The 144,179-nt window shown below is 37.9% G+C and overlaps 1 long non-coding RNA gene across 3 annotated transcripts; it reads right to left on the bottom strand.

Annotated features, from left to right (window-relative positions):
* Positions 1-33,610: 33,610 nt before the first annotated feature.
* Positions 33,611-102,159, bottom strand: LOC132710151 (uncharacterized). 3 transcript variants are annotated; one of them, XR_009620898.2, is made up of 4 exons: positions 101,758-102,159; positions 71,660-71,830; positions 69,474-69,554; positions 33,611-33,855 (listed from the first exon to the last, which is right to left on the bottom strand). It is a non-coding gene; the product is annotated as an uncharacterized LOC132710151 (long non-coding RNA). The 3 variants fall into 3 exon arrangements; XR_009620896.2 differs by lacking the exon at positions 33,611-33,855 and adding an exon at positions 64,551-64,984; XR_009620897.2 differs by lacking the exon at positions 33,611-33,855 and adding an exon at positions 66,802-67,329.
* Between the last annotated feature and the right edge of the window lie 42,020 nt (positions 102,160-144,179).

Raw genomic sequence — 144,179 nt, 5'->3', positions numbered from 1 at the left:
ATAAGGAAGGCTGAGTGGCAAAGAATTGAGGCCTTTGAACTATGGTGCTGGAGAAGACTCCTGCGAGTTCCTTGGACTGCAAGGTGATCAAACCGGTCAGTCCTTGAGGAGATCAATCCTGACTGCTCTTTAGAAGGCCAGATCCTGAAGATGAAACTGAAATACTTTGGCAACCTAATGAGAAGGAATGACTCACTGGAGAAGAGCCTAATGCTGGGAAAGATTGAGGGCAAAAGAAAAAGAGACGACAGAGAACGAGGTGGCTGAATGGAGTTATTGAAGCAGTAGGTGTGAGCTTAAATGGACTCCAGAGGATGGTAGAGGACAGGAAGGCCTGGAGGAATGTTGTCCATGGGGTTGCGATGGGTCGGACATGACTTTGCAACTAACAACAACAACAAACTTAATTATTTTACCTACAAGATATCTCTAAGTATTCTACTGTAAAAGAAATTTCCACAGTCAGCAACTTCATTTGGATTTTAAGTATTTAGTATTTTGCAAGCTGGTGTAGCAGAAGTAGACACTATTGCTGGTTTGGAAAAGCACTTTTTATTTAAGTTCAGTGTGCGTCCCAAATAGATATAAGCTTCACTGAATTATTCTCTGTTAAGCACAATTCCACATATAAGAATTGAAACATTGTCTGTACTGAATGAGGTCACTGTTATAACCACTACAGCAGGGGTATCAAACTCGCATCGTCACAGCGTCATCACATGACATATCGGGACTTTCCCCCCTTTGCTAAACCGGGTGTGGGTGTGGCCAGCATGTATTGCATCTGGCCCAAGGGCCGTGAGTTTGACAGCCTTCCAAAGTCAAGCTTTTCTCTTTTTCTGGCCCATGACTGGGGAGGAGAGGAGAATGGTCTGCTTACATAAATATTTTTTTCTTTGCTTCCTGCAAGCACTTTGCTCTACTCCAAGCACAGTGTGAGAGACCAGGCTGCTGAGAAAAATTGGAGGCATCTGTGTTGCCTTCATTCCCCTCCCACCTGAGCTTTTTCCAAACCATCAGCATAACAGAGTTGCCAATAAAATTGCAACCTTGAAACAGGTGAGGGGGAAGACTGGAGGAAATTTGGAAGCTCTGAAATCACAAGCAAACAGAAAATACAAGTGGGAATAAAAGATGATTTTTTTTTAAAAAAGAAGTGGATGGTCCAGGAGAAAAAAAATAACACAACACAAAACTTGGGAAGTTTGCGCTTCCGAGCTGTCAGACAAGACCTCATCCAAAATGCAAAGGGCCCCTAACCCCACAGCGACAAGGCAGGCTGCAGCTGTGCACCATGATGATGTGGACTCTGAGCTGTCATCGGAGGATGACGGGGTTAGCCGGGTAAAGGCAGCGCCAAAGAAGGTGTGAGACTCTGAGAAATTGAAGGCGCAGGGTTTGTATGCCGGTTGTGGGGGGAACCATAACTGGTCTGCCTGCAGATTCCGAAGTGTGGAATGTAGGCGTTGTGGCAGGAAGGGCCACATAGCCAAAGTCTGCCACGCTAGCCAACCTTTGGCAGCCAATCCTAATAGGCCATCATCCCAGGAGTTCCAACCTCAAGGTAGACAAGGGTCTAAGAGAAGAGAGTGTTTTACCATCTACCAATCTGACATAACACCAATCTGAGGCAGTCGTTGGCCAGGCCAGCGGAGAAGTAAAAAAGAAAATCTTCCTCACTGTACTAATTGAGGGTATTCCGTGTACAATGGAAGTAGACACTGGATCCTCAATGTCCATAGTGTCCTGGAGCACAATTAAGCACCTTATGCCCAAAATGTCAAAAAAGAGTTTAGCACCATGTGGCATTAGGTTGCGGGACTATCAAGGTAAAGCCATTCCAACCCTGGGTTGTGGAAGCATCAGAGTGCGATATAACAACTTCAGCAGCCGCCTGAAAGTAATCGTTGTAAGCGGCTCCCTACCAAATCTCCTAGGGTTGGATTGGTTTGATGCCCTGGGTCTAGCAGTAACTGAGGTTCATAGAAATGGCGAGGATAAATTTGCTTCATTATTAGACGAATTTGCTGACGTATTCAGCGAGGGGCTGGGTACTTACGTAGGCAAAACTGTCTCTTTTAATCTGGACCCTGGTGTCACCCCTATAAGGCTCAAACCTCAGAGGGTCCCCTTAGCGCTACGGCCTAAGGTCGACCAAGAACTGGACAAGTTAATTAGCCAAGGGGTCCTTGAGCCTGTGGACTACGCAAAGTGGGAGACGCCTATCGTCATTGCCATTAAACCAAACTGGTCTATCCGAATTTGCACCGACTACAAGGCGACATTAAATAAGGCGTTGCAGTCAAATCCTTACCCTGTACCTGTGGTGCAGCACTTGCTGCATTCTTTGGGCAGTGGTGCAGTATTCGCCAAGTTGGACATGGCGCAAGCCTATCAGCAACTTCGGGTGGACAGTGCCTCTGCAGAGGCCCAAACAATTGTTACTCATCGGGGCGCCTTTAAGTGCAACCGCCTGCAGTTCGGGGTGTGTGTGGCCCCTGGCATTTTTCAAAGTTTAGTAGAGAGGCTGTTACAGGGTCTGCCGGGGGTGATACCCTATTTTGACAATGTATTCATCTCAGCGAAAGATGACAATGAGCTTATGGCCTGTTTGCGGAAGGTCCTTCTGCGATTCTGGTGCGCTGGCCTTAAACTGAAGCGCAATAAATGTCAACTGGGCACATCGCAGGTTGAAATTTTAGGCTACCAAATCGATGCTGCCGGAATTCACCCGACCCCGGCGAAAGTACGAGCCATTACGGAGGTCCCCCCCTCCTAGGAACAAGCCCGAATTACAAGCCTTCTTGGGCCTTTTAAAATTTTACAACATGTTCCTTCTGCATAAAGCCACCCTTGCATAGCCGCTCCATCATTTACTTAAGACTCAGACACCATGGTGCTGGGGCCGCCGGGAGGCTGCCTCTTTTGCTGCTGTTAAGGACTTATTAACTTCGTCTAATCTATTGGTCCAGTATGACAGCTGTTTGCCTATGTCCCTTGCCTGTGATGCTTCCCCGTACGGGGTCGGGGCTGTGCTCAGTCACCTCCTGCCTAATGGGACTGAGGCCCCCATTGCGTATTTTTTTCGCACACTCTCTCCAACCGAATGTCGGTATAGCCAGATCGATAAGGAGGCCCTGCCTTTGGTGGCCGGCGTTAAATGTTTTCATCACTATGTGTGTGGCCGTCCTTTTGACCTTGTCACAGACCATAAGCCTCTCCTTGGCATTCTAGCCGGGGATAAACAGACCCCGCAGATCATCTCCCCTTGCATGGCTCGTTGGGTCAAGTTCCTGGCTGCCTACCATTATCGCCTTCTGCATCGCCCGGGTAAGGCTCTGGGGCACGCGGATGCCCTCAGTCGTTGCCCCCTTCCTTCTGAGGTGGATGACCCCACGCCCGTTGCTGCTGTTCTGCTGATCGACGACCAGCATTTTCCTATCTCGGCTGCTGACGTCACCAGGCTCACTGCGAAAGACAAACTCTTGGCGCAGGTCCTGGACTGGGTTCATCGGGGGTGGCCTATCGGACGAACTGCCCCTTAGTTTCAGCCTTTCAAAATCTGGCAGAATGAATTGTCTACGCTTAAGGGGTGTTTGTTGTGGAGTATATGGGTTATTCCACCTGACTTGCGCAGGCAGATTTTGTCTTCTTTGCATGAGGGTCACCCAGGTATTGCCCGCATGAAAGCTTTGGGGCGTAGTTATGTTTGGTGGCCCCGTTTAGACCATGACATCACTACTTGGGTGGAGGGGTGTTCCCAGTGTCAGGAGTCTAGAGCTTCCATGCTTGCTGCCCCTCCCCGGGATTGGGATACCCCCCGCAACCCCTGGTCCCATCTGCATATCGATTTTGCGGGTCCAATGCAAGGGTGGACCTTTATGGTCATGGTAGACTCGTACTCAAATTGGGTTGAGGTTGTGCCTATGTCTTCCACCACCGGGGATGCTGTTGTCCGGGCTTTGCGGCTCCTTTTCTCAACCCATGGGCTGCTGGACATTATCGTTTCCGATAATGGCCCTCAATTCATATTTTACCACTTTTAAAATGAACTTAATTCTTCCAACAGTGTCTGTAATGTCTTCAACTGCCATCTGCCCGCATCTGTAAAAAGAACCTCTTTGTATAAAACCCCCCCGAGTGACATTATATTTGTATTCCACATAATATGACCAAGATCCAGCCATAGCGGTATTTTATAATCCCATTTGAATCGGTGCTTCTTCCAAACTCTCATCAAAGAATCTCTAAGTATATGGCTTTTGAATACTTTATCCACTTTGTTATCATAGAATAAATAAGCATGCCATCCAAATTCAAGATCAAAACTTTCTATGTTCAGTATTCCAGTCTTTTTCCTTCCAAACCAATCACTTGCTAAAGTCAAAGCTGCTGCTTCATAATATAACTGTAGGTTTGGAAGTTTAAGACCTCCCCTTTCTGGAACATCTTGCATGATTTTCAATTTCACTCTTGGTTTTTTCTCGTTCCAGACAAACTTATTCACTCCAGTTTGCCAGACTTTCAGTTGTTTATCACTTTTAAGCACCGGAATCATTTGAAACAAAAAAAGAAATCTTGGCAAAATGTTCATCTTAACTGCTGCTATTCTCCCAAGTAAAGACAGCTGCAGTTTTTTCCACATCTCCATATCTTTCTGTACAGCTCGCCACAGTACTTCGTAGTTATTTTGAAACAATTTAATATTTGATTCTGCAACCTGAACTCCTAGATATTTAACCTTTGGTACAATCTCAAAACCTGCCTTGTTTTCAAATTCATGTCGTCAATCTTGTGTCATATTTTTAACTATCATCTTAGTTTTTTTCTGATTCAATCTAAAACCTGATACTGTACCATAATCTTGTATAATGTCTTTCATCTGGATTATTGATTCCATCGGCTGTGTTAGGGTAACAACCAGATCATCTGCAAATGCCCTTATTCTGTAATCCTCTTGCCTTATCACTATACCTTTCAAGTTATTCGAATCCCGTATTGTGTTCAACAAGACTTCTAGTGTTAAAATAAATAACAATGGGGATAACGGACAGCCTTGTCTGGTCCCTTTTTCAATGTTGAACTCTGATGTCAAACTTAACTTGGGATTAACTTAACTTGGCTTCAATATAATCAACTACAATTGAGATGGAAAGAGGACCAAAAAATTGGTATTATGTTGCATGAGGAAGAACTGGTTAGACATATAAAAGAGAAAGGTCCAATGCATATTAAAAGACTTTATAATGTTTTGTTAGAAAGGGATTCAGAAACTGAATTAGTTAAAGACTGTATGATTAAGTGGGCACAAAAGTTTGCAGAACCAGTGATGTTGGAAACATGAGAAAAAATTTGGGTTCAGAATGTTAAATTTACACAGTCGCAGAATTTGAGGGAAAATTTTTACAAAATGTTTTATAGATGGCATTTAGACCCTAAGAAATTGTTGTGTATGTACCCTAATGTTCAGCCAAAATGTTGGAGGTGTGATTGTACAGATGCTACATATTATCATATTTGGTGGACCTGTAAGAAAGTTAAGGCTTTTTGGATAAAAATTTGGTGGGTCATGCAGAATGTTTTGAAGAAAAAAATTCAATTTTCTTCACAATTGTTTCTATTGGGTATAGCTAAGAGTTTTACAGTGGATGAAACAAAGTTGATTTTGTATATGATTACAGCAGCGAGATTGTTGATAGGTAAATATTGGAAAAATGAAGCTTTGCCTACTGTTCAAGAATGGATTTTGAAGATGGCCAGTTTCGCTGAGATGGCGAAGATTTCAGCATATTTAAAAGACCGCTCACAAGAGACTTATGAATGTGAATGGAAAAAGTGGATAGATTATGTGCAGAACAAATATCAAACTAGGAAGTATCAAATAGCTTTTCATTGATAGTATTATATTATATTAAGATAGAAATATTTGAACTATGTGAAGATGAAAAATGATATGGGGGTTGGGGGGGCTCAAGGTTTTTTATATAAAGGGGATAATGATGGGGTACATTCTATGGAAGTCCGGGGGGGAGGGGAGGGTTAGGGGGGGTTAGGGAGGGGGGGTTGGGGAGTTTGGGGTGGGTTAGGGGGGTGAAAATGGGGTGAAAATGTAATTGTAAAACTTTTACAATAAAAATAAAATAAAATGAACTTAATTCTGTCAATGAACTTAAAAAGACAGCCCAATTTTATAAATCCTACTTAAATTTTTATAATGGGTTTACACTGCAGAATCATAGGACTAGGATGCAAATAAAAAGGAGAAGGAAAAGAAGAAAGAGAAAAAAGAAGAAAAGCTAAAATGAAGTGGAAAAATTAAGAATCTCATATATGTCAATCAAAATAAATATTAATTTTTCTGTCATTAAAGGAATGTTGGATCATTCATGTAAGACTAAGTTTATAAAATTAGAAATAGAAAATGGTTTTATTTATTTTTTAAAATAATTTTTAAAATGCAACATTTTTTAGTTTCTAAATCAGTAGATCACCTACTGTATGAAAAAAACCACTCCGTAGAAGAATTTTTATAAAATGGTATCTAGGTTTAATATAAACACCTGATAATTAATTTGAACATGTAAAAGAAAAAAAGCAGCTGGCTCAAAGTCAGTTTTCTAAAGCTGGTCTTGAAATCTTAAGAATCTTTAAATTTATATAACTGGTCTTTACTCGTGCTGTGCTTCAGTCACTTCTCTCTTTGATAACTCTGAAAAGTCTTTTAATTAAGTGAAATTTATGTAGGGATGAATAATATTTTGCATGTTCCTTTTGATACATTATAGATATGTTTAAAGAAGAACCTTAAAACTTTAGTGTTCAATTAGTGTATCTGGTGAATATTTAATAGGGGAAAAGAAAGGGAAAAGGGGAAAGGAAATGAGCAAACAAGCTTTTATGTTACATTCTTAACATTTTTCTATGGTAGTTTAACCCTTACAAAATCATCCTAAACAGTTGTCATCAGAATTTTAATAATCATGAACAGGGAATAAGTACAGTACATACTTTTGAATAGAGGCATGTAATCTTTTTTTAGACTGATGACCACACTTCAATTTAGAACTGGGATAGACATACATTTATTGAATGTGAGGGTTTATTTCACCACAAATAATTAAATGCATGTTATTAAGCACATTGAATCTTTATTTTTCTGACCAATGAAGACTAGGGAACAATTTTGACAAGAAAGGTTAGGGATTGCACTGAAATCTCCAAGGACCACCTGAAGATTGCAAAACTATGCTCCAGAATGATGTGGACAGTTGAGGCTCAATAGAAAGATGGGAAAGGCATAAACGGATGTCCCATTTAAAATATGCAGCTTTGATGTGCTGCTTTTGTATAGCAACTCAAAGGGAGAGACAAGAAATAGAATTCTACAAAGCAGCATGTTAGAAATATCTGCCCATTAAAATGGCACTCACTGGAAATGCATTATACAGGAGAGCTTTTATGTGGACTACTGTACTACTTGAGGTCCTTTATTGGAATGAATGTGACACTTCTTAAATTGCTCCCCAATGGACAGAGAACATAAATTATGTCTAAACTAATGAAGCTTCCCTGATTTACAATTAAACATGCTTCCATTAAAATTGGCCTTTTGATTTCCATGGATGAGAAGTAAGATGCGGTGGAAATAAATTACATCCTTTAATTTACTGTCATGCTTCTTCTGTATTACAAAAGATATTTTGGATTCTGTGCATCTTTATTACTTTATAACAAAATAAGGATTAACAGATCTGAATTGTAAAAATGGAAAGAACCATGTTTGGTAACTCTTTGTTGCTGGCTTGTGGTCTTCCTAAATTCTGCAGCCCAGAATTGGTAGCTGTAATAAGCTAAAACTAGTTCCATAAAATGGTGGGTAAGACTGTTTAGTGAAGATAAATTAGGCCATAGTGGAACAAGTAAATCTCCACCGTTAGCAAACAAAGGAGTGCTGCGTAATTAGGTCCAACACAATGGATATGTAACCATCTTTCATATTTGCAGAGTTCATGCAAGCCTTTCAGCCTTCATTAAAGCAAATATCATTGGAACAAGTGAATAATAGGATTAATATAACTTTAACACTTCTAGGTCAGCTGGCAGTAGATCAATCTCCAAATGTGAAGCATATTAAAAGGCTTATAGATTAGCAATTAAGTGGCTTTTTCATGACCAAGGAATAGTTCCTCAAGCTTTGCTAAAGGTTAACAGAGATAGGATGCCGATTTTTCCAGTTCATAATCCATAAAGGTGAGTGAATTTATGTGTGATGTGATGGGAACAAAACGATTCCTGCGGCATCATTTCTGGGTCTCTTGGTTTGAGGGAGGAATCCACATGTGATATATTAGAGAATGTACTTACTAAGATCTTGACAACTTTAATAGCTGGTGCTTGAGTATCCCTCTTTTCTTTTTCACACTTTGATTTTGTGCTATATCTTCTAGCCTGAATACTTTTAAACTCTCTTTTATTGAAGTATAGGTGCCTTGGGGAGATCCTTGGCTTGAAGTTCATGTCATAAGGATTTAAATAAATAAGAATGTACAGAGGGAATAAAGTTGGGACATTGTGCTTGTAGAACTCTTTTATCATTCCATTATTTATTGAGATTAACAAAAAGCTAGAAGAGGTGTGCTTGCAAACATATGGACAGCAGAGGATTTTTATATATTTCCTGGATTTCTGCAACTCAGCTATGTCAGTCCTAGATTAACACTTTGTATGAAATACAATCACTGTACATTACAAAAGAGAAATATTCACTATCAGGGTACTCTTCAGAATGAGAAGGATAATGTTCTATCTTACAAACAGATCACCTTTGCTATTGTTAGGAATGGAAATATGCTGCCTATTTTTTTTTTCAAAAAAGGAATCTGGGATTTTGTATTCCAGTTTGTATTCAGATTTTCCCTTAAACACAAAGCAAGGAAGAAGAACACAAAAGGAAATAGACTTGAACATAATAATTTATTTTAGTTCAAAGGGCATTGTTTCCAAAGAAATAGGACAATGATACATATACTATGAAGCAGGTGTGTCCAATCTTTTGGCCTGCCTGGGCTGTACTGAGGAAAGAGGAATTGTCTGGGCTATATATAAAATATATAATATAATTAATGCATAAACATGCACATAATAATGTTAAAAGAATACAATCTTGTCAAGATCCCTTACTAGTTATCCCCATTTTTCCAGGGGTCCATAATGACATTGGCTTCAAATTAAATCCTTGGGGAAAATATAAGGAGGATTTCTTGTCTTTGGGCTTTTTTAGAAGTGTTCTGTGAGGAAATTCTGTCCCTCAGTAATAGACTTTTGGATAATTTAATATTGATTTATTAAATTTATATGCCATACATTTTGCTATCATAAGAATCTAAGCGGCCTGCAATAATAAAAGTATTATAACGGATTTAAAAAAAAACACAGTAAGACAATAACATTAACACCAACAAAGAAATAGAGCTGAAGAAGCTTCTTGGATGAGAAACAAAACGTCTTCAAAGAAAAACCAGAAAATCTACTTTTCTCTTGAAAAAGCTCCTTTGGGATAACAAAGAAATAGTTACGCTAGCTGGAGGTATTTTACATGTATAATTCAGTCCTGTGAATTTTTTTAAAAAATTTGATTTATATGCCGCCCTTCTCTAGAGATTCAGGGCGGCTTACAATGCGTTAAGCAATAGCCTTCATACTTTTGTATATTTATACAAAGTCAGCTTATTGCCCCACAATCCGGATCCTCATTTTACTTACCTTAGAAAGGATGGAAGGCTGAGTCAATCTTGAGCCTGGTGAGATTTGAACTTGCAGTAATTGCAGGCAGCTAATGTTAATAACAGTGCTTTAGTCTGTTGCGCCACCAGGGCTCTGTCTAATGACAGAGAATGTGACTCACTTAACAACCGCCTTGCTTAGGCACAGAAATTTTGGTCCTGATTGTAATCATAAACTGAGAATTACCTGTAATAAATGTTTAATTTTTACGGCCAGAGGGAAAGTAGTTTTATTTTTCCTATCTCAGATACCCAGATTGCTGGTTAGCTTGATTTTAATAAGTGATTTTTTAAATAAAGAGTCTGACAGCTGCTTTCATTTGACAGAAAAGAATGGAAGGATTTTAGATGCAATATGACAGCAGCCGGTATGGCATTCATTAAATCATTTATTAGAAAATAGCATATTACATTTTAAATAGGATCATTCACTTAAATGTATAAGAATGCTTTGTAATATTATCATCTCTTTCTGTCTTTCTTAGGCTTGGAATTGGCTTTGCCAGCAAGATATACTTGGAAACGCTGATTTCCCTGTTGTCCAATCAAGTTCATTATAGTTATCAATCACTCATCCTTTTTAGTTCATGAAAAATACAGCGTTTTTTTTTTAATGTAGTGCAATCCCCTCCCCCCTGCATTAGCCATTTATTTAGTGTCAGCACTACAATATATCATCCAATATAATGGATTTAGGAAACAAAGGCCAATTGAGAAACATAATTTAAGTACTGACTTTAGGATCATTCTTTTTCATCATGTAAGAATATTTGCACAATATATGTTATGACATGAAAATTTGTTATGAAGGCTCAAGTTGTATGATTTCTTTCTTTTAAAGACAGGAAGACAGGAAAGGGGAAATAAAAATATTCTCATACATTCGTAATTGTGGTACTTCTGCAGCTGATAGGAAAAGGGGTAGCTTAGAAGGGTGCAAAGGAGTAAAGAGTCTTTGTTAGCAATTTTTGGCAGTGAAGAAGAGGGGTTGGCAGCTTCATTAACAGAGAAATTACCCAGTCGATTGACTGGTGAAGGTCTGAGACTTTCAAGAGCCAGGAGGAGGAGCAGGTGAGAGATATAGGCTGGATCAGAGGTACAACTCAAATTCAGACAGAGGATATTGAGAAAGCTGCTACATGCTGCAGCTACTGCAAATGTTTGTGAACAAAGAAAAATTAGTTTATCTAAATATATCCTACATATGTAATGAGATTATCAGCAAGCTATCTCTGAGGGATAATAAAGGGTTTCATCCCAACAAGTCCAATAGTTTAGTATTATTTAAAGTTATTCCTGTACCTGTGCAATATTGTTTTCATAGGTTATTCTTTGTTTACTATAACTAGTACAAGTTCAGAATTAAATTTTGACTTTTCTATATTATTCTACATTTCTGCATTATTCTCTGTAGATAATAGAAGGGCAGAAAATAATCTAAAATTTATTAAATTATAATTTATGAATATGTATGCGTGTATCCTTTCCCTCTCTTTTCTTGCATTATTTCCTTCTTCTTTTTGAAATATATAATATATGAATGCAGCTCTTTGTCTGCAAGGGTGTCTCTCTCATTATTTCTACAAGGCTTAGTGTCGTATAAACTCTGCAATGAGTCTTCATCATTTGTTTTGGGTCCTGCATTTGGATTCCATAAAAGTTGGAGCCAGTTTCTTAAGTCCAGAACACAATTTCTACTTTTAAATTTGGAGATACCTGAAATATTTCAGACAGCAAATTTAGAGGTCAGATACATATGTATGTGTGTATATATATATATATATATATCTAATAGATCTGTCCATACTTTGAACATGGTTACAGAATGGTCTGGAATTCTGCAAATACCCTTTCTGCTATTAAAGTAGTCTCCATGTGTGGAGATGCTTAAAGATTCATATTAACTTTGATGAACTATATTTTTAAATAAGTGGAATACAGATTATTTTTTCAGACTTTTTAGACTTCCCTTGATTGAAAATCAGAGAACTGTTCTTTTTGTTCAAGTTCTGAAGTCTTCTTCTAAATGAATTTTTGGCGTGTGTGCAGCTTTAGCATTCAGAAGTAAGCCTGATTGAGGTCAGTAGAACATCCCCTGTAGCTTAGAACTTTGGCAGGTGTTGGCCTTCATGTGGATTAAGTTCTTCCCAAGAACCTACAATGTCAAAATATAGTGGCATAGTATTTTTGGAGGTCCAAGCAATGTGGCTTTATGTAATTGACAGATGGAAATTTGCAGGTTTTCTGTTGTCCAAGCATTATTTTATTTATTTTATTTTATTGAATTGAATTTGTATACCGCCCTACTCAGGGCGGTGAACAGCCAAAAGATAAAATACATATAATAAAAATGTTAAAAAACTATTAAAATACAATTAAATAATTTGGCCCAGAAAACAAAATTCAAAACACCCCAAATTTATAAGACAAATTTAAAATTTAAAAAATTTAAAGAGGTTAATGCTTTATTAAGCATTGTCCAAGCTTTTTTGTTGGTATGTATTGAAGTGCTGATAACCATTGGGACCAACACAGCTAGTTTATCCCATAGTCTTTCAAATTTCATGTTCAGATGATGATACTTTATTATCTTCTCCAATTCTTTGTCTTTTAGTCTACTGACCCTTAGTATTGCCATATCCATTATCCTTCCTTCCTTCCTTCCTTCCTTCCTTCCTTCCTTCCTTCCTTCCTTCCTTCCTTTCTCTCTCTCTTTCTCTCTCTCTCTCTCTCTCTTTCTCCCTCCCTCCCTCCCTTCATTTCTTGTTTTCAACTACAGTTAAATCTGTGTGTTATGAGCCAAGACTTTATTATTTTCTACTCAGAAATCCAACAATATTTTAATCTGCTAATTTTGGATTACTTTTTAAACTATACGTTATAAGCAATTTTTCATTGCTGGCACATGGTTATTTTTACAGATGTTCCAGTGAATCATTTTGGCAACTTTATTATGTCATTGTTTATAATCATTTTGTGTGATCTTCTTGCATGAGCTGAGTATATGGCCTACTGTTTCTTCTGTCTCTTTGTACAATCTGTGTCTTGAATCATTTAATGATTTTTCAATTTTGTCCTTGATTACATTGGTTCAAATAGCAAGTAGCATGATTATGGTTGATGATAAAAACAGCCAGATGTTTAGACTAGATTTGACATTTTTATTCTGAAGATCTAGTATAGGCAATTGTTTGATGGTGTTAAAGGTATTGTTGCAGCATGTAAGTTGTTCCAAGTAAAGCTACCTTTTGCAATTGCCTGATAGTGATTTTATCAATGATTATGATATTCAATTCTTCTGTAAAAATAATAATGTGCCAGTAACTATACTTTTAATACCATCAAACAACTGCCCCACGTGTTTGGGGATTATTATTGTTAAGAAACAACATGTTTGTATGGTGGTAGGGAGATACAAGAAATATGTTTATTTTTCAAATAAGTAGAATTCTTGATACTAGAATATGTGGGATTAAATACTTTAAATAAAACATTATACAGAATTATAGAGTAAACATTAAATAATCAAACTGCCCTATGTAAGGTTTGGTATTATCATAAAATTTATTGCTTGTCCTTATACTGTGACCTCAAGAGATTATACTACTTCCTTTTTCTGGGTTACTTATAAATATATGAAATAATTCAATGTTCTATCTTAATGTAAGATGCATGTTTAATCATTAAAGAAATAAATAGATGTGACAGGAAATAAGCCTTGCAATTTTTCATTTATTTTTCTAGAAGCATGTAAATGTTATGACCCATTTGATATTCCTGCTCAAAGGTTGGAGGCCATGCTCTGATCTTGGAGGGAGGGAATCAAATATCTGTTTCCTCTCCTACTTCTCTGTCAGATTACATAGCTGGATGTTTCAGAAGTCAGGAAAACCTAGTTCAGCCTTCACACTGCTGATCTGCTTCCAGTTCAGCTTTAGCTCTCCAAGTTTTCTTTCTTACTGCTCAGCTAAAAGCATGACACAGCAGAAGAAGAATAACAAAAGATTAAAAATATGCACGTTTATAGAAGCACACTGTAAAAAACATAGCCTAGGCTATATAGCTGTAGACTAAGAAATGACAATAAAGAAAAGAAAAATAATTACTATTGTTTGTGAATTTTGCGGAATATTTTATTATATAAAATTTGAGGTTTGTAGGAAACATTTGAAAGTTACTAAGTCATTTAAAGTAATATCTTTCTAGAATAAAACAACACAGCAGAAATAAGTGAGGGGAGGAGGACAGAAAATATTACTAAAACAAAACTAGCAGAGTAATATAAATATTAAATACAACTATTAGCAGCAAAAAAGAGTGATTGCTCTTATTTTATCTTAACAGTTACATGCAATGAAAAATCTCTGGATGTCATTGCCAGAAATGACATCTCAACATTTCATCTCAACATAGGGTGAGAGTTTCAAAGAAAAATTGACTTCTAAAAATTTTAAGTGTTCAAAATAGAAGAAGTATTATCATATACAAAAAGTAAGTTTCTTTTACATTTAAAATAATTCTATTAACTAATAATACAAAATATGCTTATTGTAGGACTAAGGTTTCATCATCATGCCCCTTAACTACAGGGTGAAAATGCCTCATATTTTTTAAAAGGCATCTCCACATAATATCATGTTTGTCCCTAGCCCTTTGCCGAAGCAGTATAAATTCATATTTTGTTGTACCATTCTTAACATTTCATTTCCTTCCTTCCTTCTCCTGGTATAGGTATTGTTGAATGAAGACATGTAGAATTATAAAACATACTTGATATTTGAGCCTATTGCATACATAACCTTCCCACATTGATCATTGGACACACCCACCAGGGCAATTTTGACTTGGACTTTAAAAAGGAAAAAATCTGTAGCAAGATGTAGTCTGGATTCCCAGGAGGGAAGGGCTACATTCCAGAGACAGTGAAGGTTAGATAGTTTGAATGGGAGAAAGAAGGTCAAGATACTTTCTCCCTAAAAACTCTCAGAGTATATCTTCAATAATGCAAGTAGTTGTTTTACTTTAGCAAGATCAGGCTCCAAAAACCAGAGAAACACACAGAGCTACTTCTAAGCAGTTTCCTTATTGTTTCCCACTTAGACAATGTCTATACATTAGAATATCAGAACACTATTGTATTGAAGTCACTCTTAATTGTGATCACTATTGACATGAATATATGCTGGCTAATTTCCTTTAAAATAGAACCTTTGTATTCAATATTTGGTGGGCAAGGTGTCAATTTGCAAAGCATCCCTGGCCTGCCCTCAAGTTGCCATAGGCAAGGGGGATGGGAAAATGAACTTGTGAGGCAGTGCATCAGTCAAAAACAAAAGTACATTCCAGCCATATCTGGAATGTCTGAGGGTGCGAGGGGACTGCCAGTTTAGGACGGCTTGTACTTTGGCTGGTTCCATCTCTATGCCCTCATTTGACACTTGTAGCACAGGTAGTCTAGCCATGCATGGTGAAATTAGCATTTTGACAGCTTGATGTACAAGTTGACCACCAGAAGTTTTTCCAGTACCTGGCAGACTAGGGGTATGTGGTCGTTCATTGTCTCAGTGTAGATGAGGATGTCATTCAGGTAGATAAGGACCCCCTTATAGAGATGCTCATGCAGCACCTAGTTTATTAACTGCATGAACACCGCCGGGGCCCTCTGCAATCCAAAGGACATCACTTTGAATTAGAAGCTCCCTAGGGGGCAGTTGAATGCTGTTTTACATTCATCTCTCTCCCTGATGCAGACTTGGTAGTATGCTTCTCTGAGGTCTAATTTGGTAAAGACTTTCACCACTGAAAAGGACTGAAAAATGATCTATTTCCTGTCCATGGCATTTTGTCCTGTGCTCAATCTGTTTTTGTTTTTGCATTTATTTGAAAACTGAAAAGTGAATTTCAGTTGAACTATTTGAAACCAATTAACTGTTCCAGAGTATGTTCTTTACTTTAAACCTTCGGTTTGAAAAGACTGATTAAAAAGACAAATTTTCAGATTAACCTTTTACTAGTTTGATGCCAGGACCACATAATGAGATCCACACAATGTTAGCCTGAGTGAGATTGTGGTAAAAAGAAACTTGTCAGGAACACTTTTCTCTTTAACACTTGCAGTGATGGATAAAAATGACTAAGTCCTCACAGTAGTTATTTTACTGGTTTATTATTTTAATTTATGATCATTTTTTTCTCTCACAGGACACATAGCAACTTGCAGTAAAGCAAGAATGAAAGAAAGAAAACACACACATCTTTTGTTCTGTGTAGTTTTGTGATGGCCTGGCATTGGGATGAACTTAAAAAAAAACTGGGTTAGAGTTATAATTAAGCAGACTTGTTAATGAAAAGGGGAGTTGTTGGAATTCACTGTGCCATATGATTGTCACCATCCCTAAGATCATTGCCTCTTCTTTTATATTGATTCAACTTCCAATCTTACAAGTTGTGAACACAGAATGAAGAATTGCCATCCTGTATTTGACCTCAGGCAGAACATGTGCACTTTAAAGACCACCTTCAAGAACATCATCCCTAGGACCCTACTTGTTATTCTCTGATAAACAATTCTCTTAAACAGTTTTATCTTTGCATGAAAGGAAGTTGTTTATTTTTAAAAATAAACTACAATGTGAAGAGTAGAAGAAACAAGTAGGAGGAGCCAGAATCAAAGTGAATTTGATTTAAGGTAATATGAATTTAACTAATTTTAACTAAAATGAAGTAATTGTCAAAGTATTGTCAATAATTTGCTTTTCTTGCCTATTACAAATGACAGCTTGCTAATGATTTTGGAAAGCCAAAATCCTCCAAATTGAAGGTCTTATTAAAATGCCTCTCCAAAGTGGAAATCAACAATAACCTTCACTAGCTAATGTGATTGCTGTTCAACTGCTTTTTCTCTGCTGGCATGTTGAGATACAGCTCTGATGAAAAACCAATTTGATTAAAATCAAGCTAAACTAAAGCCATTTCCTCTTCAACCTGTTCTTAATGAATATAAATCTTATATACTTCTGTCCAAGATTAGGTTTCCCAAATGGGCCAACTTCCCTCATGCTTGAAGTCTCTTCCCTAGATCACTAAAATAATACTAAATACAACCAAGAGAAAAATCTATCCGTATAAAAAAATTGGGAAATTTTATGTACCAATCAAAGCCTTTTAATCTTCAAAAGACAACAAAATTTTGCATGGTTTATTTAAAAAAATGTAGTTTAAATTTTCATGGGTAAAACATTAATAAGTGGATTCTTTATCTAATGTTTAGTTTCTTATTCATTTGAAAATGGAAGTTTCATTTGTACCTAATGCATGTTCTACTGGATTTGCATAGCTTGGTAGATCATGCATTAGAATCCATGGAGTTTAAACAGCTTGGCTAAGTATCTCCATCCTCTTTTCCCTTCCTTTTCTTAAAAAAAAAATCAGGATTGTGGTAGCCTAATCTGGAAATAACTCTTATTGGTGTTATCTAGGTATGCATTGCAAAATAAAAGAAATGCATCTTTGAAAAGCAGGACAAAATAGGACATATGTTTGCATAAAATATACATATTCCAATTTATAACTACAGAAATGTAGAAATAATTGCTATAATTTAAGCAGAAGTACAGGGCAACTCCCCATTAGTGAAAAAGCTGTATCAGGTGAGCTTGTGATCTATATGCCTGATCAATCAAGGAACATCTCTGAGGATAGGGGCTCAAAAAAAATGGCAATTGAAATCTTGCCTATTTTGTTATGGAGCAGGGTTTTGTTTGCATGGATATGGCCACCATCTTGACTTTCCTGACTTCCCTTGCAGAGGCTCTGTGCACTATCCTGTCTTGAAGGGCAACGTCAAGAACATTGCTTTCTTACCATTAAAAAAATCTTTAAACCAAACTTACATGAAACAATTTTTCAAAGAGCACACACCAGGAGTGGGTTCCGCTTAGCTTTACTACTGGTTTGCAGCGGGAGCATGTGCAGATCACCCATGATGACGTTGTGGTGAGTGAGTGGGCGGAGCCTCCCACTGGTTTTACTACCAGTTCTATAGAACCGGACCGAATCGGGAGCAACCCACCACTGGCACACACTATTAAATAGAACACTTTACTTTAATTTCTCCAAATAGAAAAGTATTCTTTGTGAACCAGGACTGTTCAAGGGTTATCCTAATGTATGATTTGATTATTAATAAGTTTTGGAATGCTGCTCTCCATTGAAACTATGCACACAAAACATCTATCTATGGAACAATGGAAACAAAAACCTATATATTTGGGAAAGGGTTATACAAAATATTAAGGAAAGCATGTTTTAGTATAATTGGTACACAAAAATGCACATTAATGAACCAAACATTCATATTTCAGGCAAAATGCTATTCCTGATCAATGTCTTTATAAATGTTATATTTTGAGTGTATCTTTGGACCACAAAAATAGAAGTTTTTATCAAGTATATATACCGTTGAATCAGCTGAGCGTATCACAGGTTGGAAGTTTATTGGTAATTAGGCAAATGTAAATATTACACTATAACTTCCCTTTCAGCATCCTGATTTTCTTTGTCCTAAGCTAAGAAATGTGTCTTTATTTCTATTCTTTCCATTCATATTGCTGAATTCTACTGATTTATCTCGTTCCAGCTGCTGCTTTTGAAGCTCATCTTGACAACCCTGAAATAACAAATGAATGATGGTCTTGCAGGGCAAAAACTTCACCAGATGCTTTTCTGTAGATAGGGCACGCTATTTCCACTGAGCTCCCTATTTTATATTGCTGATTTACCAGCAGTGGGTTCAGCATATTATGCCCCTAGGGAAGTATACTTCCTCCACTCTTTCTCCTCTTCTTTTCACTCTTTCTCTTTTTTCCTATAGTATAAGGGTACCCTGGGTGTTTTTGTAAGCATCAACTCAGTCTAATGAAATGAAATGAGTTTTTCATAGTGATGAAATCCTTTCATCACATACAGAGATTTTATATATATATATATATATATATATATATATATATATATATATATATATATATATATATAATCTCTATCTCTATCTCATCTATCTACCTATTTACCTATCTGTCATCTATCTGTCTGTCTGCTGTCTGTCTGCCTATCTTTCTGTCTGTCTGTCTGTCATCTATCTATCTATCTATCTATCTATCTATCTATCTATCTATCATCTATCATTCCTGATTGGAAAAAAAATCACCAACCATTCACCACTGACATTTAGGAAAAAGTAGCAATAAACTCATAAATTCAAAGGCAATGGCTCCCACCTAAAACTGGAATTGCCTATATATTTCCCTCCCTCTCTTTAAAAGCCTCAGATCTTCCTTGAATGTAATTTCTTCTCCCAACAAATGCATATTTGGTTCAATTGATATCGGTCTTTTTTCAAATTTGATACATTGAGCTATAAATTACTAAATCAGTTACCACAATTGTGATTATTTTAATCCTACATGTGTGCAGGGAAATATATAAGGTGAATTAAAAATCTGAAAAGATTCACAGGAATGGACACTAAGGGTGCATAGATACTATATAAACTTTTCAAGAGACTTACCTGATGTCTACAATGGCCCAACCTGACATGGATTGTATAGAAAAAAGGAAATCCAACTCAATGTTCAGAATAAGATTCATAAATTGTTGAGTATAAAATTTTTAAAAAGCTGAAGGTTTTTTTAAAAAAATTTCACCAGAAAGATTTAAGAATTGCATAAGAGTTAAAAATCAATAAAAACCACAAAGGAATTTTCAATTGATACACCTTTACATCTGCTCACTGTGTGTGGAGGGTGGGAGGGTGGTCATACCTACATTTTAAAAAATGTATTACTTAAATTGTTGCTTTGAGATGAATAAGATTATTGTCAAGTGTTGCAGTGAAAATATAAATGTATCTGTAGTCTTTCCCCTTAAATCTGTCAATCTCCAGTCAGACAGCTACCTAATTTAGTTGCTTAATATGCACTAGGTGCTTAATATGATAGATATAAGCAATAAGATCTATTTTTAAGACTGTAATTCAATGGACCAATGTTGATCTGGTCCAAGGACAATTCTGATTTAATGCAATAATTCCCTGAATCTATTTTGGATCTTTCCCACCCATCTGTTTCTGCTGTAATTATTGAATTGGATTGAACTGAATTGAATACTTTATTTGCCCAAATGTGATTAGACACACAAAAAAGTTATCTCCGGTACAGAAGCAGTGTACATCCAAAGCAACATATAAGACTGTAGTCATTAATTTACGACTACAATTGAGCCCGAAATTTCTGTTGCTAGAAATTTTATGAGACAGTTACTAGGTGAATTTGATTATGTGCCCATGGAGATGCTGCCATGGTTGTAAATGTGAACAATAATCATAAGTCAGTTATTTCAATGTAACTTTGAATGGTCACTTAATGCATTATATGTCCAGGACTTTCTGAAATAATAATATATGAAGGGGGGGGGGAAGCAAAGAAGATAATAAGAATGATAAATAATAATACTGCAGTCACACTATATGAGTTAATAACCAAAGAGGTGTAGTGGCACAGCGGTTAGAATGCAGTACTGCAGGCTACTTGTGCAGCCTGCCAGCTGCCTGTAATCTGGCAGTTTCAAATCTCATCAGGCTCAGAGTTGACTCAGCCTTCCATCCTTCCGAGGTCGTTAAAATGAGGATCCAGATTGTTGGAGGCAGTAAGTTGACTATAAACTGCTTAGAGAGGGCTGTAAAACACTGTGAAGCAGTATATAAGCTATTGCTATTAGGCAGTGAGAGAATTAGGTATTGAGCAGAGTGATGGCACAAGGGAAAAGACTGTCTCTATGTCTAGTTGTTGCCCTATAGCACCATCCCAAGGTAAGGAATTGAAAGAGTTTATGTGAGGGCTCTGTAGATATCTTCTTAGCTCTCATTTTGGCTTGCACAATATACAAGTCTTCTATGGGAGGCAAGCTGGTCACAATTTTTTTTTTCAGTCTTAACTATCTGTGGAGTCTGTACTTGTCCAGTTTGATTGCTATACCAACCCAGACAGTTATTGTTTCCCCATTTTATTTTGCAACATCCTTGATCTCCCAAAAAACCAGATAAGGCCTAAGCTTCATGATTCTGATTTTTTTTTTTTTAGATACTACTACTCTTTTGCTACCCCTCCTCCAGTGAAAAGATAAATTTACTCTATTCCAAGAAGTTAACATGTGTTTTGATTTAGCCCATTTCACCTCAGGATACATAGTGTGACCAAATCTTATGCATATTTTAATGAAGCAACTATATGACTATAATTCATATGGTAAGATATACTAAAGATATATACAGTATATATATGAATGACCAAAAGGTTGGAACTACTGCATAATCTAATTTAAATAAAAGGGGGGTTTTTTTTATTACCCATTGCCTCATAATTTTTTCCACAGACAGTCTAATCTTGTACAAAGATTAGACTGTCTAGGTCTGCATAATGTAACATTTAATTCATTATTTTGCAAAAGTGTCATATTTCTTTTAATTACCGGTACATTGCTCGTATCCCCCAATTAGTGCATTTTAGATCCTTATTTTACATTCAAATCACCAGGACCTAGGACTGTGGAGTTCAGTTACTACCTCCATTTAGAGGACACAAACATAGGATATATTAATAGAAATATTAATGTGCATACAAAAAAATTTGTACCAGACGATAGATATTATGACATCATATTATATGCTTTATATACATATTTATATAAATATTAATATATTTATTTCTGTCCAAAGCTTAATTCTCATTATAATCACATTAAAAGGTAGACTTTCTATTTGTTATAGGGGAAATAAAACTGAATGAGACATTACAAATGCTATAATCACCTTCAGGCTCAGTTACAAATAAGTATGCTGAATTTATAGACTTCTGAGAAACTGTAGCTAGAATTGTGCTAGCAGCAATTTTGAAGTATCTTCAGAATGAATTGTAACTTTCTAAATCTAGATATCATATCACATATACTACCAAATTGTCACCAATTTGAGTGCCAGTTAGCTTTTTTTGTCTGGAAGAGGGGTTACAATGTTTGTCCTCATATATCACATAACAACATAACCATAATTTATTCTTTTGGGCTTTTTTTTGCAAAAGTAATGTCACCTTTCTATTTGTGGAGGTGTGGAAAGTTAACTTTTTTTTCGTAGAGACTTCAGCTTTGTCAGCAGCAGAGAAAGATAAACTTTTAATAATTTTAAGGCCTTTTTGATGCTGCATGCAAGCATGTTGGATGAACTGATTCTTTGGAATTGCTAGGCCATTCTGTTGTCATGTAAGAATGAGGAATAATTCCACATGGGGAGAGAGGGGCCAAGAGAAGAAACTAGAAGGGGGAACTTTGTGGGCTCTGCATGCCTGATGTGTGAAATTGCAAGTTCAATTGCAATAGATCAGAAAACTTGGTTGGGTCCTTTACTGATGCTGAATAAATTATAGATATAACTTTTCAGTCTCAGGGTCACATTTAGTCTTTGAATGGTGTGCTAAAGATGCAGAATTGGAACTGGCTTGGAAAGAATTTAAGAATGTTGATAAATAGTTTTTATTGAAGGAAAGTTAGAAAGTAAAAGAATTCTAGCAATGGTTCTGTTGCAAGAATAAAGCATATTTATAGCCTCAAGATTCAATGTTGTTTCTTGTCTTTCTGTTGCTACCCAGTTTCTACTTGTTCCTTGTTTTGATAACTGACCTGCTATCAAGTGTTGGAGTGAGATCCAACTCTTACAGAAGATTGCAATTTAAAAAAACAAAACAAAATGACCCTTCCCTTACTTTGGTGTTGTTAAAAATAACAGTTCAACTGCAATTTTTAGAAGAGCCAAGGCTTTCTGAACTCCTTGTAGCTTTGCTTTCCAAAATTAATTTGGAAGTTCAGTTTAGATTAAGCCTATCGTCTATAATTTGCAAAACTCCCAATCATCATTTGGTGGCAGCAAAGAGTTATAACTTTGTAGTGCAGCCTTAAGTCAAATGCATCCAAGTCTCCTAAATTAACTTTCTGCAGAATTTTTACAGTTAAAGTGTATTTTTTAAAACAAGTTCCATTTATTATCTCTAGTCTCTGTGTATTCCACTGAGGGAAATTATATCTATATACTCTATATGGGAATAAAATTTTAATTTTGATTCATATTTTTTGAAGGGAAGAAAACGATTTAATCTCCATGATGTTGATATGGATATTAAACTCCTGTTGTGTTGCTTTTTTGTGCTTGAATCCAGATAGGGTGTCCTGATGGGCTTGGTCTTCCATGCTTTAAGGGCTTATCATTAGAAGCAGCTGACAGTTTCTCAGTTGGAGCTTTATTTTACAAAAATGCAAGAAACGAAAAAGGAATAGAAAGGACTGGCTCCCTTCTCTTCACAGATTGCAATGGAGTGGTGTTATGGTCCACTTCTCTAATATGTGTGTAGTTAAAGCTAGGCCTTCACAGGTAGATATTTTTTGATGATTGTAGGACATCTTGGTGCAAAGGTCTTTTTAAAATTCATCAATATTGTACATTTTTATTTTGGATTGGGGAAAAAAAGCATAGTTATTAAACGCAGCATGGAGACAATCCGAAACAGGATCTTCATCAATCAGATTAACTACTTTCCAAGATGAAAGTAGACGATGCACAGTGTGAGCTCTAGAAGATATTTATCAAAAGCCATATTAATAACCACTTTTAGCCTTCCCCTGACAGTTTCATCTTAGCCTCCATGTTTAACATTTGAGTATCATATGTTTTTGTCAGGATGAAGCTCTAAGAGCGTCAATTAATTATTTCCATTGAAGTGTAGTATGGAAAGGTAATAAAGTAATATTCCCTTAGGCTGGCACCATTACTAGTAAGCAATATTCTAAGAGAGTTTCTTCTCTTCTGAATACAGTGTATTGTATCACATCTGCCTTTCAAACACAAGTCACAGTCAGCTTGATTGATAATGGCATGGATATTTTTGGAGAGAAACAAATGCTATAAGATGTAATGTAGATAATGATCATAATGATATAATGATAATAATAATAATGATATTACCACACATTTTTAATGGTCAAAAAATATTAGGCCTACATATTGGAAAAATAAATGATTACTTCATTCATTGAATCTGTAAAGGACAGGCTTACTGCATATTCTTCCATAATAAGTTCCATTATCTTCCAATAGTTTATTCCAAAAGAAATATGTTTAGATCTACCGTAGATGTAAGGTACCGTATTTTCCGGCGTATAAGACGACTGGGCATATAAGACGACCCCCAACTTTTCCTGTTAAAATATAGGGTTTGGGCTATACTTGCCATATAAGACTGCCCCTCTTCCAATGCACACCAAATAAAAATTAAAAAACATCAACTGGCTCACCTACAATGTAAAAGCAGCTGTGCTAGACCCAAAATGGACCCTGTAACAAGCAGGAACCTCACACAGCCACAAAAAGCCCCCCCAAAAAACTTTCACACTCTAAACACACACAACACAACACAACTGGCTCACCCACAATGTAAAAGCAGCTGTGCTAGACCCAAAATTGCCCCTGCAACAAGCAGGAACCTCACACAGCCACAAAAAGTCCAAAAAACCAACTTTCACACTTTACACACACAAAATTCCACATACAGCTTTGTGAGATTTTGTGTGTTTGTGTAGTTGGAGTGAAACACTACAGAAACACACTAAATCTCAGAAAGGTGCACAAATATTATTTTATTTTATTTTTATTTTTATTTTTATATGAAAGCTAAATTTAAAACTTCCTAAACGGCTTCCTAAATGGCTAGGTCTAAAAAAGAACAACTAAAAAAACCCCAATTGACTATTTTTTTTAAAGCTCCCAAAGGGGAAAAAAACTTACCCAATAGAACAGGGGTCTCCAACCTTGGCAACTTTAAGACTTGTAGACTTCAACTCCCAGAATTCCTCAGCCAGCTTTGCTTTGCTGGCTGAGGAATTCTGGGAGTTGAAGTCCACAACTAACTCCTTGCTTGATTGCAGGCAGGGAGTTGCTTGCTTGCCTGAATAGATTCAAGCAAGCAAAGCAAGGCAAGCGTTGCGATTAGCAGCTGAGGTAAGCAAGCTGGAGGGGGAAAACTTTTTCCCTTTTACATGGCTCTGGCCATCCCAGCTGAGTTGCAGGGAACTCAGCTGGGATGGGATCGACCGTCAGAACTGGGACCGTCAGAGCCATGGTTCTGGCGATCCCAGCTGAGTTGCAGGGAACTCAGCTGGGATCATCAGAGCTGGGATCGTCAGAGTAAAAGGTAAAAAACTTTTTCCCTTTTACGTGGTTTCTGGCGATCCCAGCTGAGTTGCAGGGAACTCAGCTGGGATCGCCAGAGCCATTTAAGGCTCGTCAGAGCCTTTCAGGCTGGTCTGCCTGGTTACAGGAGAACTACACCCGGCGTATAAGACGACCCCCGACTTTTGAGAAGATTTTCATGTGTTAAAAAGTCGTCTTATACGCCAGAAAATACGGTATATATTCTTACATTGCATTGCATTACATTACTTTATGTCTTCCATAATACAGTAACAAATCCATCTGGGAAGTGAGAAAAATTGATGGGTTTGGATGATAAAAGATTTGTGAAAATCTTAACATTGTTCTTATATTTCTTCTCTCTTAGGGCAGTGTTTTTATTTATTTATTTAATTTATTTAATAATTTTTTATGCCTCTTGTCTCCCCTACAATATAACTCTGGGTGTACTTTGAAATGGAGTGCATTTCTACTGGATATCATAAAGGATAAATATAGTAAAGGAACAATATATTTAATGTTGCATATACTAATGGCAGTGAGACTGGTCTTTGCGCAAAATTGGAAAAGTAAAGAGACTCACCCTCCCGAAGAAGAGATAATAAGTAAGATACTGACTTGCACAGAAATGGGCAGGCTGACTCTCAACTTATCAATATTTCTTTATCCCAACATTCCTCCTCCTCTCCAACCATTGATACATTTTATTCCAGATTTCATGATATTCTGTTTCACCCTTGTCTTTGAATTCTAAAGACAAGGGTGAAACGGAATATCATGAAATCTGGAATAAAATGTATCAATGGTTGGAGAGGAGGAGGAATGTTGGGATAAAGAAATATTGATAAGTTGAGAGTTGGAAAATTATTATGTTAGTATTATGTGATAGGTAGAAATTGTATTGGCATTGGAAGTAATTTTCCCAGATGAAGAGATTTATGTGTCTAAATTTTGTAGACTATACATATTTATATATCGAATATGAATTATATTTGTTGTAAGGTAAAACTTGATGGAAATGTTTGAACCAGAAAAGTCGCACTATGTTCAATGTTTTTAACTGTATATTTAATAAAAAAACTTTAGAAAAAAAAAGAAATGGAGTGCACTGTAATCCCACTTTAACCAGATGCATATAACTATGTCTGCTTTAATACAGTAACTCTGTTCCTGATTCTGACCATTTTACTGGATAAAGATTAGAAGGTTGTCATAAAATTTCAGGCAATTGCATACTTACATTGCTACATAGCTGCTCAGGCCATTCCTAAAACAGCATCGTTGAGACCTTATAGAAAAATGCAAGCTCAGACTTGGGGTATCCTCATGCTATGTAATCATTTATTTCATGTCTGAATTCACTTATAGTTACTTTCTCAACATTTTTAAAGGAATGCCAATAAATGTTATATTCTCTTTGAACATGATTAATCTTTGCATTATGACTATTTGGGGGTTCTCCAGCAGAGGAAAACTTTTATCTAGCAAAATGTAACTATGTTTAACTAGTGAAAGTCTGACTTCTGACCAAATTTGAGGGATTCAAATACGATTATCTTTTATTTCAGTTGATTATATAACTGTTATTTTTGTCAAGGAAGGCCTGCATTAGAAATATTAGGATCTATAGATCTTTAGGAAATACCTGAAGACAGGATCCCTGTAGATAGAATACTTTAACTACAGTTGTATAATGCAGCTCAAAAAAAAAAAAAAATCACCATTACTACTGGGCAGAGAAAATCTCATTCTCTTTTGTTCCCAATCAATTCTCATTCAGTCAGAAGAAAGAATGTTTACTTTAGAAATTCTTTTAAAGCAGAAGACAATTTGGAGAAATTCTCTTAGGTGGAATATGATGGTTTTATACTTTGTTATTTAGATACAAAGAGATCAAGAGCTATATGACTGACCTGTCTTTCATTACATAGTCATGTCTCCTGTGATCTTCAGCCTTCTTGGCTTTCCAAACTTCAATTAAATTCCAAAGGAAGCTATTATGATAGAACTTCTTCCACTTGTATTGTTCCTACTATCATTTCTAGATGGAGCCCCTACTCTTAGAAATCATTGGAAAATTATCTAGCCATTTTTTTTCCTACCTACTATTTGGAAGAAAACTTCAAAAGCCCATTTGTGCCCAGCACTAGTTGCTAAATCTCATAAAAAAGATGAGAGAAGATAAGTGTCTTGTTCTAATGTGGAAGCAGGATTATCATAGCTGGATCCCTTCAGTTTTCATCTATGAAAATAATCTATATCCCAATTGTCATTGGGTTAATGTGAATAAGGTATTCCTTAAGGCAAGTATTTCTGTTAGTAAATGTATTTATATGTGTCTTACACGTGCACACACATGCATATGTGCATTCATGATATGCGCATATGCACACATACACACTCATATTTAAATGAACACACCCATAGCTATTACCATTCCCTTTTAAAACCCTGGGAGATTTGGCAAAACCATTTTGAATTAGAGGTAGTTATGCTTAGATATTTAAAACTCAATTAGTCTAGCTCTAAATTATTTACACCTCTCTCTACTGAACAGTTTAGCTAAGTGTAAGTGAATTAGACAGCAGTTCTATGCAATTAAGGACAGGGGGAAAAGCCAAAAACATGGCAAGTGAACTTTCAGGAATATGAGAAATAGACTCACCAGCTGAGGTCCTTTCATTTGCATGCATAAGCAATAAAATATCTAGCATGGGGGGAAGATTATTATACTGGAAGAGATAGATTGAGTGTATAAAGACATAAAAAGCATAGAAGGCTTTGGGAATTTGTATTCTGACATAGCATCAGCAAATTAAACCCATTTCCAACTCTAATAGTTACTCTGTCCTTATTATTGAATGGCCATTATTTTTTTCCGTTTAGCAAACTGTAATATTCATTAATGTTAAACGATCACTGATATTTTAATTTCTAATGTTTCTACTGTAATAATTTCCTTTGCTTTAGTATTATTGACTATCATCAAACTACATTTCAATCATGATCTGCTATTGTCTTTCGTCTTTGTATCATCTCATTGGAAGAAAATTTGGATGCAGCTATTAACAGTATGAGTCCATTGGACTGCATGGTTCTTGCTCATAATACATTTTTTGGAGGAAGGTTGAGTTTGCATATAACAATTCCCCTTAACTTGATTCCTAGTCTTCAAGATCATCACTTGTAGAAAATTCCCACACTTAGCCCTAAGTAAGACAATAATCCTAGCTGTTTCTGTTTTAATTTGTTTCCTGCACCATACTGCTGTTCTAACCTGAGTGACACTCCTATTTATATATGTTTCTTTTGGATTAATATTTAAAATAGACACACACACATACAGAAAGAAATAGCTGCTAGTTGCAAAAACTGATTAACTAATCAAATATTTAACCCTGATCTCACATTGAGACTTTGGGAAGGCAGATTTAATTTATGTCAAAACCACAAAATTACCATGTACAAAAGCATCAGTCTGTTGGTGTGCTATGCTCTGAATGTAAAAACACAATTTATTTTGAAAGTATAAAGTAGGGAAAGAGATTTAATGTTACTGAAGAACAAAAAATAGTTGTCCACATGTTTTCATAGAAGTGAAGCTGCTTTATGTAAGATATACTTATAAATATATTCAAATTTTATCCTGTTATATACTGTATTATCTCAACTGATATTAAATGATTAAACACATTTATTGCATTTTAAGGAATTTACTCATTAAAATTAATGTGATTCTTAAAGTACTAGCATATTTATTTAGGATTTGTGTGAAAGCTTAAGAAAATTGATCTGCTTTAATAAATAGCATGAGGTAATAAATGAAGTAATGCACCAGTACTTGGTCTTATACTTCTGGATCTTTTTCTTACCAGTGCTCTTATCTGGATCCTATCCTTGAAGCCATAAAGCACTGCAGGACTTAATAACTTGGTTTAGCTTATTTGAGAGTCCTGGGATATTCAAGCCATCATCACATCCAGAAAACATTTTGCCATTATAGCCTGCAAAATGGGATGCTGGACTTTTGCTGGCCCAAAAACCCATAGGAGAATTCTAAGCAATTACTTGAACAACTGTAGCTTCATAGTTTGGAGAAATAAGTCTAGAGGGCACCCTTGGGCAAAACACCTCATCACATAATTTGCAAAGGCAAAAATCTCTCTTTCAGAGAGCAAATTTGGGATTGTGGTTAAGGCATCTAGCTAAAAACTGGGAGATAATCCCACCTAGCCATGAAAGCCAGCTGGTGACCTTGGGCCAATCACTTTCTCTTAGCCCTAGGAAAAAGGCAATTACAAATGACTTCTGAAAAATCTTGCCAAGAAAATTGCATTGGCTTGTCCAGGCAGTCTTGGAGAATCAGACACATTTGAACAGAAGAAAAAAAAATCTCTCATGCTATTATTCATATTCATGTTATATAGTACAGCATGCATACCAGTTTTCTTGAAATAATCCACCTTCCAGTTTATTAGCATTACACCGTTTCCCCCCTTTTCCTAATAAATTCTAATAGTATTTCTTGCCAATGTTAAATAGCAAATGTGCTCTCCAAATTCCCTTTGGTTTACCTCTTTACAGTAATGGGGCCAGAATTGAACTATATCCATAATTAAGATCAGTAGGTTTTATAAGCACACCATAATAATGACAGGAAGACCCAGTGTATCTCTTGGCTGTAAACCTTTTTACCTAGAAGAGTCAATCAGCTTATACTCTTGAGGTGCACAATTATAATACCATCTGTTTGATGAGACTTTTAGTACTTAATTCCTAGAAAGACAAGGCTTGGACAAAAGCAGTTTGGAAATTTGAGGTCAGTCTTTGTGAAAACAACATCAATTAAATCTGAATGGATTGTTCAAAATCAGAGCACCTGTTACTCTCATTATAGGAACATGATTGAGAGAGAAGGAATCTACATTTCCTTTACATATAGGAAACTTTTATAGGAAAATAATAACTTTTGAATAAGCAATTTTTCTTTTTTATGTAAGCTTCCAGTCTTACTCATTTGGTATTTAGAAACACTGAGATTATAATTTAAATTAAATAAATGTAAATGCTAATCAGATCTTAATTACTGCATTATGACATGTTAAACAAGAAGATATTGGTTGTGTTTAGTTGTGTTCAGAATTTTAGCTTACCCCAAAACTGTTCTATGAATGAAATGTATTGTAGGAGGTCTAATATTTATTTACTAAATTAATATTTTATTTAATTTTGGTGCTACCCAGTTCCAGAGACATTCTAAGTGATCATAGTGAACAAAACAAAACAAAACACAAATACAATAAGATAAATAAGTAATACAATAAAGGAAATAACGAAGTGGCAATCAAGACAACTAACATCAATGCATATATAACATGTATTAAACTTTTATAGCAAGACTGGTTCCATTTACCCATTCCCAATTTTCTTCGAATTTCCCATCATGCTTTGCTTTACTTCCATCTCTCTCGTCTCTTTCTAGGTTGCAAAATTGGGATGGGGTCTGGGTAGGGTCTGTGACTAATTTAATCAGGTATATTGGTTAAGTAGTTTGATTTGTCATTAATGGAGGATATTTTTTCTCATGCTTTAAATTGTCATCTGATCTGAAACTATTCAGAAAGTAAAAAATCATGGCAGATTGCCTGGGTTGTATGTTACTATACAGTGGAGAGAGAGATTAACTTGTGTTTTTTTTTAAAAAAATTACTGGTTCGGAAAAGAGATTTAGAACCTTTGAAGTCTATATTTAATTTGCTTCTCATTTATATGGTTTCTTCAAGCAATAAAAGAAATAAATAGCAGCTTCTTTACTGTATTTAGCATAGGCATTTAAATTTTTTTAAAAACCATCACTACCTCCTGTATTTGCATAATGGAGAAATTAAGTGAGGATTTTTGCTTAGAAGGAAAGATGGATCTATATTTTACTTAACACTTTTAGTAAGTTTTAATTATTCCAGGAAGCATTCAAATGTAAATACTGAATATATGAGTGTAAAACTACTTGTGGTGTAGTAGGACATACTACAAGGTAGTACAAGGTAAATCAACTTCGTTGGTCTCAAAGGCTAGAGTGTTGACATGTGTACATGTCTCTTTACACTAATATGTCTGTGTAAATCTTCGATTATCTTTTCCATTGATGTATGATGATGATGATGATGATGATGATGATGATGATGATGAAGATGATGATGATGATGATTCGTCACAATTTCAGCCAGGTGTTCAAATTGGATTTGGAATTTTTTATCCATCTATCGAGTCCTTCTAAAAGAGTTGGGATAGACTCATGTTGGTGTTTGATGGTGTTAGAGATATTGTTGCAGGATGTAAATGATCCCAAGCAAAGCTGCCTTTTGCAATTGACTGATGGTGAATTTGTCAATGCTGATGGTGTTCAAGTAGTGCTTCAATTGTTTTGGGATTGTACCCAAGCACCTATTTTTATTGGTACTATTTATTTACTTTCTTTTGCCATAGTCATTGTACTTCTATTTGCAAATCTTTGTTATTTTGTTACCCTCTCTAGTCCTTTATCTTCTATTCTGCTGTCTCCAGGAATTGCCAAATCCACTATTACTATTATTACCTTTGAGCTGATATTAGAGGAGAATGAGGTATTGTTCCAAGAAGATCTAACAAAAGTCACTGTTGTACAAACTTTTAAGTATTCCAAAGGCCTATATTTGCCAACTAGGTATAAAGTGGGTTATTTGCAGTGGTGGGATTCAATATTTTTAACAACCGGTTCTGTGGGCGTGGCTTAGTTGGGGGTGTGTGGCTTGGTGGTCATGTGACCAGGTGGGCATGGCTATGTGCATAGGGACTACTCAGAGGGCTGAAAAAAGTCATTTCTGACTGGTCCTCGCACTTATGACCATCCTCACATTTATGCCCATTGCGGCATTCTTAACAACCGTGTCAGTCATTTCACCACTACTTGTCTTCACCACAGTGACAAGATAGGGTGCAAAACATAAAATGTGAGTACAGTCGTAAGTGCGAGGACTGGTCAAAAGTGCGAGGACCAGTCAAAAATAACTTTTTCAGCCCTCTGAGTAATCCATATGCACAAAAGGATTCAGCAATAGAGAGGGATGAAGGAAGGAGAAGAGAGAAGGAAGAAAGAAGGAGAGACAGGGAAGGAAGAGAAGGGAGGAAGGGAAGGGAAATTAGAGTAAGAGTGAGGGTAAGAGAGGGAGGAAGAGAGGAGGAGAAGAGGGGGGGAGAAGATAAAGTAAGAAGGAAAGAAAAGAGAGAGGTGGTAGGTTTGAGGAGAAAGATTGCTGTACAGTAAAAAAGATGAAATGGAAGAAAGGCAACCCCAAACAAATATAAAAATATTAAGATAAAGAATGAATTGTTAAACTTTAAAGAATAAAAGAGAATAAATATGAATAAATAGCAATAATTAGAAACACACATACAAACATACAATGTATTTTCTTTGAACAGAGTATTTGGCCAGTTCACAAATTTAAACAGTGTTTAGTCATTTCAATTAAATTTACAATTTCTATATTTCCTTTTTGCCATATTTATTCCTCATCTATTTTTTTTAAAAAAACAATATTACCCTTCATCCTCATCTCTAATCTTAATCAAATTCAATTTTTCCCTTCTATTCTATATTATACCCCTTCTCATTGTCATCTATTTTTATATCCATCCCCACATTAGTTAATTATGTAATATTACAGTTGTTTAATATAAATTCAACATTTTAATATAAATCAATTAGTTATATAACTATCTTTTTTGTATATTAATCAATATGAACATGAATATTCCAATTATTTCCATGCAATCCAATTTCTTACAAATCAATTAATTATATTTACCAATAATAATAAACCAAATAATTTCCCCCATATATTCCTCCAAACCACAATTTAACCATTTCTGCTTTCAACACAATATACAATTAATAGTATCTCAATTATTACAATTCCCTATTTAAATAGAGCTTTTTTTCTTTTGTGTTTTAAAATCTTGAACTCTCCTCTTTTTCCCTAAAGAGGAACTACCTCTTTAGAGAAAACTACCTTTCCACTAAAGGTAGTTTGCACCTACCTTTTTTGGTGAGGAAAAAGAAAAGAAATCTGCCTGCCTAATTTTCCAACGTTGCAGCAACAGTAAAGCAGGCTTTTACTTTCAGTTTCATTTTTCAGCATAGATAGGGGAAAAAAAATCTGCACTCTTTGCAAGCAAGCAGCAGAGCCCTGAGCAAAACAGCTGAGAGCGAATCAGCTGAGAGTCGGGAGGCCGATAGAATCAAGGGGCTAATTAGCCTATGCTGAAGCTCCGCGGGCCAATAAAATTACAAAAAAACACCAAACTCTTTGTTAAATTGCTGGCTCGCCCGCCCCTCGCCCACCACTATTTATTGGCAATAAATAGTGGTGTGGAAGGGCGGGGCAAGGGGCGGGGTGAGCCAGCAATTTAACAAAGGGTTCGGCCGAACCCCCTAGAACCGGCAGAATCCCACCACTGGTTATTTGTGATATAAGCAATGGTTTTTCTACAATCCTGTTGATTAAGTTGATTCTTAATTTGTTTTATTTCTCAGAAAAATATCTTCTGTCATTCAGAAAGCTAAATGCTACAATGTTAAAAAAAGAAAATGTTGTGCTTCTTGTCAATTGTTTGACTTCTTGGTTTGTAACCACAGTGCAGAACTGAACTGATAGTATTTGTTGTTGTTGGTTGTTGTTTTTTTTAGCAGTTTTGGATGTGCTCTGAATAGAATAGGAAAGATCTGCTAATTGCTATCCAGGAAGTCTGTGGGAAGAAGGAAAAATGGTTAGAGAATAACTGAAAAGATGAAACTTGTGAAAAACTGAAAGAAATAGTTGCAGAGAATGATTTAGAAACGAAATGTTTGATGAAGATGACTCCAAGTCAAATCAATTGCAATCTGTTCTTCTGTTCTTTATTTTAATATGAATTATTATTTGTAAAGTACTTGAAAGATATTTTTATCATGTACCAGTGTTTCAGTACATCTCATCTGGAGCCTAGGGTTAGGCTCAAGTTATGCAGAAAAATAAATAAATGAAAGCTTCCACAAACTTAGGGCATATTTTAGGACATATAATTTGGTCTCATGGGTACAGGTGCAAAATCAGTAGAAAGTTAATGCACTGATATTTACAACCAAAGTGAGAAACTGAATCCCTGCATGGAATGAAGCAATTTGGTGCATTTTTAAAAATATACTTAAATGAGCAGCGTAAGTAAATTTCTCTAAATTTCTCTTTCTGTAGTTCAGATTTATATATGAAAGTTCATATCTGATGCATAATTTGGGAGCTCAATTTTCTGGAATGCGTGATGCCAAAATAGTGACTATTTTTTAAATGGTCCCTTTGGAAACTTATTTAACTTCTTGAGAGGTGGAAAGGGGAAGTTTGTAATTCAAATTCTGACAAGTGAATAATCAAATCAGATAAATATATTTGCAGTCACTGAATCATACTGTGTACTTCAGGCAATATTTTTCAAATGATCCTGTATTTGATACTTTTTTTAATATTTCAGTTTCTTTGTTCATCAACTTTCATTTTCCATCCCTTGTTTTTTCTTTTCCTCTCATGATGTCATATATTCCAATCTTTTATTTTCTTGAAAGACAATAATACTTCAATTATATTCCCTTTCAGTTGGCACAAAGGCTTTGGTTCAAATTTACTCAGTCTTTCGAAATGCCAGTTTGATGAAGTGATGGGATAACCATAAGCGCCATCACCATATATGAATAGATATTGATAGATCTCATGAGAGATTAACTCATTGTAACATAAATTCCATTTACTGATTCTATTAACACTGTGGTGCTATTTTAGTACTCCAGCCTGGCCTTTCCAGCTATACTGGACCTACAGTTCTTAATATTTCCAACCAGCACTTCCAGAAACTTCAGCTGGGAATGAAATAACTGTAGTCTCAAAATATCTCGATGATATCAGATTTGAGACATCTGAACCAGTTGTTCTGCCAATAAAGTAACTCATTCCATTGCAGGATACATTCTATTCTGAATTACCTATATTTCTTAGGCAATCAGGACAAGATTTGTGATTCCTCAGTGAAATTTGGTAGAGATTAAGATTGAAAAAAACAACAACAAACCACACACACAAGTGTTAAATACTCTGCATCTCACCTTGGGTTTCAAGTTTCTAAATGCAGAAAGTGATAAATGCTTTTGCTTTATTCATATAGGGATAGTTTCAAAGAGCTGACAAGAGGCTAAGCCATGAGAAAAGATGAGTAAAACATTTAGAAACTAATGAGCAAGTACAATTCTGCTTGCCATCTGTTGGTTTCTTCAAGCAAAGCTACTTTTCTTGCAATCAAAGTAAGACACAAGAAGTTGAGTAAAGTTAGGTTAGACGTTTATTAATTTACAACTCAATATCTTAGGGACATTTGAGATTGATTATTATGGGTGAATATAATGCAGTCCTGTATTTGGACAATGTGATAGCGATAGCCAATTTATATTGGCTATTTGGATCTGCTCCAGTCCGGTTTCAGACCTGGGTACAGCACGGAAACGGCATTGGTCGCATTGGTGGATGATCTCTGGAGGGCTCGGGATAGGGGTTACTCCTCTATCCTGGTCCTGTTAGACCTCTCAGCAGCTTTTGATACCATCGACCATGGTATCATGTTGCGCCGGCTGGAGGGACTGGGAGTGGGGAGCACCGTTTTGTGGTGGTTCTCCTCCTATCTCTCCAACCGGTCGCAATCCGTGTTGACAGGGGGGCAGCGGTCGACCCCGAGGTGCCTTGTTTGTGGGGTGCCACAAGGGTCGGTCCTCTCGCCCCTCCTGTTCAACATTTATGTGAAGCCGCTGGGTGAAATCATCCGTGGTTTTTGGGTGGAGTTCCATCAGTACGCTGATGATACTCAGCTGTACATCTCCACCCCAGACCATCCCAATGATGCCTTGGAAGTGATGTCCCAGTGCCTGGAGGCCGTGCGGGTCTGGATGGGGAGAAACAGGCTTCGACTCAAGCCTTCCAAGACCGAGTGGCTGTGGCTGCCGGCGTCCCGGTATAGCCAGCTGACGCCATCGCTGGTTATTGGGGGTGAATCATTGGCCCCCACGGAAAGGGCCCGCAACTTGGGCATCCTCCTGGATGCACGGATGTCCTTAGAAGGGCATATGACGGCCGTGGCCAGGGGGGCTTTTTATCAGGTTCGCCTGATACACCAGTTGCGCCCCTTTCTGGATCGGGACTCCCTACGCACAGTCACTCAAGCACTCGTCACTTCTCGTCTGGACTATTGTAACGCTCTCTACATGGGGGTCCCCTTGGGGTACACCTGGAGGCTCCAACTGGTGCAGAATGCGGCCGCGCAGGGGATTATGGGAGCGACTGGGCGCTCCCATGTGACTCCTCTCCTGCGCGAGCTGCATTGGCTTCCGGTGGACTTCCGGGTGCGCTTCAAGGTGTTGGTGATCACCTTTAAAGCGCTCCATGGCTTAGGGCCAGGGTACTTACAGGACCGCCTTCTGCCACCAATAGCCTCCCACCGGCCAGTTCGCTCCCACAGAGAGGGCCTCCTCAGGGTGCCGTCGGCTAGACAATGCCGGCTGGCGACCCCCAGGAGGAGAGCCTTCTCTGTGGTGGCACCTACCCTTTGGAACAATCTACCCCCAGAGATACGAGTGATCTCCGACCTCCGGACCTTTAGTTGGGTCCTAAAAACTCATCTCTTTCAGTTAGCCGGTCTCTCTTGATTTTATGATTTTATGGTTGGTTTTAAATTTTGATATGGATTTTAAATTGATAAATTTTAAACTATGGGCCAAATTTAATTATTTTAAATCTATTTTTAATCGTATTTATGTATAAATGTTTTTATTTTGGCTGTTCACCGCCCTGAGTCCGAAAGGAGAAGGGCGGTATAGAAATTCGAATAATAAATAATAAATAATAAATATATCTTTATTGGAGAAGGGATAACTTCTGAGCCACATTTTTTTCAGTATTCATTATTTGGATCCCCAGAAGAGTTCCTTTTTTATCCCTAGATTTATATCGAACTGTGACATAATGGTCATTTCTTTTTCCATTTATAGTGTTGCCTGGAAGTAACTCCTGATTATTTGTAAGGACTGTGACTTCTCTGACAATTGTTTTTTGTTTTTTTTTTGTGAAAATTACTATTGCTCTTTTGTAAACTATTTTAAATTCTTTTAGGGGGAAAACTATGTATAATTATAAGAACAATAGCAATTGCCCTACACTACATCCAGTCACTGGTATACCTAGCTCACTGTTGTTAGCTTTGGTGGGTTATGGTTTGCAAGATATTGAAGACAGATAATTCTCTCCTATTTATTTTTTAACCAGTGATGCCAAGATTTGAAACGAGCAATCTGAAGTCTGTGAAATATTGCATCTGCTATGAAGCACAGCCTCTCCTTCTATTGTAAAATATTAAATTCTACAGACCAGAAAAAAAGAGGAATACAAATGAAAAGCAAACAAGTTTCATGGGAAGAAATTTTTAACATTTTCAGAAGAGTGATCATGCACCTGGATCGCTACAAGGCTAATTCTAAGTTGTAGCTCTTGTCAATCCTCATTTTAGCTTCACTATATATTGAGCAAACAGTATTTTCTAGGTAAAACATATCTTTATTCTTTTATTTTGTTATTTTTTCTTTCTATTAACAGATGCAATACAGGTAGAAAATAAGGCTAAAGATCCAACAAATAAGGATGCTCTCAAAGGACTGAGCTCCAGACCCAAACCAGCATTAAGACACTACTTGCATGGAGATTAACTGGATTTATTTAGCTGGACTCTGGCACACAATGAGTTCTAACAGCAAAATGCAGCAAAAATGTAAAGTCAGCACTGGGAGCATTTGCCTGTTTTATCTGGATGAGCCACGTCCTTCCACCGGCACTGGCCTCGCCCTATTGTCAGCTATGCATCAGAATGCCTGATTGGATGCCGCCTGGCCATTCCGTGGCCTGGCACAGCTGATTGTCGGACTGGAATGGCTGATTGTCAGTCTGTCACTGGAGCTCCAGATTCCGGCAGGCCACTTCCCACGCATTGCCCCGCCTCCCCGCTGCATGGCTGATTCGCAACTCACCCTCTGCTGACCAGCTGGTCCTTGGTGTTCATAGCACGCTGCTGCAGCCTCTGGCTTTCCTACACCCCCCATCACCAGTGCTCCTTCCCTCCCCCGGTATGGCAAACCCTGGGGCTTCAGGGTTTGACAGATGCACTGATAGGCTTGTTGTGGAGCTCTTTATATTATGGCTAGTCATATAGAATCCAAGCAACCACCGTATGAGTGCTATATACATTTGTGTATCTCACAATCATGGAGTGTCTCTCACAATCATGGAGTGTCTCTCATAGACATTGTTATGTCTATCATAGACACTATCGCTGATGTTTTCATGTACCTACTGCAATTCCCATCAGCCTGAAATATGTATCTCTTTCTGTACCCCAAATAATTGATATTGTTGCAATCAGACACGTCATGCAGAGTTCACATTCTCAGATTTCACACTTCTAGTAATGTTTAACAAGGTAAAACAAGTTCGTCCTTAGTTTCCCTTTACAGCAAGTCCTTTGCATGCTGGCATAATATTTCCTTGACATCTTTTCTGTCAAAATTTACAGAGTGCCCTGATAATCTTTGGTCTCTTGCACCGATACTAACAAGGTTCTGACCTGAGTCCTCCTGCGTTCTACATCATTTGCTTCTGAAGATTAGCAGGCCATGCTGAAGAATAAATGAGTTGTAAGGTCAAGAGATCTTTACCGAGAAACAACTGCTGTGTTCCTGTTCACTATGATTGCATCTTTCTACAGCACCTTAATCACTATGACAAATCCCCATCAGAGCTTCCTAAATTAATGTGAGTTATTTTAATTAAAGCAATATGTTGTCTCACTATAGGAATATTAACAAAACATTGGCCTATACTACAATAAATATTTCTGAAAGGAATATAGGCTTGACAAATTTCATGCCTTTCCTTCAAGGGAGATTGAATTTGAGATTTATGTCTGGACACAAATCTTTTCTTAATGGTTATGTTGTAGTTGAAGTGGTTGCAAAATTCATTCATCTACTTTGTTTCTTTATTGCATATCAGTCTTTGTAAACATAGTTACATTTAGGCCCTTACATTCCATATTGAAATTTCTGCCTACAATATAGAAAGTTTACCAATATTTTGGTAACCAAAGACCTACATACAAACACCTGCAAAAACCTCAGAAAACAAATATCGTACCTCTACGGGGAGGATATCCACCATCTGACCAGGACCTATGAAAAACTTGAAGTCCAAAGAGCTTCCATTTTATGTGACCTCGCATTCCTACGCAACTGCCGTGATCAAAATTTACTCCCCACATGCTTCCAATTGAAATACCACTCCACCAAACGCATCCTGAAAAGAACAGAATTGGCCCTAATCAGAAATGAACTTTTTTTTTTATTTGATTTATATGCCGCCCTTCTCCGGAGACTCAGGGCGGCTTACAATGTGTTAAGCAATAGCCTTCATACTTTTGTATATTTATACAAAGTCAGCTTATTGCCCCCACAAACTGGGTCCTCATTTAACCTACCTTAGAAAGGATGGAAGGCTGAGTCAACCTTGAGCCTGGTAAGATTCGAACCTGCAGAAATTGCAGGCAGCTGTGTTAATTACAGGGTGCATTAAACCACTGTACTACCAAGGCTCCTCACTTCTTGGGGAGACCATAGAGCTTAGGGCATCTGGATGATTTCTCACACTAGACCTAATCAACAAAGATCTCCTCACACTTCACCTCAAACTCAGCAACAAGATCCACCCTGCACTTTGGGACAAATCCAAACAACTCGCCTTCTGGAGAGCCGAAACACAGACCACCCTCAAAACAGACACACACACTGACAAACTCCGAAGGCTACAAGAACGCCAGAAACAAACCCATCCCCTCTCACAGCCACACATGAAACAAACAGTGCATAACATATCAGATAGGATCCTCACCAAAGCCGAAACCAATGTCCTTTCCAAAGGATTCAACTTTGCAGTCGCTCCCAAAAGCATCCCCACTGAAACCATTATATGCGGAGTTGAAACCAGCCTGACCAAAATCAACCCCGACGATGCTAACAGAATCAGACTCGAAATCACCAACATCCTCTGCACCAGCAAGCCACCCAAAAGCAACTTACCCAAAAAGGAAAAGACAGCACTACTTAACCTGAAAGAAGACATCAGCATAATAATCCTACCAGCAGACAAGGGCAACACCACAGTGGTTATGAACACATCTGACTACCAAAACAAATTAACCAACCGACTCCAAGACTCCACATACAAACCCCTAAACGCAGATCCCACCACCTACCTGGAAAAAACCACTAGATCCAGAATAAAAGCCTCCTCCATCAGCGAAGAGATCCAGCAAAGAATCATTCCCAGAGAGAAATCATCCAGATGCCCTAAACTTTATGGTCTCCCCAAGATACACAAAGAAGGAATCCCACTTAGACCCATAGTCAGCTCCATAGGCTTACCTCTACAAAATCTAGCCAAATTTCTCGCCAAACAACTACAGCGCTATGCAGAATCCATCACCTCACATGTAAAAAACTCATTCCAGTTCATAGAGATCATAAAGAAACAAAACTTACAGCCCAGTGACCTACTTGTGAGCTTCGATGTCATATCCCTCTTTACCCAAGTGCCAATCAAAGAAGCCTTGACAGCTATCCAAAACAAATATAACCCGCCCAAGCACATCCTAGATCTGACCAACCACTGCCTATCCAACACATACTTCATCTACAATGGACAAAAATACAAACAAATAGAAGGAGCACCCATGGGATCACCCCTCTCACCTGTCATTGCAAACCTCTACATGGAACACTTTGAAACCCAAGCTCTAGAAAAATCTGATCACAAACCCAAACTCTGGCTCAGATACGTAGATGACACCTTCATAATCTGGCCACACGGGAAAGAAAAACTGGACAACTTCCTCACACACCTCAACAGCCTACACCCCAAAATACAGTTCACCATGGAAACAGAAGCTAACAACCAACTTCCCTTCCTGGATGTCTTAGTCTACAAGAAATCCAATGGCTCCCTAGGACACACCATCTACCAGAAGAAAACACACACAAACCGCTATCTGCATGCACTTTCACACCACCACCCAGCACAGATCAACTCCGTAGCCAAGATACTTATCTCCAGAACAAAACGCTTAGCTGACGAACAACACCTAAAAACCGAACTACACACTCTCACTAACATACTAACATCCAATGGATTCCAAAGAAATAAGATTAGCAACCTAATCCAAAAAGAAACCCCCACTAAAATCCAAGACAGAGAACAATAAAACGGCAAAGCCCTCCTCCCATACATAAAAGGCACCACAGACAGAATCAGCAAGATCCTTCACAAACACAACATCAAGACAGCATTCTGCACAAACCAAAAAATATCCACCATCCTAAGAAACCCCAAAGACAAAATTGAGTTAGAAAATCAAGGAGTATATGAAATCCCATGCACCGCCTGCCCCACCACATACATCGGACAAACCAACAGAAGAATAAGTGCACACATTGAAGAACACAAGAACTCAGAAAAGAGGAACCAACTTCTTCCCTGGTCCAACACCTTAAAGCCACAGGACATGATATTGACTTTAAAAAGACCAGAACTATTGCCAAAACTGAACACTTTAACAACAGAATAATCAGAGAAGCCATTAAGATAGAAAAATGCCCACACAGCATGAATAAACGAGATGATACCTCCCGCCTACCAGCCATTTGGAAACCTGCCCTCATTGACAAACAAGTCCCTAACACAAAGAATGACACCAGACCCAATCTCACGAAAACCACACAGGATGTCACCACCACACATTCATGCAAAAAGCAAACCCACACTGATGAGGCACGACCACAAACCAGAAGCCAGACCACAGCTGCATCATTAGCCACTTTAAACTCCTCCAATCCATACATGAAGCAAACTGACACCCACCATGAAGATGTGGCACGACCACGAACGCGAAGCCAAACAACAGCAACGCAGCTCACCAGCTCAAATCCCCCTGCAACTCAGACTAACCTGAGCACAACCAAGCCCCCACCTAAACAGACCCCCCCATCCAATCAGAGCACAGCCAAACCCCCAACCAATCAGAACACACCTCCAGCCAATCAGAACACAGCCAAGCTCCCACCCAATCAGTTCACACCCCCACTGGCAGTTAAAAGGAAGAAACAGCTGCGATCACACATTGCTCCTAGAAGCATGAAGCCGAAAACACCAGCCTGAAGATGACGAATGAGACTTCGTTGAAACGTCGCCAAGACACTTCCAATTTTACATGGGAGAAAACCCAAATAACCAAAGACCTACATACAAACACCCACGAAAACCTCAGAAAACACACACACACACACACACACATATATATACACACACACACATATATACACACACATATATATATACATATATTTGTTTTCGTAGATTTTCATGGGTACAGATATGCAAGTCTTGGTGTATTCGGGTCTTTTCCCGTGTAAGATTGAGAGTATCTTGGTGACATTTCTACGAGGTCCCACTTGTCATCTTCAGGCTGGTGTCTTCGGCTTTGTGCACATGCGAGCAAAGCGTGATTGGAGATGCCATCTCTATAAATACTGCCCACACAGGATATTACGAAACAGCTGACTAATCTGCAAACATCAACTCCATCAACTAATCAAGATGTAACAACACAGCCAACCAACCCGCTTACAGCAACAAAGCCAGCGCTTCCACATCTCCCCACCAGTATTTATAGAGAGATGGCATCTCCGATCACGCTTTGCTCGCACATGCACGAAGCCGAAGACACCAGCCTGAAGATGATGAATGGGACCTCGTCGAAACATCACCAAGATACTCTCAAACTTACACGGGAAAAGACCCGAATACACCAAGACTTATATACATACATACATACATACATACATACATACATACATACATACACCAAATTTATATTTTGCTGATAAAGAAATGAAGGGAGACTAGTATAGATCTATTTCAAGCTATTTAGCTCTCATCAGCTAGCCATGCCCTTACTTGGATTTGAACTTGGTATGGCTAGCTGATGAGAGCTAAATAGTTTGAAATAGATCTATACTAGTCTCCCTTTATTTCTTTATCAGCAAAATATAAATTTGGTATAAAAATGGTTTGTCATGAATGCGAATGCTTGAGGGCTCCTGGATTGGAGCTGAAAGGTGAAAGGGAAGCATAATGCTCCCTCCCACATGTTGGGGTGCCTCGATAGAAACACACCACACACACACACACACATGTAACAAAAGTGCATATAGTCAAGGCCATGGTTTTCCCAGTTGCAATATTGGACAATAAGGATGGTTGGACCACAAGGAAGGCTGAGTGGCAAAGAATTGAGACCTTTGAACTATGGTGCTGGAGAAGACTCCTGCGAGTCCCTTGGATTGCAAGGTGATCAAACTGGTCAGTCTTAGAGAAGATCAACCCTGACTGCTCTTTAGAACGCCAGATCCTGAAGATGAAACTGAAATACTTTGGCAACCTAATGAGAAGGAAGGACTCACTGGAGAAGAACCTAATGCTGGGAAAGATTGAGGGCAAAAGAAGAAGGGGATGACAGAAAATGAGGTGGCTGGATGGAGTTACTGAAGCAGTCAGTGTGATCTTAAATGGACTCCAGGGGATGGTAGAGGATAGGAAGCCTTGGAGGAACATTGTCCATGGGGTTGCGAAGAGTCGGCCACGACTTCGCAACTATCAACAATAAACAACAACACACACACGTGTGTGTGTGTGTGTGTGTGTGTGTGTGTGTGTATGAATTATAGTGATGATTTCTCATCCAACTGAGAGGCAACCTGTGTTGTTTATAACAGCCCTCTAACAACGTGTGTCCACCATCAATAGATGTCCCGACGAGTTCCAGGGTAAAGAAATCTTCTCCAGGTGTCTTATTAGGTTTCAGTAATTGATAGTAATAATAATAATAGATTTGATTTCCGATACTGTCACTGGAGGTTGGAAGGAGACTTTGAAAAGGTAGGAGATCAATGATTTCTTTTGTGGAAGGTTCTGGTTAGGATTAGTAAATAAATTTTCATAAAAATTCTTCCAAATTAAAGCTGGAATAGGGATATTGAATTGAAATCCCTTCAATAAACCAGATACACTATTCTAGGAAAAAAACTGAGTTTGTTCCAGTTATGATCGGATTTTAGCCACATAGCTAGCCTTTTAATTTATTTCTTATAATCACATCTAATTTTTAGTATTTTTTAATGGTAGGGTGTCCCTGGGTGCATAGCTGCCTTTAGTAACTTTCTGGTATATAGAAAGTCAGATTTAAATCAATTCTGGTGGAGAATTAGGTCCTGATGAAAAATCTGCACCCACAGGAGCTATATTTTTCATAGGAAAAATATAATATATTGAGCCAATGGATGTTAATCTTCCAGTGGAAAAGGAGGAGAAAGAAGTGGGAATATTTATCAGTTTGAAGTAGGAAAACAATTTTTTTCTTTGATGGAGGACTCTTGATAATGATCTTTAATGTGCATATGCACACACAGCTTCTATTGACTACTATTGAAGTCTATATATTCCTCATAACTTATAGTTAAGCCCAATTATTAGCCACGACTTGTTTCAAACTGGGTAAAAAATACAGCATACCATAAATATATTTTAAAAACATAGCAATGATGACTTCCGGTTGGCACTGCAGGCGTCGTGGACGGTCTCTTCGGACCGCCAGTCCCGCAATTTCGTAAAAGCTGCTTTGACAGCACTAATCGGCTGTCTGGTGGCTTAAAAACCTCTCCATCGGGAGAAGAAGGAGAGGAGAGCCGGTGGGTGCGAGTAGAGCTCCCTGAAAGCCCTCTGGAATAATTCCAGAGGCTTGGAGGGTGAGAGCTCCCCGAGCAGCCCACTAAGAAGCTCCAGATCTGGGACAACTCTGTTTTAAACAGAGCCAGACATCATGACCAATCTGCAGGCAAAAGTGAGTTTGATTGAATACAAGCGCAGGCAGAGCGGAAACAGGAAAACAAGCTTTAAAAGTTACAGTGCTAACTACGGATTTACATTGTTTCTAATTGAATCTCTTTGAGCTGGAGGCTGAAGATGGCACCTTTGTTATGGGTGTGAAAGTGAAAGTTAGAAACGAAAGTGTTTATTGAGAACTTTGCACTTTGAGAAAACTGCTGGGAATTGAGAGCTTGTGGAGAAAAGACTATTTTGCTTGATAAATTATAGACTATAAATTACAAGCTTTTGAAAACTCTTTAAGGGACTTTGTGGCTGTGAAAGGAAAAAGAAAAAAAGATGGCTTCTAAACAAGTTAAGCCAGGAGCTTCTAGAGGTGGAGGAGGTTCTCCAGTAGAATCAGTAGTAACACAGAAAGCACAACTTCTGGCTGATTCACAGAGTCAGGAGGCTTCTTTTAATGAACTCAAAGAATTTATAAAAGAAGCCATGAATAATCAAGCTGCAGCTATGAATAACCTAACAATAATTGTGGAAGGGAAATTAAAGAAATTTGAGGAGGATATAAAGTCAATTAAAGAAGTTGTTGAAGTAAAGCATGGTGAAATAAGAGATGATATTGTTTTTGCAGTCTCAGGATTGGCAAAACTTATTATTCAGGTGGATGAGAGAGTGGAAGAAATCAATGAAGCCAATCTGAACCTGGAAAACAAAGTAGGAGACATTATGACTTGGATAAAAATTTGGTGGGTGATCCAGAACATCTTGAAAAAAAGGTTGAAATTTACTCCGCAATTGTTTTTATTGGATATAACTATGGATTGTACAGCATTAGAGACCAAACTGATTTTAAATTTAATATCAGCAGCTAGGCTGTTGGTAGCGCAATACTGGAAGAAGGACTTTTTGCCTACTATTGAAGAGTGGACACTGAAAGTAATGAATTTAGCGGAAATGGCAAAAATTTCAGCATATTTGAAGGACTATACACAGGAAAGATACGTATCGGAATGGAGAAGATGGATTGATTATATTCAAAATAAGTATCAAACAAGAAAATATCAAATAGCTTATGAATGAATGTTAAGTTTTAGAAGTATTATATTATCTATAGTGGAGTTAAGGTTTCAGGGGGGGATTTTGTAGTCTAAGGATAGATAGGTTAATTTATCTTATGATTGTTAACTGAAATACCCTGTATTTTGCTCTGGGAAGTCTGGGGGGGAGGGTGGGATGCAGGGAAGGGGTGTGGGGGTGGTCGGGAGGAGGGAAAAGGGTGGGGGGAATGTGGTGGGAAAAACCTTTCTTTTCTGTAAAACTTTTCAATAAAAAAAAACATAGCAATGTTCAGTAGAAAGCAATAAAATTATGTTGGACACTGATAGGAATCTCAATGATCCAGAAGATGTGAATGCTCCAACAGTGGAAGATTTAAAGAAGAGAATCAACAACCATTTGTTTGATATAGTATAGGGCTTCCTGCCTGAGCAGGGGGCTTGGACTAGAAGACCTCAAAGGTCCCTTCCAACTCTGTTATTCTGTTATTGCTGAGCTCCACAAGTCTCCTTGGACATTTTATGGACAATAATGCAGAGATAAACAATGTGTTACTTGTGAGCAACACATACTCATAGACAACATCTTTAGATATTCCATGTTAAATAACACTTATTTTTGAAAGTGTCCTAAATTCCAAAGATTTCCAGAATCTCAAGAGATAGTAGCGTATGCAATCTCAAAGAGAGCTCAGAGGAAATTCATGGGAGGAAATTGCTGAAATCTCACATGAGTAAACAAGGGAAAACACCTAAAAATGTTTGCTAAGCCTCTTTGTTCATCTCTAATAATTGTTGAAGCTGATAGCTTTGCTTTAGTCTCCACAGCTGTAAATATAGGATGAGACAAAATCAGCACAATTCCCACCGTTTTGTGTGAAATACTGCAAAGACTAAAGGTTGCCCTCTTAGAGAAGTCTGAGTTCTTTTGTAAGATAGATCAACAAGTCTTACACACCATGAATTGTTCAATAGCCCTACAATTATCTATGCTAGGACAAGTATGCATTATTTGTTGGAAAGAGCTGTGGGAACTTAATTTGTACCCAGAACACTTCAGGTCAGTCTCTGTATTTGAATACACCAAGTATACATGCCACTTAGTTCAGCTAGCAAAAATAGCTTGAAATTTCATATTATACTTTAACAAAACATGCAAAATCTGGACAAAATCGGGCAAAGTGAATGAAAAAAAAAGAGGAAACCACAGACAAGAGAGGAAAAGAAAGCTGATTCAGTAACAAGGACCTAGGTTATCTATATATTACAGGACATTCCAGGGCCCCTAAAATTCATACTGTGGACAGTTAGGATGGACAATCTCAAAGGGAGTGGCTTTTAGTTATTCCAGCTTTAATACTTTTATTGTATGGAACATGAAGATTTTGAGAACTTATCCAGAAAGTATACAGAATAATAACTTTATTGTCATTGTACGTGTATACCAGTGGTGAAATCCATTTTTTTTACCACTGATTCTGTGAGCGTGGCTTGTGGACATGGTGTGGCTTGGTGGGCGTGGCTTGGTGGATGTGGCAGGGGAAGGATACTGCAAAATCTCCATTCCCACCCCACTCTGGGGCCAGCCAGAGGTGGTATTTGCTGATTCTCTGAACTAGTCGAAATTTCCGCAACTGGTTCTCTGACTGCTCAAAATTTCCTCTACTGGTTCTCCAGAACCTGTCAGAACCTGCTGGATTTCACCCCTGGTATATACACAGTATACCCATACAATGAAATTCACTTAACACCCAAAGACCAGGTCCAACACACATAACAATCCCCAAACACCTTCCATCACAAATTTCCCACCCGTAAACCATTCAAACATCCACACAACAGACCAGAAGAATGTATTAAGTTCAGAGGGTAGGGGGAATGAATTAGAAAAAGATTGAAAATGGATCTATATGGCTCCTGGGATATAAGAGGGAGGGAAGGGAAACTGCAGGCAGACTTTTAATAATTTCTTATTATGATCTATCTCATTACACTTCTAGGCCTTTTATGCAGTCAGTTTCCTGTTCTGGTTTATATCATCAGGCTAGTCCACCTGACAGGACTGTATATAATACCAAAATATTAGACATGGAAAAGAAGATAGTTCCTTTGTCCTGAATGAGGGGGAAACTATTTGGTGGGTGGGGTTGATAGTTCCAACTTTAGAACGAGTTAGAACTTCTGTTGTCTACATACCTTGTAGAATAAATAAGATGCCAATCTAAAGTGGTTAAATGGAAAGGCTGAGCAGAAGATAGTAAATTGCTCAGAGACCCTCATTTTCTCTTTTAAAATGAAAAGCACCCAAGTGAAGAATCCTTATTGAAATGCCTGATGTCCACATTGTTACTTCTGCATTGTCACCTTCAGAGAAGCAGGATTAAATGTGAACAAGGAGCTAATTAACAACTCCATCAAGATGTGCACATGCCTGAGTAACAGCGTTATTTAGGAACTGTCACCTTTGTTCTCTCTGATGGCTTGCTTTCTATTTTCAGCTCTGCTGTCCTCTCTTTTTCCCTTGTGGTATCTACAACTTGGTCAAACTCATGACTGGAACAATACTCCTCCTTCCTGACACTTGACAAAATCTCTGCAAATCCTGAGGGAAAGCCATCCCAAATGTTTTTGCAAAGAGATTTGTAACAAATAATTATATATTATTATAATTTCCATTTAGCTGGAACAAAACATTTGTCAAATATGTATGTTAATTATATTGCTTTTTTCTTGGGACTATACAGAACTTTCGTTCATAGAAATTCCTCTGAAGAATTTCAGAGAATCCTTGTAATTGTGAAGTTTATCAAAAGAGAATCTTTGCTCCATTTACATTAATTTCCTCTTGCAGATGTAAAAGAAATGCACAACTGATTTTTCTATGAGATCATATTTATAAGTAGTGTTATGATAATTCTTTCTGTGGCAAAAATGCCAGTACTGGGGTGAATCTCTGCCTTAAAAACAACAACAAACAAACAAACACTAACAGTTATATTTACAGGTGCACTCAGAAAGATACACATATTAACCCACTTGTATTCAAAAAGCGATATATGTTTTGATAAATGAGATTTTTAGAAGTTCATATTGCAATGCCTATATTCATAAAATAACATATTAGGAGCAATTATATATATATATCTTATGAAACACTGCTTACATTAGGGAATATCATATTTTAAAATGTGGGCACATTTTTGGGATATTTTGTGGATATATATATATATATATATATATATATATATATATATATATATAAACTAGGAAAAGTTGTATTCAGGAGTTGTACATATTTGGAAAAATTGTGAGTTCATAGTTATATGAACACAACAAATTATACATAACACATTCAACTATGTGAACATAGTTATTCCTCATTTATTGGTAAATGTATTATGCAGTTTTTAATATAGATGTGGTAATGCCGATTTAAAGTGTCTAACTATAAAATCACAGATTTTATAAAGCCAAGAAAACAAGAGCAATGACACACAAGTAAATTAATTTGATCAAAAGTGATGAAGTGATGATAAGGACTGACTTGTGGTGACTTGACTTCTTTGCAATTTAGACTTGAATATTATAAATCTTGATAAATGAAGATTTAGGAGAAAGTACTTTTATATCCCCAACTTTCCACGAGTGTCTAAAATTTAGAGCTGTGCATCTTATTGAACTGAATTTTAAAAATTATCTCAAAAGTTATCTTATGTGCATGCACATTGACAAAACAATTGAATTGTTTGAGTTGGCTCAGACATCTGTTTTGATTCCACATGACACATCAATTAGAAGGAGACATTCAATCCAGCTGACTTTCAATCAAATTTTCAAATCAAAGCTTTATTCAACCCTATTAGACAGGCATGTAGAAAAAAATAAATGGAAATGCATCTGAACATTCATGATGATAGTGGATGTCATAGACTTAGGCAATTGTAATATTTTTAAGCCAACATTCGAGCTAAGTCCTACAAGGGTTAGATGATACCAGAATAAAAACAAAACCATAACATCATAAAATATAATTTGAAAGGACATTGGAAGTGAACTACAATAAAATAGTAGTTAGACACCATAACAATAAGAAGCTATAAAGTCTGCACATTATTAAATCAAATTTATAATTCTTCACCAGAAATCAAGATCAATGTTCAATAGAATAACCCAGCATACCTTCAAGAATTAAGAGGCCTTTAAAGCCAATTTAAACACTTCATTATTTATTAACTCATAATTCATCCCATTTTAAATTATGGATATATTATCATTTGAAAACCCTGGAGTTGGCATTCATTGTGCATGGGGGAATTAAGAACAGTCTAAATTCATCACATAGACTGGCTAATGACAATTTTCAGCCACATTACTAGTCTAGGGCCAACTGCTCACTGAGCCATTTGGACTGAAGTGGCATAAAATGATTCATGTGTTGCCATTCCACAAAGACTTCCTTCCATTTCTTCTTTGCAATCATTCACTTCCCCATCTCAGCCTTTTTCTAGGAATTGTGTACTGTGTATACAAGTGTGTTAGAAAGATTTTGGGTGATGCTCAAAAGTCTGTAAGTTATATTTGGTTCAAGGGGTGTGAACTAGATATAAGTGCCAATTTTTTTTTAAAAAAATGTAAATTATCTTCATCAATTATTTAGACGAGGGGATAAAAGTGGAAGTCATTGAATTTGCAGATAACATCAAGCTGGCAGGAATAATCAACACTCCAGAAGACAGGCTCAGAAGGATCGCAACAGACTTGAACACTGGGCCCTATCTAATAAAAGGAAATTCAGTGAAGAGTAAAGCAAGACTTTACACTTAGGCAAGAAAAACTAAATGCATTGGTATAGAATAAGGTATATCTGGCTCAACAGCAGTAACGGTGAGAAGGATTTTGGAATCCTAGTGGATAATCACTTAAATATGAGATGGCAGTGTGCTGCAGCTGCCAAAAAAAAAAAAAAAGGCAATGAAATCCTAGGCTGCATTAACAGTGGGATAGAATCAAGATCACATGAAGTGTTAGTGCCAATTTATAATGCCTTGATAAGACCACACTTGGAATCTTGTATCCAGTTCGAGCTGCCATGATATAAAAAAAAAGATGCTGAAACTCTAGACAGAGGGCAACAAAATAGCAACAAAGATAATTAGGGGATGGAGGCTAAATCATGTGAAGAATGATTGCATGAATTTGGTATGTCTAATTTAATGAAAAGAAGGACTACAGGTGACATGATAGTAATGTTCTAATATTTGAGGGGCTTTCACAAAGAGGACAAGGGTCAATCCATTCTCCAAAGTACTGAAGGCAGGACAAGAAGCAATGGATGGAAACTAATCAAGGAGAGATCCTTGATTAGTTTGAACTATACCTGTATTTTACATCTTTTGTGAGACCCCTGTTTATGCTCCGTGCCTCCATCGTTACACCTGGAGATGTATACGACACTGGACTTGCTTGCGCTGCAAGATTCCCCCCTCTCGCAGATGTGGCCCTCCTCTTTATCGAGGGCCTACCTCAAGGATGGGTTTTGGGACCCAAAGAGGTGGCATATGAAAACTAGGGGGTTGAGGGGTCTTTTACTCAAATTTTTAGTTAAATTTTTAAGGGGTTCTAGGGAGGGGGAGGGTTTGATTGGAATGCGGGTTGTGGGCATGGGGGATAGCCCACTAAGGGGAGGGGCGGGCCTGGCAAGAAAGCACGGTGTGGGAGGTGGGAATCCCGGGGTCGAGGGGGGAGTCAGAGTTTGTCCGGATAGTGCTTTGAACATCACTACTGTGAGTGGGAGGGGTAGATATGGCAGGAGCAGGGGGCCATATCGAGTCAGGGGAGTGCACACCCGCTGTTTATGAGCGGTGGTGCGCTCTGGCCCCCAAGGCTCCACCGTTCCCCAGGTTGCACAGACCCTCATGGCCCAGCCCTCCGGCTGATGCTGTGCAATGCCAGGTCCGTAGTAAATAAAGCCTCCCTCATCTGTGACTTAATTGGTGAGGGGGGAGCAGACCTGGCAGGTATTATGGAGACCTGGTTGGGCCAGGAGGGGGGGTTCCCATCGTGGAAATGTGCCCACCAGGTTTCCTTGCATTCCATCGGCCGAGGTCACAGGGCAGGGGTGGGGGAGTATTATTACGGTTATTATTAAAGAAGATCTGAGACCGAGGGAGGCCACTGTTCCTCAGACGGCCGGCTGTGAGTCCCTCCTTGTGAAGTGGGGTCATGGAGATCAGATGGGCTTGCTGATCACATACCTGGCTCCCTGCCACATGGCAGCAGCCCTGCCCGAGCTCCTTGACGTTATTGCCGCAGTGGCGGTTGATACCCCCAGACTTATGGTCATGGGGGATTTCAACCTGCCATCTGTGGGTGAGACGTCGGAGGTGGCTCGGGAGTTCATGGCTTCCATGACAGCTATGGACCTGACCCAGTTAATTCATGGCCCTACGCACATGGGGAAACACGCTGGACCTGATTTTTGTCTCTGGACAGTGGTTGAGTGATCTTGAGATAGGGGATATAGTCACCGAGCCCTTGTCATGGTCGGATCATTCTCTCCTTCACCTTGACCTTTGAACCGCTATACCCCGTCGCAGGGAGGCGGAGCGGTAAGATGGTTCCGCCCCAGGCACCTGATGGAACCTGATAGGTTCCAGATGGAGCTTGGGCCATTTCCTGAGACTCTGGCACACGCCTCGACTAGGAACCTAGTGGCCGCCTGGGATAGGGCGGCCACTGGAGCTCTGGATCGGGTCGTGCCTTTGCCACCTCTGACCCGGCACCGATCTCGCTTAGCTCCTTGGTTCACTGAGGAGCTGAGGGAGATGAAGCACTGGAAAAGATGCCTAGAGAGTAGTTGGAGGGCCAGTCTTTCTGAATCCAACCGGACACTGGTAAGATATCATATTAAGAATTACCTAGTGGTAATAAAAGCAGCAAAATGTACATATTTTGCTGCTCTTATTGCATCATCAGATAATCGCCCGGCCATTCTGTTTAGGGTGACCCGCTCCCTGCTCCACCAGGAAGCGCAGGAGGACCCCTTGGAGGGTGGAGCCGAGGATTTTGTTCAATATCTGTATGACAAAATCACTCAGATTCGGGAAGATCTGGACTCCGACTGGATAGTTCCAGGGCGGTTGACTGAGGCAGGTCTTGAGAATGTTATCTGGGATGAGTTTGATCCTGTGACCTCTGACGACGTGGACAGGATTCTGGGTGGACTGAACGCGACCACATATTTATTGGACCTGTGCCCCTCCTGGTTAGTGCTGGCTTCCCGGGAGGTGATGCGAGGCTGGCTCCAGGGGATTATAAATGCTTCGTCGGGTGAGGGTGACTTCCCCGCCACCTTGAAAGAGGCGGTGGTGAGGCCTCTCCTCAAGAAGCCTTCCCTGGACCCGGCAGTGTTGGCTAACTATCGTCCGGACTCCAACCTTCGCTTTGTTGCGAAGGTTGTTGAGAGTGTGGTTGCGCGACAGCTCCCCCAGTACCTGGATGAAACGACATATCTGGATCCATTCCAGGCGGGCTTCAGGCCTGGGTACAGCACGGAAACAGCATTGGTCGCGTTGGTTGATGATCTCTGGAGGGCTTGGGACAGGGACTGCTCCTCTGTCCTGGTCCTATTAGACCTCTCAGCGGCTTTTGATACCATCGACCATGGTATCATGCTGCACCGGTTGGAAGAGTTAGGGGTGGGGGGCACTGTATTACGGTGGTTCTCCTCCTTTCTCTCCGACCGGTTGCAGTCTGTGTTGACAGGGAGGCAGAGGTCGACCCCAAAGCCCCTCATATGTGGGGTGCCACAAGGATCGGTCCTCTCGCCCCTTCTGTTCAACATTTATGTAAAGCCGCTGGGCGAGATCATCTGTGGTTTCGGGGTGAAGTACCATCAGTACGCTGATGACACCCAGCTTACATCTCCATCCCGGACCTCCCCAACGATGCCCTTGAAGTGATGTCCTGGTGTCTGGAGGCCGTACGGATCTGGATGGGGAGGAACAGGCTCAGGCTCAACCCATCCAAGACTGAGTGGCTGTGGTTTCCGACGTTCCGATATAGTCAGTTGATGCCATCGCTGACTATTGGGGGCGAATCGCTGGCCCCCACGGAGAGGGCTCGCAACTTGGGTGTCCTCCTGGATACACGGCTGTCTTTAGAAGAGCACTTGACAGCCGTGACCGGGAGAATTTTTCATCAGGTTCTCCTGATTCGCCAGTTGCGTCCCTTTCTGGATCGGGACTCCCTACACACAGTCACTCATGCCCTTGTCACTTCCTGCCTGGACTACTGCAACGCTCTCTACATGGGGCTCCCCTTGAGGAGCACCCGGAGGCTCCAACTGGCGCAGAGTGTGGCCGCGTGGGTGGTTATGGGAGCAACATGGTGCTCCTGTGTGACACCTCTCCTGCGCGAGCTGCACTGGCTCCCGGTGGTCTTCCGGGAGCGCTTCAAGGTTCTGGTTACCACCTTTAGAGCGCTCCATGGCTTAGGACCTGGTTATTTACGGGACCACCTACTACCACAAGCAGCCTCCCACCGGCCGGTATGCTCTCATAGAGAGGGGCTCCTCCGGGTACCGTCAGCTAAACAATGTTGACTGGCGGCCCCCAGGGGGAGGGCCTTCTCTGTGGGACACCCACTATCTGGAACGAGCTCCCCCCAGAGATACGGAGGATCCCGGATCTATGCACTTTCCGTCGTGCTCTTAAGATTCTTCTATTCCAGCAAGCCGGCCTGGCCTAATTTTCTCCCCTGTTTTAAAATTCTTTTACATCGAAATTTTAATTTGTTTTAAATTATTGGGATTTTTTAATTGTCTTGGGCTAAATTATTTAATCTGGTTTTAATTATATCTTTTAACTTTTGTATTTATGTATTTTATTTTGTGCCCGTTCACCGCCCTGAGTCCTTCTGGAGTAGGGCGGTATATAAATCTAATAAAAGAAAAGAAAGAAAGAAAGAAAAGAAAGATCCACCCTAGAACTAAGGAGAAATTTCCTAACAGAACAATTAATCAGTGAAATGACTTCTTCCAGAAGTTGTGGGTGCTCTCCAATATTAGAGGTTTTTAAGAAGAGATTGGACAATCATTTGTCTGAAATGGTTTCCTGCTTAAGCAAGGGATTGCAGTAGAAGACCTCCAACTTCTCTTCCAATGGTTACTCTGTCATTCTGTAAATTAAGTGTTTTTGTTCAAAATAAAATTGTAAATTTTTTGAAACTTATAATTAATTAAGTTGATTTTTCTCCATTTAAGAAGCATCTTCTCTGAGTCTAAGATGTTATCATCAGGAAAAGATCTTTTGGATCTTTTTTCTGAATTTAGTTTTTTTATATGAATGGCAATTATGGCATCTTTTCTGCCACAAAGGGGAGTGAAAGCCACAAGGCAGGATTTCTTGTAAGAAGAGGAACATTTTTTTGTGAGAAGAGATGAATTATTAGAATGCTGGCAAATATTTTAAATAATGTCAGTTTTTTAAAAATAGCCACTAGTATGAAGGCAGCTACATAATCACACTGATTTGATGAGTGCCCATTTGTAATTCAAGAGAGGCGTGAGAAAGTTGTCACAGTCTTAGAACATGACACTTGGGGACAATGCAATTTCGAAGAGAAGACTTCTGTCACATGTGTTGATCATTTTCGTTCCCCTCTACTAAAGCTGACAGTTCTAAATAAAAAGCTTTTATATAAGTGTTAATCATGATGAGAAGGCCGATAATATAAAAGGCTATATTGTATCAATAATGAAAGAAAGTCCAATGTATTCAATCATTCTTTGCAGATGATAGACTAGGATATTACATATTTGCTGCTTTAAAATGTGTCCAAGTGTATAAAATAATGATTACAATCATCACCATCAGACTGACTCAATCCATTGCAGGATCAAGATTCACCCTGAATTGATAGTCAGATTTTTTTGGTTTCCCAGTCTAGGGCTGAAAGAAAGCAATCAGTCCAAAAATCTGACAATGCCAAACAACATCATTATGGACTTGTAATAGCCAAATATAAAAGACAATAGTATTCCTAGCATGGAATATAGCATTTTATATTCATTTATCATGCAGCTGTTAAAGAAAAGAGGAGTGATAACTCTAATTAAACAGTGCTAACATGGCTGAATAGACAATCAGCATGTAAAACCCTTTGTCCAATTGGATAAATATGCCTTTACTTTTTACCTCTTTCAGTGCCATGAACGTTACCGAACCCATTATGATTTAAGTAGCATCCTTTATAGCTAATCAAAGATGAGATAGAGCAAGGATCCTTAGATGCACAGATAGTGAGCCATTATAAAATTTAATGAGGGAATAAAATGCACAAAATCATACTTGGAGAATATGTATTTCTTCTCTTGGCATTTTTCATATATGTGAGGAATTGATTTGAAATTCTGTGCTTATTTCATTTACTTTAAATTCAACATGCTTATATATAGTTTCAGTTTACAAGCCACTTAATTGTATCATTGTTACATAGCCATCAGAGAGTTGTTCATGAAATATGGACTTGTAATGATATATTGTCAGCGTTGTCTGAGTTAGGAAATATTGCTGTGATATGGAAATTTATCTTAAAAATAACTGTAGAAATAGACATATATTACCACTTTTCTGTGAATATAATATACAATGAAATTGGGGATTATTTATTAACAAAATAATAAATTCTATTTTCAGTATTGTTCCATTATTTATTGTATGTACTAGAATATTCCAGGTCTTTGTATATTATTCCCAAAGTTTATCTCTTAGAAATGGGTGTATGAGACCCATTTCTTCAACTTCTGTCAATTTGATTGAGATGATTTTAGTTTTAGACTGTGTAAGCCAGAAAGTGGTTTTTCAAAATTTTGCCAACATTTCAAGATAAAATAGAATTTATTTAACTCTTTTGCTTATTTTTCCTGCAAGCTTCTATTCTACTATCTGTTCTTCTCTTAACAATGAATTTGCATGGTCTCACATATTGTAGAAGGAATTATTTTAGATTATATCTCCAAATTGGAGCCACCTCCATATATTAATTAACTAATGGGCCATAGGGGGAAAATCATCACATTATTTAGATTTGATCTTATTTGTTGTGTGGTTCTTAGAACTCCTAACGTTCTATCTGATTATTTTTACTTGCAAAGTTGGAATATAGTATTTGCAGATTTAAACAATATATTATGCTTTTACCATCTAAAGCTCACCTTTTATGTTTACTTAAACAAAAATATATGTTTACTTCCACTTTTATACTCAGAATGACCAATAACTTTCCTTTTAATAATAACAACTATACTGATGTTTCAGTTTAAGCATTGGCAGATAATCAACTACATGCAACGGCACAGCAGTTGACTTGCTTCAGAAATGCATTTCTTTTCCATTTTTCTTTTTTCAAAACTCAAAGGGAAGCATTTAAGGCCCAGTCGGTTGTCAAGCTTTTGAACATATCATAAAGCAAACCTGGGGATTGTTAAGGAAGCAGGGAATTGGTTTCTGCAATAAAAGCCTCCTCTCAGATAATTATTTTAAAAACAGCATTTCAAATCTATTGTGTATGTATGTGTGTATATGTGTGTGTGTGTATTCCACAAAGAAATGGAAGTTCAAAAACACACAAATGTAAAATGATGTATTTAAACGGCATTTGGAATAATCGCCAACAATTCTCAGTTGTTGAATTGATTGGAACTGCTTATCGGGAGGAGAAATAGGACGCTAAGATATTATCAGCAGCTCCTACCTCCAATCTGATTATTTTTATAATCCTGACAGTGGCTGATTCTGAGTAATTATCTCAGAAAAGGAATTAGATTAGAAAACAATATTCTGGATTATCAAACTCCAGCCCATTATTGTAATTAGTTTCTTTCTCGAATGTATGATGCTATCGTATTTATACAGCTTAAGAGTGAATTATTCACAAGCAGCCTATTTGGCTTTGCCAAGATAGAGAAAATGGATTAACCAAGGACGTTTTAAGAGACATTAAAGGCAGAATTTCCCCATCTACTTGGCCCAGGATATTATTTTATTATTGCTCAGGTTTCTTTTTTTCCTGTACCTGAAAATTATTTTTAGAAAATGCTTTTATTGAACAGTTTCTACATAGGATTTGTATTGTGTTTGCACTTGTCTATAATGAAGTTTTAATATAAATATGTTCACTTTTATATTGTAAGAAGAAAGAATCTGATCTCAAGCAATCCAAAACATGGGTGCTTAACAATTCTCAGAAATATAACTCAAAATATTGCACCAGCTAATTAACTTACAAGTACCTTGACAGTTAATTGACTTGACCTCACTTTCTAAAACGATCGATGATGTATTACATCTCCTGAATAAAATGCATTTGCTAGAATGATAATTATTTTCCAGAAAGATGTGTGTGCCAGACATTACCTGGTCTGTTATATCCCTCACTATGCTATTGTTTTGTGGGATGAATTTAAGATATTTTATATTCCTGGGATGCTGACTTTTATCCTAGACATAAGATATAACAGAATAATATCATTACATTTATCTATTTAGCAGCAGTTTCATAGCTCAGCCAAATTAGTTTTCACCCCATTTTTTATTCATCTTCTTTTTTCTATCTATTGCATGTTCTTCTATTCTTTTCTACCTGTTAATAACTTTATTTTAATTGATTTCTCTACAAGGTTGAACAATGAACTATGTTCTAGGAATCCCACATGACTGCACTAAATTTCAGTTTTCTGAAAAAGGAACGCTAAGTAAATAATATGCTTAACATAGATTTTACAAAGCCATCACTCCATATCTGGAATTAGCCTCCCTTTGATGTTCATAACACAATCCGATTCACTTCTCATCATTGTCCATAAACCATCCTGCCACAAAATCATGGAACAAACCACAACAACTGCTTATTTTCAGCCTACTAAGTTCTTATTTTTTCCCCTTCTGGTTGTGATATTGCCATTGGGGTTTTCAGTTAATAACTAGCAGCAGTTCTTTTTGTAAGAGCAAACAAGATTCATATGGTCTGGTTACCAAGATGAGGAATTATTGGTCATAAAACCACATTTTCCAGAAATGGTAACTTGTAGCTTTCACATTCTTTCAATCATTTTGTTCCCTTTGCATGAAGTAGGTAAAATACTATTTCTTCCTCACTTGGTGATTCAACCCAAAATGGATTGTACAAATTGATTTGAAAAAAGTGCTCTAGATAGAAGATCATGTAATTAAAGTACTTATTTTTACTCAAGATCAAGTTAAATACTGCTCCCAGTTTCTACTACTTGTAAATGTATACATTTCTCTCCAATTGAAAAAATAACATCCATGATACAGAAAAGCTGGCTGTAAAACATCCACAAGATCTTTGATTAAATAATTCATTTTTTTTTTACTTATGCATAGTAAGGCATTTCATTTTAGATAGAATAAAACAGAACAGAATAAAACATTACAGATAGTCCTTGACTTACAACAGTTCATTTAGTGACCATTTAAAGTTAAATAGCACTGAAAAAAAATGACTTTTTCACATGACTGTTGCACCATCCCCATGGTCATGTGATCAAAATTCAGATTCTTGGCAATGGATTCATATTTATGATGGTTGCAGTGTTCTGGGGCCATGTGATCCCCTTTTGTGACCTTCTGACAAGCAAAGTCAATGGGGAAGCCAGATTCACTTAACAACCATGTTTCTAACTTAACAATTGCAGTCATTCACTTAACAACTGTGGCAAGAAAAGTTGTTAAATGGGGCAAAACTCACTTAACAAATGTCTCACTCAATTATGGTCGTAAACTGAGGACTACCTGTATTTCCTAGTCCAAATACATTTTTATTCGGTTATAAAGTATTATAAAAATACAAAATACAAAATCAAATAGGAGGATAGTGAAGGGGAAGAAAAAGTGAGGAAGGGAAGGGAAAGAAAAAGAAACATTGACCCGACTCTATCTGTTACAGTAGAATAAGGCATTAACAACAAATCACAACTTTTTGTTTTGTCATAAACTATCAGTCAATCTGTAAAACCCAAAATCAAAGTTTCATTCTTTCCCACATAAGCACGAAGTTCAGAAGCGGTTTCCATGTGGAAACAAAAATATTTATGTTCTTTTCTTTGGGCAGAGTAGTCAATTTTGCCATTTTAGCCAACTCCATTAGCTTCTGCAACCATTCTTCTACAGTAGGTATCCTTCCATTTTTGAGCATACAATAATCTTGCTGCTGTCAACATATATAGTAACAAAGTTCCAAACTTTTTCTCCAATTCTTTTTCCATTAGACCCAGGAGGAAAAGTTTTGGTTTCATATTTATCTCCATTTTCAGGATTTTCTGTATTAAAATATGAATCATAGTCCAATTTTTTTTTTGCTTTATCACATGTCTATTATAGAAGGTGAAAGGGCCTTTTTTGTTTTTACACTTCCAACATACATTTGACATACCTTTATACATCTTAGATAATTTATCTGATGTTAAATACCCATAATACATCATTTTGTAAAAATTCTGTTTTAGATTATAATTTAATGTAAATTTTAAAATCCTCATCCACATGTTTTTCCATCTGAAATACCTGTCTTTCCAAACATGTGAATATCAATTTGTATAATCAGTTCTTAAATCTGTGACTAATTTTTAAAATCTTACTCCAAGGCATTTCTTAATGCCTCTCTCCCATTTCCTACATGGAAGTCAGCTGAATTGAAGATGAAGTTAGCTGCTGATTTTAAAAATATCCTTCTCTGACATTTTAAAGGTGGCAGAACAGATAAATCTAAAAATCTCTATTCTTTCACTTATAGTATAACTCTGTGCTCTATATTTTCCATTTCCTGGGCATTATTCTTTTAATAATAAAACCAGCCCACTTTTACCTTCCTCACTAAAACTTTGAGCATTAAATTCAGATGAGCAATACTGGTTACTCATAGGTCAGCCAATGTGTTTGACAATGATTTGAAACTGAGTTTTTGTATCTTTATCCCTCACTTTCAAAACTTTAGCCTGCCGTCATCTACACCAGGGGTGTCAAACTTGCGACGCGCAGACGATGCATCACACACTGGCCCCAGCCACCCCTGGTTTAGCGAAGGGGGAAAAAATCACGATACATCATGTGATGACAACATGATGCCATGAGTTTGACATCCGTAATCTTCACTAATAATCAACCCAAGCTCATACTCATTTAGTCTCTGTGTTTTCCTGAGAAAGAGCATTCTGATTAGATCTACGTAAAAACCCCAGGGTTTAGTGTTCCATTATATTGGCTAAAAGAGATAGAAATTTTCCCAGGTGGATGAAGGGAAGATTGTAATGTTTGGCTGGCTGCTACACTCAGTTAATTATGCTGAGTTCTACTGAAATCAACAGAACTTCATTATGATTAACTATTCATATTGACTTCCATGAGACCCAATTTTAACTTAATTATTTTATTTTAGACATCTGGAAAATATCTGGTGATGGGGAAAAAAAACATATATGTTTCCCATCCAACCCCTGTATATGACACTGTGGTTCAAGACACACACATATTATTAATGATCACATTTATAGTTTGCTACAATTCAAATACTCTCAATGGCCTCTATGATATGAAAAATTAATGAAAACATCCATAAAATAGTCAGTGTAAATTATTTTAAATCAACATCATAAAATCATGAACAATAAATCATCTAGAAGAATCACATGGACAAATTATTTAGCATAGGGCATACAATGTCAAGGAAATCTACAAATGTTAGACTCAATATAGTCTTGGGAGCCTAGACTGCTACTTCATTCTGTTTGGTGCTTGTGTTCCTATTCTTGTAAACCTAATTTGTGGGGTTAACTAGTGGTGCTCTGGTTGCTGGCTCTTCCGGGTCCTCTGCTGGTCTCGCCTCACCTCACCTCACATTGCAATGCTTCACATCCAGCCAGCCCAGCTCTGCATTTCTGCACTCTGCACATAAGAATGCAGCTAGGTTCTCCACACCAAAGTGGTATTCACTTATCTACTCACAATATTGCATGCTTTCCTTTCCTTTTTCCTTTTTTAGTATTTTATTAGTTTAACAAAATATAAAATACAGAAATACAAAGAAAATAAAAATAATGGGGAAATAAGGGAGGAAAAGGGATAGAGGGAAAAGTGTAGAGGAAAGAGGAAAAGAAAAACATTGACCTCTGACTCCTTTTGAGGCAGAGAATAAAATAATAACATAAAACCTCAGCTTTCTATAACAGCAAACCTACCTAATAAGCAAAACCCAAAATCAAAGTTTCATTTTTTTCCAGCTCAAGCACAAGTCCAAAAGCAGCTTCCAAGTAGAAACAAAATTAATTGTGTTCTCTTTTTTAATCAAAGCAATCAATTTAGCCATCTTTGCTAACTCCATCAACTTTTGCAGCGATTAGTTCATTATGGGAACCAAAGTATCTTTCCATTTTCGTGCATAAGGTATTGCTGTCATCAACATATATAACATCAAATTCCATTTTTCTCCAATTTTTTAATCCATTAAATCTAAGAAAAGTCTCTAGTTTTATTTTTATGTTCACTTAAAAAATCTTCTGTATTAAGATATAAATCCTGCTCCAATATTTCTTTGCTTTGTCACATGTCCTACATAAGTGATAAAAAGTTTCTTCTTTACATTTACACTTTCATCGTTCATTTGAAATGCCTTTATACATATTCTTGACAATTTGTCTGATGTTAGATACCAATGGTATCTCATCTTACAAAAGTTTTCTTTCAAATTATAATTGAATGTGAATTGTAAACCTTTCGTCCGCATATTCTCCCATTGTTCAAGCATTATATTATATCCAAGTCCTTTGTCCACTGAATGATACAATGCTTTACATAGTCATTATCCAAGTTCAATTTCAGTAACAATTTTTATACCTCACCAATAATATGTTCATCATAGAGCTATGGATTTGATTTTGTGAAAAATGAATTGGAAATCACACAGTAGGATTTCCAATTCATTTTTCACAAAATCAAATCCATAGCTCTTGTTGCCTGGTTTAAATCTTCCTTTCACAATATTGCCTGCTTTCGAACTGCTGGGTGGACAGGACATGGACAAAAGGAAAAAGCAAAAACAAATATGAAAGGACAGAACGTTTCTCAACGTTGCAAACTTCAAGATGTGTGGGCTTCAACCCCACAGTTCCCTAGTCAACTCCTATGTTGGCTGTGAAATTCTAGGAGTTGTAGTTCATTCATCTTCAAATTGCCAAAGTTGAGAAACACTGAAATAAGAGATAATACAAATCATGAAGTCAATTTTAATACTCTTTGAAAGAGCTCAGTGTTTAAAAGCCATCAGGGAGGGGCATTATTATCTCAATAATTGAAGAGGGACAATTGTGCAGATACCCAGATGCCAGGCTATAAACGGCTTTATAGGTTATATAATGGCACTTTAGATTGTAGTCAGAAATCAACTGGCAGCTAGCATAGGACCTGCAATATGGCTGTTATAGCATATATTGTCAACATCAGGCACTGGTTAATACATGAGGCATTACATTCTTGATCATTTCCAAATAATGTTTATAGTGGTCTCATGTACAGCACATTACGTTAGTTTAACCAGAGGTAATAAGTGATCTCTGGCAACCAGATCCTCTTGAATTAGGTAAAGCTGAAATTGGCCAATATAGCCCTAGCTGTAAAGTCTTTGGTGCTCTTGGACCTTGGTTGGTGACTGTAGAAAGTTCATCACCTGACTAGGTAATATCGTCACTGCTCACTGATATTATGTTAGGAGCCTGGTGGTGCAGTGGACTAAACTACTGCTAAAGTAGTATTTAGTTGCCAGCTGTCTGCAATTACTGTGAGTTCAATTCTCACCAGGCTCAAGGTTGACTCAGCCTTCCATCCTTCTGAGGTAGGTAAAATGAGGACCCAATTTGTGGGGGCAATAAACTGACTTTGTATAAAATAGAACAGTGGGGGGGGGGCAAAAGCCCTACTAAGCAGGTATATACAAAAGTATGAAGGCTATTGCTTAAAAGCATTGTAAGCTGCCCTGAGTCTCCGGAGAAGGGCGGCATATAAATCAAACTAATAAATAAATAAATAATAAATTCATTGGATAATGAAATATCTGCAGCTAAATAAGTAAGCTCAGAGAATACCAAGGACTCCGCAATTCAGCTCTGAGTTACAGTTTTTTTCTTCTATTTTAGCCACAGCTTTCCTTTGCTGTTGGTTCTAGATCCATGAATTCAGAAAAACTCCTAAATCATAAACCTGATATTTCATAAGAAGAGCAAACTCATTCATAGATCAAACAGGCAGAAGACAAATCAAACAAACAACTCTTATTAAGGCTCAAGTTCAGTGCTTGCATCCATATATGTGCGTATATATACTGCTAAGGCACCTTTATTATGAAAGTTGATTTTTACTACTTAAGGATTTGGTTATCAATACATCAACCTTGTTTGACATACTCTGAATTTGGGGGCTCAGGGCTACAACTAAAGGCTGAGATGATTCAGTGGACTTTTCAATTAATTTTCACAGCTATGCTATGAAGAGGGGAGGTTGGCAAGATTTAGGTGTTAACCTGGTAACACTAGCAGAGTAGCAATTGTCATTCACAGACTATAAGAGAATGAACAGAGGAGATTATGTATAGCCAGAGAAGTCATTAGGAGCACACTTTGCCACCTGTCATTCTCTTCTGCCTTGGTAGAAAGTTGTTGATATGATTGTCTTCAGCCCATTTGAATTCTGGACTTTTTTCTATCATCTAAAAAATATAATTTTAGAGTAGGGTTAGCTCATCTGCAAATCCACAGTTTATTTTCTAATCTTTAAAAGGTCAGTTTTCAGGTCATTTTAATAAATATAGTCCAATTCTAACTCTTTGTCCATACTTCATCTCTCCCATTTTTTCTGAAATTAAGTTTCTAGACAAACAGTTGGGCAAATAATTATTTCTTTTTTCTTCCAAATTGTCTCTTGCTACAGACATTTTTATAAGATATGTTAGTGATCCATATCTATCCTGATTCTAATTCATTCTTTTTAGGATCAATCCATACTGAACCATCCACCAAGTTAGATATTTCAAAGGCTAAGTTTAATAAGGCTAGCCTTTTATATATGGCTTCTTGTCCACTTCTTCAATTAACAACACCTTATTAGGCTGATTTGAGGCTTCATTTTTAATTTCCACCAAATTCAGTTCTGCTTGAAAATGATATATATATACCCTCAGGCAGTCACTTTCACAGCATATGCATATGTATAGTATATGCTTTATTTGTAGTTTTCCTTTAACAACCAACATATTTTGTGGACAGAATAGTGGGTCAACGTATTTTTTACACAGTGCTAAAAACAACAACAATAATAATACAATTACATATACATAGTTTTTATCTACCAACTTCTAACCTTAATATGCTCATTATAATTATAATATATTCTTTTGTGTATCAATATATACAATACTGTTTTCCCAATTTGTACTTATCCCCCCCCAACTTGTTAGTGTTTTTCCATAGTCACCTCTTTAAATAGTACTATTCTCTCTTTATGATTCTTTATTGCTTTCTCCAAAAATATATTTAAACATCAATTACATTTCTCCATACAATATGTTTGTTGACCCCTGTTAAATATTTTAATATTTTAAATATTACTCAAAGTTCCACCATATTTCCAATATCTCAGTTTTCTATAAACACGAATAAAACCAATTATTAATAAGATTTAATCAGTCCCAGAATTATATCTCTAACCCCTGAATTTGTAGTCCTTGAAAGCTATAAATTCCAGTATATTTTTTGCACATTGTTAATCATAATAATACATTTAAATATACCTAATCATGGTCTTCCACCACCTAACCTTAGTATATTTGTGGGTTATAATAATTCTATTATATATCTGTACATATGTTACTATTTTCCCAATTTATACTTTTTAATACAGTCACAATATTGCAAGATATTATATCTCTATCAGTCATTTCTCAGCCTTTTTTAGAATTTATTGACTTTTTGCTGATTCTTTTATATTTCTCTCTTGGGATCCTATCTTTCTTTCTAACACTTTTGCATAGACTGAATGTTCCCTCTCCCTTATCCCTTATTCCCTTCTGCTGCATAATTTGGATACCCATCCATAATCCTTTCATCATTTTTGGAAAATCTTCCTTTTTTTCTTCTGTTCTATTGTTAAGTACTTAAGGAATTATCTATTTGATTCTTAGTATTTATTGTTACTATCTTTTCAGTGTTTTTGTTTTCTTGTAACTTATTTTGATTTGTCTCCTCCACCACTTCTTCTAATTTCTCATCTGTCTTCTGAATATTATGTTCCTCTTTTCCCACCATTTGTTGAGGGTCTTCTACACTCACATTTTTATCTTTGAACAATCCCATCATCTCCTTATGATTCTTTGTCACATTTTCATAAATACTTTTAACCTAATCATAACATTCCTTCATAGAACTTTATTGTCTCCTGCTGAGGCATTTTGTACCAAATTAATGTATCAAAAATTACTCATAACATCTCTAATATTCCAGTATCCCAATATCTAAAAACTCAAAAAAGTCAATTATTAATAAAATTTAATCAATCCCAGAATTATATTTCCAAGTCTCTCAGCTTTCTAGTCCTTAAAAGCTATAAATTTATACTTTACAGTCTTTATAATTTTCCGTTTACACCTTTTCAATTGTCCAAATTTTAAAGTCTTGTTTGTCTTTTCTTCTTTTTCTCTTTTTTTTCTTTTGCCTCATAGGATGATCTATCAAGTGATGTTAGTAAACCAAATCCAGCTTGGCCCACCAGGTTTCCTAAAGTCTTTCAAATCCACCTTTCAATGAACAGTTTCAATAAAGTTTTAGTGTTTACAATTCAATTTGCCTTAAAGATCTTCAAACAGCTCACTAAATATTTCCAAGCATCCAAACTGCCTACTAAGATAAAGCCAAGGTCAAATAGCCTTCCAGGTGTTGTTTACTTTCTCTCCTTTTATCACTTTCACTTAAATTTCCCATGTTGCAGTAATTTTCTTCCTCCAGTAGATGGCTCCTCTGCTCCGAATTCCAGCATTCAACAGTGTAAAAGTCAAAACAGCTGATTGTCAAGCAATCAAGGGAGTTAAAAATAGAGTTTAGAAAATCAATTTCTTCCGATACACCATTGGAAGATAGAATAATATTAAAAGTAATGGAGTGTGCAGAGATGGATAAACTCACGAAAGAAATGCAAGAAAAAGAGGAAACAGATTACTACCTGGTATGGCAAAAATGGTACAATTGGCTGGAGAAAAGGAAAATAAAACAAAAATAGGATCACACTAAAGGAAATGGACTAATTAGACAGGAATTGAGTACCAACTAAGAAAACAATAAATTAAAAAGAGAATTCAAAATATCGTTATATAACTAAAGGAGTAGAAATATACATAAATATAGTTTACCGATATGACTATCCAAAATGCAAGTCGATCTATGTTTATTTGTTGTGTATGTTGTATATTGTCATATTTGTACTTGTTTGTTTTTCTTTTTTAACTAAATAAAAATTATTTTTAAAAAAAGAAAATCAATTTCTCCCAATAATCACTTTTCATAATATTGTTCAACTTTTTCCAGGCTTTCTGTGTTTTAAAACATCCTTTAGATATTTCTTTTGCATTTTAGTCTTTAATCTTTCTCTTTAGTTTTTAGTTTTTAATCCTTCTCCATAAGTCCAATCACCACTTTCTTAATGTTTGGAGATTGTTTTTTGGAATTTTTTACTTTGGTTAAATCTCTAAGGTAAAGGTTGGAAGTTATCTCACCCAGTTTCACTGCTCTGTCCATGGACCACTCCAGCACAAAATCTTAGTGTCCCAGTTGTCCCAGCTTTTGGCTGACCAAAATGGTCATTGTCCCTGCTGCCATTTGGGAGAGCTTTCTTCGGATCAACAAAGAAATTGTGGTTTCCTCATGATTGATGAAGCACCTTTCCTTTCTTTACCACCTGTCCAGGGCAGCTTGACCCCATAGGGTCTCCCGGCAAGCAGTTGCTGGCTGCATTTCATGGAGCCTGGCAGAACTCTACTATTTTCCGGCCATTCCCACTGTGACGTCAACCGGCGGTATATCTATCTATCTATCTATCTATCTATCTATCTATCTATCTATCTATCTATCTATCTATCTATCTATCATTATATTTTAAATCTGCTTTTATATTTTTAAAATGATTTTAACTGCATTTTAATTAATGTGTGTGTTACGTTTATATTCTTATGCTTTCTGTCTTCATTCCATAGAATGTGTCTAAGGTATTTATTACATTTGTTTGTTTGCTTGTTTGTTTGTTTGCCTGTATGAGTGCAGACCTTCTGTGGGACCAGTGGTGGGATTCAGCTGTTTCTGGTTGGTTCAGGAGACCACAAGTGAAGGAATGACCACTCTCTACCAGCTGGCCTGAGCCCGCCCACCCACTCTGTCAGATTGTGGGAGTGCCTGGCTTCCCAGCCACCCCCCAACCGATTGGAATGGCAGCAGCAGCTGTCCTTGTCCCAGAAACACCACAAAGCTTCTGTAGCCTCGTGTTGTGCTACCTGGCTGCCTTGGGAGTGAGAGGGAATAAATAGGCCATCTGGCAGCCCAAAGCATCCCTTGCTTTGCTGTCCCGCATCCGCTCTTACAAGTTTCACTGCCTTTTCTCTTTCCATGTGGCCCTCCTGATCTGCAGCGTCTTCCTTAGACAAGGGGAGCCGAGAAAAGGCAGTGAAGGTGGGAGAGCAAACAAGTGAGTGAACCTTTGCCTGCATGCTAGCCTCTTTATTCCCCCTCATTCCTGAGGCAGCCGTCTAGAAGGCAGCGGCAGCAGACGTGGCTGCCTTTTCTCTTGCTGCTTTTCTCTTTGAGACTGAGGCTCCCTACAGGTGATAGTGCTGTGCATCAAGTGGAGGGGCGGCCATTGAGTGAAAAGAAGAGCAGAAAAAAAAGTGGAGTGGAGGGGGCAGGGCAACTGAAACCCTTGCCCCCTGCATGCGTGCCTCCTGGGATTTGCCTGTATACACTGCCTCTAAAGTGGTGAGTTAAAAAAACAAGGTGAGGGAAGAAAAAAAAAAGGTGATCTGTCAGGGCAAACCAAGCAGCCTGGCTGTTTCAGGATTTAACCCTGTGATACAGGCAATGCCATGTGCTCTTGCTGGCCTGGAAGGGAGCAGGAGGGGGGAAGAGCAGAACAAATGCCTAGAATGCGGGCCTAGATCCCACCTGCTGCCGCCGCAGGATGAATCCTCCAGGAGGACGTGTGCTGTTTGGCCACTTTTGCTTCCCCTCCGTTAAAGCTGGTGCCTTGGGAAAGAGAAGAAGGGAAAGTCTTGAGACCCACAGATGCCACAAGGGGAATGGCAAGCTGGAGGAGGAGGGAACAAGAAGAAGCAAGCAAGACTGCAACAAGAGGGGGGGAAAGAGAAAGGGGCAGTTGTGATGTTGGCACTCAGGGCTGCAACATGTCCTCAAACCCCTTCCTGTGCTGGGGAAGTGGACGGCTCTCTCCTCTATCAGGCTTGTGTTTGTGCACGTGCACATGCGCATGCGCATGCACACACACAACACACACACACATGAGAGAGATGAGAAAGAGAGAGAGGGAGAAAAAGAGATGACAGAGAGAGAGAGAGAAAGAGACACTCACACACACACACACACACACACACACAGAGATACCTGTTTAAAAGAAAATACAGGGAGCTACAAAACCTGGGGAGGCATGGCTGGGGAGGGGTCATGTGACTGGGTGGGAGTGAGTGATGTCCAATTGGCTGTGCCCACCCAGTCACATGACCACCTAGCCATGCCCGCCCAGTTACATGCCCACCTAGCCACATCCACCTAGCCATGCCCACCTCGCCACGACCACAGAACCTGTTGTTAAATTATTTGAATCCCACCACTCTGTAGGACCCACCTTATTGAGCATTATCCACCCTGAAATTAGATTGGTCATTGTCCCTTTTGATATTTTGAAAGGTTCCCAAGACTCAGTTGTGTTACTAGGCCTGCAGTTCTCAAAGAACTGGATGGAGTTGGCCAGATGACTCTTTGGTTGAGAGGATCATCTTTTGTTCTCCATTTATTTATTTATTTATATTTTGAATTTTTAGGATATTTTTTACTATTTTTATATTTGTTTTCACAGTTTGACTCTTGCTGTGATTGCCCAGGGTCACCTTTGGTGAAATAGGTAGATATAAAAATTTAATTAACAAATAAATAAATAAAACGAGTCCACTTTACCCTAATCACCATCAAAGTAAAAGCTAAGTTTTCATTACATCAGCTGAAAAGCTTGAAACCCTTTTCTCCAATTCCTTTGATGGTTAACATAGAAGAGCTACAAAAGGCAGAACATGCTGTTCTAATTAAAGTAACCTTTCTGCTCTTAAGAGTTTTCTCAGGAGTTTAACTTATTAACTTATAGTATATTCTAAATTATATATATTTGTTTCCAAATGTGCTGAGACTGTGGCACAAGTATTTTGATACTAGAAGAATCTATGTGCTTTTCTAAGGACTGAGCTCCTTTAATAACCATTAGCTCTGTTATCTGAATACTTTTTACTTTCTCCTCTTCTCTGAACAAATCTAATTCCTGATGCTGGCAAATGTTCATTGATTTCTGCTGTATTATATATGCTTAGTAATTGCTTACCATTTTGTCTTTTTTCTTATCCTCTGTTACTTTAACTATGTTCTAATCATTCCCGGGAAGGTGACTTTGAAAGTTCTGTCATTAGTTTCAGGCCAATATTTTCATAGCAATTACTTTAAGTGCTTCTCCTGTCTTAGTCTTGGCACACAGGAAATAGAAGGAATGCATATCCAACTCAACAAATGTATGTTATATGGGTCCATGACTGTCAAATAAATATCTTAATGCACAGACAAAAACATGGAGAATTACATATACCAAACTGATGGATTTTTATTTTTGGAGCTATTTGTTCTGAGACAGAATTTCAGTAAATGCTAATATAATGAGCCAGGCTCTCAGAACAGCAGTGCCAAACCTCTGAGAGGACATGGAAACATGATACTTCTTTCAGAAGGTTTGAAGAGGTACTACGATCTTAGTATTTTGGAATTATTATAAAATGTAATTATTTAAATTTGCACTATCTGCTAATATCCAGAGGCTCCTAATTTACAAAACTCTTACTATGAATTGCCTGGAATCTTTGTTCTGATGCTTAATTTTGTATTACCAACTCAGAGTGGACTGGAAGATCATGACCCAGTGTCTTGTGGAAGTAAGGAACTTCATGGATCAAAATGAACTGAAATAAGATTGCTGCTAGATAGAGTTGCTGGTTTGTAGATGATTGATTTGTTTCAATTCAAATCAGCAGCTTGGCTCTAGATGGAATAATGGTCACCTTTACAGAGCAGATCCATACCTTAAAATCATCCTGGACTTGGAGCTACTGCTTGAGCAATAGATGAAAGTCATGGCTAGAGAAGGTAATACAGTAGATGATGCAAATCCTTTTGGAGCGCTTTGCAATACTGATTTGTGACTTGAGAGTAAGCAAAAGAACATTCTAGGTGTTTTCATTCCTGGTGTACAGCTGAAAGTAAACACATATATAGTTATTTCTAAGACTTCTGGGTGAAAAACGAGGGACTGAAGACAGTTGAACTAAAAATGGAGTTGAGATCACAGCAGACTGAAATAATCAGATTTTAATGATTTTATTGACAAAAGATATGGGATGAAAAAATCATTTGTTGTATTTTAAGAGAATGTGATAAGTTGCTAAAATTGTTTTTACTTGTGATAAAGAAGAAAGTTATTTCTTTGTATATTTATTTTCTTTTTTACTATATTCCTATTCTTTTTCTTTTTTAAATTGACAGTATATTAGTTTTTATCTTTTTAATTGTAATTTTAAATAAAGTTACTATTCAGAAAAATACAATTCCTTCCAGATATACTGCTGCAATGCTTTATATAAATCTGATTTTGAAGACCACTGTTACTGGTTCATTATGTAATGACCTAATCATTGACAGAAGGAAATAGGTTCAGCTTCATGATATTTTTGCAGCACTTGTTATTAAGAGACTTGTGGGTTCAATTATGATTGCCGGCTCAACTTTTAAAGCCATACCTGATTTGGCCTCTCTTTATTTGGATGATCATTTCTCTTGCTAAGATTACCCTATTCATTCACCTCAAAAAGGGGTTCTCTGGCCATTCCCCCCCAGTTGCTTCTCTCAGTGAGGTTAAGTAACAGAAGCCCAGAGATATACCTTCTTGGTGGTGATATCAATAAACAAGACCTTTAGAGATTGTACGTGTGTTTGCTTTCAGTTGTGGCATTTCACATTCTCAAGATATAGTAAAACCTTTCTCATTTTATTTAATCGTTTTATAGTGCTATTAAAACTTACTACTCTGTTCGAACTTACTATAGGCCTTCAGTTAAGCATCTGTGTTTTCTTTATAGGCAAGACTTTCAGTCTTGGGTACTCATAAACAAGTCTATTCATCACCCAATGCTACCTTGCTCTTTGAGTTATATTTCAATAATAAAACAAATGGCTGCACTGAATGTTCAGCTGAACATCTTGACCTTTGCCCATTTTAGAGGCTTTCTTTTCTTTCTTTTAGGAGGACCTGTTAACGATAAAGTCCCAGTGAGCAGCATATACCTGTTTTCTCTGTCTTTTAGCTGTTAAATAGCACTTATGAAGTTTCCCTCTTCTTGTACACTGATCTAACTTGAACATCATTTAAAGTGATGCATGTCTCTTTCTGAAAGAAGATATTCTTCCCCAACACATTTTTATGAGATTTGTTGAGATATCTCATAAAAGAACAGATATCAGCACATTTTTTTTTGAAAAAAGAAAATGGACCTTTAATTTATTCTTATGTTGCTAAAGAAAATAGTGAATTACTGTCTTGAGACAGTGGTTTAAGTGACTTGGGAGTGGGACTAGCTGAAGAGGTAGGAGCAATGAGGAGAAAATGAACATAGCAGCTTTCCATTTAGAAGTTAGGGTTGTTTTTATGTGTGTGAAGCAGGTCAAGTAATTTAGGCTTCACCTAAATCTTCATCAAAGTGAAATGCTTTGCATAGTTTTTGAGCATGCTTTACTCTCTCAGAATGCTATAAACATGATTGTTTCTCAGGATATTTTATTTATTTATTTTATTTGTCAAGCATATATAAGATGACAGATAAAGAGTATAAACATGATTTTGAATACATGAAAAGGATACGAGTAAAAATAGACATTAGGACAGGGACAATAGGCATGCTGGTGCTCTTATGCATGTCCCTTATAGACCTCTTAAATAAAAACCTCATAAAATAACTTGTATTTTATGTTCTGATTTTTTTTTGCCAATGTGCAAGACAGAGCATTTGTTGGTTGAGATTTGAAGTTGCCACTTGTTTGACCAATCTGACATATAGTCAAGATCTTTTTGAAGGGTAGTAGCATTGTCAGTGGTGTTGAATAGTTTTACATCATCAGCATACATCATACATGTCTGTGGAGAAAACATACTTTCCTTTGAGGGATGGCAGCTGTGAAATTAAACACATTCACCGGTAACAAACTAATATGATACTTTAAAAAGGCAAGGTAGATGATTAAAATTAGTGTCCTATTTATAAAAGTGTCTATACCACTGTTAGCTTATAAGAAATGGTACTTTAAGCAACATTGGGGCTTCCGGTAATCTAAAAGAGTCCTTGTGAGCTATGAGGAATGAAACTGGCTCTGAAAATCTCCCAAATAATGGCAATTGACTCAGAAAGATGGGAGTGAACATTTACTGTATATTGGAACAAAGACCTATAAGAGGCTTTGACTCTTATTTTTTATAATACAGATTTTCTATGCATATATGGCTTCATTCTTGTTTGCAATAAGAAATTAACTTTATTACATTTATGATCCTTCTGCCAAGTAAACTAGTTCCTGGATCAGGAATTAGTGACTGGGGGGAGGCTAATTTAGCCTGTAGGTGAAGACTGGCATGAGTCAAGATTTACTCCCGTTGACTTCAGTGGCACCTATATGTGATTTTCTAGCAATAATGTGCAACTTCCCAGCCTAGTCTGCATGTCTGAGATTTCCTGGTTGTTCCCTATCTCTCCCTCCTGGTCTGATACTACTTAGTTTTTTTTTTTAAGATCAGCCAAAGTTAATTAAGTGCTGCTGCCAAACTGATCATGCACAAGAGATAGTTGGATAAATTGCAACTTGACCTCTCCATCTGTTCATGCAAATACCTTGAATGGGAATTCTTGATTTTTAACATTTGGGAACTGGTGTCCAGTAGTTATTCCTAAGATTTCTATAAGAACTTGAAAAAAAATGTCCATGGGGGAATGTATATCAATAAAACAATAGGCTTGATGATTGAAATCTGGGTTAAGTAAGTTTTGCTGTTTCAAAAGAATAAATCATGGATTTGGCAGTGTTTTGTTTTTTTTTTAACTTGGAGAGGAATTATGTGGAAGAAAGGGGCAACCAGGGTGGAGTTTTCTTTGTCTGTCCTTCTGAGCTCTATTAACTGCTGCTGCTGAAGTTAAGAAGTTGTCCTCCTTGACTATCTATTCCTTTTATTCAGCATATTGAAATAAGTCATGCCTCTTATTCAGCTTCTGAAATGCAAGCACTTGCTGAGCGATTGGAGGCTTAACAGTGCCATTACAGAAACTCTTTGTGAAAAACACAGTTTTATAAGCACTGTCACTCCAGTGACAAAGGAAAATGAGCTATCTAGTCGACAGATTCTTCAGTTCAAGCTTTACATATTCCAGGATAGTGAAGCTGAGTGCATATGTGTGCACACACACACACACACACACACACACACACACACACTTCTATTTTTGGATGTAGTTCTGAAGTGACTATTAGGATCACTGACATTTTAAGTCATAAATCTTCATTCTTGTTTTGATGTATTGCTATTTGCAGACATTCCTTAATGGAAGAAGAATAACACCTTAGTCCTAGGAGAAATAAGGCTTGCCTAAGCCCAATTCTGCTTATGTGCAGCTGATATACATATAAATAGAAAGAGTTGGATAGTTTACTCCATCAGCCTAACAGGAAAAAAAATGCAATGTTGGTTATAGCATAAACATAGGTAAGGGTGAACCTTTACATTCTCAGTGAATGCTTCTAGCACTGCAATGTGTTGTCTGTCCTGAAAACATATAGCTATGTTTTCAATATCCATGCAGAGATTACAATACCTAGAATAATCCCATACCCATAGAAATTAGCCTAACTCACAATAGATGGAAGGTGCATTTTTAGAGTGATTTCCATACATGAACCACCAGAAGCATGTAATGATATTTGTGTGGTACCAGAAAATTGGGATAGCTGAGTTGCATATTTTGAACTCACCATGGCCTCAGAAGGATGCAGAGTTAGGCTTATGTCTTTAGCATAATTCATAAATCTGCCCACATTTAATTTAAAGCATGCCTATGATACCAGAAGGGATGGTAAAAGACTGCAACAAGACCTGATCAAATATAAAGCAATGAAAGTAATTCAGATGGTGATACCAATTTAGACTGAGTCTTATTCCCAGAAGAGCATGCATATAAATAGTTTGGCTGCGCAGTTAGATGCTGGTGGAAATTCTGTTTGTCTTATAGTTCCCTGGAGACGCAAATAAGCAGCTCATCCTAGTGTGTACACTGGGATGGTAAGAAGATGCTAATGAAAACACCTTAAAATGTCAATAGCTATAAATAAATCATAATGTTTATAAATGCAGTTTAATTCCATATGCTATTTAATGAAAGCAGAATGGAGGCAGTTGACAAATATTGAAGCTGAGCGTGTATGAAATAGTAGGGCATGTTGTCATTTTACAGCATTACACTACAGCTCTGCTGTCTCTCGTTCTGTCTTTGTCATAATGTGGAATTGGCAGTCAACCTACATAACAAAGCCACATAAAAGCCATCTTCTGATTTCATTGATGGCACAATTGTAGCCTATTTTAAAGCATTTTATATTGAAAATGCAAGGCAACTATTAAAGTGTAATGGCACAGAACATCAGGAGGGGGGAACAGAAAAGGGAAAGCTTGTACCGGTTTCTCATTTATGGTTGATATTTATTGCCTTTTCATTCTTATGGTATGCCTCTAAGTCAATTGAAATGCAAGTGCTAATGAAACCTTTTCCATAACACATTCATTCTCTTCCTCCACCAAAATGAGTTTACAAGACAATGTAAATGACTTACATATATCTGCAGCTCAGGTTTTATTGTTTTAGGTTAATTTATTCTCTGTAATATTCTTAATGAAAGTAATGACTCTTACACTAGTTTGTATAGTCACATCCCACAATTTTATTAAATCATGCTGGGAAAATGCATATTGGCTGCCCTAAACATTTCTGAAGTTCTTGTGTTAGAACTCGTATATAAAGGCTGTCTCCCAGGCGATTATCAGCCCAGTATATTTGTTATCCTTTGTTCCTAATTTCAACTCACTGGCTCTGTTTACTGTAAGTAGCTTTTGAAGCTGAGGAAAGTTATGTCAGAGCTACTAGATTTTATCTCCCAAACAAAAGCTGAAATATAGAAAAGTTCCAGGAAGTAGATAGCAATATTGCAAATTTATGTTTTCTTTTCATTTGCATCAATCCAATTCCTCCAATAATGATAGTAATTTAAGAGCATTTCATTTTTACAAGAGAACCTTGCCCCTTCACAAACAACATATAAATTCATTGGAATATACAAAGCTGCAAAAGTAATAAAAGGATACTAGATTTCTTAGAGCTATCCAGATATATAGTTGTATATTTTGTGAACTTGGAAATAAACTTTCCATTGGACAACTGATTTTAATCATTATTAATCATTTCTAATGATTAGATTCATTTGCTGCTACGCTCCAGAAAATAAGGCATGTGTGTCCCTTATAGAAAATTCACCAAAAGAAAGACTTATGACCTCTTAAAAATCTCACAGATTTATGGTAGCATAAACTTCCAGGGGTTAGAGTCCACTTTATCATCTGAGTGACAGATATACAAGGCCTTTGCTTGACCTTTAGAGGCACATGAAAGCCATGCTCAAAAATGAAGGTGAGACCAGGACAAAGAAAAGGGTTGAATCTAGACAGATTCATTTGATTTTGATCTTCTCAATATCTTTAAATAAGCAAATAGATTTTAAGTTAAATAAGCAAAATAATAAGATTCCCCAATATTTTCACCCTTGTATCAAATTAAAAATCATGATTGGTAACAATTTTTGGAGTGGCCCTGGTGAGTTCTTAAGTTCTTAAAACAAAGTGATCCTTTTCCAGGCATTTGAAGAATTTCAAGATTGATTGAGAAGTAAGGAACATGGTTCTAAGAATTCCTGTAACTGAACTATTTCCTATTTAAAACTAATACATTGTCAAAATGTAGTAGGGTGCAGACAGCAGTTTCATGGAGATGTTAAAAAAATAGAGAGAACCGTGAGCCCTGCAGCATGCCACAAAGGAATGGCTGTGGTATGGCCATCTTGCTCTCTATCAACACAGTTGGATCTGGCCTTGAAGAAAGGAATTGAAGCAGTGCAAGACTGTGCTGCACAGCTCCAGCTCCCACAGTTGGTTCAAAAGGATAGTATGGTCATATGGTATCAAAAACTGCTGAGAAATCAAGAAGAGCAAGGATGGATATACTACTTCCATCCCACATCAGCCAGCAATCATCTACAAGTAAACCAATGCTGTCACTGTTCCATAAATAGGCCTGAAATTCAACTGAAAGGGCTCCAGATAATCTTTTTCATCTAGGACCCTTTGAAGTGGCAACACAACCACTTTTTCCACCACCTTCCCTCAAAAAGGGAAGTGGGAAACTGGATGGAAATTGCTAGGCAAGTGGGATTCTTAAGGAGGGGGATGGACCAAGGCTTCCTTAAATGGTCCTGGAAATACCTCATCCTGCATCAATATAGAACCCAGCTGCAAGTTGCTCTGCTGGATGCTTTTAGCAATCAGGAGGGGCTAAGATCTAATAAACAAATAATCACATTAACAGCCTTGAGGAACCTGTCCATTCTTCAGGACCAATGAAGTCAAACTAATTGCAGATGATTGAGTAAGTATGCTCCCTGGGCATCTCCAAACAACCTCCCTCTATGCTTGGAATCCAACTGAGTATGAATTCAAACAATCTTATACATAAAGTGTGACAAATTCCTCCAACCACCCCTGTAAATGTTCATTTGAACCTTCCTACCCATGGAAGGATCAGGTGAGTTTTAAATAGTGATGCTGGGTGGCACTCTGCAGATGCAATTAGTGCAGAGAAATAGTGACATTTCACAGCTCTTACCATGAGATAGGCCTTAATAGTGGTTCTAATCTGTAATTAATGGAACTCATTCTGGTGTCCTCCGTGGCACTCTAGCTGTCCTTTCATTCTTTTCAACACCTTCAACTTCTCTGTGGAGGAGTGGGGGGAATGACAGGATGATGAACCAAGAGAAGGGCCATGGGCATGATCCTGTCCAGGGCTCTGGTGATTTCTGGTTCTAGGCTGTGGCCCGAACTTTTGCAGGACTATGCAACCTAGTCCCTAGTCCAGCCCCCAAGGGTTGACCATTTGAATAGGCCTTCCTATAGAGGGGGGCAATGTTGCAAAATGTCAAGGACACCAGGATGTGATCTGACCATGACAGAGGGGATATGATAAATCCCCTACCAGATCACATTGCCACTGCTCTGACAAAAAGATCGTATCTGGAGTGTGTCCTGTTTTAATTTATCACATCCTGGATTGGCAGGGAAGAACATTTGTCATAATGGCAAAATACAGGCTGCAGTGTTATTGAAGTCTGTTGTTGAAGAGTAATGCATTTCTGACTGCAAACATAATGTTTTGGAAGACATAATAATGCTATTGTTTCTAAATCTTGCCATTTTTGATGCTAGGCCAGAGTCCATTTATTTGTTTATGTGGAGGCTGATCTTAAGTGGATAACAAAAGGACATTGTTGATAAGACTCTTCTGTCTTCATATAAGCAGATGAATAAGCCCTTGAAGGAGTATGGATGATGCTATTATTGAGGTTTAGCTGAAGGTATGTGAAAAGAAAATTAGCTTTTTATTTAATACCATGAATGTGCAAAAGAATGTGCAAAAGAATGGATAAAACATATAGCCAGCAGAATTCCTTCCCTGTGAGCTTTTAGGAGAAAAGAGAACAGTAAAAAGAAAAGAACAGATGAAGCAGAGACTGAAACTGCTAATAGTGCACAACAAAGAGTAAATAGGTATATGTGGCAGTAGGGAACATATAGGAAAGAAATGAAGATATTTTCAGTAGCAGCTTTTAAAGTACTGCTGCATGGCTACAATCGGCTACACTGATGGGTTTCTAAGCCATCAATGATCAAAGTTCCCCAAGCAAAAATGTCTATTTCTGAATGAAATATCTGTTTCAGTCTGCTGAACAGTAAAAATGTGTTATTATATCTTTTATAATTGTGATATTGATGTAGATATGTGCACTGTTAGGATATAATTCTCTCAGTGTTTTATTCTGTTTCTTTAAAAATGGAACAGAATCAAAATATTTATCCACCCAGGTCTATGAAGAGAAACTGCTAAGTACAACCTTGTTTATGGAACATACTGGGCACAATACACTATACAATTTCATAAACAATTATTGACTACATGTGGATTTGTGTGAAGAATATCTGTTTTACTGATGGCTGTTGGTCAGTGCTGTCCTATCACTGCCTATTGCTTCAGTGATCAAATTGTTCTGGAATATTAGCAAAAACTCAAAGTGGGCTCAAGCTACCAAAAGGTGAGAAGTGGGATACTTCCTCAAGAACTGTTAAATACCTTTAAAATGTTGGAAAGAAGTTCTGATGGAGAACATAACCAGAAAAAAATATAGGTCAAATGTGGGCCAGCTTAATCAAGAAGCAAAATCAGGTCCTTTCCCTTTCCCTTTCCCTTTCCCTTTCCCTTTCTCCTCTCTCCTCTCCTCTCCTCTTCACTCTCTTCCCTCTTCTCTCCTCTCCTCTTTCCTTTCCTCTTTCCTCTTTCCTTTTTCCTCTTTTCCCTTTTCTCTCTCCTCTCTCCTCTCCTCTCCTTTCCTTTTCAGATAAAAAGCTATATTTTCTGTATCAGTATTGGAAAGAAGCTCTGATGAACAACAAAACCACAGAAAACATAAACTGGATGTAGGCCAGCTTAATCAAGACACAAAAACAGATTTTGCAGTTCCTTTCTGTACAACAAGCTACATTTTCTATACTATACTTTCTTAACAAAGTATATTATGAACAAAGTACAAGCATTATGACAAACCTAGATGCATAAGATTATTCTCTTGGATTCTTCAATTAAAGCTTTAAATTCATTCTCCAACACACCCAAACATTTCCTATTCATTTTTCTTTTGTGTACTCTAGCTGGGCATTTTATTCCTCTCATTTGCTATTATATATGTCTGAGATCAGTTCCCCCTTTGCATTTTGTAAACTTTAGCTATTGGACTAATCTTTCACGTTCTTAAAAGAATGCTATGGTTCATGGCAGGAAGGCTATCTTTTTTAGTTTTATGATAGTGGATCATTTATATGGTACTTTTCAATGAAAATTTTCCATGTCACAATATGTTGCCTAAAAAGATAGATTCTTTTATTTTTGAATCTTTTTGGATGCAGAAATCAAGAACACCAATTTTGTAACAGCAGCAAGTGATTATTCTTTGAGTTTTGCTTGAGTTTATGATGCACATCCTTGTCTTTTTAAAGCTATCTTCCCCATGAAAGATGCCAGCCATACTTCCTGATTTCCTCCTTGAGATTTTTTTCTACCCCATCTATCATTCTGATAGCTCTTTTGCAATCAGGTTTTTGTTATACATCTCTTTATTTTATAATGTTCTTGATGCTGGATTTATCAGCTCAGTATAATTACTCCTACAAGTGCCACAATAAGTATCAATAGAGTTGGAAGAAAAACCTCACAGATGGTTTGGCATTTGGACAGAAAACCATTTTGCCTTTTATTGTGCATGATTTTTCCCCTTCTCTTTTCAGAAGGCACAGTTATTTTACTAGGCATAATCTGTTTATGGCTTCTATCTCTTTTTGTATGCCTGGTTCTTAACAGATGCAGAGTTCCAATACAATGGCTTTACCTGTACTGTAGTCTAACCTAGAACAGAAGGATATTCAGTAATGTCTTTATATTTGTCATTTAACTTTATCCTTAAAATTTAGCTGAAATGCATAGCTTTTTAAATCTTGAGGTCTTTATTTTTGTGTAATTTGAGTAATCTATGCATCTAAGCCAGATATCCAGCATGTTTTTCTTCATATGCACAGTATATGTTTTTCTTCATATGCACAGTATATTTTTAGAATTATGTTCTAATGGGGGCAGATACGTATTTAGTAAAACTTATGAAGATAGATATGCACAATTTGATTTGATCACCATTTTGAAACATCTCTATCAGATATAAACGATTGAATAGCAGTTAATTTATACAGCAACAGGAATGTATGAAGAGTAGAACATTAGTTTTAAAAATAAAATGTTTTTTAATTCAGTTCTTGCATGGAAGAAAAATAAAATCAAAGGTTTTTTAATGAAATAATGTAACAATATGAATTTCTGAGACAGTCAACTCCTTCTGTAGTTCTATCTCTTCTATTATTAAGAGAGGGAGACTAGGATTAATACATTTTGTACATTGGTTAGAGTCAAAAGAGAAGAAAAAATACCTGAACTGAGAAACAAAGGGACAAGATTCAACCTAATCAGAAAGGCATATGATCTAGAGCAGCAGTCACCAACTGGTGGTCCATGGACCACTGGTGGTCCATGAGAAAATTTTGGTGGTCCGCAGAAAAATTATTTGCATTTTTTATATTGCACTAAATCAGGGGTCCTCAAACTATGACCCCTGGGCTGGATACATGCCATGAACGTTTGTGTTGCTGAAGAGAGTTTCCCCCTTCAGGGTCTTTTTATGTGGGTCAGAGGGAAACAGAAATTCTGACTTGGGGTCTGCTTCGGCCTCCTGGTGCAGGGCTTTGGGCGAAGGCTGGAGGGAAACACCGCTGGTGGCGAAGAGCTGGAGGGCCTTGTTCCAGTGGGACTGCATTATAGCCTGGAACTGGCTGACCATCTCAGCCCATTGAGCCTCCAGGCGCCGGTTCCTGGCTTTGTACTCCCTTAGATCTTCCCTCTGCTTGTAAAGCCTATGCTCCTAGTCCTCAGTGAGATGCTTCTGCTGAGCCTCCTTCTCGGACAGATCCAATTTGAACTGAGCTGTTTTGCCAACTCTTTCTCGTGGTGGCTGCTTAGCTCCAACAACTGCTTCCTGTTGGGGCCCTAAGGAGCCCGGGCGGGCCAGCAAGGCACCCCTTGACACGAGTGACATTGAGTTGGCCATGCCCACCCAGTCACATGACCACCTAGCCACGCCCATTCAGCCGGTCATTAGGCAGATCATATTAGTGGTCTGCGGGATTTAAAATTATGAATTTAGTGGTCCCTGAGGTCTGAAAGGTGGGTGACTCCTGATCTAGAGACATACAAAGAAAACATTTTAAGCAAGTAAAAGAGATAAATGTGCAAAGTCTGCTTTATCTAAAATTACTGCCCCAGTAATCAAGTAGGTTTATACTGTAAATAGAGAAAGCTCATATGTGGTTAGTATTGAATTTAAGTAAACAGGATATAAAGGATGTAAGATTCAGTGTTTATATACTCAAAGATGGAAGCATAATGAACTGAACTGATCCAATGTCTTGCTGATAGCAAACAGTCAGAATCTGATTCTGTTATATCTGAGGAGACTACACTGAGGCCAGGATGCTGAACAGATAACTTTATTAACAGGATCAACAAGTAAAACAGAATCAACTCGCCCCGCCTGACAGCTGCTTAAATACCCAAGCTGTCAGACGGTCTGACCAATCCTGAAACAGGCAGCATCCCGCTTAAACAGTTGCTGTGCGCCTCCACCAATCCGAGCCCGCTGATGACGGAGCCGGCGTGGGGCGTGTTTTACCCGCGAGGATTCAACACCCCTTCCCACCCGGATAGAGCACTCGTAATCTGCCAGGTAAGTAGGACGACGTTGAAGCTGCCCAGATCTCCGCAGCCCAGGGTTAGGTGGAGACGAAGGTGAAATTTCAGCCTGGGGTCTCTCAGCTGACTCAACGACCACCGCCTCGGGAGGACTACCTACAGTGGCAAACTCTGGGAATTCTGGCAAGTTTTCCGGAGGGAGTGTCTCCATCGGAAGCGGGTTGTTGGAGACCGGCGGGGCCAGATGTGCTTCCGGAACTGCTGTGAGCGTCGGTAAACACGGGGCAACTTGCGGTGGTTGAGGTTCCGCAACATCGGCCCAACGTCGCCTTAATTGGTTGATATGTCGCCGCCACACTCGGCCATCAGCCAACAGGACCCTATAAGAATAGGGCCCGGTTAGTTCTATGATTTGCCCCGGGAGCCACCTGACTGTAGAGTCGAAATTCAAGGCGAAGACTAGATCACCCACAGCGAATAAACGAGCCTGACCTTTGCCCCCCGTGTATGACTCTTTTGTATAACTCGGATGTAGGCGATCCAGAGTGATGCGGAGTCGCCGTCCCATCAACAACTCGGCGGGGCTGTGCTTGGTAGAGGCAGTTGGAGTTGTGTGTTGTGCCAACAGATATTGGTATACTCTCTGGTGCCAATTTGCGGGCCCTAGACGATGTAACGCCTCCTTAGCGGACCTCACGGCCCTCTCCGCCAATCCGTTCGCCGCCGGATGACAGGGGGCCGTACGGGCATGGCGAATGCCCCATTTAGCGAGAAATAACTGGAAGGGTGCAGACGTGAACTGCGGGCCGTTGTCAGTCACTATGGTATCGGGCAACCCATGAGTGGCAAAGAGACCCTCTAAAACCCTCGTGACAGCGTCCGTGGTAGTGGACGACATGATGGTAAGGTCTACCCACTTGGAGTACGCATCAACCGTGACCAGGAAGGTGCGGCCAAAAAAAGGGCCCACAAGATCCAGGTGCAGTCTCGTCCAGGGACCCCTGGGCGTTTCTCATTCCTGGACCGGGGCCTCGGGGGGGGGGGCAGGCCGTGATTGTTGACATTGGGGGCAACGGACCACCCACCCCTCTATGTCTAGGTTGATCCCTGGCCACCAAACATAACTACGGCCTAAACCCTTCATCCGTACGATGCCCGGGTGGGCCTCGTGGAGGCAGGCTAATACTTGATGCCGTAGCGCGGGGGGGACAACTACCCTGTTTCCCCAGAGGAGGCACCCTGACAGCACGGACAACTCGTGCCGTCTGCGCATATAGGGCAAGAATTCGGCTGCCGGATGAGCCGAAGGCCAGCCCCTGCGCACCCAGTCAAGTACAAGGGAAAGAGTGGGGTCAACAGCCGACTGGGACCGAATGTCTGCTGCGGTTACTAAGGGAGACATCTCGTCCACCAGGAGGACGGACGTAGTCGGGGCAGGGTCCTGGACAACTAAAGGAAGGGGGCAACGGCTAAGGGCATCAGCATGCCCGATCGCTTTTCCTGGTCTGTATTGTAGTTCATAAGAATATGCAGACAAAAACTCCACCCACCGCAACATACGCAGCGAGAGGACAAGAGGGGTTTGACGGTCAGCCGCCAATAAACCCAATAACGGTTTATGGTCGGTTACAAGGTAAAAAAAACGACCATAAAGGTAATCATGAAACCGTTTGATCCCCGCGACGGCTGCTAAAGCCTCCCGGTCAATCTGACTATAATTACGCTCCGCGGGTGACAAGGTGCGTGAATAGTAGGCAATGGGGGCTTCCACCCCATTGGGCAACAGGTCACTCAAGACAGCCCCCACCCTATACGGAGAAGCGTCACAGGTCAGAGTTAGAGGCAGACCTGCATCATATTGTACCAAAACGGCATCAGACGTGAGAACGTCCTTAACGGCGTTGAACGAGGCAGCCGCCTTATTATCCCAACGCCAGGGGGATTTAGCGTCCAATAGACGATGGAGGGGCTCGGCGAGGGAGGCCTTGTGCGGTAAAAACACCACGTAAAAGTTAAGTAGGCCCAGGAAGGCCTGCAGCTCGGCCCGATTAGAGGGTGCGGGGGCATCCTTGATAGCTTTGATCTTGGATGGAGCGGGGCGGATTCCAGCAGAATCAATCAAGAATCCCAAAAATTCCACTTGGGGAACCGCCATCCGACACTTATCAGCCCTAAGTTTCAATCCCGCTGCTCTGAAACGAGTGAGGACAGCCCTAATCTTTGAGACGAGGTCCTCCTGATCCGCAGCCGTGATCAGGACGTCGTCAAAGTAGGGCACGACTCCATGTAGCCCATGGAGCAATCGCTCCATCAAGCTCTGAAAAATACCCGGGGCAACACTGACCCCGAATTGTAGGCGGGTACACTTAAACGCTCCCCTGTGAGTCACTATCGTTTGGGCCAGGGCAGTGTCCTCGTCAACGGGGAGCTGCTGATAAGCTTGGGCCAGATCAAGCTTCGCAAAGACCTTACCCTGGCCCAGTGAATGGAGTAAGTGCTGAACCACAGGGACGGGGTAATGGTTAGCCTGCAATGCCCTGTTAAGTGTCGCCTTGTAATCAGCGCAGATCCTAAGGGATCCGTCTGATTTCAAGGGGATAACTATGGGTGTCTCCCACTTTGAGTGTTCCACCGGTACAAGGATCCCCTGCGCAATCAATTTGTCCAGTTCCCGGTCCACCCTGGCCCGCAGTGCAAGAGGTACCCTTTGAGGTTTTAGTCGCCTAGGGGCCACTTGGGGGTCCAGATTAAATGAAATGGGAAGCCCTGTATATTTACCGAGTTGGCCATCGAACACATCTGCGAACTCGCGAGTCAGTTCAGTGGAGATGTCATAGCTGGTAGAGTGAACTCCGGAGACGCTCAGGTGTAAGGCATCAAACCAGTCTAACCCTAATAGACTGGGAAGGCGGTCTCGTACGACGATCAGAGGCAGGCGACCTGAAAAAGAGCCATAAACAACACGGAACGAGCCACAACCTAACGTGGGAATATGCTTCCCTTGGTAATCTTTAAGTTTAATCGGGCAGGCTTTAAGACGCCATTCGGAGAAGGTAGGGAGCAATGCCTTAAGGGTGGGCCATGCAATAATGGAACGGGAGGAGCCCGTGTCCAGCTCCATACGACATGGAAAGCCTTCCAGCTGGACTGTGAGATGGATTTTGCTGGCCGTCCCCTGTGAAGAGGCGTGGCTGACCCCCACAGCGTCGACTTCTGCATCCCGATCCTCTTCCACATGATTACCCCGGCGCTCGAATCGCTTGGACTTAAGGCGCTTGGAAACAGGCTCCCCCGCGTCATCAGGGAGGGGAAAAGCAGCCCGGCAGACCCTGGAAAGGTGACCACGTTTGCCACACCGGCGGCAAACGGCAGACTTGAAACGGCACTCCGCCCAGTTATGCTGGCCACCACAACCCAGGCATCCGCTCTGAGGAGATTTGCCCGCGGGAGGCGCTCGTTGCCTACGGCCAGACTTGAGGTGGCACACCTCCCCTTCAGGCTCTGAAATGTCGTCCATGTCAGAGCCCTCATAGTGGACGGACTGCGAAGTAGCAGGCGGAGCCCCCATCCCTCCAGCCTGCGCACGCTGAATGTCGGCAGAAGACTGGGCGGACATCTCCGACGCTCTGGCCTCATCCATTGCGATAGAGAGGGTTAAGTCGGAGCGAGCCAAAAGTCTCCGTTGCAGCTTTAAATCACGCACCCCGCAGACCAGTTGATCCAGGAGCATATCATCAAGCTCCCTAAATTCACAGTGGAGAGCTGCCGTGCGCAGGGAAGCCATATATGCGTTAACAGACTCCCCTGCCTTTTGAGATCGCTGGTAAAAAGCGTGCCGCCGGGCTATTTTAGAGGGGGCGGGAGCATAGTGCTGTTTAAGTTTGCCCAATAGTGTCTCCCAGGGTACGGTGAATACTGGTTGCGGCGCGGCCAGGGCCCTGGCGGTGGCAAAGATCTCACGCCCACAGGAGCTTAAAAAGTACCCTCTCTTCCTGGCCGAAGGAAGATCGGCCAGGTCGTTTGCATGTAAGAAGCATTCAAACCGTTCAATATATTCGTCCCACGTCTCTGTGGCAGCCTCGAACAGCGTGAAAGTGGGGAGAGGGACAGCCATCGCGGTATCAACAACCACCGTGACGCGCCTCAGCTGGCCTCAGTTCCGGCGAGGGTTCTTTAGACCGATCCCACCTTCGTCGCCAGTTGTTATATCTGAGGAGACTACACTGAGGCCAGGATGCTGAACAGATAACTTTATTAACAGGATCAACAAGTAAAACAGAATCAACTCGCCCCGCCTGACAGCTGCTTAAATACCCAAGCTGTCAGACGGTCTGACCAATCCTGAAACAGGCAGCATCCCGCTTAAACAGTTGCTGTGCGCCTCCACCAATCTGAGCCCGCTGATGACGGAGCCGGCGTGGGGCGTGTTTTACCTGCGAGGATTCAACACCTTCATTGTTCATAATATACAAAACAGGACTTTATGAACTCTTTTTTTTTATCCCAGAGAATAATTTTTGGGTCTCAGGGAACCCTTGAATAAAAATCACATTAAAACTGAAAACTTCACAATACAATTCACTTCTCACCTACAAACTTCACATACAATTCATTTCTCATCTACAAAACTGTTGTTTTACAACATTTACAACAACACAAAACAGGAGAGCTGGCAGTGGAGATGTGGCCTGTAAAAATTTCCATCACTACAAGTGGTAGCCTAGTGGGGGTTTTTTCCAATCTGCACATCCATAGTTGAGGAAGTCTACAGTAAACTGCAGTTCAGAGGGTCAGTTGAGAAATGTAATCAAAGCAAAAGAAGAGGCTTAAACTCTGGATAAGCAAACCACAATTAAAGTTCAAATTCCTTGGATAAGCAGTTAGACTCTTGAAGATGTTGCTTCCAGTATTTTGATTTTTCCTGAACAGAGGTAGATCGTGGATTCTCAAAGAAACAGGCTTCGACTCAACCCTTCCAAGACCGAGTGGCTGTGGCTGCCGGCGTCCCAGTATAGCCAGCTGGTGCCATCGCTGGTTATTGGGGGCGAATCACTGGCCCCCACAGAAAGGGCCCGCAACTTGGGTGTCTTCCTGGACGCATGGCTGTCTTTAGAGGAGCATACGACGGCCGTGGCCAAGGGGGCTTTCTATCAGGTTTGCCTGATACGCCAGTTGCGCCCCTTTCTAGGTCAGGACTCCTTACGCACGGTCACTCAAGTACTCATCACTTCTCGTCTGGACTATTGTAACGCTCTCTACATAGGGCTCCCTTTGGGGTGTACCTGCAGGCTCCAACTGGTGCAAAATTGGCCGCACGGGCGATTATGGGAGCAATGGGGTGCTCCCACGTGACACCTCTCCTGCGCGAGCTGCATTGGCTTCCAGTGGACTTCCGGGTGCGCTTCAAGGTGTTGGTGACCACCTTTAAAGCGCTCCATGGCTTAGGGCCGAGGTACTTACAGGACTGCCTTCTGCCACCAATTGCCTCCCACCGGCCGGTTCGCTCTCACAGAGAGGGCCTCTTCAGGGTGCCATCAGCCAGACAATGTCAGCTGGTGACCCCCAGGGGGAGAGCCTTTTCTGTGGTAGCAGCTACCCTCTGGAACGATCTACCCCCAGAGATACGAGTGATCCCAGACCTCCGGACTTTTCGTCGGGCCCTAAAAATGTACTTTTGGTTTTAATGTTTGATACTGATTTTAATTGAAATGTTTTAAATTATGGGCCAAATTTCATTTAATTATTTTTAAAAATTATTTTAACTTTTGTGTACAAATTTTTTTTTTTTGGCTGTTCACCGCCCTGAGTCCGAAAGGAGAAGGGCGGTATACAAATCTAATAAAAGATAAAAAGAAAGATAAAGATTCTCATTAACTCCCATGGTAACCTGTGACTCCCTGGGAGCAGTCATTTCAAGATCATTGCTCTGAAAGAAATAGACTCTAAGGCTATTTTAAGATTCTATTTTAAGATCTTTAGTATCATAGTGCTTTCATGGATTTGGGGACCATGAATAATAATAATAATAATAATAATAATAATAATAATAATAATAATAATAATAATAATAATAATAATAATAATAATTTTGTCCTTATTTTATTATTCAAGACTCAAATTTCAGGGTTGAAAGAGAAGAAAGGGACTGGCAGTGTCCTAATAGTCTTTTGATTCCTTAGATAAGATAGCCCACAGGCTCCCCTCATTCCTTGCCTAGCATTGTCTCCTATCCAATGATAATTTCCTACTGGGAAGCATGGAGACAAGCCAAAACCTTTTCTCAATTTCTTGCCTACTTCTTGTTGTTTGGAGCAATTTGATTCCAGCAATAACAGAAAAAATTGATTACAAGAAGCAGATTTAAGAGATAATAGAGGATACTGAACTTTCTGTTTTTTTCTGGTTTATATGTAATTCAACAATTTCTTGATCCAATGTTGTTACATAATTAATTTGCAGAACATAGAACAGTTGAGTACTTATGTCACTCTTATATGAGACCTCAAGCACTATATAAACATGTTTGAGTATACTTGTACAGAGAAACAGAAGTTATTTTTCAAATTTCTTTTATTTCCTCTGAGACTGTTAACAGAAATGACTGAATAAAACTGAATGTTAGTGGAAGTTTACTGAATTCACAAAGAAACATGCTGACCCAAACTGTAGCCAAAAGCAATAAAATGCCTTAAAATAACATCCACATTAGAATCCTCTGGCTGAATAGTTTAGCGGTTTCACCCAATATTGTTTGAGAAAGAAAATATGGTTGCACTGAATGAATTGTTATACAAGAAAACCAAGTCTGAGAAGAACATTTCATCTGATCCATTAATTACTAGTAAACCTGCACTCTGAGTGAACCTGCTATTGAATTTTTAAACTCAAAGGAAAAAAAATAATCTCTAGTTTGCATCTGTATCATTGTTATTCCAATAGAGTCCACAAGAATTTAGTCTAAGAGAGCTATTTCACCTTACTTCTGATACAATTCCAGTGAGAATGAAAACTCCTTTAGGGCTCAGCTTAGCCAAGATATAGTTTTATTTGAGGGGTAAAAATTAAGGCTGTGTTGTCCAGAGCTTTGGTGGAATGATTTGATGGGAATTTGATTCAATTAAAGCAAATCCCCAAATGAAGCAGCTCAGTCTTTTTATTTACCAAAGCAAAGTAGCTCCATCATATTCTCTGGCCCTTCATTGTCCTTCAAGAAAAGAGAGAAGGTTGTACAAATTGGGATGGGAGAAGGTGTTAGGAAAATATGGTGATCGTTCAGTTGAAGCCCTACTTTTTTTGTATTCTACTTCTGTATTAACATTACATTTATTTATAAAGTGTGTGTGTGTGTGTGTGTGCTAAGTTGTGGCTTTTTATTGCTATGCCCTGAACTTCCATGTATGAATAGGGAGGCCATATACATTTTAAACAAACAAACTTGTCCTTCTGAAGGCGAAGTGTGGCCTCTAATATTTCACTTTGAATACTGAAATGGATTTTGTTCCACTCCTTGAAATGAAGCATCTAACTGCATTGAACCCAGACAGGTTTAATACACATCCTAAAAATCATAACGTGAAATGCATGAATTTGACCTTTGTTTTGTGGTGGATTCTTAGCTTAAAATTGCTGTGAAAGTAATGTTTAGCATATTTTAAAATATATTTCCTCCAAATTTTGTGTGCTTTATCCAAAGTCTTAGTATGAGTCATACGTAGACTTCCATTGATGACAAAAAGTTTATTTTTTAATAAAAATAAATAAATTATTATAACATATATAATCTAATTATAACATCACTGTAAATGCAGATTTACAGTGCAGATAAATAGAACAGTGGATATCCATTACAGTTCCTCATTTGATTATATTGTGGGAAATGGGAATTCCATCCTGGTATTTGCTGTAATGCTTTTGATAAAAATGGCTTTAATAAAAAAAAAGTATAGACACTCGAATACAGAAAAAATTATTTCATACAAAATACTATACCAAGAATGATTTGACAACAAATGTATGGTACACATACAATTCTGAATATAACTCAGGAAAAATGAATTTGTATCAGGAAAATTTTAGAAAACAAAAACAGCATATAAGAATAAATTGGCCTCAATGTCTATACTGTTTGAGTACATGACTGGAATATCATTGTTGACGTAAGGAATAAAGAATGGTCAGATTAAGACATACAAGATTATGATGCATTAGTGACAATTCCCGGTCCTTGATTGAAATTCAAGATTAAATTTCATGAAAGGGTCTGCCACTATTAGCAGGTGGTAACCTATTGCAGTGATTCTCAACCTTGCAGCTTGAAGTTGGGTGGATTTCAACCTCCAGAATTACCCAGCTAGAAACTATTTGATAAACAGAGAGTAATGGATGAGCCCAGTGAACACAATCCTATTCTCCTTGCACACTGTTATTTTTACATACATCATCCAAAAAAGGGAACCATCTGAATTCATTCTATATAATTTGGTTACGAGCACTACCAAACCAATGGCTACCAAGCCAATAAATACACCAAGCCAATAAGATGGTTTCTACAACAACGTATTGCTCATTTTCTGTCTTCCTACAATACCTGATTAAACATGTTTGAAGCCTAATGTTGTTTTCTTTATTCATTAAAGAAATAGAAATAGAAGCCAGCCAATATTTAGCTTTCCTTCTTGTTTTAATGGTTGAGATAGTCAAGAAAGGATGATAGAACAGTGTTCCACAATCTGAATATTCCTGCAAAGAATATGGATGTCAGATCTTCCTTCTACTTCAGTGTATGATAGCAATTCCTCTTGCCCAGCATCCCCCCTGGAAATTAATCAGAGTACCATTTATTTGTACCTGCCATTTGCCTTAGGAGACGGCAGAAGATAATGAAAATATTTTACTATCTATTTTCAAATTATAAGCTGTTATTTCCAAAGAATGTGAAAACCTATGTATATTATCACATTATTATTCTCCAGGGAATGCAGTCACTATAGTGATTCTAATTACATGGCTTCATTAACTTTCTACATTCTACCTGTTATGGGGGTTTCACATTAAGGACATTTGCATATGCAGGAAATTAATGCTATTTGCAAGGAGCTAATGTCATTAAACATTTAAGTAGCTCCTTGAAAATAAACAAAAGCTTTTTGCTGGGATTTTCTTTTTTTAGAATATCATTTGAATCACTTTGGTCCAAATAGGTTTAGGGGGAAAACAAAAACAAATTAAAGGAAAAAAAATTGGGAGACAAGATTAGGAATTGAATATAGGGTGCAATAGAGAGAGGAAAACAAAAACAAAAACCAGGAGCAGTCACAGTAGTTATAAAAACAGAATAAAAAGAAAAAGTGGCTTTTTTCTAGATCCCACTGATGAAATTCCTTGTACAAAAAGATCCACAACATACTTCTCCTACTGGACCCTGTGGGATGGGTTCTGATCTTCTTTATACATTTACCTCTGATTCTATATCAGGGGTATCAAACTGACAGCCCGCAGGCCAGATGTGTCACACACAGGCCATGCCTACCTCAGTTCTGTGAATAGGAAAAACATCACGAAACATCACATAGTGGCAACATGACATGGCGAGTTTTACACTGGTGCTCTATATTTACAACACCTTATTTCTATTATCTATCTTGTGTATTCATCAAAACTATAAATCAAAGTTCATTTTTTTTCTATTTCACACAAAAAAAATCTATAACTGGTTTCTAGTCAGCAATAAATGTATTTTCTCTGATAAAAGAAGTCAATTTAGCCATCTCAACAAGTTCCATCATCTTCACCATCCATTTCTTCATTGTGAATCTTTCCATCTTTATGCATACATAATTTTGTAGTTATCATGTACAAAAACAAAGTTTTTTTAAAACTACAGATAATCTTTGATTTACAACAGTTTGCTTAGCATCGGTTTGAAGTTATAACAGCACTGAAAAAAGTGATTTATGACTTTTTTTCATATTTATGACTGCTGCTACATCCCTATGGTCATGTGATCAAAATTGAGATGCTTGACAATTGTATCATATTTATGAAAGTTGCAGCGTCCTGAGGTCATCTGATCATCTTTTGTAACCTTCTGACAAGCAAACGCATAGGCAAGCCAGATTCACTTAACAAATATGTTACTAACTTAAAAACTGCAGTGATTCACTTAGAAATATATATATATATATATATATATATATATATATATATATATATATATATATATATATATATATATATATATATATATATATATAAATAGAGTTCCGAAAGCCCTACTAAGCAGGAATATACAAAAGTATGAAGGCTATTGCTTAACGCATTGTAAGCCGCCCTGAGTCTCTGGAGAAGGGCGGAATATAAATCAAACCAATAAATAAATAAATAAATAAAAAATATGTCAAGAAAAGTCATAAAAAGGAGCAAAACTCACTTAACAAATCTCTTGCTTAGCAACAGAAATTTTTGGTTCAATTGTGGTCATAATTCAAGGACTACCTGTATCATTTATCTATCTATCTATCCCAAACCTTGTTCCTTTTTATGTCCCAGAGATTTGTTATCCCTATTTTCATTAAGTTATTTGTGCTTTTTGTGAATCAATCTTAACCATTTTGTAAAGTTATCTCCAAAAGTCACTTCCTCCTCCAAAACCTTGAATAAGAAAGCCAAATTTAAATAGTGAAAAGCCTTCTTTGCATCTAAGAAAATGATTGCAGCTTCCCTCAATTCCAATTGAGCCAGATGATTGCATTCTATTTCCAACTCTTTGTTTATAATTTCTGTCTTAATCTCAACAATTTCCACATTGCCTTTGTTTTATATCTCTAAGCACTTTTACAGAGCTTTCCCTCTTTTTCTTTTTTCACCTCCTTCTTCATGTTTATGCCTTTCATCCATTTTTTTCAAAAGCTGTCAAATTAGTATCAAGTGATTCAGCTAATTTTTTGGCCAGTTGCTCAAACATTTCTAAAACAAAGCTACTGTAATTCCTCCCTTCGCAAGTTTTTCCAGCAATCCCTTCTTCCATATACACTACATTTACATTACAAAAGCTTCAGTTCCTGCAGTTTATTTATGAGGAGCATCGGTCCAGAGTGCAAGGGAATAATCACACAATTTCTCCTTTATCCAGACACATACAGTAGTGTCGGCCAGAATCTGCTGTGGTGCCATAGCTGCTGCTTCAGGGACATGTAGTTTGCCATGAATCCTCATCAAAAACTTAATGTAGTTGCATTTAATCATGACATTGTTGGTTTAAGCTAGGGGTGTTAAACTTGTGGTCTGTGAGCTGGATGCCTCACATGCTGGCCCTGTCCCTGCCCGGTATAGCAAAGGGGAAAAAAATCCCAATACATCACATGATGCCGCTGTGATGTTGCGAGTTTGACACCCCTGATTTAAGCCATCAAGTGTTTATTATGTAAAAGCAGTTGGTTTATGTTAAGTATTGAATAGACGGGCACAGGGACCAATCAGAAGTCAGTAGCTAGAACGAGAAAATTAAGCATGCATCAGTGGCTGAAGCCAAAGACCGCTCGGGTTTAAAAAGGGCTGCTGCAGCTCACATTGGCATTGCTGTTATTGGAACTGAATAAAGCTGTTGAACTGCTGGATGTGTCCTGCACCCACTACTCAACACTGATGATGAAGGTGGGATCTTCAGAAGAACAATAGGACACTAGGCTGCACAGACTCTCCATGTGGCAATCAATGGCCATCAAAACTACAACTGGCCAACAAAAGATGTCTTCAATAATTCCACTTGCGTCATTCAACCCGGTGGGAGAAGACTGGGATTCCTATATGGAACGTTTCCACATGTTCCTGAGAATTAATGACGTTTTGAGCCTTTCTGAACAAAGGAAAAGAGCGTTGTTCCTTACACACTGTGGAGCCACCATTTTTAAAATGGCAAAAGCCCTAGCATCTCCGGCAGAATTGAGAACCATGATCTGGCCGGCACTGCAAGAAATCCTGAGGGCACACTACACTCCCTGAGCCTCATCCCTCATGAAATGACATGAATTCTAAAGGAGAGACCAAAGGGAGGGAGAGTCCATTAGCGAGTTTGTCACGACCCTGCGCGAGATAGCCACCGCCTGTGAATTCTCCAATCTGGATGAAACAATGAGAGACAGGTGGATTTTGGGACTGCGAGACCTCACCCTGCAAATTGCTTGTGAAACCAAGAATAACATTCCAAGAAGCCATGGAGGAAGTGACTGTGACCGAAGCATCACAAAAGTCCAAGCTGCAATGAAAAAGATGAATAAGGGGCCGCAAGCAAAAGAAGATTCCACAGTCCACTATGAGGATGTGGAGACCGAATCTGAGGACAGGAGATGAGGACGAAGAACATCATCTCCATTCAGAATGGAAAGGGAGATACCAAGAAAAAGGAAAAAAGGAATTTTGGTGTGCTGGATGTGAGGGAAACCATCCCCGGATCGAGTGTAGATTCAGAGATGGGATCTGCCAGTGCTGCAACTGGAAAGGACACATGGCAAGAGCCTGCAGAGCGTCACAACCAGTTTTCTGGACCCAGACAATCCAGCTCTCCTCCACGAGCCAGGAGCTTCCCAACAAGCAACAGAAAACAACCATTCAGAAGAAACCGTTGAAATGAGGGCCATGGCTCAGAGAGAGGGGAAACACACCAGACCATAATAGTTGGACACTTGAACATAGGAAAAGCAAAAAAGATGGTGACGACCATTTCCATCGAAGGGAGACCATGCAAGATGGAGGTCGACTCCTACCTTTCCATGGTCTCCTGGACAACCATCAAACAACTAGTACCCAGAATCACAGCCAGCGCATTCAATTCGCAGAGACTCACACTTAAGGACTACCAAGGAAACCAAATTCCAGTAATGGGAATTGGTTATTTCAACGTGGAGTTCAAAGAATTCAGAAGACAACTACCCTTAACCATAGTAGACTGGGACAGACCTAGCCTACTGAGGCTGGAATGGTTCAAGCCTCTGGGTCTGGCAGTGATGGGGATCAACCAAGTTGAAGACAACATCTGGGAAGAAGAACTCCTAAGGGATTTCGCAGACTTTTTTGATGGAAAACTAGGCAAGTACATGGGGACCCCTATCTCATTTAATCTAGATCCCAAAGTTACCCTTGTCCAAATAAAGCCTAGAAAGATTCCTTTTGCTCTACAGCCCAAAATTGATGAGACTCTGGATAAACTCGTTGCCCAAGGGATTTTAGAGCCGACCAACCATGCCAAGTGGAAGACACCAATAGTAACTCCCAATAATAACTCTGACTCCAAGATGGGTCAGTGCATTTGTGTGGTGACTATAAAAGTACCCTGAATAAGGCTTTACAGCAGAGCACATACCCCATACCTGTCGTGCAACATCTGTTGCATTCTCTGGATAGAGGAAAAATATTCGCAAAACTCAATTTGGCTCAGGTGTACCAACAGAGGCCAATTGATGAGGCACAAACAATAGTTACACATAGGAGAGCATTCAAATGCAGGTGATTGCAGTTTGGGGTAAGTGTGGCCCCAGGACTGTTCCAGAGCCTCATGGAACTCAACAGTTCATACAACAGGATAAGCTATAGTCTATCATTTACACAGTATAGTGATTACGCCAACTGCATATTAAGTCCAAATCAAAGAAACTAGTTTTCAATTTTATGCAATACAATGTGGCCCAGCATGTTTTATAATTTGAAGAAATGCCACCAGTGACCTACTTCTCTGATGGCTTCATCTCCTTGTGACTGATCTGTTATTAATGCTGCACACCTAGGCTGAAAGACCATGGAGTCAAGATATAGTTCATCTAATTAGGTAAGCACTACAAATTTAGGAGAGAAAGTAAACAGTAGCTAAATAGTTTTCCAAGGGAAAAAAGAAGAAAATGCTGGCTTATATCAATTTAAAAACAATACAATAGACTGTAAAACAATTTAAACACCACCAATAAAGCTGAACAGCTGCAGCAGTTAAAAAGTAAAGGGCCAGTCATTAAACACGCAAAAAGAAAAACAGGTAATATGCCTAAACACACAGACTTCACTAAGTAGTAGAATGTAGGGGGATGCTTGGATGGTTCAAGGAAGGGATTGCCAAAATTTGATGGCTGGTTTTTTTAATCAGCTTCATCTCATGCACATCTGGCCCATAGAGATCAGCCTATTCAGAATATTTTTAAGGAGCAGTATAAAAAGCAGTGAAAAGCAAGATAGGTGGAAGAGTCAAGATATCATCATTTAGGTAGCCCAGACACAAATCAAATGATTTTTAATCAATATCCTCTTAAATTTTGCTAGGGCACAAACTGATATACAATTATAAATTTCAGGAAGGAGGACCTTAGGAGACAACTCTTCCCATTGGTTGGGAAATTTGGGCAGTAATGGAGATGGTAGAGTGAAGGCATGAAAAAGAAAATTACACCAAGAAGTTCAAATCAGGGATGAAATCCTACTGGTTCGGGCCAGTTCACCCGAATCTGTAGTAAAAAATGCTACTGATTCACCTGAACTGGTAGTAAAATATGCTAAAAAAAGTTTTAAAAAAGTTCTGACAATTGCTTGGCACAATTGATTGTCGCACAGCTGATCATCTGAACTTATTTTTTTACTTTTTAAGCATTTTATGCTTAAATGCTTAAGCATTTAAGTAAAAAATGTTTTAAAAGTTAAAAAATTTTTACTTAAATGCTTAAGCATTTAACTTAAAAAGTTAAAAAAAAAACTTCCGATGATTAGCTGTGCGACAATCAGCTGTGCCACGTGATTTATATTCACTAGAAAGCAGGAAATCCTGCTTTCTAGCAAATCTAAATCACGGGGCACAGCTGTTCCTCCCGCTCGCTGTTCTACTTACCTTTGCAGACTCAGAAAAGGCTTCTTAGCGCCTGCAGTGTGCCTGTGCACAAAGTGTGCATTTGGCATGAAGTGAACTGGTAGCAGACTTCACAGCATTTCACTCCTGGTTCAAATCCATGCCAAGGTAAATTGTTATATAAAAATCAGGCAATTTGGACTTGGCATTAGTAGAAAGACAGAAAAGTGATTAAATGAAATGCAGTAATATTAGGAAATAATTATTTTATATTATAAATCCTCAAGTAAATGTCAGATTGCATTGACTAGTTTCAGAAGCACTGAAGCACTTATGGGTTGAAAGGATTAGCTGGTGACATCAGTGCTGCCTGAGAGATTCAGTTGGGGGCTGCTTTCATATCCCTGGCAGGAGTTAGAGTGAAGGACAGGAACTCACCACACCCCACACCAGCACTCAGATCTCAAACGTGGGCTTGCTAACCTTCAACCCAATGTCCTAACCACATGAGCCACCATGTTCCTTAGTAAATGCCAGATAGCACAGGATTATTATGGGTGTGTTTGTTCAATAATGAGTTTTCTATCTTTTGCAATGGATACCATAAAATGGAATCCTTCTGCACAGTACCCTCTGTACCTTCTGAGTCCTTTCTTGTTTATCAAATACTGCCATGTAGGGAGAGGGATTTCTAAAAATCTGCATGGGATAATTTGCTAAACGGTCTAATGCTAAAATTATTTGTACGTTTTTATTGTGAATGAGACAAGAGTGCACTGCTTAATATAACATATTGCCTACTTCAAAAACTCCATGGCCTTTTGTCTCTCTTCTAATAGAATCACATTGTAGATTCTCCATCTTCTAGATAGAGAACTCCCCAAAACCTCAATAATGTAAGATATACAACTGATAATAGTTCAGTGTTACCTGAATATTATTATCTAATTATGAAAACAGTGTTAATATCAATTTAAACTTTTGCAAAATATTATGAATGTAAAATGACTTCCAGATAGAAGGGACTGACTTATTTCTAGTAATATTTTAAATAAAATACTTCCAAATTTTGTGGCATATGTAGAAAGTTAGCACCCACCCTTCTCCTAGAAGAATGAAATATTTTGAAAAATATTAAAAAGGCAGAATATTATATTTCCCTGGATGAGAAATATATACATTTTTTAGAGGGAGAAAGCAGCCCACACTTTCCTTAATAGCTCACAGCAGATGTCAGCACTTAAGAGATAAAGAGATAAGCAAATACCCCTCACCCATGATCCAACAAAGGTAGGATTAGACCTTAGCCACATTAGGAATTGCCCAGTGCCCCTTCATTACATCACTCTAAACTTCAACCAAACCTGGGAGCTCAGACAACCTATAGAGCCAGTTATGACCCCCACATAACCCCTACATGGCCCCATGGAAGTCTGACAACAGCCAATAGAATACATGTTGTTGCACAGGAACAGGAAGTTCAAGTGCAAAGCCCACAGAAGGTATAAAAATCCTCATTCTCAGTTCCATGTGGTCAAATGCCCAGAATCACATGTACTTGGTGATTCTGCTTCATCAATAAATGGACCCTCTTTCAAATCAGCTTCCAGCCTCTATTTTGTCTCCAGTGCCTTTCTCCCAGCTTGGAACTGAACCAGATGGATCTTTCTTTCAACACATAGAATTTATTAGGAAAGAATGAGTCAAAATCTATCTATTGGATGATTTCAAATCTAAACATTTCTTTGAGAGTGGGCAAATTAGGGGGAAATTCTGAGGTGTCTTTCTTTTAACATGAAATAACCAAATACAAAAATTCAATTCTATTGGTATAAATTCCATAAAAAACCACATTAGTATGGATTTAAAATGCTATAAAGAGAGCACTTAGGTTGGGCCAGAGCTTCCATTCTATGTACAATCATCAATTGTGCAACCCCAAAATTAGGTAATTTGCAAAATCCAGACAACTAAATTTGGTCATTATCTGTAGGCAAAGGCAAAGGTTCCCCTCGTACATATGTGCTAGTCGTTCCCGATTCAAAGGGGTGGTGCTCATCTCTGTTTCAAAGCCAAAGAGCCAGCGTTGTCCAAAGATGTCTCCATGGTCATGTGGCTGGCATGACTAAATGCCAAAGGCACACGGAACACTGTTACCTTCCGACCAAAGGTGGTCCCTATTTTTCTACTTGCATTTTTTACGTGCTTTCGAACTGCTAGGTTGGCAGAAGCTGGGACAAGTAACAGGAGCTCACCCCATTATGCAGCACTAGGGATTTGAACAGCTGAACTGCCGACTTTTCGATTAACAAGTTTAGCGTTTTAGCCACTGAGTCATCTTGTCCTCTTCATTATCTGTATGTGCTGGCTAATAGGAAATTCAGGATCCAATCTGAGATGGTCACCTGGATCAAAGGTTTATTCTTTCAAGTTTTCAGGCTTATGCTGGAGCCCATAATCAGGAAACGGCTCTCTCTCTCTCCAGATCTGACTGATTCAGATTGGATCCTGTAATGTTATCGTGGGACAAATATATTTACCCTCATTTGCAATTTGAGTATTCTTTAAGTGCAGCCCCTCCCCAGACTTCCACCCACTTTTCTTCCCTACTTTTCATTACAAGCCCTTGTCACAATCCAATCTTGATTTCAGAAATTAAAGCTAACAACCAGATTGAAAGAATCAGGGGAATGACAGCATGGGGCGCCATCTCAAAGCCACAACTAACAGCATGAGGCAGAGCGAAGCTCAAGTTATTGCAGCTCTTATACAAAGCAGTGCAAGGAGGGTGGGGGACAGAAGGAGGGAAGCACATGAAGAAAACATTTGCAGGCAAGCTCTATTCTAGCAAACCTCGTTGGCTGTCAAGCTGATCTATCCACATGTTGACACAAAGAGTTTTCCTCTCCTCCCATCCCATGCTTAATGTTTTAATTAAATGCCTAAAAGCCAACTATTCCCAGCCAGTGTCAGAGATGGTGCCTCTCTCCTGATAAATGTTTACAGCCGAAGCTGTGCTGAGGGTTTTGGCAAGCAAGTCTTAGAGAAGTGCAAAGGCTTTCAATAGATGCACTTGAGAGCAGACAAGCAGTCATGATGAGAAAGTGGCAATACAATCACAGGATGGTTTAATTCACACACACACATGCACACCCGCCCCAGGTATCAGCCCCTGGTTTACAAGTTGGCAATCCCATCTCCATCTGCAGGCAAAAGGGCATTAGTTAGTCATCTGTTTAATTCTCTCACCACAGCATGTCATTTGGATGTTGAAGGAAAATCCCTTGATCCAGGCTGCCATTTCTGACAGCCTCCCTCTAGACCACCTGAATAGGCATTTTTTTTTTGTTTTAAACAGAGAGATGAATGCAGAATAAGTAGCTGGTTCAAAATGGAGACAGGCTACAGTGGCCAGAAATGTCTTGGCATAACAGGGGTAGGTGGGTGAGGGAGAAAATATTTGTGTCTGTTGTTGAAGTAGCCATTTAAGCAGGGACCAAGTTGAGATGTGTCCTTTGTAAGAATGATATAATAACAATACAGCCTCAGAAGCTCCACAGTGTGAAACAGAAAGGGACAGGAAGTGAATCCAATACATTTAAATTACCTTCCTAAAACATTCTGTTCAGGTAGGGAGGAGAGAGATAGGAAATCCACTGAGTTGATGACATGATGCAGGGAATATCCCTCAAAAAATAAATGTGCTGTTCTTTCTTTATACACAAGCTTACATCTCATTGTGATGTCACAAGGGAATGGTTCAGCTTGGTAATTCTGTTGCCAGGAGGTAGGTGAGTGCTGTGATATAGGCAGTCCTGCTAAAATGGTGCAGGATTTTAATGTCCTTTGAAAGCCTATAATTTGTTAGACAAGGGGTTGTTAACGGCTGCAATTTCCTGCTCCAATTCTACATATAATGTCTGGACAGTATATTGTGACATGTGCTATTTTTTCTTAACCAGTTGCATGATGATGGGTGTAAATGATGCACAGGATCCCTGAAAGAAACTATTGAAGACAATGAAATAGTTGCCAGATTTTGTGGTTGCTTAAACAACAGGCAGGTTTGCATTGTCCATTGAAGGTGTTGCTGAATGTCTTTGAACATTAAATTGGGATGCATTGCAAAGGGTTAAAAAGAGGAAAATAAAGAATATAATCTTGCATGATGGGAAAAGATGTATGTGAAGCTTGGAGAGGATTTTGTCAAGCAGAAAATTGACAAAATCTGCTATTAATTATTGTGCTGCTGTTATCAGGGGTATTACCATATTCAAAGAGAGTGGAGCAAGTGCAGCTTCATGAAATGCTGAGTAACTTTAGAACTAAAGCTCTTTATTTTCCAGGGATTGAGAAAATACAAGGCAATGGAGGCGAGAAGAGCTAGTTTAATTTTCAGACATGAATGAGCTCTGCTAGAATGTAGTGTATGTTCCTGTTTAAAGCATTCTTATGAATTGCAGAGAAAAATTTCAGGGATATTTTATTTAAAAATAATGTATATTGTTTTGGGGGAAATTATTCAGGGTGATACTATTAAAAAGAAATATGAATAGAATATTTTCATTTCAATCTAGAAGTCAATAATTTGTTGATAGTGATAAGGAAAAATAGAGATTTTTTTTTACTATTCCTTGTCTCAAATTTAAAAGTTTGTAATTCAGAATTCTTTCCAATTTTCCAATTTTCTCTAGCATTTACAGCAGTGAGCTCTTGCTTCTAAATATTTGCAGCACAAATATTTGAGACTGAAGGAAAGAGATGATCTAAAACTTAGAGGAAATATTTGAAAAGTTGGACTGAAAATTTAGAATGGTTTTAATAGACTGTGATGTAATCAACTATTTCTTATCAAAGTTTTTAACAAGGGGAATTGTTTTTCATATTCTCAAACAAAATAGAAACCGAATTCTAAACCTAGGTCAGAATTTGAGACTTGACTCCAGGTTATCTTTACTTTTTTTAATGTCATAGCTATGTTCATGATAACCGAGTGAGAAAGATACACAGTGTGAACTGAAATGCCTCATTTTAAAAAAACTATTACAATTAAAAGAAAGTTCCTTCCTATTGAAAGACATAGAAGAACAGAGTATATGTAAAAACTATAGCTCATATTGTGTTGAATTTTTATTTACCAACAAAGAAATAAAGTGAGACTTTATTTCTTTGTTGGTACATAAAAATTCAACACAAAAATAGTTTGTTGTGTAAGTGACTGCCTGTGAAGGCTCTTGGATTGGAGCTGAAAAGTGAAAGCAGAAGCAGTATAACCTGTCCTATAATTGGGTAGACCAGGTTGGAGCTGAAAAGTGAAAGCAGAAGCAGTATAACCTGTCCTATAATTGGGTAGACCAGGTTGCCCTGATAAACTAGTCTCACCGGAAAAAAAAAACACTTTATAGCTCATATTATTGATATGTAATCAGTAAACAGAGGCTATTTCAGTGAAGTGTCTCTCTACTCTGCACCAGAGTGCAGAGAAAAGCAGCAAAGATTAATAGGTGACTGGAAGCTAAAACATACAAAGAACAGTTGCAGGGATTGGGCATGTCTAGTTTAATGAAAAGAAGGACTACAGGTGATATGATAGCAGTGTTCCAATTTTTAAGAGGCTGCCACAAAGAAGAGATCAACCTATTTTCCAAAGCACCTGAAGGAAGGACAAGAAGCAATGGATGGAAACTAATCAAGGGGAACCAATCTGGAACTAAGGAGAAATTTCCCAATAGTTAGAACAATTAATCAGTGGAATGACTTGCCTCCAGAAGTTTTGGATGCTCCATTGCTGGAGGTTTTTAAGAAGATATTGGACAATCATTTGTCTGAAATAGTTTCTTGCTTAAGCAGGGGGTTTGAGTAAAAGACCTCCAAGGTCCCTTTCACTTCTGTTATTCTGTTAAGTGTAGATTTCTTTGTTTGGTGGGAGAAACTCCATAACTAAAAACCACTCTTGTCTGTAATTATTAAAAAATGGGGAAGCTGGGTCTTCTGTTACATCTGATCATCATGCTATACTAAAGAAAAAAAAGTCAAGATAAAGATTAAATACTACTGAAATATTGGAATGGCCCCTACAGATCATAACTAAATTGCACTGGTTGAAAATTTAAATAGACATATGTGAGAAATTAAAAACCAAGACCCATCTTCTATTATATCATTGTTAAATTCATAGCCATCTGTTTTGTTATCTATACCCAGTCATTACTAATTTGGATTTTTCTATGAATGAACAATTCTAGTTTAGAATTAACAGTCCAGTTCTAATAATCTCAAAGAGAGATGCTATTTGTATAAATAACTGATGTCTTTTAAAAATATTAACATAGTTGATGTGTTAGAAAAAAAGGGATCAATGAGTACATCGGTTTCATATTTAGTTACATTTAGAAGAGATTCATTGAAACTTAATTGTGACTAATTAAAAACTTAATGGTTTGAGCAGGAATACTGTAAGCATGATTACATCTCAAAACAACCCAGAGTGATCAACTCCTTATAGAATCTTTAGATATGTCATGTTTTGCATTTCTTAATATGGACAAGTATTTTTTTGAGAATAGTAAGTATATTTTTTCACAAAACGTCATGGGTATTGTTTGTTCTAGAGATTACAATGTTTTGCTTATTTCCTAGGAATTCACATAACATGGCACTAAATTAAAGCAATTTATAAAATGTGTTGAATTTAAACTTTATATGTAAAAAAACCCCAGCAGCCTGAATTATTCTTATAATTTTACACATGAGTCAATTGCGCAGAATGTAGTATTGGCATACAAAACTGTAAATTTATAATTTTTAAATAATATATGATTGAAAATAATACCAAACACTGACTCTGTGTCTCTCTTATAGATACACATAAACACAAAAGCACAAACATCCATTGGTCAGAAGGGATTGAGACTCATCAAGGGAACAAGTATATTAAGTAGAGGTTCCACAGTATAATTTTGATGAATGCCTGGGTTATAGCATAATATTCAAAACACCATAAAACAATTTTGATGAAGCCTGTATTTTGCTCTCCATATGTCAAGGTAGTTATAAAAGTTATATGCACAATGATTTTTAAGACAAGCTATTTCTTACCTTGCAAGTGAACATCATATGAGATGAATGACTGCTTTGTTTGAGAGCAGAAGATTAAAGTGAATATGGGCCGATATTACTTGAACTTTTCTATAGTTTAAACAATGTAGCAGGCTACAAGTTAAGCTTGCATAAATATGATTATTTCTCTTAAGTATAGTCTCTTAGAACAAGCTACTTCGTCTTCTAATGAACTAACCCCAACAGATATAAATAATAAAGAATAAGAATGACAATAAAACTAAATAAATACTCTAACATAAACATAGGAAAAATACATATTTTCTAAAATATAGATTTTCTAAAGCTTCAAACTGATGATGCTGAAACTTGGACTGGAATTATAAAACTGGATTAGATATTCCCACTAAAGGTCTAGAATTTCAGCCTTTGAAGATAAGATTTTACCTCTGATGATTCCTCCAAATAGTGGAAAGAAATATAATTTCTTTCTAGTTTATGTCAACAGTGATGTCATAGACATCAATTATCCCCAACTGGTTTCAATGTGGCAATTAGTTGGGGAAATTTTTTTTCTGTGAAAGGATTGTGAGCACAAAGGTCTATCAGATGTCTATGAACTTCTGATTCTTTGGTACATTCAACATAATGATTGTAGTGAACATGTTAAGTTTGCTCTTTAACACAACAATGTGTTAAATAAAACATTCACCTAGCAACTGTGGGATGATAAAATGAATTTTAGTACAAAGGACTTTTTAAATGTTGTGATAAAATCTAAACAAAAGAAAAAAGAATTAACTGATCTAATGCCATTCTGTATTGTTTTTTGTTCTGCTTCTTTTTGACATATTTATAAGAATGTAAGCAATTAACTTATCAAAGGAAAAAAGCTGATGAAGTGGGAATGATTTCTTTAGCTTTTCTTCCTGGTGTTACAATGCCAGAATGGCATTTAATTTCAAAACACTAAAGTATTTTATAATAGGATACTAAAATTAAAGTGGACAAATTAGAAGAGAAATAGGCCTCCCTTCAATATTATTTTAAGAAATACATATATTGGTTTAATTATTGAATATCAATTTTATCAATATCACAATGAATGTAAATTAATCTTCTTGGAACCAGTAACTATAGGCATATATAAATTAACAGTTAAATTGATGGATTGCTGCATCACTTTGTATGACATGGGTGGCCATATAAATTTGATTAATAATAAATAAATAAAATAATATATAAATGACAAATAAACATGTCATTTTAGAATATGTTTGCCAGGTAATCTGATCCAGAAATCCACATATATCTTGATATGGATTTTGTAGCGTTCACTCCATGGACTTCAGCAAAAGCAGCAGATAATCATGGAGTAGTAAATGTGTAATTTATCTTCACCATTGCAGTTTGGAGATGAATTGTTTTTAACAAAATCTTATTATCATAACGTGTCCAAATTAAAGCAAAAGTTAGCACCTGTTTAGAATGAATGAATGCAGCCATTTTTACTGAGAATATTTTAAGAAAATGAAGATTTGTCCTATCATTCCAAACAGAAAACTTGTTGATAGAAAGCCTTCATGAATAAATATTGAATGCAAGCTTGATATCAATTACACTGGATAAATGAATAAAACAATGAATTAATAAGAAAACAGAAAAACAAAAGAGGAGTCCATTTATCTGAATAAATAAACAATTCTAATCAGTAAATTGTCAATTATAAAATATTATTATTTTCCTCCTTCCTTCTTCATAATTAAAATGTACACTAGACCCAAATTACCTCATATCTCAAATCAATAGTAGCAATAATACATGAAGAAAAAACATACATTGTCATGATGAAGAAGAAGCCACATGATGATCAGTATCAGAGATAATGTATTAGCAGACTTCCTATGCATTGGAGTAATAGCCTCCCATTAGCTGAGCTTGTGAGTTCTCATATGGGTTTACTTGCTTAAATTTTCTATTCTTCTATTTCCATTGTATACTTCTATTGGCTTGAGATCACATGGGAAACAAACAGGTTGTTTAACTTCTTTTAGACATGCAGCCATCATTGCGGCCATAATCAAGATCCATACAGCCTCTAAAGAGCTGCTTTGAGACGAGATAAACAATTTTCTTCAGTACTGATTAAATGACTTCAAACACAACTGAGTGATTCCAGTGCTGTTGCTTAAGCAATTATTCGATACAGCAATTTCATAAAGATTCATCTTCAAAAAAAACTGCTGTGTTAGAAATTAAATCATGTTTGTTCCAGTCCTTAGTGTAAAACTGTGCTAATTTAGAGCCAGAATTGAGGTGTATGTTGATATATGATATGTCATTAATTAGAAAAACTCAATAATTCAGTGTTACAAAAAGGTACATATGATGTTACTCTATATAAAGATATTTATGGAAAAATAGTTCTTTTGAATAGAAAACAAGGAAATTATTTTTAGAAGAGCACACCCAATTTTCTGTGCTCCTGAGTTGGAGTTGCTTTAGAGAGCTAGAGGCTCATAATTGGTTTTCATAATGGTATATCCATTTAATATTATTATGTGCAGAAAATCTCAGGGATTGTTGAAATTATGTGAAATGGAGGAATGAAAAGATGTTAGAATCCTGTTATATTTTTAATAGAAAGGATGATATTTTATATTGTTCTTTAAAAATGCTTTGTTATATTTTGCATTCCACAATGACAGGAAAACATTCTATTGGGTTTTTGTGGCAAATTGTAATACTGAAATGCAGTGGCAAATGATACTGTTCAAATTTGGTGAAGTGTTCAGAGCAGAGGTAACTGGTTTAAGTTAACCAGAGAAAAAAATACCATAACTGCAAACCCATATTTCCAAGTCTACCCTTTTTATCTGTGTCAAATATGTAAAATCATGGAAGACATCTAAAAAGTGGCAAGACTTTACTCTCTTAAAATTTTACCCCCCACCAAAGTTCTGTGTTTCTTTTCATTGATGCAAGTACTATATGGCATTATTTATTTAAGAAAATTTATATAGCTCCCCAATTCTCTGTGACTCTGGGCAGTTTACAAAGATAAAAACCCTATATAAAAAAAATTAAAAAGCAATAATTCCCTACCTCCCCCCCCCACAGGTGACAAGAATCAATAAATCAAATAAGTCCGTCGTTGGGCTCCATGCCACTCCGAAGTGCTCAGGTTCATTGGTAAAATCAGGACTACAAGATCTTGTGAAAGAGTGTCAAAATAGGAGCCAATCTTATCTCCCCAGGGATGAAGTTCCACAGGGAGGAAGCACAAGGACAAGGCCCTTCTTCTTGAGCCTGCTAGATGAACCTCCTTAGGAGAGACACATTCCTTGCCTCCCCATCCTGATGGGTCAGATAGATGTGACCGGGAAAAAAACAGTCCTTCAAATAATATGGTCTCAAGCAGTGGTGGGATTCAAGTAATTTAACAACCGGTTCTCTGCCCTAATGATTTCTTCCAACAACCAGTTTGGCAAACTGTTCAGAAAGTTTACAACCAGTTCTCCCGAAGTGGTGCAAACTGGCTGAATCCCACCACTGGTCTCAAGCCATGTAGGGCTTTGAAAGTGACAAACAGAATGTGTAAGTCAATTGGATCTGGAAGCAAATTGCCAGCCAATGCAGCTCCTGCAGGAGAGATGACACATGGGCACACTAGGCTTGCACATGCCTAGTGTCACACGTTTTTGAATCAATTAAAGCTTTTGGATATTTTTGAAGAACAACCCCATGTACAGCACATTACAATAGTCAAGAAAGAATACGACTAGAGCAGACTTATCCCTTTGTTAAGGAGACAGGCCTTTTATACTTTTTAAAATCATATTTATATATTCTAATTGGTTTTTTATTGTTTATTTTATTATTCTCTTATTTTACTTCTTTTCATTTCTTTGTTTGTATTATTGTTAAGTTGCCTAGAGTAGCTCCACAGTAAGATAAACAGCAAATAAATTTAACAAATAAATAAAGAAAAATTTATCCTAGTCCCATTTTATCACTTTGTCTTCATATAAAAGGATATTTTTAATTAGATGTTTCAAAAGTTTAGTCCCCTCACTCAAATCTTTCATTATTTGGGGCTTTACTACTTCTCAGTCAGCCAGTCAATTGCTCAGGAAAGTTCAGGAGAGACTACAAACAGAAGGTGCTCAACTGATTTGATTCGTACCTTTGATTTGTGCGGTACATGCTTGTATGTATTTTCTATTCTGGTTTCAAGCCTCTGAGACGAACCCAATTCATTAAACAAATGGTTCCTGGACTTAAATCTCAAGTTCTATTGGTATTCATACCGTACCTATTTTATATATTATTTGTGGACATGCTTTGAAGGTTTTTTTTTTTTTATGTCTCCTGGGTATTCTAGCTAATTTAATTTACTATGAAAGTAGAACAGAGGAAAAGCAAAAAAATAGAAAGAGACAGAGAGACGAGGCAGGAGAAGCCTTTATATTATTATAAAGTTCACTAAAGTTTGAAATGAAAGCAACTTCATACTTGTTATTGTTACAAAGGAAATTGCTATGATTGCTAAGGAATGTAAACGATGAGGAAATTCCTAGCTAATCATAATCATATCATAACTGATGTCTTTCTCTAAAGTGGAACTTCAGTTACATTCCCTTCCCTTCCCATTTTAGTACATGTCATGAACCATTTAAATGACACCTGGATAAGCATTTCATTCTTCTTGCAATGATCACTAAAATTTCTCATCAACATTAGCCCTCTGAAGTAGAGGTAGATCAAGATAGGTTCATACATTACATGGAACCATGAAGTTCTTCATCTTTCTACTTTGTGGAAAGACTAACAATGAAAGTGAAAATAAATTATCAAGATTACACCTATATAGTGCACAATCTACATACTGTTCATGATATATTCCTGAGATGTGAACAAATAAAAGCAACGTTCTGAAGATTACATTTTAGTTAATATTGCAAGTGAATTATTTTATAAGATGTGCAGGTTGGCTTATAAAACTTAGCTTTTTATAACTAATCTTGTGAAATAGTAGGTGGCAGGTAAAGATAAATTATTTTATCTTTTGATTTAATGTATTAGTTTAAAGATTAGCTTAAAGCATGGACATTTCCACTTTATCATTTACTTCACGGTATAGTAAGCCAGCTCCACTGAGCTTCAGAATGCTACAGTGAAGTTTGTCCCAAGAGTCAGTCTTTATGATCACAGATTACTATGGATTCTAAAAGTTGTAAAACATGCACTTTTGTCAAATGGACCCTCATGTGTTTCATTTTTTTGTCTGAATGGACTTTGCAGCCAAAATAATTATATCTATCAATATCTAATCAATCACAATGTTTTAAATAATTGCCTTTAGATCTGGTTTTTTAAGTTTATTTATGTATAACAGTATAATACTCTTTTTTAAATTGCAAAGCAACAAAGTGCAAATAACTGTCCAGTTAGGTTTATTAAAACATGCATAAAAGGTAATATCTGTACACTTAAGGAGAGGCCAATAACCTCCTGATGGATTTGCTACCCGCCAGCTGTATTGTTTGAACAAAAATCTTAAGGTTTTCTGTGTAATTATATCATGCAGAGCTGCCTTTGCTGCCAAGCAACCTAATTTTAACTGAACCTGTGCTACATCCATTCAAGAGTCAGACCCTGGAATATTTGTTTTTGTTTTCTTCAGTTTTCATTGAAAATACACAATGCAGCAGCAAGTTATTTTGTCAGATGAAATGTAGGTTGAAATCCTACATCTCAGCCACCAAACACATATAATAGATGGAAAAGGAAATTATGGCAGAGAGTTTTTTTTTATTACAAGGATAATGTTTTCTGGTATTGTATTTTGAGGCAAATCATATTGTGTCATAATGAGTCTGACATCTGCTATAATGACATCTGTTGCAGTAGAGATAAGACATAAATCATTATTATTTGCTGGATTCCAGGCTGAAACCCAAAGATACCAACAATGCTTCATTGACTTGAATATTTCAGTGTTCAAACAGCCAGTCAAGTTCATACTAAACAAAGAAATTTGTTATGATTCCATAAAATGTGAAATTAATGCCCCCGCCCCAAAATTGTATTTGTTTGGAGCAATGTGTGTCTGCTGGCATGCATTTGTGTCATTCATAAACAAGGCACAACAGAATCATGATTTTATAGAATGCATCATCATTCATAAAACACACTCCTAAGAGTTCTAGAGTTGTTACAAAGAATGAAATGGTAAACTTTTGATCAATATCAATTTATACAGGAGGCTGGTTTTAGATATCTTCAGTAGTGTTTCACATCTGTTTCCAGTATACAAACTAAGCCAGCAGAAGAGAGAAGGCATATTTCAAAATCTTTTGATCAGTAGTGATAGTTTATTCAACTTCCAAAAGAGTTTTAGATGAAAAACTATTTGAAATATCAGCTCATGCTTTGTGATACAGCACAAAAATCTCATAGATCAGCCTGCTTTGCTTTGGTTGCATGTAGAAATGTTAAACTACGGTTTCATTTTTTAAAAAACAGGACCTCCTTTTTTAAAAGGAAGAGAGTTTTGTGGATGAAATGATTTAACTAGTGCTGTATTGAATCCATTTGGATTTCCTCAAAGTTGGTTTAAATACCTGTACCACGTTGCTATAATTCAGTCATCCCAAATCAAGGAAAACTGAGCTCTCCAATTATCTGGCTTGTGAAAAAAAAAAAAAAAACTTAACACCACTTTTAAAATGAAATTTAAGTAATTGTAAAATATGATAAAATTTTGTCGGACTAAAATGCAACAGATTCATAGAAATCAGAATTTGATTAGGGAAAGGGATTGAATTATATTCATTTAAAAATTTCTTTATTAAATTTGCCACATTTTTGCTTTCTGATTTTGATTTTTACTTAAATGAATTGAATTTTAGAACACAGCTAGATAGGATTTCCATCTCAAATCATTTTTACTTGTAGCAATTAGTTGTGTAGGCCACTACACAACTGTAATATTGTGGGATATCCCAGCTCTTTTAACACACACACACACACACACACACACACAGAGAGAGAGAGAGAGAGAGAGAGAGAGAGAGAGAGAGAGAGAGAGAACCATAATCATATCAAAGAAACTGTGCATTCTGCTTACAAACAAAACAAAACAACCCATTTACACCTGTATTAATTACATATATTTTAGGAAGTTGAAAATTGAAGCTAATTGAAACTAATTAATTACACATTTCAGCTGAGATAAATTAACAAGGGAGGTAGAACAACTAAGAAAACTAAATAACTAAAGAAAAGATTAGAATACATTGTACAAGTAAGAACGGAATGGGACAATTCGCCATAGCCAATTTACCACAGTCAATTCACTACAGCCAATTTATTGTGGTCAACTCTACATGGCTAAACTCACCATGGGACAACTTGCTGTGGATCGATTTAACAATTCAATTTAATTATTTACAATAATTAAAAAATGTTTTAATTTTTGGCATTCACATTTCATTTTGTCCCTCCTTTGGCATTCTTTTTTAATGATTCCATTCCACTATTTCTTCTTTATTAGTGTAACACTTATCCCACAGTCACTTGTCCCTTGGTGAGTTGGTTATTGTGAGTTGTTCTGCAGTGAGTTGGCCATAGCAAGTTGGCTGGGTGAGTTGTCCATGGCAAGTTGTCATAGACTCAGTAAGAAAGGATGAGATAGGAATGGAAAGTTGTTCATACAAACTTACTAAAGGAAGATCAAACAAGAATAGAAATGGGGAAGAGAGGATAATTGGTCACTGTGTTCCCAAAACAAAGTGGACATTTTCAGGCAGTAGAACAAGAAAAGAAATGACTAAGACTTCCGGTTGGTGATCCGTGGCAACATGGTGTTGAGCGAGTGATCGCTGCTCCTCAACACCGCTAGTCACCGTATTTTGGGGAACCTTTTGGGGATGCAGAGCCTGGAGAGCCCTGCAGATGATAGAGAGAGCCGGGTGAGCGAGAAAGCGAAGCGCAAACACTTATCGCAAGACTGGGCGGCTCTGTCAAACCAACACGCGTGAGTCAGCCAATTAATGGCGGACCCGAAGCTGCGGTAACCAGCAATTAGATAGGAAGCAAGGAAGATCAGAGGTTGCAGTGCTGAAATCAGACCAACACGCCTTTCCTGCCTATGTGAAATTTGACATCAGAAGAAGGGGTTGGTGGAGTCGGGTGTGAAGGGCTCGGAGAGGAAAAGAGCAGCGACTGTAAGCAGAGAGCAGATTGAAAAGCTATAGAGCCTGACAAGCTGGCAAGGAGAATAAAAGAACTGACAAGATGAGACCACCTGTGCAAAGAGAGGATAGGTGAGCATAGCAAGTAAAAGAAATAAGAATTCAGGAAAACTTTCTCCTTTTGTTGCCTATAGCAGTAGAACTATCGGAGGGTGAAGCTAGACGGAGTGTACCTGACTGCACCAGGGAGCAGGAAGTGCAGCCATTACAGAGATTTGACAGAGCAATAATTGAAACGGCTGACTCACAGACAGTTTAGCAGCGAGAAATACCATAGAGGGCTGACTTTAATTAATGAACTTGGAGAAAAAAGAGGCTTGGAGAAGATCGGAGGCTGAGTAACAAAGAATAGCACATATTCCAAAAAGCGGGGAGGGGGGGAAGGTGGGGGAAAGCAACTTTGATACCCTTTGATGATCTTTTCTTTAACATCTTGATCATTTACATATAATTATTAATAAAAACTGTTAACTCCTATATGAATTAATTTTTGGATTTGGCATATATAGTATATATCTTTATATCATATACAATTTTTAGATTTATTTATAATTGTATTTATGCTCATTCATAGTATTTATTCATATTAATTTATTTATAAATAGTCAGGAATTAAGTTGAATATAGAAAATTAAGTTATAGATTATAATAGTGTATCACTTTGGTGGTAGTGTTGTATTATATGTTATTTAAGTTATTAAGAGAGGTTAGACAATCATTGTATGTTAGTAGGACTTGAATTAATTATTTGCAAACAAAATCAAATTCTTATCAATTAACTAATGATCAATTGTTAAACTTACCAACTACAAATTAATTATAAACCACGAATTAATCTTTATTATTAATATCATAAACTAAGTGACATTAGTTCAAGACATTGATTGGAAGTGACATAGACTGTCAAATTGATACTGATTGACAAATAGAATCCACCTTTACCTGAAGAATTAGAAGAGGCATTAGCAATATAAAATAACAGATAATATTAGACAAGAAGAGGTGGCAGCCAGTGAATGAGAATTTGGAGAAATATTGAGAGAATAATTAGAGAACAAAAAACAATTCTGAAAGAAATGACAAGCATGTCATCAACGATTGTGAAAACAGGAAAAAAGACCCTCTCCAATCCTACTATAATGATGACCTCTCTGGTTACTCAGAAATCAATGGAAGGATTGGCAAAAATGGAAAAACCCATAGCAACACCAACAATGCAAACTATGCAATCAACATTGACCCTAATTCAAGAAACTATGATGGCTATGCAGAAAAAATGTCAAATAATCATGCTGAATTAAAAACAGATATTCATGCACTGGACCGGAAGATGAACGAGATTCAAATCTTAATATTTAACAATGAACAAAGGATTCAGAAGGCAGAATCAAGAATAGAACAAAATGAGAAGAAATTAGATACCGTGGACCAGACATTGACAATGCAAAATAGGGAGCTAGAGGACTTGATAATCCAATTGGAGATGGACCGGGTGTCCTTTTATTTACGCTTCCAAAATATTGCAGAAGACAAAGAGGAAGACCTGGGAGAGAAGATGGTGGAAGTAATTGCAGAAGTACTCCAACCAGACAAGCAAGAGATAATCAGAGAATTGGACTACGTATACAGAGTACAGACAAACTACGCAAGGAGGAACAGGCTTCCTAGGGAAGTGCATGTTAGGTTCGCAAGAAAAAAAGTGAAAGACATTTTGTACAATATGGCAAGAGAAGAACCGATAACATACAGAGGAAAAGAAGTGATAATCCTAAAACAGGTACCAAGAAGAGTGAGGGAGGTGAGAAAGGATTATAGATTTCCAGCTGTGCAGCTAAACAAAAGGAATATATTATTTAGATGGCTCCTGCCAGAAGGGATGTTAATCACCTGGCAAGGGAGGAAAATAAAAATAGATAGTCTGAGTACAGCACAAGACTTCCTCGATAAGCTGAGAGGTACGGAGGAAGAACAGAGTAAGTAAAGAGGAAATAGAGACAATAGCAGTAGAAGAGGAAACCTCACCCCAGCGAAATACTAAGGAAGCAACCGCGGAGGAGAAGAAGACAGAAAAAGAAGCCAAAGGGAAAAAAGCAAGACCAGTAAGAGCCCGTACGAACAAACAGAAACTAAAAATCAGACAAGGAAAACAGGAATGAACGATCTGAAACTAATATCAGTAAATGTCAATGGACTAAATGATTATAAAAAGAGGAAACTAACACTTACAAAACTAGCTAAACAAAATGCAGACATAATTTGTCTACAGGAGGTGCAGATAAAAAAGGAAGAGGGTAAATATTTAGAATATAAAAAATATGGTAAAACATTCACTTCACTAGCAGAAAAGGTGGTAATCTACATTAAAAAAGGAATTGAAGCAGAGCTAAAGTATAATGACACAAAGGGAAGAACCCTTATGATTGAGGTTATGAGAGGGAACTCCAAAATATTATTAGTGGGTATATACGCCCCAAATAAAAAGCAGGGAGAATATTTCAAAAAACTTCACGAGCAACTAGGAAAAATGGAATATAATGAAATTTGCATAATAGGTGATTTTAATGGGATTGTAGATTTGGATAAAGATTATAAAAGCAATAAAACAAAGAAAAATAAAAGGGCAAATTTACCGAAAGCTTTCTTTGATTTAGCGGACAAATTGAATTTAATTGATATATGGCGAACTCTACACCCAAATGACAGACAGTATATGTTTTACTCTAACCCACAAAAGTCGTGGTCCAGAATAGACATGGCATGGGTTAGCAGGAAGCTTGGACTAGAAATAGGAATGGCAGAAATCAACCCAAACACCTGGGCAGACCATAATCCCTTAGAAATAAAGTGGAAGAGTGTAAAGAGAAAGAAGCAACAGAGATGGAGGTTTAATGCCAAACTATTGAGTGATAAAGAATGTGTAAAAAAACTTAAAGAAGAAGTAAAGTCCTTTTTCAAAGAAAATGAAAATCAAGGAACACCCCATGCAATAGTATGGGACGCAATGAAGGCCTATTTAAGAGGGGTTGTGATATCATACAGTGCATACAAAAGCAAAGAAAAAAGAAAGTCCCTGGATGATTATTTAAACCACCTAGGAAAAGCAGAAAGAAAACTCTAAGAAAACCCGGGAGATAAAGCAGCAAAAGAAAGTTGGCTGATGTGGAGACACAAACTGAACATCATAGATCAAGAGGATCTAGCACAAAAAAATAAAAAGAACGAAACAATACTATTTTGAGAATGCCAACAAGTTGGGCAGGTGGCTGGCCTATAAACTAAAAAAGGAAAATGAAAAAGGGACAATCCATATATTAGAAGACTCCAAGGGTAATCTGTTAAATAAAGAAGAGGATAAACTAGAAAGAGCTAGGGAGTTTTATGAAACTCTATACAAAGAAGTGGAGGTTCCAGAAGAAAAAATAGAGCAATACCTGGTAAACACAGAGCTTCCACGAATAACAGAGGAAGAGAGAGAAATGTTCAATGGAAAGAAAACAGCTGAAGAACTAAAAACAGCTCTCTCTAAGCTTAAAAACAACAAATCTCTAGGCCCGGATGGATTCCCAGGGGAAATATATAAAAAATTAGAAGAAATATTACAACCAAAATTAGTGGAAATTTTCAATGATGCATTGATGGGTTCTAAAATTCCAGAATTTTGGAGGGAAGCGCATGTCACACTACTGCCGAAAGAAGGTGCCGACCTAAAACAAATTCAGCATTACAGACCAATCTCCCTTTTAAACACTGACTATAAACTATTTATGAGTATAATGGCGGAAAGAACCAAAAAAATACTAAACACTTGGATACATAAAGATCAAAATGGATTTCTCCCGGGGAGGCAAATTAGGGACAATTTGAGAACTGTGTTGGATATCCTAGAATACTATGAAGAATACCCCGAAAAACAGATGGCTTTAGTTTTTGTAGATGCCCAAAAGGCATTCGATAATTTAAATTGGAACTTTATGATTAACCAAATTAAGGTAATGGGATTCGGAACAAATTTTGAAAAGATGATAAAAACTATTTATGATAACCAAAGGGCGAGTATTTTAGTAAATGGAGATAAGACAAAAACATCCAGATCAGGAAGGAGGTAAGGCAAGGATGCCCCCTGTCACCATTATTATTCATTTTGGCTCTAGAAGTCCTGCTACGAAAAATCAGAAATAACGAGGAAATTAAAGGCTTAAAGATTAGGAAAGAGGTTTATAAAATGCAAGCATTTGCGGATGATGTAGCCCTAATCCTAGAGGACCCAATAGAATCGGGACAAAAAGTGCTAGAGGAATTGGACAAATACGGAGAAGTGGCAGGCTTTAAATTGAATAAAACCAAAACTAAAATATTAACCAAAAATGTAACCGAGGTACAGAAGAAAGAGATAGAAGAAATGTTGGGACTACAGGTTGTTAAAAAAATAAAATATCTAGGAATTTGGATAACTACAAGGTGTTCATCCTTAAAAGATGATAATTATACCCCTTTAATTAAGAAAATGAAATAATTCCCGGATAGATGGAAGAAAATATAATTGTCACTTTTGGGAAAGATAGCTGCGATTAAGATGAACATCCTCCCCAAATTACTATTCTTATATCAAAATATACCGGTGAATCTAGATAAAAATTTCTTTTCAGAATTAAACAAAATCATTAGGGAATTTGTATGGGAGGGGGAAAAGCCAAGGTTTTCTCTTAAAATTTTACAGGGAAAAAGAAACATAGGAGGATTCGGACTTCCTGATTGGGAAACATATTACAGGGCAGCTAAGCTAGTCTGGATAAGGGACTGGGCCACTCTGGAAAATAAGAGGATCCTAACTCTGGAAGGCCACGATTTACAGAGAGGGTGGCATGCATACCTATGGGACACAGAGAAGAAAAAGAAAACATATTTTCATAGACATAAAATTAGGGACTCATTAATACAAATATGGACTGGAATTAGGCAGCGATATTATACAAAAGTCCCAAGATGGCTCTCCACGATGGAGGCCCTGATTTATCCCAATAGGTGGGGAATGGAGAAAATGTGTAGGTATAAAGACATTTTAGATGAAGGAGGAAATCTTAAATCTAACGACGCCCTGAGAGAGCAAGGAATAAATCTAGACTGGTGGACCTATCTACAAATAAAATCCAGGTACCAGAAAGACAAAGAACAATGCGGCTTAGAACTAGGATATAACGGGCTGGATAAAGTCCTGATGGGAACAGGTAAAAAGATTTTGGCTAAATTATACAATTATCTATTAGATGAGGACAGAGCTGAGGATATAACCAAAAACCAAATGAGTGCATGGGAGAAAAATATTGGACATAGCATAAATTTTAATGAATGGGAAGAGGCATGGAATAAAAATTTTAAATTGACCAGAGCTGCGACGTATAAGGAAAATCATTACAAAATGCTCCACAGGTGGTATTTAGCCCCTGCTAGGCTAGCAAAGATGTATCCTAACATACACCCAAACTGCTGGAAATGTGGCTATGGTCAGGGTACTTTCTTTCACATGTGGTGGACATGCCCTGAAGCGAAAGGATATTGGAGTAAGATTAGGGGATGCTTATAAGAAATAATTGGAGAAGATATTGAATTGACACCGGAAATATTTCTCCTGGGAATAGTAAAGAGGTCATATGGAAAGAAAAAGAATCACCTAATAATACATATAATCACAGCTGCTAGACTGGTCTACACACAATATTGGAAAGAGAAAGCTCTGCCACTAGAAGAACTTATAATCAGGAAAATACTAGAGTGCACAGAGATGAGCAAACTAACCCATGAAATAAACAATGACGAGAATTCAGAATATTATACCGTGTGGGGAAGGTGATATGAATGGATGAATGATAAAATGAAAGAAAGAGAAAAAGGTGTGTTAAATAAAAGCAAAAAGTAGACTAAGTGACACCAGGTATATATTTTGTATATATGTATAAACACTGCACATCCGATATTAATGGAAATGTTATTTTATATATGTTTATAAACTCAATTTAAAAAAAAAAGAAATGACTAAAATTATAGAATGTGCATGTTCTTTTGGCTTCTACCAGAGACCAGTTACATGTTACTACTCTAGAGCAATGTTAATGTAATCACAATGAACATACATTCTTCTTTCTTTACCTGCATCTCATCTTCCATCCATGTAACCGGAGTGATAGATGGTAGTCATATTACAACAGTAATTCGATTTGAAAACACCTTGTTGATTGCAATATTCTGGCAAATTCCCAGAATATTGTAATATTCTGGCAAATTCCTTATCACAGTGTTGTTTTATTGTTTGTCTTCAAGTCATTGTTGATTCCTGGTAACTGCCTGGACTAAACCTGAAGTTTTCTTGACAAGATTTTGGAAGTGGTCTGCCATTGCCTGATTCCTGGGCTGATAGAGATTGATTAGCCCAAGATCTCCAGCTGAATTAGTGCCTAAAGCAAGATTAAAACTCATGGTCTTCCAGATTCTATCCTGAAGTCTTAAACTAGAGCAAACTGGCTATCCCCAACCACAATAAGGCTCTTGTACATATGAGTGCCCAAATGTTTTCTAATGCTGTTGTTATGATGATATCTTTTTCTTTGCTGCTTTGGAACTAGATGTAGGAGATGCAGCTTCAGGGAGAATTTTTATTGGGAATAGGGCAGGTTAGAAGTGTCAAATAAATTGCAAGATCTTTCAAATTGCTCCATTCTTCACTACATTTAGGACATGAACCTAATTTTTTAGGTCAAGAGAGGCAATTGATGCCTTGGACTTTATATGACCGTAGTGTGGTGCAGCGGTTAATAAGTGGAGATTTAGAAGACCCAAATTGAAATCTAAATTCAGCCATGGCAGCTCACTGAATGATTTTGTCTTAATGTAAAATAGTTTGTGGAAGTAACCTTTAGAGACAAGAGGGACAGCTGCAGATTAGATAACCATCATGCAAAAGGTCAACCCAAGGAAGAAAAGATGGGCAGCATCTCAGAAGGAATACGCTCTAGTTGTCTGGAAAATAAAAGTAAAGGACAGGAAAGATTTCACATTTGCAAAACCTTGTCACTATAATCTTATAGTAAAAATAATGTTAATAAACAAGTTTTGTGCTTCTTGTCGGGACTATTTCAAAGGGTTGAAACTTAGTTATACTTTGTGGGGTCCTTGACATGTAACCCTGAGTTTTTCTATAATCTCTCTACCTCACATGGTTGTTGTGGAGAAAAATTGGAGAAGGAATTGTCATGGATACCGTCTTTCATTTTTTTTAATGAATGAAAAGTTAGAAATATAACATCAACAGTTACCCTTGTCAATTATCTCCTTGACCCACCTGATTTTTAAAAGATGAAATAGGAAGCGGGTCTGTTGAAAAGTAAAATACTGGACTTCTTTTATAATAATTCTGTAAGAATTAAGAATGATTAATAAGAATGTATTTGGCATTCCTGTCTACTTTTTGTTAGAAATAAAAATGGTGAGCATCAGCCTTGTTTGGAAAAGTGCTCTACATGAAAAAAATGGTATTACAAAACATCTAGTGAGGAGCAGCTAAAAGATATTGAGATATAGTTTCAGTAGATTTCCTTAAAGAAAATACCATAGAGAGATGATTGATATATAGAAAGATAGATAGATAGATAGATAGAGATAGGTAGATAAAGATAGAGATGATAGATAGACAGACAGATTTGTCCATGTCCAATACTCCATTTATCAACTGATTGTTCTGGTTCACCAACATCTGGCATGGATTTTGGCATGGATAATCCAGATGTTGTCTGAACAGGCATAACTCTTCTACTTCATGTCAGTTTCATATTTGAGGTAAGCAGGTGGAAGCATTGGAGGGGGTCTTTGCCCCAGGACTCCTATTGGTAAGGTAAATACCAGCCAGGATAGTCTTCTACATTAAAGGTAATGTTCTAACTACTAGGTTATCTAGCCACATTTCATTTCATTTAGATTGAAATTTAGACTGATTTCATTTAGATTGAAAAAGTGTGATGAGATGGTGGTTAGGAGAAGAAAGTGGTTAAAATCAATGTGATGGAACTACCACAGGCCACATAGCAGACATAGAGACCAGCTACAAGTACCTTGATATCCCATAGTCACACAGGAACCAGAGTGTGGAGACAAGGAAGGCAGCAACATCCAAGTACCATGAAAGGATAAGACAAGTTCTAAAAAGCCAACTCAATGGGAAGAACAAAATCCATGACATCAATACATATGACCTAACCAGTTGTTAGATATGCTGCCAGTATAGTAAACTGACCAAAGGAGGACATGGAAGCTACTGATGTGAAGACCCAATAGTCCTTACAACATAGGGAAACGTTCATCACAAGACCAACACCCAGTTTGAAAGAGGATAGATGTGGTCTGGTGTGTGTCAAAGTCACTTTCCTGGATGAAACTGTTCTGACCTAGGCTTCCTGAGTCAGTAAAACATATAAGTAGTCCCAAAAACCTCTTTTATTGCAACAGCTGTTAATTCTGTTCATTCACAGATGAGTCCCAAATAGTTGTAAAGAATCCTTCAGGATAAGGCTGATAATCACCCACCTTTATCTCCCTTGACAGGGTGCCAAAGGCCTAATTGGCACACGGAGTCCAGAATCAAACAGAGCTTCAAACTTTAAACTGAACAGAATTAACAACGTTGCTTCCTGCAAAGGCCCATGTGCCTTTGCTCCTCTTTTAAGTCTTATGGGAGGGGCCAATCATCTCCAAGCCCTACTCCCGAATCATCCCTTTTGTTTTAACTGTTCTTGCCTTCTGGCAGCTCTGCGCATGTGTGCACTGGAAATAGGCTTCCCCTGTTCCTCTGCCTCACTGAGGTCTGAGTCTGGAGGCTCTGGAGGCAGCACGTACCTCCTAAATTGCCCTTTTTCTGCCTCCGATGCAGACCCCTTGTCCGAGCCTTCCCCAGCCTCCAGGACTGGCCCATGTTCCTCCCCAGCCTCCTCACTGTCTGACTCTGCTGCCAGCTCCACAGGGCGCTGGTGGACCACAACAGAAACCCAGAGCATGCAGCAGTACATCATAAAATGGTACCCAAAGATGAGCTGCACTTGGGACTATGATTCCTAAGCTGAGAGAGTGGCTCCAACAGATCCTACGAATGACATCCGAGCTACACACAGACATACACACAGACAAACAGAGTTCTGTATTAGGTTGTATTAGTTTTTCTTGTTTAACATCATCCTCAATAAAATATTGAAAAGAAAAAGTAATACTTTGCAATTATCCACCTCCTACTCTCCTACCCCTGTGCCAGATGCCAATTTGTGAGAGTGCACATGAACTGCTTTCAAAATCTCAAAAGTTCATTAAAGCAGATGATTTTAGGGTCATTTGTATCTATCCTGATTTTTTTTTATTTGTAGGAGGAATTTGAATGCCACAAAGCATTTTTAAAGTGACATAAGCTTTAGTCTGAAGCAGCAATGTCTAATCTACCATTTTAGGACTGCATCAGACTTAAAGAGTTGAATGGAAAATAAAGAGAGAAGGAGAAAGAGAGAGATAAAGAGACAGAGAAGCAGTGGGGGTGGGGAGGGAGGTAAAGATGAGTTTCCTGAATCACCTGCAAATGCTTCTAAGGTTTCTTCAACTACAATTAGGGGAATATTTAAACATTAAATAAATTAAATGGTGAGATGTATCGTCAACCACTTATGCTTTTTCTCCTACTAAATGACCAAGACAAATACTAGGGACTTTAAAAATATTTAGCAAAAAACTTCTTGATGTTTCAAAAATTCTAATTCTATGTAGACTAAAACAGTTATTGCCTTCGTCAAGCAATTAGATATGGATTGCGTCTCATACTGTTTTTAATTTTAGCTTATTTGCCTAATTGTCTTGTCTCAGCTCATTTCATTAACTCAGGTTGTTCCTAATAATGGGATACCCTCAATAGGTTCAAAATTTTATTCTAACACTCTTGGCTTCTGATTTTAGCACTGCTGCGGCAGTCTGAATCGACCTTGCAGAACATTAAAGGCCAGATTTCAATGCTGCTATTTATATTTGGCTCCACAGAAATTATGGACTCTGTATTATACGAAAAATGATGAATATTCCTGCTGCAGTCAGGATTAGTTCTTATCTTTATGCTGCAGAGGAACAAATGGATGGTGCAAGTGCCTTCAATGGATTACACCTGCCTTACATGATTGTTTTTCTGAGATAGAAACACAGCATAGTGGTTGTTGTTGTTGTTGTTGTTGTTGTTGTTGTTGTTTGGTGGAGAGAACAGACCTAACTAGAAGATCTCTAATGAAGAATCACATGAAAATGCAAATTTGCAAGTGATGCACAAAAGAGTCTATAAACTAAATTATAATGGCTGTTTAATATTCCATATATATGAATCAGAATTATTATAAAAAAGACTGCAATTAGCTCAAATGGTATTATCCATCATAATTCCCTAGCCATTCACCTTGCCTTTGAATATTTATGTATCTCTTTAGTATCATACAGATTACCCACAGCCATGTAATTGGGGAAAAACTGTACTCCAAATTTATTGCCCAAATAAACTTGGAATACAGCTAGGAGGGGGAAAAAAAGCACCAAACAATGTATTGGTATTTTTTCCCCAGTTTTCTTTTTTCAAAATTCTTCTGCAAGAGATGTCATACACACATAATATATATTTCTCCCTAAATCATGTGCAAGGACAAATCTTTTTTTGCTACTTCTGCTATGGTAAAAAGTGCCTATGCATACAAAATTTTGCCCCTATCTATCTGGTATTTAGAAAGCATCATCTATAATGTTTTTTATAAATTCAAACATTGTTGCCAATAAATAAGATAACATTTAAAATAATAATAATCATAACAATGCAGACTGTACTTACCAAGGAATAATGTTGCAAGTCCACCAGAGAATTGAAGAAATAAAATGGGCCTTGGAAGAATATTCAAAGGACACTGAAGAAATTGCAATACAAGTAGAACACTATGAAAGCTTACTGAAAGTTATCCAACTTGATTCATGTATAAGATTGGATTTGAATTCATGGTTTCCCAATTTTGACCTTGGTGCCTTACCCATTGCACCAAACTGTCTCTCTTTATAGCATGTAGCACTGCATATATCACATTTTAGAGGAACAGAATCCTACATTACCAGGGAATCTCTTTTGAAAAGACAGTGAGTAGTATCTGAGAAAGGATATTAAAAATAAATAACATTTATTTCTTCCTTCATCAAAATACATATACAAAAGGTAAAGTCATGTCCAACTGTAGGGGGTGGGTGCTCATCTCCATTTCTTAGCTGAGGAAGCAGCATTGTCCAAAGATGCTTCTGTGATCATGTGGCCAGCATGACTATATGCCAAGACACACAGAACACTTTTTAGTTTTAGTTTTAGTTTACTTTATTGTTAACTCATGTAACGAAATTAAATTTTACCTTCCCACCGGAGTGTGCTACCTATTTATCTACTTGCATTTGCATGCTTTTGAACTGCTAGGTTGGTAGGACCTGGGGTAAGCAATAGGAGCTCACCTTGTCATGTGGTGTTCAGATTTCAAACATGGACTGTTGACTTTCCAGCATCTTAACTGCTGAGCCATCACACATATACATCATGTCTGCAAAGAGTTGTTGTGATATGGCTACAACAATGTCTCTCAATAGCCTCCAAGTCAGCAATTGTCAATACACACACACACAAACACACACACAAATGCATATGCACACATACACATATACATACACATGCACATACATATACAATATTTTCCATTGTGTTGCACTACTTCCATTTACAATTTGCAAGTAAAATGGATGGTTGGGCTTGATAATCCAGCGGTATTTTATAATTCCTCAGTGTCTGATTGAAGCGAGACACCTTTATCCCCAGGAAATGTCCATGTATTAAATAGCTTTGAAGTGTTATGTGTGTGTTTTTTTTTCCTTTTTAGAAACCTTATGCTAGTTCAGTTTTATGCTTTGGAAATGAGAGCATAAAACAATACTTAAAGTTCAATGAGAATTCTGAAGAAACTCAAATGAAGTGCCATATAGAAAAAGACTGCTACTATTTTTGCAGGGCATAAGGATATTACGTGACATTTCCATTGTTTAAGACAAAGTAAAAAATAGGTGCCAGGAAACCTAAATAAGAGAGACAGCAAAAATTCCAACTCAGCCAAATTCTTATTACCACGAAAGAAGAGGGGGCACGGGTGAAAAACTGTATTGAAAACAGCTGTAAGCTATCAATGTGATCACTGTAATTGGAGAAGTAGGTTTTGGTAAGGTGAATTCAGAACAACAGAACAAATAAGGTTTTTTCTTTTTCTAGGCCATTTCTGGCCAAGAGTGTCCATTGAAGGAGATCAAAATACTAAAGATGGAAACCACATTATACACATTACAAAGGGCAGAGCTTTTATAGTTTTAATATACTGTGTCCCCCCCCAATCTGTTTTTCTGTTCATCTGCTTAAATTGACTGCCAATCTATCTGAAATAAAATTTAGTCCTTAGCTATGAACTGATACTGTGGAAAAACAACTACACTTCAGTACAGTTCCTGAACTGAAGGACTTGACAATTGCTGACTTGGAGGCTATTGAGAGACATTGTTGTAGCCATATCACAACAACTCTTTGCAGACATGATGATTAATACTACTTTCTTTATATGATTAAAACTTCTGTTCTACAAAGGTGCCATTTAAAAGGAAGGGATAGTCTTGATTCCACTGTATAATGCATTGAGCTATAATATTTAACATGCTTCCTCTTTGTCACTTCAGGCTATTATAGCCCAAAGTAGCCACAAAATTAGAATCTAGAAAGTAATAAAATCATTTTTACTAGTGCATCACAAATGTGCTTTTTTTTCAATATGGGATTGCTATCAGCTGAATCTATTCATAAGTACCATTTTCAGTTATTGTTATGATTTTACATCCGAGGATTGAAGGCTAAAACTTTTCATGTTTTATAAATCATAATAATATCTTCCACTATTTTAACTTTTTTATTATTTCTTTGCTTTACTGGCTAGGTATTTTCATGCACTTTCCTCTTTTACTGCCTCTCTAAGTGGAAAGTAAATGGAAATAGGATGCCAGAAGACATTTGAATATTAATATTTTTGCACAGCATCTCTTGTTATGAGATGATGATGCCTCACTAAGGAGGACAGTGTGTTAAAAATGGGTGGAGCAAGCACAAGGCTGACCATTAGAACCCAATGTGACATCATGCTTAGGAAGGACAAATCAAAATATGCTAATTCTAAGCGAGTCACTCTAAGGCTGTTGTAGAAGCTGGGTCTTGTGAGTACAAAGACCCCTGTAGGATAGCTTTGGTCCCTTCATCCTGGATAGGGGATAGGATAGGGGATCTTCAGCTTGGTGAAGATTATTCACGTACAGTAAAAAAATGCAACTATCATCAGATTTGGTCTCTAGAATAATAGCACTGGAAGAGACTTTGGAAATCTTTTAGTCCATGACAAGAGTATCTATGCCATTTGGTATTTTCTTTGAGCATGATGGGATGGATACACATAATCATAGAAAGAATAACAGAATAATAGAATTGGAATTGGAAGAAATCCTGGAGGTCTTCCAGTCCAACCTCCACACCTAAGTGGGAGATCCTATACCATACAATTTGAGAATACCAGGATTCCACTAATATTCTCAGTCTATCATCACTTCTAGTTCCTGCTCTTGCTCAATTGCTAATATAACAGAAACCATATCTAGCCCTGTTACATATATAAGTAATACAGCAGATTCCATGTCAAGCATTGTTGTGTGATCTAGCAAACTACCCAGCTTTTAATTCTTTTTCTTAGAATTTAGCAAGATCAGGTATTTAGTCTTTCTTTGTAAATGCAGGATCCTAATAAAATTTTATTCTTTTGAAAAAAGAAGCACCATAAATTATTTTGTGATTTGCTCTGTTATTTTTATTTCCCCCTACACAGAACTATGACAATTTGCCAGGGCCAACTCATCATGGCCAACTCATCACAACCAACTCACCATGGCCAACTCGCTTAGGGTTGCCAGGTATCCACTATTTGAGTGGACAGTCCACTTTTTTCACATTATGTTCACTATTTTTTTTCACAAAATAGTGGACTTTTTTTTATTCAAAAGCTTTATGATGAAATGGTACGTAATCTAAAGCTGTACATTCTAAGAGAATAAGGATAGGAGAATCACGTATTGTCTTTTTTTCATGAGTTAGAATGAGACAAAGATCGAATGCTCATTGCAATAATCACATTTTACACAACAGCGCAAAAAATGCATTAAAGCAGTTATCTTTTGATATCAAAAATGTAGTGCTGAAGGTTTTTGCTGAATTTTTGAATTCTGTGAAGAAACGAGAAGAGTTGAAATCATTTTTTGAGTTTTGCGAGTCAGAATTCCATGAAGTTTTGCGCCATGCTCCAACACGTTGGTTAAGTTTGTTTAAAGCGGTCGAAAGACTTCTTTTAAACTGGATACCTCTAAAATCATATTTTATTTCTCTTGGATCTGATGAGTGCCATAAGGTTATCTGGAACCTTATTTCAAATCAGAAAAATGAACTCGCAAAAGACGATGAACCAACAATTTCAGAATTGTATTTATATTTCACGCACTTCTTCATGTCAATAATGCAAGACACCCTACTGAAGCTGGAAAGCAAGAAAATTCTTGCATGTGATCTTCACATTATCATGTGTAAGCTGCGTGATTCTTTGCAAAAAAAAAATACGATGAGCAGTTTTTTGGAATGAAAGTTTTATTTGCCTTACATAAAAAACATTTGCCGGAGAATGCCATGCAAAAGTTCAAGAAAGAAGCCATTAACGTGTATCAAAGAGCCATTGTGTACCTAGAAAAGTGGTATAATTTTACCAATTCAGTATATGAGACACTAAATTGTTTCAATCTAATTGATCACAATAATCCTCCAACTTTAGAAGAAATGATGAACATCTGGTTATTATCACCATGGCGAGAAGAACTTCCACCCAACACTCTCTTCGATGAAATTTCTGCCTTAGAAGAAGTTTATGTTCATCTGCAGGACGATTCATCCCTTGATAAGTGGGCGTACTTTTTCAAGAAAGAGCTAGCTCCAAGTTTACTGAAACTGTTCCAGTATTGTGCATCAATTCCGGTATCAAATGCAAACGTTGAACGAATTTTCAGCGTCATAGGAAATTTGGGGACTGACGAATGTAACCGACTGCTTGTATCAGTTCGAAGTGAACTTTGTATATTTTTTAATATTTCTCTTTTTTTTAAAGTTTTTTTTAATATTTCTCAACGTTGTACTGAAATTAAAGAATTATTCCTTAAACACAAAGAATTGATCAAAGCTGTGCAGTCAAATAAAAAATACACACGACAGCGAAGTAAAATGTAATTTAATATTTTACATATTATTATAATATATTTGATGTTTTGAATTTTAAGTAAAGTTTTGAAGTGATTATTTTAATACGTGTTAAAATGTTTGTAAGAAAATGTATAATTTAATTGTATTTTTTTTTTATTACTTAACACACACACACACACACACCCGTTTGTCTGCTATTTTTGGGAAGCAGACCTGGCAACCCTAAACTCGCTACAGCCAACTTTCCAAGGCCAACTCACTGCAGGACAACTCATCATAGCCATCTTGCCACAGGACAACTTGCTGCAGGACAAGAGTTACACTAATATCAAAGAAATGGTGGAATAGAATAATTAAAGAAAGGATGCAAAAGGAGAGACAGAATGAAATGTGAGTGGCAAAAATTAAAATATTTTTTATTTATTTTAAATAATTAAATAGAATTGGTAAATTGTGCCACAGCAAGTTGTCCCATGGCAAATTGGCAATGGTGAGTTGTCCCATAGCAAGTTGACCATGGTGATGCTGAGTTGGCCATGGCGAGTTGACCACATCAAGTTGGCTGTGGCAAGTTGTTCCATTGCCCTCCTACACACATATCCCAGATTAATTATCTCAGATTTTATGTTATTCCTCTCCATTTAAGACTGGATTTATGGCAAAGCACAGTGTGGATCCTTTATAACCATCCTGGGACAGCCAAAGTTGTGAGATGAGGAGATTTGACTTGACAAGGCTCCTGGCACCACTGTAGAAGTTTTAACTGATGGGTAATCCAAGAGCTTGTTTAATTAAGTTGCCAGCTATATTTTGGAGTTGCAGACTTTTGTAATTTTGCGAACAGTTTATTTCTATTTCCACACCACAGTTCATAAGAGTGCAACAGTTAATATAGGTAAGCATTAAAATACACTTTAATTCTATAAATGCTACACCTGGAATTAGGCCTATGTTTAAGAGTTCACCTTCCCAAAATATACTATATATTTTTAAAACTTATAGGTTATGATGCTGTAGTGGCTCCTATAGTGTTCCATTTACTGCTAAATATATGTGGTTAAGCATTAACTTTATAATTAGGTGGATTGTTATGCATGCCATCTATATAATAGATACTGCTTTTCTGGTTGTGGTGCCCTTTTAATTCCCTGCATGAGATTCTGCCCTGAAAGGCACTAATAGAGATGTTCCAGCACTGAACAGAGAGGTAAGGGAAATCAGCATCGAAAACTTGGTAAAGTCCTCCTGGGTAGTAAAAAAGTCTTTGTTCTGCAGATTGTTCTCCCACAGAGAACCTGAATTTCCTTTTAGCCTTTGCTGTGGATTCTCATGCTGCTGAAATATTATAATCAAAAGCTCTTTGGCACCTTGTGCTGAATCCACTTTAGTCAAAAATCTTTCTATTTAGTATGAAACTCTGTTGCCATCCAAAGTTAAAAATGAAAAGATTTCAAATGTCAAATGAATTTTCTACAGCTTCTCTCCCTCTGTCTCATTAGAACTAGAGAAGAAAAGTTACACAGGTTATTGCGATGGTTAAAGAAGAACAGAAAGAAATTGTGTGGTGGTTTTTTTTTTCTTTTGGAGGAACGAGTTGTCTTGAAATACGTCATCTACTGTCAGGAATCGATAGAGAGAATATTTGTAGCTCAGGGTTGAAATGACTGGTCCTTGGTGCTCTCTGACCTTGGTTGTTTTCTTACAGATATTTTATTATCTGAATTAGATAACTTCATCAATGCTAACAGGGAGAAGGGTTTGCTCTCTTATTTATATTCTAGTGCAGAGGTGTCAAACTCAGCCCAAAGGCTGGATACATCACATGCTGGCCATGCCCATCCCTGGTTTAGTGAGGGGAAAAAAAATAAAGATATGTCACGTGATGATGATGCGACGACACGAGTTTGACACCCCTATTCTAGTGGCTTGCCCTATCAGTATTGGTGGTAATGGTCTTGGTGATTCTTTGGTTGGGCTGTTTACTTTTGGTTTGATTGGCAGTTCCCTAATTGGGTTATTGCTTGTTTCTTGATTGTTGGTCTGATGTTAATCTTAGTGTTACTCTCTGCTCATCTGGGTGTTGATTGCTAGTGAGGAGGTGTTCCGATCTTTTTGGCTTCTTGATTGTATCTTTTGGATAGTATACAGATGTTGTATATCTATGCGCACATGATGTTTATGTCTATGTGCACAACACATCAACAGATTTAATAATTTCAAATGGGAAACTGTGACCATACTAGACCAAGCCAAATCCGAAAATACTAGATAATTCCTGCAAGCCTGACACTCTGACAAATTAGTCATCAAAAGCATATAGTCACAAATGACATCTATATATTGTGCAAAAGAGACAACCAACAAACCAAAAAAAGGAACAAGAAGATCAAAACACTTCCCCACCAACAATCAATACCCAGATGACCATAGAATAATACCAAGATTAACAACAGGCTAACAATCAAGAAGTAAACAATTCTCCAGTCAAGGAACTGCAAAACAAGCCAATAGTAAACAGCCCAACCAAAGAACCTCTAAGACCATTCCCACCAACAAGGACAGGGTAAGACACTATAATATAAAATAAGAACAAATTTTACTCCTACTAGGACTGATGATATTATTTAATTTGGGTAATGAACATCTGCAAGAAAGCAACCAATCTCAGAGAGCACCATGACTTCTTAATATCGAGAAGGTACTATCAGAATCATTTGTTCTCAGTTTTTAATAACATACAATATTTGACACTTTTATTGCCAAATCAAAATGATGACTAGGATCCAAAATTACTTAGGGGCTTCCATGGAAATAGTAGAGTTTTTCTTTTCCCCATTACATTTTCAACTCTTCTTTTGTTATAACATATTTCCTTTTTTATGTTCACTTAGGCTAAAAGTAGTTTGATGTATGAAAAAAGAGGAAAAAAAACTCCAGGTCCAAATTAACAACCAAGCTCTTTTTTTCCATTCAGCAAATCTCATTCAGGGACTCATGACCACTGTGTGGAGAGTTGCCTGACTGCTATTCCAAGTAACTGGTGCCAACGGAGGAATTAAGGATATTCAGTTGACTGAATGATATGGTTTGGAGGTTATATATTTAGTTGATCTGTGCAGAGCTTCAAAAAATAAAATAAAAGATTCACTACAACAAATATTCAGGTGGAGTCTGCATTACAGCAAACCTCTCCAAAAGTGAAACAGATGCATTGCTTTGCTTCATATTGCCTACTGTCTTTGTCAGCTGAAATTTCTAATTTAGAAAAAAAGGATTTTGCACATATATTGGACATGTGAAGAATCCTGTTTATGAGTGGCATTAGGCAAAGCAACCTGAAGTGTTTTCATTCAGAAGAAAAAAGGTGCTTCCCCTACATCGTTGAGGAAGATTGCATTACCTCCCTAATGTAAAGTGTTGTTAATAAAGAAATAAGAAGGGAGTGTGGATTAGGTTGCACCTCTCCATTCAGTTGGCATTCAGCGCCTTATCTCCCAACTCCTTCAAGTCCTCACCTTATAAAAGGGCTGGTATCCACTAATAGAGCATGGGTCAACAGGACCTCCAGGAAATACTTGTTTACACCCCCGTTTCCACCTTAGATCTGTATGCATGGAAGGATCAACTGGTTTCCTATACTGAAACCCCTCATAAATATGCAGATTTAATGTTTCTATCATTCACGCTTATAACTTCAATTGGGCCAAGTTGCAAGCTGTGCTAGAAGTTTCCCTAATGGCCAAGGAGAAGGTCTGCTAATAGCTTCTCTAAAAAGTTAGCCAAGAAAAAGAAGTCATTTTTCCTGAAATATAATTAAGTTGGTTCATAAATAACTATGAACACCAGGATTATAAAAAGTTAAAGAAATTTCAGGATCTGATAAATCATACTTTGCAAACCACGATTTCCAAATGGAAGAATCTTGGCAAAATTTATGAAATTCATCAGCTTCCAAGAGCCCAAGTGATTACCTTGAATGCCTCTATCAGGCAACCTATTAATAGATTTTAAGTAGCTCATTCACAAGATGGCTGTAGAATTCAAAAATATTTCTTAATTAAAACATATACTGGCCATAAAAAAGATATCTGGGTTTCTGGATGTGTGTGTGTGTATAGGTGCTTGAGTTGAACATTTATATATTATAGGCGACAGAACTTTATCTTGACTTTGGACAGTCTACATTGAAACAGTTTTAAATACTTTAAAACAATACATAAGAAAACATATGGAAAAATAACAACAGAATCTGACAAACCAAGCACCTCAAAAAACATATACTCTAACCCAAGACCTAAAGGAGACCTTGTATTAAGGGGCTCGTTAAGGACAGGGTGGGGTAATGTGAATCACAGTGGAGAATCATTTTAGAATAGATACTACAATACAGAAGGTTAGCTTTCTGGATCCTATCAGATGACATTATTGGAATGATCGGAGTTGGAGAATGCTGACTCTGCCATATTGTATAGGATGGGCAGAAAATACAGATGAGGCTATATCCAGTGCTGGGATTCTGCCGGTTCTAGGCGGTTTGGCCGAACCATTTGTTAAATTGCTGGCTCGCCCTGCCCCTTGCCCTGCCCCTCCACACCACTATTTATTGGCCTCGGCCCTCGCAGCACATGAACCGTTTGTTAAATTGCTGGCTCGCCCGCCCTTCCCCACCACTATTTATTGCCAATAAATAGTGGTGGCTGGGGCGGGGCGAGGGGTGGGTGAGCCAGCAATTTAACAAATGGTTCGGTGATTTTTTGTAATTTATTGGCCTCGCAGCACACCAAACCATTTGTTAAATTGCTGGCTCCTCACCCCTCACCCTGCCCTGCCCACCACTATTTATTGGCCTTGCTCGCAGTGTTGCACAGCTTGCCTGCAGTTATTCTTTGGCTCCTCGACCATGTGGCCCAGCCTGCTTTCCTAACTTTGCCCATAGCGGCCTCCGACTCTGTTCCCGAACGCCGACCTCGGACTGCCCCCAGCAGAATAAGCAAGTACACCTGAATACTGCCCACTGGGAAGCGGGACTGGGAAAGGTGGTCAACCTGCGCCTGCACGGCTGCCGGCCACGGCCTACCCCCATCCAAGCATCTCACTAGTGGCTGGTGGCCACGTGGCTAGCGAAGTGCTTGGATGGGGTGGCCAGCAGCTGTGAGCCACTAGCTACCCCATCCAAGCACCTTGCTAGCCACGTGGCCACCAGCCACTAGCGAAGTGCTTGGATAGGCTGCGGTCAGCGGCCGCATGGCTAGCGAGGTGCTTGGATCAGGTGGCCAGCGAGGCACTTGGATTGGGTGGGCAGCAGCTGGCAGCCGCTGGCTACCCCATCCAAGCATCTTGGCCTGCCGCCGACCTAGTAGAACTGTCCTGCAGCTGCCTCCCACCCATGCAACGCCAGCCTATCCTACCCCATCCAATCACTGGGGGAGATGCGTGACTTTTCTCTGCCCCGGAACATTGGCTGCCCAGGCTGCAGCCGATGCTCCGCATCGTAATAGAAGGGGCACCGTCTGCCCCGTCAGTAAGAGCAACCAGAGCCGGCTTCAGACACAGCTGAGCGGGTGCACGCACAGTGGGGCACAGGTTTAAGGTGTCGACTCCAGACCGAGGGGTGACCCGATGGTGTGGTAGGTGTGCTGCTGCTGCCGCTGTCACCCGGGCAGAACAGGAGAAGGAGAAATGAAGGAGAGAAAGGGGGGGGGGAAAGAAAGAGAAATGGAGAGAAAGAGAGATGAAGGAGAGAAAGGTGGGGAGAAAGAGATGGAGAAAAAGAGAGATGAAGGAGAGAAAGAGAGATGAAGGAGAGAAAGAGGAGTGGGAGAAAGAAAGAGATGAGAGAGATGAAAGAGACACACAGAGATACCTGTTTAAAAGAAAATACTGGGAGCCACAAAACCTGGGTGGGAGTAAGTGATATGGAGTTGGCAATGCTCACCCAGGTTTAAGGTTGTGTTTAAGTATTTACATGTGTTTAAGGTTGAGGGTTTACAGTTGCAGACCCCTGACCTACCCCATCTGATTGCTTCACCCTGCAGCCAGTCCTGTAGGCCTGCGCCCGCCTCCCACCTGGGCAGCAGCGGCCTACCTACTCCGCTTGTATCACCTTGCCCTGCAGCTGGCCCGAACGCCCATCTTGGACTGCCTCCAACCGCTCCAGTAGGTCATTTTGATTTAATTAATTTAATTAAGAATGCTGCAATGGGCATAAATGATGACTGGTCAAAAGTGCGAGGACCTGTCAGAAATCATTTTTTCCAGCCCTCTGGATAGTCCCTATGTGCATATGGACTACTCAGAGGGCTGAAAAAGTTATTTTTGACTGGTCCTCGCACTTTTGACCAGTCCTTGCACTTACGACTGTCCTCACATTTTATGTTTTGTGCCCTATCTTGTCACGGTGGTGAAGAGAAATAGTTGTGAAATGAGTGACATGGTTGTTAAGAATGCTGCAATGGACATAAAGTGAGGATCATCATAAGTGTGAGGACCGGTCAAAAGTGCAAGGACCAGTCACAAATGACTTTTTTCAGCCCTCTGAGTAGTCCCTATGCACATAGCCATGCCCACCCGGTCACATGACCACCAAGCCACACCCCAACTAAGCCACACCCACATAACTGGTTGTTAAAAAAAATGAATCCCACCACTGTGTATATCTGTCTATCAGTGAGAATGTGAGTGGACCCAAAGTAATCAGCCCAGGCTTACATCACACCATTGACCTCTCATTTAGAAATAGAATAGAATAGAATAGAATAGAATAGAATAGAATAGAATAGAATAGAATAGAATAGAATAGAATAGAATAGAATAGAATAATTTGACAATGTTGAGGGAATTATTTGTTTAGAAGAGTCATGGTGTTCAGGAAAAAACTGTTCTTGTGTCTAGTTGTTTTGGTGTACAGTGCTCTATGGCGTTGTTTTGAGGATAGGAATTGAAACAGTTTATGTCCGGGATGTGAGAGATCTGTAAATATTTTCACAGCCCTCTTTTTGACTAGTGGAATATACAGGTCCTCAATGGAAGGCAGATTGGTAGCAATTGTCTTCTCTGCAGTTCTAATTATCCTCTGAAGTCTGTGTCTGTCTTGTTGGGTTGCAGAACCAAACCAGACAGTTATAGAGGTGCAGATGACAGACTCAGTAATTCCTCTGTAGAACTGGATCAGCAGCTCCTTGGGTAGTTTGAGCTTCCTGAGTTGGCGCAAGAAGAACATTCTTTGTTGTGCTTTTTTGATGACGTTTTTGATGTTGGGTGTCCATTTTATTTTCAGTTATGATTTTTAGAGCCAGAAAATCCCCATTTGTTTAAAGTCCTGCTCAACTTTCATTAACAAAACTTTTTTTTTTTTTAAAAAAAGAACAACTCTTAATATAGCCTTTATTTATTTATTTTCTAGACTATTCTTTTTGGAAATAGAAGGGAGATGTATGTTTACTAAATAACAACAAAAATGTTTTCTGTGGCTTTTTGAGTATAAAATGATAGATGCTAGTGGAATCCATATGCTGCTCTTTGATGGGTTATGTCACACTTCATTCGGCAGGTCACTCCATTTCAGCATAAAAGAAGCTTGTGAATGATTCCTTTGACATTCCTTCTTGGAAGTTTCTTCAGAAAGCAAACAGGACAATCAGACTGAAAATTACCCAGCCTTGATGTAGTTAAAACTAGATCAGACAGAGATACAGGAATAGCTGATGAAGAGCTTCAGAAAGCAGCTTTAGCAGCCCTACAAATATTTTCAGTTCTGAAATGCTGAAGAACATATATTTCTACACCCTGCACACATTTGTTAGCATATCTCATGTGCTGTTTGCCTTTCATCTTCATAAAGCTGTGATGTTGAACACGAGGTTTTGAGATGCCATGTAGAATTAAAAACATGTCAGGGGAATCTGCCTTTGAAGTGGCAGCTACTGAATGGGTCTTAAGAAATATAAGTGTGCTGGGTGTCACTGGCTTTCATAGCTGTGGTGCATCGTTCATTACGATCCTTTACTTCTCCATGTCCATTTTATTTAGCAGCATGCAACCTGTCAGAACTTTGACAGCAGAGCCATCCCCTGGAAATTGTTGGTGGATCCTGGTGGCTTTAGTAAAAAGGAATAAGGCAAGACAGAATTCCTGATAGAAAACATACCCCTTTTAAATGCCCCTTTTAAATGTGTTGGCTTTCTATTTTACTGGATTGATGGCTTTGTTTTGATTACCTATGTGCTGTGCTCCTGTAATGTAGTTGGTTATTTCAGTGACCCATCTCAGTTCGATGTAAATCAAAAAAGGCTGCATTCCATTAGCATTTACTTCTCAGAATAGAACAACTTGCCTAGCAGATAATGGGTTCAGACATTTTAGCCTTTTTGAGGAATTTTTTTTTCCTCCTATTGCTTGAATTTATTTATTTTATTTTAGGAAATTTTTATTGCCACCTATTCGCACATGGCGACTCAAGGTGGTTTACAAGAATATAATAACATCATATCAAAACAATAAAATCAATAAAAAAGAGAATCATATATAATAAAATAAAATAACCCCCCATCCTCCGCCCTGGTGACAACACATCATACGAGCCGTTTAATGGGCTCCATCCCACTCTCCGTTCCCGAGGCCCCCTGGCAGAACCAGGTCTTCAACGCCTTCTGGAAGAGTGTTAGAGTGGGGGCCATTCTAATCTCTGGGGGAATGACGTTCCAGAGAGAGAGAGAGCCACCATGGAGAAGGCCCTTCTTCTAGGTCCCAACACGTATATCTCCCTAGGTAGTGATGAAATCCATTTTTTTTTACTACTGGTTCTATGGGCATGGCTTGGTGGGCATGGTGTGGCTTGTTGGGTGTGGCAGGGGAAGGTTATTGCAAAATCTCCATTCCCACCGCACGCTGGGACCAGCTAGAGGTGGTATTTACTGGTTCTCCGAACTACTCAAAATTTCCACTACTGGTTCTCCAGAACCTGTCAGAACCTGCTGGATTTCACCCCTGTCTCTAGGAGATAAGACCCACACCATTCCTTGGCTCCCTGCTGTGGTGGTTCGGGTAGATGTGACTGTTAAGAGACAGTCCTTAAGATAACCTGGTCCCAATCCATGAATGGCTTATAAATCATTGGTGGGTTCCTCCCGGTTCCGCCAGGTTCCGCCGAGCCGGTAGCGGTGACAATATAAGTTAAAAGCCTGGTAGACCAGTACCTCTGCTAAATCCTAAAGAATTGTCACACGACCATCAAGCCATGCCCACAAAATAAGCCACGCCCATTAGTAAAAATTTTTAAAACCCACCCCTATTATAAATTATAACATAAACCCAATAAGTTTCCAGCTTTTCATCCCCCTCCACCAATATGTTTAGTGACCTATAAAATCAATAAATAGTGGGAAATACAATATAGAAAGATTCTGCTTTGCTAGTTTAATTATTCAGCAGAACTTACTTCAATTGTGTTCAATAGATAATGGGATTTATACTCAGGTAAGAATAAAGCTACTAATCCAAAGCTGCTCAATGCTTCACAGGCTGGGGTGTTGGAATGTAAATGGCAGAAAAAATGGTTTTGTCTACTGTATATTTACAATGTATATGCAATATTAAAAAGATGTGATATTAATTACATCAAAATATTTGATGTAGTTAGTATCAACAGTTCCAGGTTATCTATTTAATCATGCTCGTTGCTTCCATTTAATATTACAAACTGGGAACAACTTTTAGAGACATACTTTGGGATGCCAAGGGTCCCTGTGATCTTTTGAAATCCCATGAACTTTTATTTCTTAGAAAGCTGATTAAACCTTTACACACAAGCAGTGGCTCATCTATGGAATTCAGTGGGATTTATTCCAAAGTAAACTTGTGGAAGCACAACCAATGCCTAAAATTATGATACTCCAAAAAGCTTCTATGAATTTACCTTTTTTGCTAAAAAGTAGTTACTCTTTTTTAAAAAAATGCATTAGATATCAAACAATTTTACAGTTCTTTAAATGAGAAATTGTATTTAAGATCACTGTTTTAGGGGTTGCCCTGTAGGGGTGAGTTCCAAATCCCGTTGCTACTGGTTTGCTCGTGCACATGTGCGGTGCTTCTGTGCATGCGCAGAAGTGTCCAGGCAGGTGGGCAGAGCCTCCTCCCACCGCTGCTACTAGTTTGCCTGATCCGGTGTGAACTGGTAGCAACCTACCACCATTGCCCTGTAATGTTTCATACATCTAGAGGCTATTGAATACCCTCTTTTTCCTATTCACATTTTGCTCTTTTGATTATATAAGATCCTCCCACATCTGATGCCAATTCTTTGCTCCTAAGCATAATTTTTATTGATCATCCCTTAAACTCAAAGCCACACCATAATATTGACGTGTATTTAACTTTAACTGAGTTCCAGACTGAAATGCTGTTATCAAACAACTATGTAAATTAGACTTGATGTTTCTTTCCTTTAACTTTCATAAATTCTTTTCACTCTTGACCAATAACGTTCTTCAAATATGAATTCTTTACCTATATTTTTAAAGATAAGTCATTCATTTATTTTCATGCCAAAGAAAATGTAGGAAAAAAACAGATGGGCATGAGGTATATTTCGATATGTACTTCAAAAGTTTTGCCAAAATGTAGCATCACACTTTTCTCATTGATCCAGGTGAACACAGAGTATTTATTAAATGGGAAGCAGAACAGAATGTAGATACAGGGAGTCCTTGACTTACAACCACAATTAAGTCCAAAAGACAGTTGTTAAGTGAATTATGCCCCATCTTACAACCTTTCATGCCACAGATAAGTGAATATATGTAGTTGTTAATAACATGGTTGTTAAGTAAACCCAGTTTTCACATTAACTTTGCTTGATACAAGATTACAAAAGTTGATCATATGATTCTGGTTCTCATAAATATATGCCAGTTGTCATGTGTCTCAATTTTGATCACATGATCACAGGGATGCTGCAACAATTGTAAGTGTGAAAATGGTCCTAAGTCATTTTTTTCAGTGTTGTTGTAACTTTGAACAATAATTAAACAAATGTTTGTAAGTAGAGGAATGCCTGTATTTGCTTTGTGAGCAATGGATAGTCCTCTAGAGCAATGTTCCTCCACCTTTTGGGCATCAGGAACTGGTTTTGTGGAAGACAATTTATCTACAGACTGTGGAGGATGCCTTTGGTTTCATTTGCTTGCTTGCTTCTTACCTCCAGCTGTGTGGCCCGATTCTTAACAGGCCCATGGTCTAGAGGTTGGGGTCCTCTTTTCTAAAAAATCTGGTATAGTTTTGGTATGGAAAATCTAAAAAGAACATCTGGAAATATATTCATAATACAAGGAGAGAACCAGGTTTGTATTAGGGACATGATTAGTTAGTAATCAGTTAAAAAAGACCACAACCTGATTATTAGCTGTTCAATTCTTGCCTGTCTTAAGGGATTCTTCTCAGTACCCTAATTAAACTGAGCTCCAAGCCTTCACATTTCCATTCAGTGGCAATTTCATTATAATATTCCATTCTTTTCTTGAGATTTGCCTTTCCTCAGTTTAATCATATGTTTTGCATTTGTGTATCACTTTCCTTGATTAGTTTTTTTTAAAAAATACAGGATTAGCTTCAGACAAGTATGTGGCTCAAGGAAGCATATGTTACATCAAAAATGATCCTAATGCTGGAATATAATATCACCAGTTATATTTCCAAGTAAGTATTTATTAATGGTGTATTTTACTTCCTTTACCCCCTTTTGGTATAGTGCAATATTAATGTAAAAAAGAAAATATTATCTATTTTGCCATATCAATAACCAAAAAAAGAATAAATATTTTTGACTGCATGGACAGTTTTGTTGAAAGAAGCAGCACCTATATATCTATTCAAGATATTTATTTTATAGTCTCTGGTGAGCAACTTTCTTTATAAATGGGAAATGAGAGAGAATTGGCTCTTTGTACAGAAGATTCTGTTCATTTTTGAAGTTTTCACAGTATGATTTTCCAAATATGATTAAAAGGGGTCACTGAAGAAGAACTGTAGGTCAGTTGCAGACAGATGCTTGAATAAGGACGATGTCAGGTTAAATTATTAAGTCTTCCAGACAAGGCTTTGAAAGTAAGCCCTTCCTGAAACTCTGAAAACTAAAGAATCTGGTATTGAATGAGCTTCAATAAATCAATAGCTTATTTATTGGTTGTTCTATCTACATAGAAATGTAAGGTTGGAAGAGATTCTGGAAGTCTTCTAGAACAACCCTTGGGCATGACATGCCTTGGACATAAAAATAAATAAAAAAAAGTTTGATAATTATTTATTATATCACAGGTTTTTTTTCAATTAAAATCAACATATAGACTATGTTGAAGAATTGAAAAAAAAATCTAGAAAAAGACAATGGCCAGGGCCACAAAGACAACATGGTCATGTGGACAGAGTCACCAGGAATCAAGCCTGATTTAAGAGAGGCTTTACCTGATATTCCCAACTGGTTACTAACCACGCATCAGCTGCTTAACCTCAATAATCTACTGTATGTATGCCTTCGGTAGCTGTCTGTGTATGGCCCAATGCCATGCACCTGTCTATGGTTTATTTAATAATTTATTGTACAAAAGTTATAAAATTCTGTTGGGGATTTGGAGCACAAAATTCCAGAGAACAAGAAGGTCTCTGTATGTACCAGTGGACCTGCATATGGCTTGTCTCTGCAGAAATGAGGGCTAATATACCCCTATCATGGAAGAATGTCTAAGCCATATCTGCAATGTTGAGGAAAGGACCAAATATTTTCAGTTTTATTTGCATATGAGTTACCGTGTTTCCCCGAAAATAAGACCCTGTCTTATATTTTTTTGAATCCTGAAATAAGCGCTTGGCCTTATTGCCATGCACTCAAAAGTCCGATTGGGCTTATTATCAGGGGATGTCTTATTTTGGGGAAAACAGGGTATAGGTAAAATGATTGCAGTGGTAGTTTAAGAGTCACAGTCCCAAATGGTCCTACCACTACTGGGACCACTTCGGCATTTACTTTCCACTTGACCATTGAAAATAAGAGGGTGCATGTGCACATGCACACCCCACATACTCGTGTGTGTGAGAGAGAGAGTGCATATAGGTAATATATAAGGATAAACTAGAATAGAGCCTTGGTAGTACAGGGGTTTAAGGCACCCTGTTATTAAGCTGGTTATTAAGACCAGCTGCCTGCAATTACTGCAGGGTTCGAATCTCGTCAAGGCTCAAGGTTGACTCAGCCTTCCATCCTTTCTAAAGTAGGTGAAATGAGGACCCAGTTTGTGGGGGCAATAAGCTGACTTTGTATAAATATACAAAAGGATGAAGGCTATTGCTGAGCACATTGTAAGCCGCCCTGAGTCTTCAGAGAAGGGCGGCATATAAATCAAATTAAAAAAAAAAAAGAATATTTATCTCATTAAAATAGAGAAATAATATTATTATAAATAATAATGTTACAGTATACACTTTTACAATACACTTTAGAAGCATTATATTATTCTTTTATGTTAGAAATGAGCACACAACACACACACACACACAAATACAAAAACATTATTAAAGAAATATCTGAAAACTGTATTTTGAACTAATTCCATCACAAACTCTGATAACAACTAGTGCAGTGGTGGGTAGTAAAACTGGCAGGAGGCTCCGCCCACCACCCCAGATTTCGTCATAGGTGATCTGTGCATGCGCAGAAGCTTGGCGCAATGCCGTTGCGAACCGGTAGTAAAAAAAGTAGAACCCACCCCTGAACTAGTGATTACCATCTATTCATTTTATTGAAGTACAGTACTGTAGTTTTGAAGCTGGGCTCAAAACTTCTGAAGATGATTGATCATTTCTGTTTCTATGCTGCCCTTTGGATAGCATTGCTGCCACCCCAGGTCTGACATGAGCATAGCTGTGATCTTGCTGGCTTTTTGGAAGTCACTTAAAACTTGGCTCTTCCCTCAGACTGTAGTCTGGGATAAGGTATGGCTCTGCTAATACATTTTGAATCATTTTTATGCATTCATAATTAATAAAACAATCTTTAAACTTTTTTAAAAAGTTTAAAAATTAGAAAGCAGACAATCCCAAACAAACTAAAAATTATAAGCTAAGAAAGATACCATACTGTTTGGGATTGATTTTCCACCTCAGCATGGTTACCTTTTTTAATGTAATGTTTGCTTTTTATTGCTTTTATCCCTGTAAAATACCCAGAGACAGTTGGCAAGCAGGCAACCTTACTAAATAAAAGAGACAAACACAAATAGGCATTTCAACTTCTATTCATTTGATTTAGCAATATTAAATTATTTAGTAACAAACACGAAGGCAGATTGAAAATCTAATTTTGTTCAGCAGATTCTTGGTACTGATTAATACATAAAAAAGTGGACAGAGATATAGGATCTTTTCTCTTATTTGAACTCTTACTCTAATTGATTTTAAATTTAGTAGTGGTATACTGAGAAGAGAGGTCTCTCTCTCTCTCTCTCTCTCTCTCTCTCTCTCTCTCTCTCTCTCTCTCTCTCTCTCTCTCTGTGTGTGTGTGTGTGTGTGTGTGTGTGTGTAGAGGCATCTATGCATACAGATGGTCCTTCTTTAGTGCCAGCCTCATTTAGTGACTGCATTTACAACAATGATGAAAAAGTAACTTTGAGACTAATTCTCACTTTTACGATATTCACAGGTCTGAAAGCAAAGGAAAGCGGAAGAAAGATCACAATACAATCAAGAGTTCACACTGATTGATTCACTTGACAACCTAGCTAATGTATTGTATTATTGTTATGTTATGTTGTGTTGTGTTGTGTTGTGTTGTGTTATATATTACAGGGGAAATGATAGCTTAGGCAGACCAGGTTTGAGACTTGAGTGTTGCACGACAGGATGAGCTCACTGGCCACCTAGAAGTTTGAAAGCATGCAAATTCAAATGTGTGATAAAGCAAAGAAACATTGAAGCAAGATTTACATCTTAATACAGAAGATTCTTAAAATGAATATAAAGATAAAACCAGAGGCTTTTCTTTTAGGTTTAAAGGATAAAGAACTTGAAAAAAAATTAGGACTTTGATGTTATATATGTTGATGGTAGCAAGAATACTTTATAAACAAAAAACGGAAGAATACTTTAATTGCCTTTATAAAGCCTTTAATGAAATAGGTCCAAAACCATCTCTCCCAGTAGGAAAAGCCTTCTGACAGCAGAGAAGACCTACTGTGGGTACCATTGGTCAAAGAACTCAGACTACCGGGATCCAGAAGATTCTCTGCTGTATCCTTTGGAACATCTTACCCTTCAGGGTGAGATCTGCTTCCA

Source organism: Pantherophis guttatus, chromosome 4 (genome assembly GCF_059756535.1).
Source record: "Pantherophis guttatus breed Tessera chromosome 4, ASM5975653v1, whole genome shotgun sequence".
NCBI lineage: Eukaryota > Metazoa > Chordata > Lepidosauria > Squamata > Colubridae > Pantherophis > Pantherophis guttatus.
The sequence above is the reverse complement of the archived record's forward strand: the minus strand, read 5'-3'. Positions and strand labels throughout refer to the sequence as shown.